The following is a 128,835-nucleotide window of genomic DNA, read 5'->3' as shown; positions in this document are numbered from 1 at the left end:
GTGCCAAGCACTGTTCTAAGCACTGGGGCAGACACGAGGTAATCTGGTTGTCCCACGTGGGGCTCACAGTCTTAATCCTCATTTTACAGATGAGGTCACTGAGGCCCAGAGAAGTGAAGTAACTTGCCCAAGGTCACACAGCAGGAGGAGCGGGATTAGAACCCGCGACCTCGGACTCCCAAGCCCGGGCTCTTTCCAACAGGCCACGCAGCTTCACGTTGGCTTTCCTAGTCCAGAGGATTTCCCCCATTTAGTACCGTAACTAAACGCTTATTCATCAATCAATCGTATTTATTGAGCGCCTACTGTGTGCAGAGCACAAGGCATCTTGTCTGATCCGATTGCAGTGGAATTTATAATGAATTGATCACAGTCCGTTACAGATTTCTTTGTTCCATCTCCACTCATCATCATCATCATCAATCGTATTTATTGAGCGCTTACTATGTGCAGAGCACTGTACTAAGCGCTTGGGAAGTACAAATTGGCAACACATAGAGACGGTCCCTACCCAACAGCGGGCTCACAGTCTAAAAGGGGGAGACAGAGAACAAAACCAAACATACCAACAAAATAAAATAAATAGGATGGATATGTACAAGTAAAATAAATAAATAAATAAATAGAGTAATAAATATGTACAACCATATATACATTCACTTGACTAGTCTTTCCCTTCCAGACCGTGAGCTCGTTGTGGGTAAGGAATGGGTCTGTTTATTATATTGTATTCCCTCCCCCAGCGCTTAGTACAGTGCTGTGCACGCAGTAAGTGCTCAATAAATACTGGTACTAACCTCCTCGGTGGGCCTCATTCTCTCCTGTCCCGCTGTCGACCCCCGGAATGCCCCACTGTTGGGTAGGGACCGTCTCTATATGTTGCCAACTTGTACTTCCCAAGCGCTTAGTACAGTGCTCTGCACACAGTAAGCGCTCAATAAATACAATTGATGATGATGATGCCCTCCGCACATCCAAACTAGCTCTCTTCCTCCCTTCAAAGCCCTACTGAGAGCTCACCTCCTCCAGGAGGCCTTCCCACACTGAGCCCCCTTTTCTCTCCCCCTCTCCACTGCCCCCCCACCTCCTTCCCCTCCCCACAGCGCTTGTGTGTATTTGTACATATTTATTATTCTATTTATTTTATTAATGATGTAACTAGATCTGTAATTCTATTTATATTGATGCCTGTCATTCATTCATTCATTCAATCGTATTTATTGAGCTCTTACTTCCCCTCCCCACAGCACTTGTGTATGTTTGTACATATTTATTATTCTATTTATTTTATTAATGATAATTCTATTAATATTGATGCTATTGATGCCCGTCCCTCTCCATCAACCCCCCACCTCCTTCCCCTCCCCACAGCGCCTGTGTGTATTTGTACATATTTATTATTCTATTTATTTTATTAATGATGTAACTAGATCTGTAATTCTATTTATATTGATGCCTGTCATTCATTCATTCATTCAATCGTATTTATTGAGCTCTTACTTCCCCTCCCCACAACACTTGTGTATATTTGTACATACTTATTATTCTATGTATTTTATTAATGATAATTCTATTAATATTGATGCTATTGAGGCCCATCCCTCTCCATCGCCCCCCCACCTCCTTTCCCTCCCCACAGCGCTTGTGTATATTTGTACATATTTATTATTCGATTTATTTATGATGTAACTAGATCTGTAATTCTATTTATATTGATGCCTGTCATTCATTCATTCATTCAATCATATTTATTGAGCTCTTACTTCCCCTCCCCACAACACTTGTGTATATTTGTACATATTTATTATTCTATTTATTTTATTAATGATAATTCTATTAATATTGATGCTACTGATGCCCGTCCCTCTCCATCGCCCCCCCCACCTCCTTCCCCTCCCCACAGCGCTTGTGTATATTTGTACATATTTATTATTCTATTTATTTTATTAATGATGTAACTAGATCTGTAATTCTATTTATATTGCTGCTATTGATGCCTGTCGTTCATTCATTCATTCAATCGTATTTATTGAGCTCTTACTTCCCCTCCCACAGCACTTGTGTATATTTGTACATATTTATTATTCTATTTATTTTATTAATGATAATTCTATTTATATTGATGCTATTGATGCCTGTCGTTCATTCATTCGCATTACTGTGTGCAGAGCACTGTACTAAGCGCTTGGACTGTGAGCCCACTGTTGGGTAGGGACTGTCTCTATATGTTGCCAGTTTGTACTTCCCAAGCACTTAGTACAGTGCTCTGCACACAGTAAGCGCTCAATAAATACGATTGATTGATTGATTGATTGATTGATTGGAAAGTACAATTCAGCCACAAATAGAGACGGTTCTTTCCCAACAACGGGCTCACAGTCTAGAAGGGGGAGACAGACAACAAAACAAAACAAGTGGACAGGCATCAATAGCATCAGTGTAAATAAATAGAATTGTGGCTGCAAGTGCTTAGTACAGTGCTCTGCACACAGTAAGCGCTCAATAAATACGATTGAATGAATGAATGAATCATTAATAAAATAAATAGAATAATAAATATATACATACATACATACACAAGTGCCGTGGAGTGGTGAGAGGGAATAGAGCAGAGGGAGGGAGGGAGTCGGGGTGATGGGGAAGGGAGGAGGGGCAGGGGAAAAGGGGGGCTCAATCTGGGAAGGCCTTCTGGAGAAGGTGAGCTTTCAGTAGGGCTTTGAAGGGGGAAGTAAGCTAGTTTGGCAGATGTGAGGAGGGAGGGCACTGTTTTGTTTTGTCTTCTTGTCTGTCTCCCCCTTCTAGACTGTGAGCCTGCTGTTGGGTAGGGATTATAATAATAATGTTGGTATTTCTTAAGCACTTACTATGTGCCAAGCACTGTTCTAAGCGCTGGTGGAGGATACAAGGTAATCAGGTTGTTCCACGTGGGGCTCACAGTTTTCATCCCCATTTTACAGATGAGGGAACTGAGGCCCAGAGAAGTTAAGTGACTTGCTTATCTCTGTTGAGAAACAGTGAGGCTTGTAGAAAGAGCCCGGGCTTGGGAGTCAGAGGTCGTGGGTTTTAATCCCGGCTCCCCCACTTGTCAGCTGTGTGATTTGGGGCAAGTCACTTCTCTATGCCTCAGTTCCCTCATCTGTAAAATGGGGATTAACTGTGAGCCCCACGTGGGACAACCTGTTTACCTTGTATCTTCCCCAATCAATCAATCAGTCGTATTTATTGAGCGCTTACTGTGTGCAGAGCACTGTACTAAGCACTTGGGAAGTACAAGTTGGAAACATACAGAGACAGTCCCTGCCCAACAGTGGGCTCACAGTCTAAAAGGGGGAGACAGAGAACAAAACCAAACATACTAACAAAATAAAATAAATAGAATAGATATGCACAAATAAAATAAATAGAGTAATAAATATGTACAGACATATATACATATATACAGGTATATTTATTCATCACCCAACCCCCACAACTAGCTCCACAGCATGTAGGTACATATCTGTAATTTATTTCTAATTAATGTCTGTCTCTCCCTCTAGACTGTAAGCTTGTTTCTTGGCACATAGTAAGCGCTTAACAAATACCAACATCATTATTATTATTATAATCCCTACCCAACAGCGGGCTCACAGTCTAGAAGGGGGGAGACAGACAAGAAGACAAAACAAAACAAAACTTTTAGACTGTGAGCCCACTGTTGGGTAGGGACTGTCTCTATATGTTGCCAACTTGTACTTCCCAAGCGCTTAGTACAGTGCTCTGCACACAGTAAGCGCTCAATAAATGCAATTGATGATGATGAAAACAATGCCCACCTGTTTACCTTGTATCTTCCCCAGGGCTTAGAACAGTGCTTGGTGCATAGAATGCACTTAATAAATCCCATTATTATTATTATTATTATTATTAGTGTCCGAATTGTACTCGCCAAGCGCTTAGTCCAGTGCTCTGCACACCGTAAGCGCTCAATAAATACGATTGAATGAATGAATGAATGAATGAATGAATGCACTACGATGGAATGAATGAATGCCCTGCGTGTCAGTAGGTCCGATGGAGAGAAGGATGATGTTGCCCCCTCGCCACGAGAGGGCGCCAAACCCGCTCCAGAAATTCCAGGCAATCAATCAATCAATCAATCGTATTTATTGAGCGCTTACTGTGTGCAGAGCACTGTACTAAGCGCTTGGGAAGTACAAGTTGGCAACATATAGAGACAGTCTCTACCCAACCACTTGGTGGTTGGAGGGATCAGGGAAAACCCCTCCTATCCCCCCACCCCCCAAAACAAACCAGGGAAATGGAGAATGTTTATTCAGCATGCTCTCTGCATCCCATTCTCCCACCTCTCCCTGATCCCCTATTACTCTATTTATTTTACCTGTACCTATTTATTCTATTTATTTTATTCTGTTAATACGTTTTGTTTTGTTCTCTGTCTCCCCCTTCTAGACTGTGAGCCCACTGTTGGGTAGGGACCGTCTCTATGTGTTGCCGGCTTGTACTTCCCAAGCGCGTTGTACAGTGCTCTGCACACAGTAAACGCTCAATAAATACGATTGAATGAATGAATGAATCCCCCTTGAGGCTTCTGTATACCTCCAGCCTCTGGCTCCCAGGTGTCTGTAATAATAATAATAATGGCATTTATTAAGCGCTTACTATGTGCCAAGCGCTGTTCTAAGCGCTGGGGAGGTTACAAGGTGATCAGGTTGTCCCACGGGGGGCTCACAGTCAATCCCCATTTTACAGAAGAGCTGAGTCCCAGAGAGGTTAAGTGACTTGCCCAAAGTCACACAGCTGACAGTTGGCGGAGCTGGGATTTGAACCCATGACCACTGACTCCAAATCCCGTGCTCTTTCCACTGAGCCACGCTGCTTCTCTAATAATAATAATAATTATAGTATTTGTTAAGCGCTTACTCTGTGCCAAGCACTGTTCTAAGCACTGGGGTGGATTGTCTGTCTCCCCCTTCTAGACTGTGAGCCCGTTGTTCGGTAGGGACCGTCTCTATATGTTGCCGATTTGTACTTCCCAAGCACTTAGTCCAGTGCTCTGCACACAGTAAGCGCTCAATAAATAGAATTGAATGAATACAAGGTAATCAAGTTCTCCCACGTGGAGCTCACAGTCTTCATCCCCATTTTACAGATGAGATAATTGTACAGAGAATAATACAGAGGTATATACAGAGGTAATACAGGTACAGAGAATAATAATAATAATGGCATTTATCAAGCGCTATGTGCAAAGCACTGTTCGAAGCGCTGGGGGGGGATACAAGGTGATCGTGTTTGTCCCACATGGGGCTCACGGTCTTCATCCCCATTTTACAGATGAGGTTTCTGAGGCACAGAGAAGTTAAGTGACTTACCCAAGGTCACACAGCAGTCACGTGGGGGAGCAGGGATTAGAACCCACGACCTCTGACTCCCAAGCCCGGGCTCTTTCCACTGAGCCACGCTGCTTCCCCACGAGGCGAAGTGGCTTGCCCAAGGTCGCACAGCGGACAAGCGGCAGAGCAGGGATTAGAAGCCACATCCTCTGACCCCCAAGCCAGTGCTCTTTCCGCTAAGCCACGCTGCTAACTCCCAGAGTTTGTATCCCCTCTTAACCTTCCTTCTATTTATTACTCTATTTATTTATTTATTTTACTTGTATATATCTGTTCTATTTATTTTATTTTGTTAGTATATTTGGTTTTGTTCTCTGTCTCCCCCTTTTAGACTGTGAGCCCACTGTTGGGCAGGGACTGTCTCTATATGTTGCCAACTTGACCTTCCCAAGCGCTTAGTACAGTGCTCTGCACACAGTAAGCGCTCAATAAATACGATTGATTGATTGATTGATGATTCCAGCCCGGCTTCTTCCCCGCTCTGGAAGTCCAAGCTGCAGAGCCGTGGGTCAGGAAACTTGGGTCTTCGTCCCTGGCTAAAAGCCACAATGGCAACGGGACATGGTAGTGAGACCCGGATATGGGTCCCTGCTTTGATAATAATAATCATCATCAATCGTATTTATTGAGCGCTTACTATGTGCAGAGCACTGTACTAGGCGCTTGGGAAGTACAAATTGGCAACATATAGAGACGTTCCCTACCCAACAGTGGGCTCACAGTCTAAAAGGGGGAGACCGAGAACAAAACCAAACATACTAACAAAATAAAATAAATAGAATAGATATGTACAAGTAGAATAAATTAATAGAGTAATAAATATGTACAAACATATATACATATATACAGGTGCTGTGGGGAAGGGAAGGCGGTAAGATGGGGGGATGGAGAGGGGGACGAGGGGGAGAGGAAGGAAGGGGCTCAGTCTGGGAAGGCCTCCTGGAGGAGGTGAGCTCTCAGCAGGGCCTTGAAGGGAGGAAGAGAGCATTATAATAATAATAATAATAATAATAACGGTATTTATTAAGCACGTACTATGTGCAAAGCACTGTTCTAAGCGCTGGGGAGGTTACAAGGTGATCAGGTTGTCCCATGTGGGGGCTCACAGTCTTAATCCCCAATTTCCAGATGAGGTAACTGAGGCCCAGAGAAGTGAAGTGACTTGCCCAAAGTCACACAGCTGACAAGTGGTGGAGCCGGGATTTGAACCCGTGAACTCTGACTCCAAAGCCCGGGGTCTTTCCACTGAGCCATACTGCTTCTGGTGGAGGGGCTTGTGTAACTCTAGGTGTGTATGTGTGGGGTGTGTGTGTGTGTGTGTGTGTGTGAGAGAGAGAGAGAAGGGCTCTCCCAGAGAAGCCCTCTTTGAGCGTGGCCTTCTCCCTCTTCCCCTAGAAAAATAGGGTTTGGGGAGCAGATATCTATCAGTGCTATGTACTGAGCGCTTACTGTATGTAGAACACTGGACTAAGACTACAGGAAAAGCAGCATGGCCTAGTGGGTAGAGCACGGGGCTGGGAATCATTCATTCATTCATTCAATCGTATTTATTGAGAGCTTACTATGTGCAGAGCACTGTACTAAGCGCTCGGGAAGTACAACTTGGCAACATATAGAGACGGTCAAAACATATTAACAGAATAAAATAAATAGAATAAATATGTACAAGTAAAATAGAGTAATAATAAATAGAGTTTCCTTCCCGATGATCGATTGTTGAACTCCTCTCTTTTTGATAACCAAGAAAGGCACTCTTTCACTGCCTGTATTTCCCAAACTCTGGGGCCAGAGCCTGGCGTTTATCAGCTGATCATCGGGAAGGAAGCGGCGTGGCCCAGTGGAAAGAGCCCGGGCTTTGGAGTCAGGGGTCATGGGTTCAAATCCCGACTCCTCCACCTGTCAGCTGTGTGACTTTGGGCAAGTCACTTAACTTCTCTGCGCCAGGCTCTGGCCCCCATAAGGACCTGCATTCTAATTCCGCTCCAACCATTTATCTGCTGCGTGACCTTGGGCAAGTCTCTTCACTTCTCTGGGCCTCAGTTCCCTCATCTGCAGAATGGGGATTCAATCCCCCTTCTCCCTCCTCCTCAGGCTGTGAGCCCCGTGTCGAGGCCTGATTAACTTGTGTGGGGTTTAGTGGCTTAGTGGCATGGGCTTGGGAGTTAGAGGACGTGGGTTCTAATTCTGACTCCTCCACTTGCCTGCTGTGTGACCTTGGGCAAGTCACTTCACTTCTCTGTGCCTCTGTTCCCTCATCTGTAAAATGGGGATGAAGACTGTGAGCCCCCCGTGGGACAACCTGATTACTTTGTATCTACCCTAGCAGTTAGAACAGTGCTTGGCACCTAGTAAGCGCTTAATAAATACCATAATTATTATTACATTATCCCAGCAGTTAGTACAGTGTCGTGGGTTCTATTCCCCACTCCGCCGCTTGTCAGCTGTGTGACCTTGGGCAAATCACCTAACTTCTGTGCCTCAGTTACCTCACCTGTAAAATGGGGATTAAGACTGTGAGCCCCACATGGGACAACCTGATTACCTTGTATCTACCCCAGTGCTTAGAACAGTGCTTGGCACCTAGTAACATTGAAGCAGCATGGCTCAGTGGAATGAGCCCGGGCTTGGGAGTCAGAGTCATGGGTTCGAATCCCGGCTCCACCACGTGTCCGCTGTGTGACCTTGGGCGAGTCACTTAACTTCTGTGCCTCAGTTACCTCATCTGTAAAATGGGGATTAAGACTGTGAGCCCCACGTGGGACAACCTGATCACTTTGTATCCCCCAAGCGCTTAGAACAGTGCTTCGCACATAGTAAGCGCTTAACAAATACCATCATTATTATTAGTATTAGTAAGCGTTTAACAAGTACCATAATTATTAGTATTACGGTGCTTGACACGTAGTAAGCGCTTAGAACAGTGCTTTGCACATAGTAAGTGCTTAACAAATACCATCATTATCATTAGTATTAGTAAACGTTTAACAAATACCATAATTATTAGTATTATGGTGCTTGACACGTAGTAAGCGCTTAGAACAGTGCTTTGCACATAATAAGCGCTTAACAAATACCATCATTATTATTAATCAATCAATCAATCAATCGTATTTATTGAGCATTTACTGTGTGCAGAGCACTGTACTAAGCGCTTGGGAAGTCCAAGTTGGCAACATATAGAGACAGTCCCTACCCAACAGTGGGCTCACAGTCTAAAAGGGGGAGACAGAGAACAAAACCAAACATACTAACAAAACAAAATAAATAGAATAGATATGTACAAGTAAAATAAATAGATAGAGTAATAAATATGTACAAACATATATACATATATACAGGTGCTGTGGGGAAGGGAAGGAGGTAAGACGGGGGGGATGGAGAGGGGGACGAGGGGGAGATTAGTATTATTAGTATAATTAGTATTATTAGTGTTAGTAAGCGTTTAACAAATACCATAATTATTAGTATTACGGTGCTTGACACATAGTAAGCGCTTAGAACAGTGCTTTGCACATAGTAAGCGCTTAACAAATACCATCATTATTATTAGTATTAGTAAGCGTTTAACAAATACCATAATTACTAGTATTACAGTGCTTGACATTACTGTTGGGAGAGTACACTATAATGGAGTATTCCAGAGATGGGAAAATGGGAATTCTTCCGGCCCGAGAGCCTCCGGGAGCCGGGCACCTGGGAAGGTGAGCCTTTTAGACTGTGAGCCCACTGTTGGGTAGGGGCTGTCTCTATATGTTGCCAACTTGTACTTCCCAAGCGTTTAGTACGGTGCTCTGCACATAGTAAGCGCTCAATAAATACGATTGATGATGATGATGATGATGAATGGCAGGAATCTTTCTGGAATGGAGGAGCTTTTGGGGGGGGTCTGACCGGAAACTTGAGGCCGGGGTCCCATCCCCCACCATGGGATGGTCTCGGGGGGCAGGGGTCCGGCCTCACTTCCTCACAGCCCCTCTCCCTTCCCCCAACAGCTCTTGGCCTTTGCCCCCTGCCCCCTTGCCCCCTCCCCCCTCAGTCCCCTCATGGCCCTTTCCCTGCCTTCCCTAACGCTCCTCCATCTCCTCCCGCTTCCCTGGAGCAGTTCGGACTCATTCACTACTACTTATTGAGCGCCTACTGTGCGCAGAGCACTATACTGAGCGCTTGGGAGAGTACCCCCTCTCTTCCGCCCCACACCACCGAAGTCGTCCTCATTTATTTTATTTTGTTAGTCTGTTTGGTTTTGTCTCCCCCTTTTAGACTGGGAGCCCACTGTTGGGTAGGGACTGTCTCTATATCATCATCATCAATCGTATTTATTGAGCGCTCACTATGTGCAGAGCACTGTACTAAGCGCTTGGGAAGTACAAATTGGCAACATATAGAGACAGTCCCTACCCAACAGTGGGCTCACAGTCTAAAAACTCTATACGTTGCCAATTTGTACTCCCAAGCACTTAGTACAGTGCTCTGCACACAGTAAGCGCTCAATAAAGGAGAAGCAGCGTGGCTCATTGGAAAGAGCACGGGCTTTGGAGTCAGAGGTCATGGGTTCGAATCCCGGCTCCGCCACATGTCTGCTGTGTGACCTTGGGTAAGTCACTTAACTTCTCTGAGCCTCAGTTCCCTCATCTGTAAAATGGGGATTAAGACTGTGAGCCCCACGTGGGACAACTTGATCACCTTGTATCCCCCCAGCGCTTAGAACAGTGCTCTGCACATAGTAAGCGCTTAACAAATACCATTATTATTATTATTATTAATAAATACGATTGATGATGATGATGATGCTGATGATCCGTCCATCCCCCTCAGTCCCTCCGTCAGCCCCTCAATCACACAGACTGTGAGCCCACTGTTGGGTAGGGACTGTCTCTATATGTTGCCAACTTGTACTTCCCAAGCGCTTAGTACAGTGCTCTGCACACGGTAAGCGCTCAATAAATACGATTGATTGATTGATTTGTAGAGCAGCATGGCCTAGTGGCAAGAACACGGGCTTGGGAGTCGGAGGATGTGGGGTGTAATCCCGGATCCCCCTCTTGTCTGCAATATGACCTTGGGCATATTGGGCATATGCCCAACAGATCAGGAAATCTGCAATATGACCTTGGGCAAGCCACTTACCTTCTCTGTGCCTCAGTGACCTCATCTGTAAAATGGGGGTAAAGACAGTGAGCCCCACGTGTGGGCAAGCCACTTACCTGCTCTGTGCCTCAGTGACCTCATCTGTAAAATGGGGGTAAAGACAGTGAGCCCCACGTGTGGGCAAGCCACTTACCTTCTCTGTGCCTCAGTGACCTCATCTGTAAAATGGGGGTAAAGATGGTGAGCCCCACGTGGGACAACCTGATTACCTTGTATCCACCCCAGCGCTTAGAACGGTGCTTGGCACGTAGTAAGTGCTTCACACATACCGCTATTACTATTATTATTATTATTGAGCGCGGAGCACTCATTCATTCATTCAATCGTATTTATTGAGCACTTACTGTGTGCAGAGCACTGGACTAAGCGCTTGGGAAGTACAAGTTGGCAACATAGAGGGACGGTCCCTACCCAACAGCAGGCTCACAGTCTAATACGATTGAATGAATGAATAGAAGGGGGAGACGGACAACAAAACAAATTAACCAAATAAAATAAATAGAATCAATCAATCAATCGTATTTATTGAGCGCTTACTGTGTGCAGAGCACTGTACTAAGCGCTTGGGAAGTACAAGTTGGCAACATATAGAGACGGTCCCTACCCAACAGCGGGCTCACAGTCTAATACGATTGAATGAATGAATAGAAGGGGGAGACAGACAACAAAACAAAACATATTAACCAAATAAAATAAATAGAACCAATCAATCAATCAATCGTATTTATTGAGCGCTTACTGTGTGCAGAGCACTGTACTAAGCGCTTGGGAAGTACAAGTTGGCAACATATAGAGACGGTCCCTACCCAACAGCGGGCTCACAGTCTAATACGATTGAATGAATGAATAGAAGGGGGAGACAGACAACAAAACAAAACATATTAACCAAATAAAATAAATAGAACCAATCAATCAATCAATCGTATTTATTGAGCGCTTACTGTGTGCAGAGCACTGTACTAAGCGCTTGGGAAGTACAAGTTGGCAACATATAGAGACGGTCCCTACCCAAGTAAAATAAATAGAGTAATAAATCTGTACAAACATATCTACATATATACAGGTGCTGTGGGGAGGGGAAGGAAGTAAGGTGGGGGGGGCATGGGGTGGGGGAGGAGGGGGAGAGGAAGGCGGGGACTCAGTCTGGGAAGGCCTCCTGGAGGAGGTGAGCTCTCAGTAGGGCTTTGAGACGGAGCCCCACGTGGGACAGGGACTGTGTCCAACCGGATTACCTTGTACTGTACTAAGCGCTTGGGAAAGTACAATATAGCAATAAAGAAAGACAGTCCTTACCCTACTTGGCTATGTGCTGGGCTCCCCGGCCCGCCGGCCCCTGACCCCCCACCCCGGGCCCCGGGTCTGCCCCTGAACCCCAGGCCTCGGCTCCCCAGCTCGGTCTCCCAGCCTGTTCCCTCTGGCTGCCCATTCTGGCTGGGCCTTGTCCCATCATCATCATCATCATCAATCGTATTTATTGAGCGCTTACGGTGTGCAGAGCACTGTACTAAGCGCTTGGGAAGTCCAAGTTGGCAACATCTAGAGACAGTCCCTACCCAACAGTGGGCTCCCAGTCTAAAAGGGGGGGACAGAGAACAAAACCAAACATACTAACAAAATAAAATAAATAGAATAGATACGTACAAGTAAAAGAAATAAATAAATAAATAGAGTAATAAATATGTCCTTTCCGGCCCCCCAACTTTGCCTGCCACCCTGTGCCATGGGGCCGGTTTTTGTGCACCCATGGACTGGCCTGGGGGGAACGGGGCCAGACCTCCGGAGGTGAAGGGTCCCTTCCCCCTTGGGAAGACCCCAATGAACCATGCCTCTTCCTCCACCCCACCCCGCTTTTGTCCCTAAAGCGGTCACCTTGTGGGCGACTGATGGGAGGCCAGGGATGGGGGAGAGAGAGCGCAGGGAGCACCTGCCCTGAGTTCGAGGTGGGCAGAGGGGGCAGGATAGGCTGCGGGGGGTGAGGGGCTCACTTGGCCTGGGCTCGTTTCCCTGGATGCAGTGGGGGGTTTATGTTTCCTTCATTCGTTCAATCCTATTTATTGAGCGCTCACCGTGTGCAGAGCACTGTACTAAGCACTTGGAAAGTACCAAATCGGGAACAGATAGAGATAAGCGTCAGCGCTTAGAACGGTGCTTTGCACATAGTAAGCGCTTAATAAATGCCATCATTATTAGATAATAATAATAATAATAATGTTGGTATTTGTTAAGCGCTTACTATGTGCAAAGCACTGTTCTAAGCGCTGGGGTAGATACAAGGTAATCAGGTTGTCCCACGTGGGGCTCACAGTCTTCACCCCCATTTTACAGATGAGGGAACTGAGGCCCAGAGAAGTTAAGTGACTTGCCCAAAGTCACACAGCTGACAAGTGTTGGAGCCGGGATTTGAACCCATGACCTCTGACTCCAAAGCCCGGGCTCTTTCCACTGAGCCACGCTGCTTCCCTACCCAACAGCGGGCACACAGTCTAGAAGGGGGAGATGGATAACAAAAAAGTTTGCTCGGAGGCCTGCGACTGAGGGTGGAAGGAGGACGACGGGGGGGCTTCTGCACTACCCTGGGCAGCCCCCTCCTCCCCGTCCGGACCCTGGACCCTCGCACCCCAGGGCGAACCGGCTCCGCCACTTGTGTGGTGGGACCCTGGGCAAGTCACCCCTCATTTCCTCAGTACCTCTAATAGCCTGTGAGCCCACTGTTGGGTAGGGACCGTCTCTAGATGTTGCCAGCTTGTCCTTCCCAAGCGCTTAGTCCAGTGCTCTGCGCACAGCAAGCGCACAATAAATACGATTGAATGAATGAAGGAAGGAAGGAGAAGTGGGAGCCATGTGGGAAGCTGGTCCCCCCCTCCTTGGGCCTTGCTCTCTGACCGCTTCCTCGGTGGCACTGTGAGATGCCATGGAGAGATGACGTGGGGGAGGAGGGGGCCTAGGATGCCCTGGGGGGGCGGGCCCGAGGAGGAGGAGCAGAAGGAGACTTGCACCCAGGCCAGGCGGAGGTTGGGAGGGCCCTGGGGTGGGGAGGGGCTTTGTGGAGCCAGTGATGCCAAGCCCCCAACTCCCGGGCCCCAGCAAGGCCAGCGTTTCCCCTGCCCACCGGTCAGTCTGCAGTCGTACAGGGAATGAGGCTTTGCCCGGGTGAATCAGGGGCGGGGGGCGCCCCCATTTCCTCCAGCTTCCTCTTGGACCCCCAGGGAGGTGGGTGGAGGGTGGAGGGAGGAAGGGGGGTGCTGTTCCTTTAAGAGGCTCGGGGCTGGAGGGAGCAGATGGCCTGTGCTTGGGGCCCCATGTCCTTTGTGGCAGGCACAAAGGACAAGGGGCCGTCGCCGCCGAGGCCGGGAGGGAGAGGCTGCAGCAGGTGGGAGGGGGGGTGGAGCCTGCTTCCCTCTGCCTCCCGGCACCCCAGCCCCTCAGCCACCTTCCCCGGGGTCCCCCCTGGGTGTTGGGGCCCTTAAGGCCCACCCCCCCAATCTGCTGGACCATGTCAGAGAGGCCCTGGGAGTCCCCCATTGTTAGTGGCACTTGGTTCCTGAGAGGGCCTGGGCTGGAGGTGGGGTGGGGAGGGGGCTCACCGAGGGGCACAGTGTGTGTGTGTCTGTGTGTGTGTGTATGGGGTGTGTGTGAGCGTTTGGGGGTCGGGGGGGGGGGGGAGTGAAGCCTTGCGGAGAGAAGTGGGGGGAGAAGGATGCTGGAGGGTACTCTGACAGGGGAAATTGTTGGCCAGAGGGAGGGTGGGAGGGGTGGGTCTGGGGTGGGGGCTGAGCAGTGTGGAGGGGTCGGGGTAATAATAATGGCATTTATTAAGCGCTCACTATGTGCAAAGCACTGTACTAAGCAACGGGGGTAGAAGGGGAGGCGGAAGAGGGCAGAGAATGGGAGCTGTTCTGAGATCAGAGATTCATTCATTCAGTCAGTCGTGTTTATTGAGCGCTTACTGTGTGCAGAGCACTGGACTAAGCCCTGGGGAATAGGCCCAGAGCATCAGCCAGGGGTGGGGAGTGGGTACACTGAGAGAGGGGGAGGGGGCACAGTAGGAGGGGGTGTCAGACGGAGGCAAGGGGGTGGGGCAGGCCTGGTTGCTCTTTTCATCTCTCTGGAGGCAGAAGCCTTTCGACTTTGTTCAGGGTCCCGGCTCCCCCCACATCCCCTCCCTGCTTTCCCTTCCCCCACCTCACTCCCCCCCCACCCACCCCATCCCTCCCCCCTCTTCCTTTCCTCCCCCCCTAGGCCTCCCTTCTTTCCAGGACTCCCAGACTCGATGTATTCTCTGTGGTTTACTTAAAAAAAAAAAATAGGGAGAGATGTGGTTATTCTGGATGTCTCCGAGTCTATGGGTCTTCTGTATGCAGTGTATCTGTGTGTATTACAGAACCCGCCTGAGCCTGGATGTGTCGATGTGGATGCAGTGATCATCTGCCTCATGCAGCGGTGCTGTGCAGTGTTGTGCAGTGTGCGAAGTGTGCCTGCGACTGGTTCCGTGGGCGTCGTGTGACTCTGTGTGTGTCTCTCTAGATGCACACAGGATGTATCTCTCGGGGTCTGTGGGGACCGTCTGTCCATTTCCCCGGGCACACGCTTGACACTGCCCCTGTGTTTCTGCCTCCTGCCGCATACACAGTTGAGGTTCCTGTCTGGAGCGGCAAGAATCCTGGTCACCCAGGCTAAGGCCCCCCTCAAGTCCCGTCCCCCCAGGACCCTGACCCACAGGGTGGGGTCGGCCTGGAAACCCACAGGGACCGCAGACCCTGGGTCTGGGGAGCAGGGGGGAGCCCACCGTGGGGGCGGGGAATCGGGGAAGGCCAGGGACAAGCCGCTTCTAAATTTAGGAATCTGATTATAGTGTGCCCAGGAAGAAGGGAAGAGGAGGGAGGGGAGGATGTGTATGTGTGTGTGTGTGTGTGTTTGTAGCTGACATGTTTTCCAGCATCAGACGGGCCTTCCACTGTGTCCAGGTTTGCACCCCTGGAAAAGTTTTTTTGGGGTCGGCGAAGGTGGTGTCCTGCAGGTCTGTGTGTGTGTGCGTGTGTGTGTGTGCAGGCCTGAGTACATGTGTGTGCGTGTTTCCGTGTGCCCCGGCATGTCCATGTGACCGTCTCCGCATCTGGGTCCCTGGGTCTCGGGTCTCTTTGTGTGAAGGGTCTCTCTTCCCCTCCCCCTCTCGGGTTTCTCTGGGTGTGTGTGTGTGTCGGGGGGATGTGGGTGTGTGTGGGGGGGGTCTGCCTGGATGTGTCTGTCTGGGAGTGGGGTCTCCCTGCTGAGTGGACCAGATGGAGCCGTGATCTTTCCCTCCCCTGCCCCCCAAAACATCCCTCTGCCCAGTCTCCGCACCCCTGGAGCCTCAACCTCTCCAGCCCCCTTTCACTTTCCTCCCCAAAGACCCCCTCCCCGCCCACCCCCCCTTGCCCGGGCTCTGATGTGAGGGGAGGGACGGGGGGGAAAAGCAGAGGCCCCCACCAAATCCCCAGAGCCTTCCTAATTCTGCAGCAGCCTCTTTGGGGGTCCCACGCCCCTTAAGAGGAGATGTCAGGGGCTCCAGCAGAGAGGGGGCAGCTCCCTCCCAGGACGGTGCCCCTCTGTGAGTCTGGGCTGGGACCCCCCTCCCCAAATTGGGGTGCCCTGAGATGGCTGGGGTGTGTGTGTGTGTATGTTTGGGGGGGGGAGAGGGTGCCCCCTGGGTGTCCCGGGCCCGACCCCACCTCCTGCAGCAGGCCCGGGCCCGCCCCCCGGCCCCTGCCTCCCACCCCGGGGCCAGATGTTCATCTGGCGGAGGCATCGGCTGGGGGGGAGGGGTGCTGAGGCCGCAGCCGGCACTACTTCCCTGCCAGCAGCTTCATTGTGTGAGCCAGGGAGGAGGAGGAGGAGGAGGAGGGATGGAAGGAGGAGGAGGAGGAGGGACAGGAGGAGGAGGAGGAGGAGGAGGAGGCAGGGGCTACTGCTCCCCTCCTGGGTCCCTGCAACTTTCCCCCCAGCCCTGAGCACCCCCTACCCCTGCCCAGGCCTGACGCCCCTAAGGGGGAAGGGTCACCCCAGGGGCGGGGGGGGGGGGTCCCCGCCTTCTTCCTCAGGAGAGAAAGGAGAGCTCCAGCCCTGGGAGGAGGAGGAGGAGGAGGAGGAGGAGGAGAAGAAGGAGCAGCCCCCAAGGCGGGCTGGAGCCAGGGTGCTGGAGGAGGGGGGCTAGCCAAGGGAATTCCTCCCCCCCGCCCCCCCATCCTGATTTCACCCCCCAGCTGGGGACAGCAGGCAAGGCCAGAGGCTCCAGGGGGCAGGGGCCGGGCGAGCCGGGGCACGGAGAGAGCCGGGCCCTTAGCCTTCCGACTCCCCCCAGAGCATCCTGGCTCCCAGGGGGAGAAGGGCAGAGCGGCCCGGTGCCCCTCCAGGACCCAGGCGCTCTGGCCCCCCAGCCCCTTCCCGACTCTCCTCCGAACACACCAAAACTTTCTGGTGACCCGCTTGTGGGGGCAGAGGGAAGGAAGACAGGGGCGACCATCCCATAGCCGGTCCCTCCCCTGTTGCCCACCGGCCTCGCTCAGGACCCCCCCTCCCTCGGGGTGACCTCTCCAGGGGGCATCTGGGGTGAGCCTCGCAGCTCCCGGAAGGACTAACTGCCAGCTCACCTCCCTGGGCCAGGAGCGGCGGCGGCGGCGGCGGCGGCGGCGGCGGCGGCGGCGGGCAGGCCGGCGAGGCGATGCCCTCGGTGATGGAGAAGCCGGGCTCCGGCTCGGGGATCCTGTCCCGGAGCAGGGCCAAGACGGCTCCCAACGGTGGCCAGCCCCACTCGGAGGATGACAGCAGCGAGGAAGAGCACTCCCATGGTGAGAGCCCACCGGGCCGGGGATTAATGCCATCCCAGGGGACCGGAGAGGGCTGCCGGCTGGCTCTGACCGGCCTGGGCCTGGCTGGCCGGTGACCGGTAGCCGGGAGCTGGCCCGTGGCCGGTGGCCGGCTCCGGGATCCTCTCCCTGCGCTGGAGGGAGGTGGCGGGGGGGTCACTGCCAAGAGCTGAGACCTCTACTCTCGTGGCACTGATGATAGATAGATGGAGGCCTCCCTGATGGCAGGCGGGAGGGATGGAAGGGGGCTAGAAGGGGATGATTCTCCCCCCAATTCCCTGGGGCCCCAGTACTGCTGGCTCTCCCTGGGAGGGGAGGACCCAGGCCCTTACTGCTGCTTCTTCCTCCTCCTCCTCGGGAGCCCCCCTCCCCACCCGAGCCTGGCTTCAGCCCCTGGCGCCCTCCCGTCCGGGACAAAGCCTTTTAAGCAGGGGCAGAGGAAATGAGAATGGTGGTCCTCTCCCCCCACTCCTCCAACAAACCCCCATCCTCTTCACTGCAGGGCCCAGCCTGGAGATGGGGGGCGGGGGGGGGGGGGGATGATTGAGGAGAGCCCCCCGTGGCCAGGTCAGAGGTGGGGGCTAGGCCCCTTGTGTTACACCCAGTGAGTAGGGGGCCGGAGAAGGGGGCCGCAGCTGTCCCCCCCACCCTCCTCCTTTCCTAAAGGCCCCCCCACCGCATTCCCGGCACAGAGCCAGAGGTCCCTCCCACCCAGCCTAGGGGAGGGGGCCGGGACAGCCCCGGAGGCCAAAGCCCTGTGGCCTGGGGGGCTCAGAAGGCCTCCCCAATGCCCCCTGCCTCTTCAGCTTAAGACTAACTGCCTCCCGCTTTCCGGCTCCCCAGACAGCATGATCCGGGTTGGAACCAACTACCAGGCGGTGATTCCTGAGTGCAAGCCAGGTAAGGGGGCCGCCCGGAGGGTACGTGGGGCTTGGGCTAGGGCCGGGGGGGTCTTTATACTCTGGAGCCTAAAGGGATGATGGTCGATTAGCCCCGTGGTCCGCCCCTGTGGCTCTCCTCCGCCTCCCCCGACCTGGCCACTGCCCCCCACCGCATCGTCCTGAGATCCCCTCGGCCCCCCTCCTGGCGCCCGCCCCCACCCCCGGCTTGGCTCCACCTCCCCCCCCCCTTCTCAGCCACCCGCCCCCCCATGTGTCTGTCTGCAGAGAGCCCAGCTCGCTACAGCAACAAGGAGCTGAAGGGAATGCTGGTCTGGTCCCCCAACCACTGTGTATCCGATGCCAAGCGTAAGGCCAGGCCCCGGGCCTCGGGGGCGGGAGTTGGGGCCTGGGTCCGAGGGGCGGGGCCCGGGGAGGGGAACCGGTCCCCTGCTTCCTGCTGACCAGGCACTCCCCCTCCCCTGCCCACAGTGGACAAGTACATTGCCATGGCCAAGGAGAAGCATGGCTACAACATTGAGCAGGTACCCGGGGCCCGGGGAGGGGTGGCTTGGGGCCCTGGCAGAGTCGCAGAGGGGTCGGAGGGAAGGAGTGGCCGGAGGGGACGGGGTAGAAGGATGGGGGTGTAGACCCCTTTTAGACTGTGAGCCCTCTGTTGGGTAGGGACTGTCTCTATATGTTGCCAACTTGTACTTCCCAAGCGCTTAGTACAGTGCTCTGTACACAGTAAGCGCTCAATCAATATGATTGATGATGATGATGATGATGATGATGATGATGGGGGTGAGCCAGGCAGCTGGCCCAGGGAGGAAGGGATGAGGGATGAGCCCTCTGTTGGGTAGGGACCGTCTCTATATGTTGCCAACTTGTGCTTCCCAAGCGCCTAGTACAGTGCACACAGTAAGCGCTCAATAAATACGATTGAATGAATGAATGGATGGGAGAGGAGGAACTGGGTGCAGGGAGGGACCAGAGGAGGGGAACCAGGGTGAGGGAGGGATCAGAGGGGGACAACCAGAAGGGGAGGAGGAACCGAAGCGGGGAGGGGCAGGGGGGTGGGACCCGGGCTGAGCAGAGATGGGGAGTCGGGAGGGAAGGAGGCGGAGGCTGAGCGGGTTTGGGGCCCCCTGGGACAGGCGCTGGGCATGTTGCTGTGGCACAAACATGATGTGGAGAAGTCTCTGGCCGACCTCGCCAACTTCACCCCCTTCCCGGACGAGTGGACGGTGGAGGACAAGGTGCTGTTTGAGCAGGCGTTCGGCTTCCACGGGAAGTGCTTTCAACGCATCCAGCAGATGGTACGGACCCGGCCACCCAATCAGTCCATCAGTGGTATTTAGCGAGCGCTTACCGTATGCAGAGCACCGTCCTAAGCCCTGGGGGAGGACGACGCGACGGCCCCGACCCCCCCCAACCCCGGACTCCAGGATCCCTGACCAACCCAAGCCCTCCACCCCCAATGCCCCCGGAACCCAGTCGTCCGGCTCTCCCTTCCCCAGCTCCCAGATAAGCTGATCCCCAGCCTGGTGAAGTACTATTACTCCTGGAAGAAGACCCGGAGCCGCACCAGCGTGATGGACAGGCAGGCCCGGAGGTTGGGCGGCCGCAAGGAGCGGGATGACAGGTGCAGCCGCTCAGGGGCCGGGGCCGGGCCGGGCCGGAGCGGGAGGTGAGGCAGAGGGGAGGTAAGAGAAAGGGGGAGATGAGGCAGAGAGGAGGGAAGGGGGGAGATGGGGCGGAGAGGAGAGGAGGAAGTGGGAGGTGAGGGGGCTACGTGGTGGGGCGTGGAAAAAGGATCTGTGGGGGGTCGAGAGGGTGGGGAGTTTTTCCCCCATCTTACCCACTCTCCGGCTTCTGCCAGCAGCGATGAGGTGGAGGAGAGCAGGGGAGCTGTTAGCGAGGGAGAACCGGATGGCGGGGATCCCAAGAGAGAGGTGAGGCCCACCTCTCCCCAGACCCCTCGGCCCTAAGCCCCCCACCTCCGGCCGTGACTCTGACTGCGCTCCCCCGGCCCCTCCAGCAACCGCCCCCGCCGCGGCCCCTGAGCTCCCGGCCCGGCCCTGGCAAGAAAGAGGCCCAGCTGTCCCAGTACCGGCACCACCCTCTGCGCACCCGCCGTCGCCCGCCCAAGGGCATGTACCTGAGCCCCGAGGGCATCGCCGCCGTCTCGGGCAGCCCCGACCTCGCCAGCCTCACCCTGCGGGGCCTCGACTCCCAGCTCATCGCCCTGAAGCGCCAGGTGGGCCGCCCAATCCCCGGGAAGGGGTGAAGGGTCTATCCGGGGACTCCCCGGGGTGGCCCCAGGGGCCAGAGAGAGGGCTCTCCCTAATAACAGCAATATTAATTGTGGAATAATTCATTCAATCGTATTTATTGAGCGCTTACTGTGTGCAGAGCACCGTACTAAGCACTGGGAAAGTACAATTCGGCAACAAAGAAAGACAATACCTACCCAACAACGGGCTATTAGTTAAGTGCTCCTCCCCCGTCTAGACTGTGAGCCCGTTGTTGGGTAGGGACCGTCTCTAGATGTTGCCAACTTGTACTTCCCAAGCGCTTAGTACAGTGCTCTGCACACAGTAAGCGCTCAATAAATACGATTGAATGAATGAATGCCAGGCAACATACTAAGCGCTGGTGATGTGCCTATAGCCATAATTCTATTTGTTCTGACGATTTTGACACCTGTCCACATGTTTTGTTTTGTCGTCTGTCTCCCCCTTCTAGACTGTGAGCCCGTTGTCGGGTAGGGACCGTCTCTATACGTTAACGACTTGTCATCATCATCAACCATCAGTCGTATTTATTGAGCGCTTACTATGTGCAGAGCGCTTACTTGTCCTTCCCAAGCGCTGAGTCCAGTGCTCTGCATACAGTGAGCGCTCAATAAATACAGTTGAATGAATAGGAGCGAATCAGGTTGGCCGTAGTCCCCGTCTCGCATAGGGCTCACAGTCTTAATCCCCATTTTACAGATAAGGGAACTGAGGCCCAGAGAAGTGAAGTGACCTGTCCAGGGTCACACAGCAGCAGACAAGTGGAGAAGCCAGGATTAGAACTCAGGTCCTCATAACTCCCAGGCCTGCTTCTCCGGGGCAGCCGTGGCAGGGGTCTGTCGGGGGCGGGCGGGCTGGCGCCCGGGAGCCGGGGGAGCGGTAGCGTCATCTCCGCCACCGTGTTTCCTCAGGTGCAGAGCATGAAGCAGACCAACAGCAGCCTGCGCCAGGTCCTGGAGGGTGGAATCGATCCCCTGCGGCCCCCCGAGGTGAGGGCGGGGGGGGGGGAGGTTGGCCCGCCTGGGGCCTAGCGCCGTGGCCCGGTGGAAAGAGTCAGTCGTGGGTTCGAATCCCGCCTCCACCACAACTCTGCTGTGTGACCTTGGGCAAGTCACTTCTCTGAGCCTCAGTTACCTCATCGGTAAAAATGGGGGTCAAGACTGTGAGCCCTACGTGGACAGCCTGATCACATTGTATCCCCCCCAGCGCTTAGAACAGCGCTTTGCACGTAGTAAGCGCTTAACAGATGCCATCATTATTATTATTATTATTAGCGCCGGGAGTGGGGAGGGGAGAGCTGGCCACCTGGGAGTGGACAGCGGTTGCTCTGGGAAGACCCAGCATCCTTCCTCTCTCCCAGGCCAACACCAAATTCAACTCCCGCTGGACCACGGACGAGCAGCTCCTGGCCGTACAAGGTGGGGGGTCGGGGTGGGGCGTGGGGGGGAGCGGGCGGCCCGGCGGCGGGAGCCCAGGGGGAGGGCGGCGCGGGGGCCGGCCTCGCCCCCCGCCTCACGCCTCCCATGCCCACCCGCCGCAGCCATCCGCCGGTACGGGAAGGATTTCGGGGCCATTGCCGAAGTGATCGGAAACAAGACCCTGGCCCAGGTGAAGACTTTCTTTGTGAGCTACCGGCGCCGCTTCAACCTGGAGGAGGTGTTACAGGAGTGGGAGGCGGAGCAGGACGGGGCCCCGGGAGAGGAGGCCCGCAGGGGAGCCCCCGCCCCCCCCACCCCCAAGCGAAGAGGACGACGAGGTGAGGCCCGGCAGCCTCCCCGGGGGCCTCGGCTCTGTCCCCCGGGTCCTCCCGGAGGAGAGGAAGGGCCGGGGCCGGGACGGGGAACGGCACCCCAGCTGCGGGCGAGCCGTGGCCCCCCTGGGGAAAAGCAGCCGCGTGGCCCCGTGGATAGAGCCCGCGCCCGGGAGTCGCAAGGACCGGGGCTCCAATTCCGGCTCGGCCGCCTGTCCGCTGTGTGACTCTGGGCGAGTCACTTCACGTCTCTGGGCCTCGGTTCCCTCAACCGGAAAATGGGGATTAAGCCTGTGAGCCTCAGGTGGAGCGTAGGCTGCGTCCGATGGGATTAGCTCGAATCTACTCCGGTCCTCAGGACGGCGCCCGGCACGTAGTCAGCGCTTAACAAGAAGCCGCGTGGTTTAGGGGCTAGAGCCCGGGCCCGGGGATCAGAAGGGCGGGGGTTCCAATCGCGACTCCGCCGCTTGTCTGCCGCGTGACCTTGGGCAGGTCGCTTCACTTCTCTGGGCCTCAGTTACCTCATCTGTAAGAGAAAAATGGGGATTAAGAGTGTGAGCCCCACGTGTCCACCCTGATTAACCTCTATCGACCTCAGTGCTCAGAACGGTGCTTGGCACGTAGTAAGCGTTTAACAAGCACCTTGATTATTATTATTATTCTTAAATACCATAAAAAAAACCCCAAACCAGCCCAGGCGTCCGCTGGTCAGGGGGACTGGAGAGAGCCAGAGGGAGAGACGCACCATCGCGACTTCTGACGGCGCCGCTGTCTTCTTGCAGGTGCAGATCACGTCGGTGTCCTGCTTGGCGGCGCCCACCGCGCCTGCCCTGCCTCCGGCCCCGCCGCCCCCGGCGTCCCTGTCCCAGCCCCCTCCTCTCCTGCGGCCGTCGCTGCCCACGGCCCCCACCCTCCTGCGCCAGCCGCCCCCCCTGCAGCAGGGCCGCTTCCTGCAGCCGCGGCTGGCCCCCAACCAGCCCCCGCCCCCCCTCATCCGTCCTGCCCTCGCCGCCTCCCGGCACAACACGCGGGGCGGCCCCCAGCCCCCGCCCGCGTTGCTGGGTGGTCCGCCCGAGCCCCCGCCCCCCTCACTCTGAGCTCCGGGGAGCGGGCAGGGTACCCCGCCGCCGCCTCGGTGGGCGCTGCCGGCCCCGGCCAAGACGGCTGCCGCCCGGCTCCCGCGCCGGGCCGTGGCTCCGGGGGTCGGCCCGGCCCCGACGCCGGGAGACGCGTGGACGGCGTCGGACTTACGGTGCCGGAGAACCGTAGCCCCCACTCCTGGACAGCCTGCACCCCCAGTTCGGATCCGTCGGGGAAACGGCGTCCTGCTGCTCACCAGGCCTCGGCCCTGGGGCTCGGATCTGGAACGGGCTCCCCCCCCTCACCCCCAGCTGAACATTTTCTCTGGGAATTTCCACTTTGCTCCGGGGCTTCATCCCTCCCCAGTAGTGGGTGTTAGTGACAGTAGCATAAAGGGGGGCAAGGTAAGGTAAGGGAGCGGGAGGAGAGGTGTAGGAAAGGGGAAAGGAGACCGAACTGGACTCCTGCCACCTGGACGGGCAGGGGTGGGGTGGGAGGGGGCGCGGTAGAGGGGGAGGGTGACCTTCCCTTTCTGTTTTAGCAATAAATGCAAGTGGGAGGGGAGGGAGGGGGGCCACGTGGTGGGTAGAGGGGAGGTAGGGGTGGGCAGGACTGGGCAGCATTTGCCCCAGGCCCGAGCCAAGGTGGCCACGATGGAGGTCCGGGCTCCGAGGCCTTGGTCGGCTCTGGCCCGGCAGGCCAGAGGGCCGTGCCAGCCACTGGTCACGTCGCTCGGCTGGAAAGGGAGCGAGCCATTCCGCGGCCGGAGCGGGCCCGTTCGGGAGAGGGAGAAGAAAAGTCAAACCCGGGGTTTATTTTTCGTCGGTTTTTTTAAATAAAAGGAAAACGCCCACGGAGCTTCTCGTTGGGCCCCTCGCCGCCGGGACGCAGTCCCAGCCCGCTGCAGGGGTGGATGGGGGACGAGCTCAGCCAGGGTCTGCGGCTCCTCCGGCCACCCTGGGACTGTTTTCCTGCTTTGAGGGAGGGAAGAGAAGGAAGGACTCCTCGCCGGAGCCTGGCTGACCAGTGTTGGGGGCAAGAGTGGGGGAGATGGGCCACCGGCCCGCTCCGGCCTGCTGTGCCCCTCCTCTGCCCCTCTGGGCAAGCCGGGAGGAGGAGGCCGGGTCGAACACCTCGGGCACCGGTGGGTGGGGAGATGACCGGGACATAGTAATAATGTGATCCCCACACAACTTGATCACCTTGTAACCTCCCCAGCACTTAGAGCAGTGCTTTGCACATAGTAAGCGCTTAATAAATGCCATGATAATAATAATAATGGCATTTGTTAAGCGCTTACTATGTTTACTGTTCTAAACGCTGGGTGGGGGGGATACAAGGTAATCAGGTTCTCCCACATGGGGCTCACAGTCTTATTCCCCATTTTACAGATGAGGGAACTGAGGCCCAGAGAAGGGAATTGACTTGCCCAAAGTCACACAATCAATCAAATTTATTGAGCGCTTGCTGTGTGCAGAGCACTGTACTAAGCGCTTGGGAAGTCCAAGTTGGCAACATATACAGTTCCTACCCAACAGTGGGCTCACACTGACAAGTGGTGAAGCTGGGATTAGAACCCATGACCTCTGACTCCCAAGTCCGGGCTCTTTCCACTGAGCCCCACTGACATGCCTCTGTGCCTCAGTTCCCTCATCTGTAACATGGGGATTATTAATAATAATAATAGCATTTATTAAGCACTCCCTATGTGCAAAGCACTAAGTGCTTGGGAGGTTACTAGGTGATCAGGTTGTCCCACGGGGGGCTCACAGTCTTCATCCCCATTTTACAGATAAGGGAACTGAGGCCCAGAGAAGTCAAGTGACTTGCCCAAAGCCACACAGCTGACAATTGGCAGAGCCGGGGCTTGAACCCATGACCTCTGACTCCAAAGCCGACGCTCTTTCCACTGACCCAAGCTGCTTCTTTAAGACTGTAAGATTACAGTCTAAGATTAAGGCTGTAAGCCCCACGTGGGGCGACCTGATTACCTTGTATCTCCCCCAGTGCTTGGCACACAGTAGGTGCTTGACAAATGCCATCATTATGATTAGGCCCCCTGGGCGTGGGAGGGGAGGGGAGGAGGAGGAGGCCGGGGCACATTCATTCATTCATTCAATCGTATTTATTGAGCGCTTACTGTGTGCAGAGCACTGTACTAAGCGCTTGGGAAGTACAAGCTGGCAACATATAGAGGCGGTCCCTACCCAACAGTGGGCTCACAGCCCCTGGGCATGAAGAGGGGCAGCCAGGAGGCCTGGAGGAGTCCTTCCCCCCTGAGGGCCAGCGGTGGGAGAGGGAGGAGCCCAACCGGCAACCCCGGGGGCAAGAAAGGAGGCCGCAGAAGGCAGCGACGGTTCAGATTCCAAACATTCTCTTTATTACATGTGTCTGATCCAGAGGTGAAAGTAAGTGCGGGAAGGGGGGTTGGGGGGGGGGGAGAGGAACCTCTCAGGCTCTCTGTGCCCCCTCCCTGCCCCCCTTCCCCCCCCGGCCTGGGGGGTGGGAGGTCCTCTTCGGCCAGGGCCCTGAGGGGGATGGATGGGAGGGAGGGAGGGAGAGAAAGGGGCATTTTGGGGGGGGGGGGGAAGCCCTTGGTCTGGAGCCGGAGTCCTCTTTTTGGGGGGCTGGAGGGGGCGTGGCTCCTGGAACCCAGGGGCTCGACTTGCCCCCCAACTCTTGCCGGGGAGGTAAGGGGGGGGGTGGAAGAGCCGTAAATCAAAATAATAATAATAAAAAAAAACCCATCACAAAAAAAAAAAATAATAAAAATGTACATCTCCGAAAAGGTAGGGTCAGCCCGGCCCCAGCTTCTCCAAACTAGAAACAGCAGAGAAATAAATTAAGGGTTGCGCTAGCTGCTCGCCGCCCCGACCCCCGGCGGCCAGCGGCCCCGGGGGGGGGGGGGGGGGGGGGTTTAGCCCGCAGGAAACCGCGCCCCTCGGGGAGGGCCCCCGCCCCACCCTCGGCCAGCCCGGAGAAACGAAACAACTGAACCGTTTCAGAGAGAATCGGGGCCCGGACACCCCCACCCCCGCCCCCCACACACCCCAAGAAGCCGCTACTATGAAATCAGCCAGTGCCCAGATTAATGCCAACGGACGGGGAAGAGGCAGGGGCTGTGCTTTCAGACCAGGGGGCTCTCCGAGAATGGAGATCACCCCCCAGTCTCCCTTGGCAGGGACAAGGGGGCATCAGTGACCCCCCGAGGGATTTGGAGAGGTGGGGGGAAAAAGGGGCTAAGAAACAGACACCCCTCCCACCCCCTTTCTGGACTTTTTCCCCCCCACCACCACTTGGCTGCCCGCTGGTCCCTGCTCCTGGGATATTTGGCAGGTGGCCGGAGAGGAGGTGAGGGACAAAGGGATGCCCTGAGGACCACCCTCCCTCGGGGGGGGGGGGGGGGGCGACGGGATGGCACAGTTTCCTTGGTGAAGAGGGAGGTCGTGGGGGGTGGGGGGAGAGGGAGATTGCCCCCCCAACAGCAGCTTGGGGCAGAGAAAGGCCAGTTTTGGGGAGAGGGCAGCCACCGCTCCGCCCCGCAACCCCGAGAGAGGACCCTCCCCCCCAAAACCCCACCGGCCTCCTGCCCCCTCCCCACCATCCCATCTGTCCAGGCTGGGGTCATGCAGGAAGACGGCTTCCCAAAATCCCAAGCTGGACGGGGATGGGCCCCCCACGGATGGACGCTCAAATGAAGACGGAGGGAGCCCCCCCAGAAGCCTGTACTCCTCCTGGCCCTGGGGTGTTGGGGGGCGGCCGGCTCCTAGCTCGCTCCGGCCAGGGGGGCATCCCACCCGGGTGGGGTGAAGGACCCCAAGGAGCGGGAGGGGTGGGGGGGAGCTGGTCGGTTTCTTTTCTTTTTTTGGTACTAAAAAAATTTCTTGGTTTCGCGAAATACTCTGTGCAACTGCAGTACCCAGGGGCTGCCCGGTCCCCGTGACCCCCTAATTCTGTCAGCTCAAGGGGGAGTTGGGGTGGGGAGGCACTATATCCCTCCCCCACCGCCGAAAGAGAAACAAAGGGGGAGGGGGACGCCAGCAGGGAGTCACACACACGAAAATCCAGTCGTCGGTCGTCGTAGTCCCCGGCCCTGCCAGGTGGATGGGTAGGCCACCCCTGCCCCCGAGGCTGGGTTCTGTCCCGTGCTGGTCCTGTGGAGGAGGGGCACCCCCGCCCCCCGCGGCCCCCCGCCGCCTGTTAAAGCTTCAGTTCATTGGCGATCTTGGAGGCAATGTTCTTGAAGGCCATGGAGGTGCCGGATATCCGCTTGAAGCGGACCCCGTTGAGGGAGAGACGGGGCAGCTTGCACACCTCCATTTCCCACTGCACGAAGGTCTCGTGGCCCGGCGTCCCGTGCATACACAGCAGCATGTACTTCTCCTGCAGCTCGCACTGGCAGTTGTTAGCGTCCAGCACCTTGCGGATTTCCCGCATCATCTCGTTGGGTTCCATGGAGCTCGTCGTCTTCATGCTCCAGGTGAAGCGCAGCGAGCGGGGCTTGGCCTCCCGGTTGTCGTCCTTCTCCTTGTCGGCGGCCCCGCTCCCCATCACGTGAGGTCTGCCGGAAGGGGAGAGACGGGGTGGGGGGTGGGGGGGCTTGTCAGCCTGCTGGGGGTGGGGTGAGGTGGTGGGGGGGAACCCAGGGAGGGGGGCTGGGGGTGGGAAAGGCCGACGGTGAGGGCCTGGGAGAAGGGTTGAAGATTGTGAGTCCCCAGCCCCTTTGCCAGACCCTGGTACCAGAGGGAACACAGGTGGAGAGGGCAGGAGGATGAGTGGAAGGAGGGAACAGTTCCTCCTCATGTCGCCAGCTTGTACTTCCCACGAGCTTAGTACAGTGCTCTGCACACAGCAAGCGCTCAATAAATACGATTGATGATGATGAGTTCCTAGATTATGGGGCTGAGGAGGTGGGGAGGGTGGGGGAAGAGAGGCAGAGTTGGAAGGGAGGTGAAGAAAAATGGGGTTGGGGGGTGGGCAGGAAACCTTAAACCCTGGCTTCGTTCAATCTTCCCTCCCCTAACCCTTCGCAGGCTTTAGGGTCTTGGTATCTCCGAACATGGAGGGCAAGAGAACCGAAAGTTAGGGGCAGAGGGAAGGGAGGGGTAGGAGGGGAGGGGAGAGAAGGTGAGAGGAGGGGAAGGGAAGGCCCTGCCTTGCCCCAGGCAGTCACGTGGGCAGCCCCCAGATCCCCTGCTGCAACAGACTGGTCTCTATGAGAGGGCAGAGTGTTCACGAGCAAGCTCCTCTGACCAGTTCCAAAAAGCTCACACACACTCCTTGTTCCTCTAAGGAAGAAACTGAGGCACAGAAAAGGAGGGAAAGTAATTAGGAGCAGAGCCAGGAACCCAAGCCAGGAAGCCCCAACTTCCAGCCCGGTGCTCCAGCACCCGGGCTCCAAATGCACAAAAGGAGGGACCCAGAGGCGGCAGTCCAGGAAGGGGCGGGGGGAAGAGGAAGGATAAGAGGAGGAGGAGGAGGAGGAGGAGGGAGCCAAGTGGAAGGAAGAGAAGAGCAGGAGGTTAGAGCTTGGCCCCTCCGACCAGCTGCTGGCTCACAGCTCTCTCTCACCTGAGGGTTTCCACTCGGTCTTTGCTTTCGGGCTCATTCGGGTTCCTCAAAAAACAGAGTTGGGGAGAGTTTAGTGCAGAGACCAATGGTTCCTTTCACCGTGGCCAGCCCCGGGGGAAGGGAAGAGCAGGGAAGGGAGGGAGGGGGGAGGGGAGAGGAAAGGATGGGAAGAGAGTCACCATCTGGTGGGAATCAGGACCAAAGGAAATTGCCACCACCTGGGAAAAGGGTTAGGCCCAGAGAGGCCCCTGCCTCCCGTCACCGACTCTCCCATCCCACAGATACGGAAGATGGTCTTGGACTCCAAAGTTCTCCCCCACCCCTCACAGGCTAGGAAGGATAAACCATTATTTTCCAGATTACTGGTTGGGGGTGGGGGGAGGAAGGGAAATGTGTGTCTGTCTCTCTCTGGTATCGGTATTGGGTCAACCCTGAATTCAGCAGGAGGTGATTCCTTGAGTCTTTCATATGAAATGCGGCTCACAGGCAGGCTGCTGACCTAAGTGGGGTTGGGGTGGGGGGAAGGGGCACATGGCGGAAAGGGAAGGGAGTTCTCGGAGCTAAAGGTCAGAACCCATCCTCTCTCTACCTCACCCTTGGGGTCTCCGGGAACTGGACCTGTAGTTATTTCTGGGGGGTGGGTGGGAAGAGAGAAGGGAAAGGGAGGGAGAGGGGAAGAACGGTGGAATGGAGGGGGCCCAATTGTTCTCTCCTGGGCTCGCTCAGTGAAAAACAGGCCCGCTAACCTTGAAGGAACGGGGAGAGAGGGAGGATGCCCTTGGGTCCCCCGCTAAAGGAGGGCCTGGGGAAACGGTGGCAGCAGCAGCAGGCCAGGGGAGGGCAGGGCCATCGCCTGTCATCCAGGCACCAGGAGGTGAGAACCGCAACGGCCCAGACGGGCATTCTGGGTGGGAGCCAGTTGGCAGGACCCCCAGGGCTATGGGGGGAGGAAAGGCAGAGCCACAGCAGGCTCCGGCCAGGAGGCTCGTTGGGCTCCGGGGAAGAGACTGCCCTCTCCTCCCCGACGGCACCCCGCTCTCCGCCCGCCAAGCTGACAGGCCATCTGCTCCGGTGGCTGGGAGCACCCCGGGGCCTGGGGGAAGGCCCAGGACTGGGGGCACTTCTGGCCCCGCTGAGCGGCTTCTCTGGTTGCTGGCGTGTGGTGGTGGGGTCGGGGACGTGTGTGTGAGGGGAGAACATGAAAAGGAGCACACACGGAGACCCACGCACGTGCACGCACGCACACATGCACGCACACAGGGGAGGCGGGAGGGCGACACGGCAGCAGCACAGAGAGAGCAGAGGCTACTTTGCAGGAGCCGAGGGCTTGGGGAAGAGTGGGAGGCCGGTCTTGGTCGCTTCCTTTCAGAGGATGGATAGAGCTCAGATTCTCCAAGGGGGGGCTGGAGGGTGGGCTCCAGAGCCAGGCCTGAGAGCCATTGCAATTGGCAGGAGGGAGGCAAGGGAACGTCTTCCTGGTGATGCCCGGGTACCTCGGGCTCCTCCTCCTCACAGGGTGGCATCTCCGGCCCCGCCCCCACCCCTCGCCCCATCCCCTTGTTCCTCCGAGGTCTTCGCAGAGGAGGAAAGGCTCAGCCTCAGCAGGGGGGAGGGCAGATCTTGGGGATGGGGAGGGCGTGCGTGTGCGCGTGTCTGTGTGTGTGCTGGATCTTGGGTCTAACTGCCCCACTGCCACAACCCGGCTTGTGGCTCCGTCTCGGTGGGGCGAGTGGCCAACAACCACCCACCAAAGGATTGAGAGAAGGGTGGAGCCTCTCTGAGGTGACTCAACAACCCTATCCCCAAGACAGACACCTCAGAGGCTCAAGAGGATGGGGAGTGAATAGGGGACACCCAGAACAAAATGTGGTTGCAGATTTCCCAAACCCTGAGGACTCCTTGCACCACATGCATTCGGGGGGTGGGGAGGGAGGAGGAAGAGAGACAGGAGATAGGAAAAAAATGCAGAGACAGAGAGAGAGAGAGGGGAGAGGAGAGGGAGGAAGGGAGAAAAGAAGCTCAATGCTGAAGACCAAGAACCAGAAATCAGGCTAGAGGAGAGAGAAGAAAGATAATCTTAAAGGGACATCTCTTGGGAAGGCTTCTCTGTTAGGTAGACATAATTGATTTCTCTTGACTCCAGCAGACTGTGCATCCTTCTCTTTGGCTATTACCCTTACAGACCCTGGCAGCCAACCCTCTGATCTACCTCTCTGGAGTGGTCACGGGGTCTCCAACTCTCCCAACATCATACAGGAGAGGGGAGGAGGGGGCTTGGAGTTCAGGCCCGGCCAGCGAGGCCCCCACCCAGCCAGCCAGCCCTCAATCCAAATCTCTGCCCAATCCCACATCCTAAAGAACCTGGGTTTCTGGCGGAGCTGAGGAGAGCCCTGCCAGTCCCCTTCCCAGAGACACAGAGGTGGCCACCGTCCCTTTGAGACATCTTGGCGGGAGGGAAGGGTCACACAGACTCCGTTAGAAGAGTGGGAGTGGGAGAGGAAGGGGGAGCCAGAAAAGGGAGTTAGTGATGGAGATGGGACCTGGGGCACAGACACACAACGGGCTCGACGCCTACCTTCTGGCAAACCTGAAAGACAGATTTCTAAAAAAAAAAACGAACAAAAAAAAAAAACAAAAACAAAAAAACAAAAAGACAAAAGAAAAGAAGAAATAAAATAAAATAAAAAAACCAACAACAAGACGGTGTGTGGACAAGTGGCGGGGGTGGGGGTGGGGGAGGGGAAAGAGAGGGCTTTACATGTAGAACAAAGTGTTACCCTGTTCTCGGGAGAGCCGCTCAACGAGACTAGATTCCCAGGCCCGCTGCCCCCATCTCCCAGCTCTCCCCCCGGGGCCCGAAGGGGACGGAGTTCCTCAGGGGTGCTCCAGAAGGAGAAGCCCAGCAAGGGCCGGGTCCCTGGGAGAACAGAAAGAGCAGCAGTGGCTCAGGGGAGCCTGGGGGGCAACTGGGGAGCGGGGAGGGGCTCCCGTCTCTCCAAGCCGCTCTGCTGGTCTCTGGACCAGGGCAGGCTGAGGGAAAGCCTGGGGAAGGTTGAGGAGGGAATAGAGGGATTGTCACTCAGCATTCCTTGCCCTGGCCTCCCGGGAGGGGCACGGAGCGGCAAGACTGGGAGGAAAAACCACTAAAGAAAATTCTGCCGCAGGGTCCTTGGACCGAAGCCCCTTGCAGGACGGCAAGCTCAGTGGGGGACGGCCCTTTCACCGGAGGAGCCACGAAACCATTTGCTCTGGGGCCCAGCGGAGAAAAATGACCGAGGCCCAAACCAGAAGCTCTCCTTCCTTACGGGCCCCCGCCACGTCTCGCTTCTTTCTCACCGTCCCCCACGCTCCCATGGTCCTCCGTGAGGACAAAGGGCACTGCCCTACGGATGCAGGGGGAAAGGGAGAGGGCCTCTCTCGGCCCCGAGGCCTGGCCTCGGTCCCTTAGAGGGCCAAAGAGTCTCAGAGTCACTGGGTCTTGGGGGGAAGAGGCGGAATAAAAATGGGATGGAGCGAGAGACCAGGAGAGGGCACATTCTCCCTTCCAACCCCAGTCAGGCCTCCTCCTCCTCCTCCTCCTCCTCACAAACATCACCAGGGCACCGGTTGCCATAGGAACCCAGGGGCGAAGAGAGGGACTTTTATTTTAGCAGCAACAGCGGCAGCGTTCACACTCTCAGGGAGGAGGCGGCAAAAGCCATCTGGGGCCTGGGTTTGTGTGAAGGCTGGGGAAAAGGAGTGCCGGACCCTCCCCCCGCCGGCACCCCAAGTTTGGCTTCAATTCCCCGGGGTTTCCCAAGCTCCTCATCTCCTCCTTCCCCGGCCCCCGGGCTCCCCTGCCTTCAGGCCCGAGCTCGTAGCCGCTGGACTCCCCTCCCGCCCCCCGCATCCCACCCGCGTCACCCACCTGCGCACAAACTTGGATGTGAACTTGCTGAAGATGCTGCCCGAGGCGCCCCGCCGGCCCTGGCTGTTGCCCGAGGGCGAGGCGGGGGTCACGCCGTAGGGCAGGTTCTGAGGGTCCCGCACCTGGCGGAGCTGCCCGGCGTGGAAGGTGCTGCGGCTCGACACGCCCCGAGGGAAGTTGGTCCTCTCTGGGGCCCCCCCGCTGCTGCTGATGTTGTGGGCCGACGGGGAGGCCACGGGGACCCGCTGGGGGGCCGTGCTGTGGGGAAACAGGCCGGTGGAGAGACACATCAGTCCCCAGGGGGGTGCCCGGAGCCGCCCAAGGGGTCCTTCGCCCCGCCGGGGCTACATCCCGGCTTGGTGGGGCAGGGAGGGAAGGGGCTGATGGGAATGGGAGACCGTGGAGGGGTGATGGGCGGGTGAAGGGGTAGAATCTGCCTGGGTGAGGGCAGTGTGAGGAGATGGGTTGGGAGGGGGCTGGGAGGGTAAGAGCACCTGAGGGTGTGTTGGTGCGGGGGGCTGCTTGAGTTAGTTGGCTCGGAAAGGTAAAAACAGGAAGGTTGTGCCCAGGGACTCCAGAGCAGGACAGCCCGGGAAGGCCTTAAGGGTCCCAGGCCCCGACACCCCAGCAGTCTCTGGCCCGAGCCACCTCGTTCTCCCCCATGCTTCCTGCAGTTTGGTTCCAACCGTGAGTGGGGAAGGGGGAAGCGGGGAACCAACTCCTCGAGCCCATCCTCTCCGCTTCCCGACTGTGTAAGGGGGAGCCACTGCCAGCCAGGGTTGCCAGGGCAACCAGAATGGAGCAGGCTCTCTGGATGGGGCAGAGGCTGGGGAGGAGGCTGGGGGCAGCCCGGGAGCAGCAGCGGAGGCAGCAGGGGCAGAGCGGGCCGCGGCACACTTGCCTGGGCCGCGGCACCTCACAATTACTGTCCGTGGGGGGCAGCCCGGAGGCCTTGTTGGGGTGAACGGAGGCCGACATGGATTTCTGGTGCTGGCGGGGCCGGGCCGCAGAGACAGCGGCAGAAGCGGAAGCCGTGGAGGCCCGGGAACCCGGCATGGTTAGGCTAGGAGACAAAAAGCAGCGGAGAGGCCCGGGGTTAGGGAGCGGGGCCGGGGGGCGGGGCAGGGAGAGGCCCAGGGGAGGGAAGCAGAGGTGCTCAGAGGTCCCAGGGAGATAATCCAAGAGCTGGGGAGAGGGGAGAAATGAGGAAGAGGACCAGGAAGCAGGTGAGCAGCAGTAGCAGTAGTAGTAGTAGTAGTAGTAGTAATAATAATCATACAAAGAGGCGGCAGTAAGCAGGAGATCAGGGACGGGGGAAGACAGTGAGCAGCGGGAGACGACTGTAGGTTGCAACTGTCTCGGAGGAGTTCCAAGGACATCACCCGTGGTTCTTCGGACCGGGGGGAAGGGAAGGAGGGTTGGGGCCGGGGGATGGGGTTCAGCTGAGATTCAAGTCCTGAGATTCACGCCTTTGAGTCGTGGTTTGGGTGTGGCAGAGGGTCCTTCACTGCCCCAAGGTGACCGAGGCTCCTAAAGCTGGGCTGGCTGGGATCCCTAGCTTGCTCGCTCAGTGGCAAAGCCGGAAAGGGAGCCCAAGTGTCCACGCTCTAGGCCCAGAGTAATCTCCAGCAGGACTCTGCTCGGTGGTCCCCACCCTGCTCCCCACAGGGGCCAGGAGGTCTACCCGCCCAGCTGGGTAAGCACTAAGGGCAGCAGGAGTCACCGCGACAGCTCCCGGGAGGGAGAGGGCCTGTCGGTGGACAAACTCAAGGCTGAGGGGGGCAAGGGGGCACGATGGGAGAAGAGCAGGAGGCAGGGAGAAAGAAGAAAGCGGGGAGGAGGAGAGCCAGAAGAGGTGGACAGCACCCCAGGTGTGAGGGAATGGGGAAGACCACAGGGTGGGTGGTTCAGGGGATTTTTTTCAGGGCCCTAGGAGAGAGCCTTGGCCAGTCCCATCTGAGGCCGGGGCAGGTGTCCCGGGGGATCGGTCAGGCTCCAGGACCATCCGCGGGGCCCTGGGGCCTGTCCCGCTCTGTGGCACGCTCACCTGTCTTTGCCGTTCTGGATGGAGCTCGGGCCCAGACTGGCACGGTCCAGGAGGGGGGAGTTCCGGCTCCTGTTTGTGCTGGTGGAGAGGACGCTGTTCTGTAGGGCACAGCAGCAGCACGAGAGGTGAGGGCCAGGCGACGCTGGGCCTTGTTCAGAAGGCCAAAGGTGTTTTTTCCCATCTCAGCAAGGGTCTGCCCCAAGGGAAGCCTGGGGAACTCCGCCCTCAGCATCTCCTCCCCAGCCCCCTTAGTCCTGGCAAGAACTGTGCTCAGCCCCCAGTCCTCCCCAGGGGAAGGGGGCTCTTCTCCCCAAAGGGACTCCGGGAAAGACAGAGCTAGAGATGTCAGGCCAAGGCGGGCCGTCTCTCAAGAGGAGGGACCGGATGGATGGAGGAGAGGGATAAGAGTATGTGTGACCTGGGACGGTGGGGAAGGGAGGGCAAGGCTGACCGTGGAAGGTGTGGGTGTGGTCTTCTTTCTTTCAAGGCCGGGCAGGGGACTGGCGGGCACTTTAGCAGTGCTACTAGTCTTGCGCCCGGACTCCCGCTCCTCTTCGGGCCGTTTGTTCTCGGCATTATTACTCTGGGTCTTCTTGGAGTAGGAATTGGAGGTGGGGATGGCAGGACCAGCTGGAAGGACCCGAAGGACAGCGTATGAGACCGAGGCCAGCAGGGAGGGCGATGCCCGCGAGCGAGCGGGCGTGCTACATCCTGGCACTCACTCGACTCCCACCTAGGGGCCCCCCAGCCCACCCGTCCCCCGCCGGGCACTCACCCTGATCACTGAAGCGTCGCTGCTTGGGGTTGGCGGAGACGCTGCGCTGTACCTTGTGGGATGGGGATGGGGCGCTGCTATTGGTCAGCTCAGCTGACGGCCGGGGCTTTAAAGTGATGGTATCGCCCTCCAGCTACAGGCAGAGAAAGGTCCCCCGGTCAGGGTGGCGGTCAGATGGGGGGAGAGGGGACAAAAGGATGGGTGGGACTGGCAGTGGGTGAAGAGAGAGCAAGCAGGCCAAGGGGAATTACCGAACTGAGGCCCTGAGGCTAAGATTGGAGAACAGAAATTTCCACTCCACTGCCATATAACGTAGTGTACTCTCCCAATCGCTTAGCACAGTGCTCTGCACACAGTAGGCGCCCAATAAATATCATTGATCGATTGATTGCAAAGCACTGGGTCCTGGCCAGTGCCAAGGAGAGAGACGCGGCAGTTTCGTGACTACTGTAGAATCGTATGGCCCAGAAGATGGACCCACCCACAGGGGAAAGGGAGCAAAAGAGGGCAGAGCGGAGGGTCACCCACCTCAGAGCTTTTGTAGCCAAGCAGCAGGTAAGTGGCCATCACCTCATTGTACTTCTGGCTCACCAGCGAGTCCTGGATCTCCTCCCGCGTATAGCCCATGGACACCATCAGGTCTGAGGGCGGACACATCCACGGACGATCGTTAATGACCAGGCCGCACACCTCCACCTGACCCGGCTTCTGAGCCCTAATCTCATCCCGGGGTCGGCCTCACCTGTCCGGCGGGGGTCTTTGTAGTCGGGGAGCGGCTCCACGTAGGGTTTCAACTCGTCCTCCTCGTGGCCTACGTTCATCCACCGGTCTTTCATGATTTGCTGTGGAAGGGAACAAGTGTCAAGGTGGCCCGCTGCCCACCGGGAGCCACTACCCCTGCTTCCCGACCCCACTCTTCCGGCCTCTCACCTCTAACGTGCCTCTCTTGCTGGGGTTGAGGATGAGGAATTTCTTGAGGAGGTTCTCACAGTCCGTTGACATATAGAAGGGGATGCGGTACTTGCCCCTCAGTACCCGCTCCCGCAGCTCCTGGAGGGGAGGCAGGACGGAGGGTTAGAGCTCGGGCGGCCTCCTCGACAAGAAGCCGAACCCGCGCTCGGAGAGGACAGAGGAAAAGTCGGTGAGAACAACCGCTGGCTCCCTTCACCTTGCTCTGTCAGGACACCTTGGGAGACGACTCGGGCAACTGGGCAGGGGGAGGCAGGCCACGGCCATCCCCCCAACTCGGAAAAGCTTGTATGTGTTGCGGGGGGCAGGGCTCAAAAGGGAAGAAGGGAGGTGGCCAAAGTCAGATCTGTGGGAGGGGAGCCCAGCTGAGAGGCTGCACCTGGCCCCACCTTGAGGTTCTGGCCATCAAAAGGCAGCGAGCCGCTGACCAGAGTGTAGAGGATGACCCCCAGGCTCCAGACATCCACCTCCGGCCCGTCGTACTTCTTTCCCTGGAAGAGTTCGGGAGCAGCGTAGGGGGGGCTGCCGCAGAAGGTGTCCAACTTGGTGCCAAAGGTAAACTCGTTGCTGAAGCCAAAGTCGGCGATCTTGATGTTCATGTCCGCGTCCAAGAGCAGGTTCTCGGCCTGGGACGGAAAAGGGGAGGTGAGGTGGTGGAGCAGCAGGGCCCCGGGATGACTATCGCGGGGAAGGACGGGAAATGGCCGAGGAAGGGGTAGAACGACATAGTTGGAGCTGACTTCAGTCTATGAGTTTTCTCTCCCAACTTCAGAAGTTTGTTTTTCTGAGATCAAGAGGGCAATAATGATGACGATAACAGTATTGCTAAATGCTAACTATGGGCCAAGCACTGTATTAAACATTAGGTTAGATTCACGATCACCAGGTTGGACACAGTTCCTGGCCAGCATGGGGCTCACACTCTAAGTAGGAAAGAGAACCGGTACTGAATCCCCATTTTACAGATAACAGCAATAATAAAGGTATTTGCTAAGCACTTATAATAATAATAATAATAATGGCATTTGTTAAGCGCTTACTATTTGCGAAGCACTGTTCTAAGTGCTGTGGAGGATACAAGGTGATCAGGTTGTCCCACGTGGGGCTCACAGTCTTAATCCCCATTTTACAGATGAGGGAACAGGCACAGAGAAGTGAACTAACTTGCCCAAAGTCACACAGCCGACAATTGGCAGAGCTGGGATTTGAACCCCTGACCTCTGACTCCCAAGTCCAGGCTCTTTCCATTGAGCCACGCTGCTTATGCGTCAAGTGCTGGGGTAGATTGAAGCTAATCAGGTTGGACACAGTGCCTGTCCCACATGGGCTCACAGTCTTAATCCCCATTTTACAGATGAGGTAACCGAGGCAGAGAAGTTTAGTGACTTGCTCAAGGTCACACAGCTGACAAGTGGTGGTGCCGGGATTAGAACCCAGGTCCTTCTGACTCCCAGGGCCGTGGTCTACTCACTAGGCCATGCTGCTTCTCAAGGAAGCAGACAATGAAACCAAGGCCCAGAGAAGGAAAGCGACTTGTGCAAGATTACACATCAGGTAGGCAGCAGAGCAGGAGTGGCCTCTATCCATTAGGCCACCCTGCTTCTGAAGGTGCAAACAACAAAAAAGTTGGGGTCTCAGGGAGTCTAGGCAGCTTTGTGTGGCCCAAGCCACCGCACACTGTCCCCACCTCATCGACTCTCCAACTTGCTCCCACGCTCCATCTCATCATCCCTAATCACTGAACCACCTCCAGTTTTGCCAACTCTTGAGATTGTGTTCTCCAATTCATTCATTCATTCATTCAGTCGTATTTATTGAGCGCTTACTGTGTGCACAGCACTGTACTAAGCGCTTGGGAAGTACAAGTTGGCAACATATAGAGACAGTCATAACCTCCCGACCTGCCTTCCTTCCTATCCCCACCCCAAGACCACCAATCTTTTGACCTCTTCCAATTTTCCAAAGACATTGGGCCCCACTTGGTTTCCATACTCAACCTACCTTCTCTTGATACACAAATCCACGCCTCGACATCCAATGAACTCAACACCCTCACTTCCCCATCACTACGTCGATCTCATGGACTAAGGCGCAGCATGGCTTAGTGGAAAAACCACGGGCTTAGGAGTCAAAGGTCCTGGGTTCTAATCCTGGCTCCACCACTTATCAGCTGTGTGACTTTGGGCAAGTCATTTAACTTCTCTGTGCCTCAGTTACCTCATCTGTAAAATGGATATTAAGACTGTGAGCCCTACAAGGGATAACCTGATCACCTTGTATCTACCCCAGCACTTGGAACAGTGCTTGGCACATAGTAAGCGCTAAACAAATACCATCATTATTATTACTATTATGATTATGGCACTAACCCACAGCCCTGGAACACCTCCACAGTATGTTTCCTCCGTTCCCGTGCAAGACACCAGACATACACACAAACCAGAGCGGGCTTAACCATCACATCATCATCCTCACCTGCCCTCTCCTCCCCTGGGCAATAATAGTTCTCCATTTTTATTGAATCTCATGCCCACTGCCCAAGCCAGCTGTTTCAAACTTTTAACTCTATCCTCCAACCCCATCCCCTCAATCCCTCTTCCATCTCTTGCCCCTAATGACCCGGTCACATAGTTCATCGATAAAATTGAAATCATTAGGCGCGATCTCCCTAAAGTCTCCCCCACTACTTCCCAGTCCCTTCTCCCTCCTGCCTCTTCTTCAATTCTCCCATCCTTCCCAGAACTCAAGAAGAGTTCTCCTGCCTCCAATTCTACCCCCTCCATCTGCACCTCTGACACCATCCCTCCATACCTTAACAAAACCCCATCCCTGTTTTCCTCCCTGATTGCTACCTTCAGCCATTCACTCTCCAACATCTTCCCCACTGCTTTCAAACATGCCCATGTATCCCCAATCTAAAAAAGCTCCGACAGCTCCCTTCGGTTATTATCCGATCTCCCTCCTACCATTCCTTTTCAAATTCGAGTTAGTCTTCTACATCCGCTGCCTGCACTTCCTCTCTTCCAGTTCTCTCCTTGACCCCTAAGATCTGGGTTCCAACCCCTTCACTCCACAGAAAATGCAGGTCACCAACAGCCTCCTTCCTGCCAAATCCAACAGCCTCTGCTCCAAAATAATCCTCGAACTCTCCGCTTCCTTCTACACTGTGGACCACCCCTTCTCCTGGCAATGCTAATCTCGGCTTCACTGACACTGTTGGTTCTCCCCCGACCCCTCTGACTGCTTCTTCTCAGTCTCTTTCGCTGGCTCATCCTCACCTCCCACCTTAACGGTGGGGGTCCCTCAGCTCCCCTTCAATTCTCCATTGACATCCACCCCTTGGCGAACTCATTAGCTCCCACGGCTTCAATTACCATCTCTACGCAAAGGATTCCCAAATCTACCTCTACAGCTCTGACCTCGCTCCTTCTCTGCCGTCTCACACTGCCTTCTGACTTCAGGACATCTCTATGTGGATGTCCTGCCAACACCTCAAACTTATCGTGTCCAAAACCGGGCTACTCATCTTCCCACACAAACCCTATCCTCCCCATCTTTCCCATCACCGTAGACAATCCCATCATCCTTCTTGCGTCACAGGCCCCTAAACCCTGCCATTATCTCACTTACCTTTCATTCAACACACATATTCAATCTGTCACAAATCCTGTTGGTTCAACCTTCAAAGAATCTCTAGGATCTGCCATTTCCTCTCCATCCAAACTGCCACCACGCCGACCCAAGCATTATCATAATCAATCAATGGTTTTTATTGAGTGCTTATTGGGGAAGCAGTGTGGTCTAGTGGAGACAGCACACGCCTGGGCCTCAAAGTCATAGTGGGTTGTAATCCCAGCTCCGCCACCTGCCTATTGTGTGACCTTGGGCAAGTCACTTAACCACTCTGGGCCTCAGTTGCCTCAATCTGTAAAATGAGAATTGAGACTGTGAGCTCACATGAGACAGGGACTGTGTCCAACCCAATTTGCTTGTATCCACCCTGGGGCATAGTACAGTGTCTGGCACAAAGGAAGAACTAAACAAATATCACAATTATTATTTTGTGCAGAACATCCACTGCTTAGTACAGTGCCTGGCGCATAAGAAGCGCTTAGCAAATGCCATTATTATTAAAATAGAATGGGTAGATTCAATCCCTGCCCACAAGGAGCTTATAGTCTTCAGGGTGAGACAGAATTGGAATTATTAGAATTGGAGACAGGCATTAAAGAAGCCATTAAAGGCATTAGAGAAGCAGTGTGCTCCAGTGGAAAGAGCCCGAGCTTTGGAGTCAGAGGTCATGGGTTCAAATTCCGGCTCCGCCAATTGTCAGCTGTGTGACTTTGGGCAAGTCACTTCACTTCTCTGTGCCTCAGTTACCTCATCTGTAAAATGGGGATTAAGACTGCGAGCCCCCCGTGGGACAACCTGATCACCTTGTAACCTCCCCAGAGCTTAGAACAGTGCCTTGCACATAGTAAGCGCTTAATACATGCCATCATCATCATTATTATTATTATTACTAAAATAAAATACAGATAAGTGAAATAGTAGAGCATGAAGATACTTACAAAAGCACGGCAGCGGTGGGGTGGTTATTAAGATGCTGAAGGGGTTCAAGGGCAAGTGTATAGTCGAGGCAGGGGAGAGGGCAAATAGGGGAAATGAGAACTTAGTCAGGGAAGGCCTCTTGGAGGAGATGCGATTTTAGGAGGGCATTGAAGATGGGGAGACTGGTGGACTGTACAGTGTTAATGGGGAGTGAGTTCCAGGCTCAAGGAAAGACGTGGACAAGGGGTCAGTGGAGGGATGGACAAGATCAAAGCAAATAGGGAAGTTGGTGTTAGAAGAGAGGCGGGGGTGGACTGGGTTGTAATAGATCAGCCCGGTAAGGAAGATGGAAGCGAGCTGTTCGAATGCCTTAAAAGCTGATGGTAAAGAGTTTGTGTTTGTTGCAGAGGTGGATGGGCAGACCTGGACTGAACTTTTTTTTTAGAAAAACGATCTGGGCAGCAGAGTGAAGTATGTTCTGGAGAGGGGAGAGACAGGAGGCAGGAAGGTCAGCAAGGAGGCTGATGCAGTAGTCAAGGTGGGAGATAAGTGTTTGGATTAACCTGGCAGCAGTTTGGCTGGAGAGGATTCTAGAAATGATGTGGAAGTAGAATCTACAGGATCTGAATGTGCGGGCTGAATGAGAGTGAGAATATCCTGCCTTGACTACTGCATGTCCTGTCTGTTGCCCAGACAGGTCCACTGTATTTTTCTTCTATCTCGTCTTCCCCTCTATCTCTCTCGAGGGCAGGGGTCAGTCATTCAATTTCCCACCGGTCAGCCTGGTTTGCAGCTGGCCTGTTCCCCAGCTGGTCCTGCTACGGAACCGGACATTTATGTCCTTTTTACAATTTGGTTCCTGAGCCTCTCTCTGCATCAGCTCGTGAGCCAGACATCACGCTCCACCCAGCAGGAGAATGTCAAAGCTCTTGGAGCACATAGGAGCACATGAAAGCCTGGAGGGCCAAGGGGAGTGGAAGGGGGATTCCTTCTCCAAAAAACTGCTCTATGATAGCATGAAATTGGCACAATTGCCTGCCTGTGATGTCATCACATTAGGTTTTGCGCCCGGCATTAACTCGGGTGATGCCTCCTAGTCTCAGTGGCCACTCCGATCTTCTCAACTCCCCGCCCCTCCCACACATACCAACCCCACTCCCACAGCTTTTTGAAAAGCTGTTGCATTGCAATGACCCCTGTTCCTTCCCTGCTCACGTCTCTCCGGGCCCCCCCGCCAGCTCCCTCACAACCTGGGCCCCCAGTGACCCCCCCCACGAAGCTGCGGGCAATGTGCCCGGGGAAGGACCAAAAAGGGACCAGGGATGGGTGGCTGCGCCTTTTCAGACCATTCCTCCCCGCCCCTGACTCCAGTTCCAATCCCCAACCCCAATCATTCAGTGGTTTTTCCTGTATGCACAGCACTGCACTAAACGTTTTAGGGGTCCTGGGTGGCGAGGGCTGCAAGGGAACAAGGGAGCAACCAAGGGAAGGAATGGTTGCAGTGGGGCACAAGTTCTACGATAAATACAAAAAACTGCGACATGTGCTCATCCCACAAACACAGCAGGAAGATGCTTCGGAGTCAGAGGTCATGGGTTCAAATCCCAGCTCCACCAACTGTCAGCTGTGGGACTTTGGGCAAGTCACTTCTCTGTGCCTCAGTTACCTCATCTGTAGAATGGGGATTAAAACTGTGAGCCCCCCGTGGGACAAACCAATCATGTTGTTATCTCCCCAGCGCTTAGAACAGTACTTTGCACATAGTAAGCGCTTAACAAATACCATCATTATTATTATGATGAAGGATGGAGGACCAGAAACCCACCTTCCCCAAAGCACATACCTTCAAGTCTCTGTGTACAATGAATTTCTGGTGACAGTACTGAACAGCAGACACTATCTGGAAAGGAAATGGGGAAGCAGGGTGAGTCCAGAGGTTCCCCCTCCCCATCTGCCATTACGGGCCAGTCTAGGACTCTAGTCCTCTCGACTATAAGCTCGTTGTGGGCAGGGAATGTGCCTGTTATGTAGTACTCTCCCAAGCACTTAGTACAGTTCTCGGGACACATTAAGTGCTCAATAATTGTGACTCTTTTGGGATTGCCGCCCTGTGACAGGGTGACAGGGACCTCCCAGAAGCCCACTGCCCCTCTTACAAGCTTCTGGGGGGGAGGAAGGATGGGCGGCCCCAGGGCCAAAGCAGAAGGCCAACTTACCTGGCGGAATTTTGCTCTAGCCTCCTTCTCCTTCATTCTGCCATGGGCAACCAGGTAATCGAACACCTCCCCTGAAAGAGAGAGCGGTGAGAGAGAGCCCCAGAGGGTGAAGGAAGTGGGCCGGCAAACTGGGGAGGGGGAAGGGAAAGGGCAAGGAAAGGAAGGGAGTTCCAGCCCCTCTCACCTCCGCTAGCATACTCCATAACAAGGTACAGTGTTTTCTCCGTCTCAATCACTTCAAATAATTTAACTGCAAGAGAGGAAAACCAGGCAGCAGGTCACTGAGGCAGCAGGGGACCCTTCCCCCTTCCACACCCCAACCTGCAATGGCCCATTTCTTTTCCCCGCCTGTCCAGGGATGGGCTTCTCCTGTCCACACTACAGACAGCCGAGTAAGCCAGAGGGAAAGGTGGAACCGTGAGCTGAGTTGGTGCTGTGGGGGATGGGGGTGGTCAGAGGGCAAGGATGAGGAGTAAGATCGGGGGCGGTGGTCCACGGCAACTGCAGTTGGGACGCGATCTTCTGCGGGAGAGGGGACTGGGTACTCGCTCTCACCTATGTTGGGGTGATTCAAAACCTTCATTATTCGCACTTCCCGGAAAAGCTGCAAAAAAAAAGAAGTTGAAGGTCACTCTTGCCCCTACCGTTACCCTTTGTTCCATGCGTCACTGACTCATACCATCGTCCTGGCTCCCCTCTTGGGGCCACCAGACTAGGACCCCCTTCTTCCTCTGCTCCTCCTCCCCACCACATTACCCCATCTCCCTCCCTCTGCTCTACCCCCCTCCCCTCCTCACAGCACTTGTGTGCACACGTACATATTTATTATTCTATTTATTTTATTCATGATGTGCATATATCTATAATTCTATCTATTTATATTGATGCTATTGATGCCTGTTTACTTGTTTTGCTGTCAGTCTCCCCCCTTCTACACTGTAGGGATTGTCTCTGTTGATGAACTGTACTTTCCAAGTGCTTAGTACAGTGCTCTGCATACAGTAAGCTCTCTATGAATACGACTGAATGAATGAATTAAATGAATGAATAAATCCAGTGCTCTCCCTTGCCCGGTGGCACTCATTCTTTTTCCTTCACTTTAGTGCCAGATGGCTGAATGAAATAGGTGGAAAAGGAGAGACTGAGGATGAAGCTGGGGTGAGGGTAGAGGACAACGGGATTCCTTTCCAACTTCCTGCCCTGAGGCCAAGTGTCCGGAAAGCCTCTCGATCTGCCCAACCAGGGTCTGGTTTGGTGAGCACAGGCCCCAGGTTTCTTAAAAGGCAGCAAGAAATATATCAATCAATCATTGATGGTATATACTGAGTGCTTATGTGTGCAGAGCACTGTTCTGAACACTTGGGAAAGTACAATAGAGTTGGTAGACACAATCCCTGCCCACAAGGAGTTGACAGTCTATGGGGGGTGAGGACATTAAAATCATTTTCAGAGAGGGGAAATAAAAGAGCACAAGCAGCTGGACACAAGAAAGATAGGAAAGTGGGTGGATGTGTGCGCACCTAAGCAAAGGGAGTTTCCTCGCCCTGACCAGGCTTGCTTTAGGAGGGGAGTAAAGGAGGGTTTTCCAAAGAGAGGGCTCTTCTCCAGAGAGCTGTTTCCTCTTGGGGTAGAGGGTTTTCCTGGGAGATAGAAGGATCGTCAGTTTCCCTCAACCCAGCTGCCTCTTCCCTGGTCTGGTTATGGAGGAAGTCATTCCTCCTGCACATATATAGCTTATGCCGATTCTAATCAAATCCACCCCCACATGCATGCTCACTTTGGGAAACAGAAACTGGGGCTCCAAAGTCACACACTGCAATGGGGGGTGGGGGGAAAGGGGTGGGAAGAAATTAAAAGTGCAGGGGGAGAAGGGGTGGTGAGGGAGAGGTCTTTTCCAGTGGTGCAAGAATCCAGGGCACTAAGGTGGAGGCAAGAGATTCAGGCTTTGATTCCAGAGCTCCCTGCTCCAGAGCCCCCAAAGGGGAAAACACAAATCTGCCTTCAGCGAGCTGGTTCCCAAGCTCTCATCCCCTGGCTCCCATTCGCTTCTTGCAGTTCTCTTTCAGAGCCACTGCTGAAGGGAGAGCAAATCTTGACTAAAATCCCAGGCCAGGGTGGGCGGGTGCAATGGAATGGGGAATGTCCAGCCCGGGCAGGCCCAAAAGTGGGAACTTGGATCCAAGTCTCTGGCGGTCACTGGGGCGGCGACTGACTTCTCCTCCGGCTGAAGGCACACATGCTGGAGAGGGTTGGGAGCCAACCGCCTAAGAATGGTTCTCTGTTTTTTCCTCTCTCCCAGAAAGACTCGGGGAAAACTCCAAATAGGAGGGGGGACGGGGGAAGCCTGAGGGTTGAGCGGCAGGAAGGGACAGGTCTAAGTGGCACTGGGGCTACCAGCCAGGACCCAAGGGAAATGGGGCTCATAAGATCAGAAACTCTCTCTGCTGGGGGTACTTGGGAGTGGGGGGGAAGGGGAAAGAGACACACACAGAGACAGAGAAAAAGACAGAGGAAGGAAGGGGGAAGGGTGGGAGAGAGGGAGGGAAGGAGAAAAGGGGGGGAGAAAGGGGGAGGGGGAGAGACTCTCTCCCTCCTCCACTGTTAGGACCTGCAGAGAGTCCCCGGCTCCAGGGTTGCTACGACAACCAGCCACTGGCAAGCTTTCCCTTTTTACAAATAAAAAAGCTGGCTTCCCTTCCTTTCGTGCTCCCACTGACTTGTCACTGTTTCTTAGGTTGAACTAACCCCCTCCCTGGCACTCTTCTGTCAGCCACAGTTCCCCCCCGCCCAACACCCCAACCCCGAATGAGATGAGCGAGGGAACAAAAGGACCAGTCTGATTTATGAGGTAGCTGGCAAATAATGTGAGGTCCTGGGCTAGGAAGCGAGGGACTCGGAATAAACTTCGGCGCCCACATCCTCAACGTTTACCCTACCGTCGGAGGGCCTGGAGTCCAGTGGGGCTTCAAAAACGAGCCCTCCACCTTCTCCCAGCGCCCTGCTCCAGGCTTCCTCTGGGCTCCCTCTCTCCAGCGGGATCCCTGGGGCCCAGAGTAACCCGCCCAGAGGGAGCATTGGCCTAGTGACACCCCCACTAAGACCTAAGATCCAGGAAGCCCGCCAACCAGCTGGGTGGGGGGCTGATCTTGAGGCAGGGGCTGGTTGTCCTGCAGTTGAATGCTGAAGCCGGGAGCCAAAGCTGCCAGAAGAGGGGAGAGGGCCATGAAATTAGACCCCCCAAAGGAGGGAGGGAGAAAGAGAGAGGGCAAGGGGTAGGGGGCGGCGCTGGGGATGGGTGGTGCTGCTGCTTACTTTCTGGAGGCTGGAGGAATTGAGTTGGGTCTTGTCGATGATCTTCACCGCCACCTGAACGGAAAGGAGATTTCAGAGACTGGATTTTGATCTCTCAAGGCCAGATTCGACATAGGACTCGGGCCCACCCCCACCCTTTACGACCTTCACTGGTCGGCCCCCAGCTCTTTCCGGTCAAAATGAACCACGGCTGCCGCGCAGGTGGCCTGGTGGAAAGAGCACGGACCGGCTGGGCCTCATCTGTAGCCGTGTGGCCGCGGGCACGATTTCCTCATCTGTAAAACAGCGATTCGATAGCCGTTCTTCTTTCCACTTAGACTGTGAGCGTGCTGTGGGTCCGGGGCTCTGTCCGACTTGATTCTCTTGTATCTGCTCCAGCGCTCAGTACGGTGCTCAGCACGTGGCCAGTGCTTAACCGACGACCATTATCATCACGAAACGTCCCTCCTAACCCTGCGCTCCCTGCCGTGGGCACTCACCTCTTTCCCGGTCAAGACATGCCGCGCCAGCTTCACTTTGGCAAAATTCCCCTTGCCAATGGTCTTGAGGAGCCGGTAGTTGCCGATGTGGGGCTGCTCGTCGGCGGAAGTGGCGGAGTTGCGGCCCCGCAGCATATTGGACTTACCGCCGGGCTTGGAGTCCAGCGGTCCCAGGGCTGGCTGCTGGGGACAGACAGAAGAAGAAAGGCAGGTGCTCATCATCATCCTCATCGTGTCACCCTTCAGGCCTCAGGCAGACACACTGACTGCCTTCTCGTCTTTCCAACCCTTTGGCCAATGACCTCGCAGGAGAATCAACACCGAGAGAGAGAGGGAGGAAAGGAAGAAAGGAGGAAAGAGGAGTAGACTGGGTTGTTCTGAGCAGTTTGCTCAGCGGCTTCATGGCTGCCAAGGGGCGAGGCTCCCCTGGCCTGATATCCTCCTGGGGACTTCAGGCGTTGAGACCCCATCCTTGGCACCCACCACATGGAGACAGTGGCGTCCATGGCCCTATCACAGGGTGTGTAGTGGACGAGGTAGGGAAGGGGGATGCCACTGCATTTCAGTCTCAGTTTTTTGGGTAAGAAGGGTGGCATGACCAGCCTGCCCCTCCCCTGGCTTTGAAAAAGAATCATCATCATCATCATCATCAATCGTATTTATTGAGCGCTTACTATGTGCAGAGCACTGTACTAAGCGCTTGGGAAGTACAAATTGGCAACATACAGAGACAGTCCCTACCCAACAGTGGGAATCACAGGCGAGGAGCCGAGTTGGCAGCTCTACCCCCTGGCCCCGGCTGCCTGGGGGCCTCACGGCGCCAACACGGGCTGGCGGGTTCTCCTGGGGGAAGCTGGGCATCCGGAGCTGCGTGTACCATTGAGAAGCAGCGTGGCTCAGTGGAAAGAGCCCGGGCTTGGGAGCCAGAGGTCATGGGTTCTAATCCCGCCTCCGCCACTTGTCAGCTGTGTGACTTTGGGCAAGTCACTTCACTTCCCTGGGCCTCAGTTACCTCATCTGTAAACTGGGGATTAAGACTGTGAGCCCTACGTGGGACAACCTGATCACCCTTAAGCTTAGAACAGTGCTTTGCACATAGTAAGAGCTTAACAAATGCCATCATCATTATTATTATTATCATCGGGTGGGGGTGAGGTGGGTCAAGCAGGAAGCGGCTCGGGTACAGGAAGTGAGGTTTAGGAGAAGTAGGTGCTCCTCCTTTGGCTCTTTTGGCTTTCTCTTCCCCTTCCCCTCTTCTTCCCTTTGCAATCCACCCATGGTATTTATTGATCACTTGCTGTGTGCAGAGCACTGTATTAAGCACTTGGGAGAGTACAATGTAGCAAGGTTGGCAGACACATTGCCTGCCCACAGTATGCTCCTTCCTCTTCCATTTCCTCCTTTCCCCATCTCTACAAAACTCTACCCTCAAGACCATTCCATACTCAAAATGAAAGCTGGCACCCTCAACTGAGCCCCAAACCGGCTCACTCCTTCCCATTTGCTTTGCGGGGCCCTGACCCACTGTCCACCTCTCAAACTCCCTGGTTGGAACCCCAGCCTCAAGTCAATAATAATAATAATAATAATAATAATAATAATAATAATAATAATAATAATAATGACAACAATAATCGTGGTACTTGTTAAGCACTTACTCTGTGCCCGGCACTGTACTAAGTACTGAGATAGATATAAGCAACCTCAAAAGCCCCGAAAGGGGCTCACAGTCTTAATCTCCATTCTACAGATGAGGGAACCGTGGCACTGCGAAGTGACTTGCCCAGGGTCACACAACAGACAAGTGGCGGAGCCCGGATTCAAACCCAACACCTTCTGACTCCAAATCCCGGCTCTGCCAATTGTCAGCTGTGTGTCTTTGGGAAAGTCATTTAACTTCTCTGGGCCTCACTTCCCTCATCTGGAAAATGGGGATGAAGACTGTGAGCCCCACGTGGGACAACCTGATCACCTTGTATCCTCCCCAGCGCTCAGAACAGTGCTTTGCACATAGTGAGCGCTTAACAAATGCCATCATTATTATTATTCCCTAAATTCCAGGAGCCCCCAAGGTACAGTCAGCCCAACCTTCTGGTCAGTGCCGAAAGGCTTGGGGGGACAGTGTGAGCCCGGCAGAGTTGAGTCTGTGCTGGTCCGTGTGTCCTCCCCACCACTCCACGAAGAGCTGGCCTGCCTGAATCACAGCGGCAACACTTGGCCTAGTAGCCAGCGAGGCTGAGCAGGAGCCCAGGCAGGGCATAAAAAATAGCCTCTTCCTCATAGTCGGACACCAATAATAATAATAATAATAATAATGGTATTTGTTAAGCGCTTACTTTATGTCAGGCAGTGTTCTAAACACTGGGATACGTTAGACACAGTCCCTGTCCCCCAAGGGGCTCACAGTCAAAATCCCCATTTTACAGATGAGGGAACCAGGGCACAGAGAAGTGAAGTGACTTGCCCAAGGTCACACAGCAGCAGACAAATGGTGGAGCAGGGTTTGGAACCCAGATCCTTCTGATTCCCAGGCCCGTGCTCTATCCGCCAGGCCATCCTGCTGCCCAAGGTAATACCACCAACCCCAAACTGTAGCGGTCCGCACAGAGGACGGCAGGGAGGCCTGGAGGGAGGTCGCCCACGTCAAGGCCTGGCAGAGAGGCCCCGGAAGCCGGGGGACCCGGGTTCGAGCAGCAAAGCCGAGAGCGGAACCCCCAAGTCTGGTCATCAAAACCTCCCACCTTCCCTACTCACATTCCCCTTCGCGATCTCCTGGTGGGACGGAACGGCCACGGCGGAAAGGCCCTGAAGGATCTAGAGGGTAGGGCGGCCAACCGGGTGGATCAACGGAAAGCTGGCGGTTTCCAGTCCCCTGGCACCCACACCCCACAGGGTTTATGCCAAATGCCAATCCACTGCAGAGGCCAAAGGACTCCCGCTTCTTCTCACCTCTGCCCACTTCGCAGGATCCCCAGACACACCCAGAGACAGACAGGAAACCTCCTTGGCCACTCCTTTTTCTAGCAGCAACTTTCTAGTCTCTCGCAGGCCTGCCCGCAGAGAAAAGATCTCCTTCCTTCCCCTCCTGCCACTCCTATAGGCTGAGGTGCAACTACCACATCACATTTGAGATGCAAATGACCCGATCAGACCTAAGGACCATCCCCCAAGTGTTGCCAAGATGTTTTGCTGGCCCATGAAGGAGCTACAAACCCACTCGCCCAGGACCTCTCCATCAGGGCTTGCTCAGGGGAAATCTTCTGAGAGAAAGGGGCCACGGAAGGGGTTGGCTGCCCGAGACCAGCATTTATAGGGTTTAAAATCAAATGTCTGCACCTATTGAGGGCCTACGGTGAGAGAGCACTGTGCTACGGACTTGGGAGAGTACAATGTAACCGAGTTGGTAGGCCCATTCCCTGCCTGCAAGGACCTCCAATGTTTTACCCGAAACCTCGGCTCCTGAGATGGTTTACCTTGGGGGAAAAAGGCACGCTCTGCCCCTGCCCCACACCCCAAATCAGTAAAATGTTCAAGAAAACGGAGTCTCGCCTGGGGGAGATGCTGCCTCGTTCACTCTCCTAACATGCCTGAGAGTGGGAGGGCACTGCCGCTGAGGGGAACATGGGGGCACTTACTGTCTGCAGGGCACTGTACTAAGCACTTGGAAAAGTACAATATAAATAGATTCCCTGCCCACAACAAGCTTAGTCTAGTAGGCAAGCTTCAATCCTCACAAGGGGGGCCAGCACGGCTCCAACAGCTCCTTAATGATTGCATTTATTAAGCGCTTACTATCATCATCATCATCATCAATCGTATTTATTGAGCGCTTACTATGGGCAGAGCACTGGACTAAGCGCTTGGGAAATACAAATTGGCAACATATAGAGACAGTCCCTACCCAACAGTGGGCTCACAGTCTAAAAGGGGGAGACAGAGAACAAAACCAAACATACTAACAAAATAAAATAAATAGGATAGATATGTACAAGTAAAATAAATAAATAAATAAATAGAGTAATAAATATGTACAAACATATATACATATATACAGGTGCTGTGGGGAAGGGAAGGGGGTAAGATGGGGGGGATGGAGAGAGGAAGGAAGGGGCTCAGTCTTTACTATGTGCAAAGCACTGTTCTAAGCGCTGGGGAGGATACAAGGTGATCAGGTTGCCCCACAGGGGGCTCACAGTCTTCACCCCCATTTTACAGATGAGGGAACTGAGGCCCAGAGAAGTGAAGTGATTTGCCCAAAGTCACACAGCCGACAAGCGGCGGAGCCAGGATTTGAACCCATGACCTCTGACTCCCAAGCCCGGGCTCTTGCCACTGAGTCACGCTGCTTCTCCTCCTGCCTCGGCCACTGTCAGCGTGCAGGAGGTATACAGCCATTAAATGGCAACCAGGTCCTCTCCTCCTGCCAATGAGAGACCAAGATCCAGAGCCCCACGGGAGAGGCGGCTACGAGCCCAGAAACAGATATAGAGAAATAAGGGGGCAGGGACGTCACTGCTCCTTGCTCAACTGGAGTTCCCCATCTCCCGCCCACCACACCACCACCACCACCCCCCATCATCATCATCAATCGTATTTATTGAGCGCTTACTGTGTGCAGAGCACTGTACTAAGCGCTTGGGAAGTCCAAGTTGGCAACACATAGAGACAGTCCCTACCCAACAGTGGGCTCACAGTCTAAAGGGGGGAGACAGAGAACAAAACCAAACATACTAACAAAATCAAATAAATAGAATAGATATGTACAAGTAAAATAAATAAATAAATAAATAAATAGAGTAATGCAAATACCAACTCCAGGACGTCCCGGGAATTGGGGAGCCCTTCTGGGATCGGGTGGCATCAATACATAAAACCCAAACTGGTCAACCTCTGGACCCCTGCCAAAGGTAAAGTCCAGGTGAAAGGGTGCCAGGACATCAGAGGGGTAGAGGGCATAATCGGCGGGAGAGAACCGGGTTCCCCTCGAAATCCCCCGGCGTAAAGCATCGGAACAGCGGGAAGCCCTGGTTTCGGCTGCTTCATGACTTGTCCCAACAGCTGTCGGCCCCTCCCCTAGCCGGAGCCCCCGCCTCGAAAGCTTGCTTTGCCCGTTCCACTCGCTGATCGCTGACCTCGATTGGACTCTGCTGCGGAGCCGGGGGCCAACAAGCTGGCACGGGGTTTGCCGGAAGAGATCCGGGGGGGGAGACCAGCACATCTTCCCTTGGCCTGGCCCAACCCACGGGGCCCACGGCAAAGTCGGGGGTCAGGCAGGTGTTGGCCACAAGCGGGTAAAGTCGGTTGGCACACTGCTGGATGAAAGGGTAGCCACTGCTGTCCTCGGCATACCTGGGCTTCGTATTGGCCAGGACCCCTCTAGACTATAAGCTCATTGTGGGCAGGGAATATGTCTGCCATCTCTGCCATCCTGTACTTTCCCAAGTGCTTAGTACAGTGCTCTGCACACAGTAGGCGCTCAATAAATGCAACTGATTGATTGAGTGGGCCATGACCCACGCTGAGATCATCCACCACTTCCTCCTCTGTCCCTGCCCCTTCCTTCCTGGGCCGGCCCTGCCCACTCCCTCCGGGCCCTGCCCCATGGAGAGAGGAAGGCTGGGCAGCCTGGGTGGCCGCCCCGCGGTGAAGACAAGAGGCCCGCACAGGTACTGTAAGTAGTTGTTGCCCACCAAACAAACCCACCAAAAATACTCTCCTCTCCCAGCCTGCCCCAGGGAAAGCATCAGCAAAGTTGTAGAAGAGGCCAGATAAATCGGGGTGGACAACCTGGGCCGCGTGAGGGAAAGGTAGGGGGATGGAATATGAGAAGAAGCGTGGCTCAGTGGAAAGAGCCCGGGCTTTGGAGTCAGAGGTCAGGGGTTCAAATCCCGGCTCCGCCAATTGTCAGCTGTGTGACTTTGGGCAAGTCATTTAACTTCTCTGTGCCTCAGTTCCCTCATCTGTAAAATGGGGATTAAGACTGTGAGCCCCACGTGGGACAACCTGATCACCTTGTATCCCCCCTAGTGCTTAGAACAGTGCTTTGCACATAGTAAGCGCTTAACAATTACCATCATTATTATTATCATCATCATTATTATCTCTGGGCCGGTCTCCACCTGTTGGCAGGAACCAAAACCCCTTCTCACTTTGGCTGGTGCTCAAGAGGGGCAAGAGTGAGTACTTCCTCCCAGCTGCTCTGGCTGGTGGGGGACGGGTTTGCCCCCCATCTACACACACACACACACACACACACACACACACACACACACACGACAAAGCACAGCTACTCACCTCACGCAGACCCAATCCCAACCCCTGGCAGCCTGCACCTCTCCAAGGGGCTCGTCTCCTCCCACCTCTACTTCCCGGGATCTCTTTTCCGCTCAGGGGAAGCGGAAGCAGAGCAGCGTAGTGGAAAGAGCCCGGGCCTGTGCATCAGAGGACCTGGCTTCGAATCCCAGCTCCGCCACCCGCCTGCTGTGGGAACTTGGGCAAGTCGCTTCACTTCTCCAGGCCTCAGTTTCCTCATCTGTAAGATGGGGATTCAATTCCTGTTCTTCCTCCCCAATAGACTGTGAGCCCCGTGTGGGACAGGGACCGTGTCCGACCTGATGATAATAATGGTATTAGTTGAGTGCTTACTATAGGCCAGGCATGACCTTTTAGCTACTCCAGCACTTGGCACCTGGAAGAGCTTAGCAAAAGCAATTATTGTTATTATTATTATTGTTACTGGGAGGACTCGCAACTCTCCCAAACCCGTTGGACCCAGACACCCGTCCGGAGAAGCCCTGGGGAACTCTCATCACCTTAGATACAAGGTCCAGCCCCTGACCTGCTCCCAAGACCATGGGTGACAGGGAAAGAAGGGAACTTGGGGAAAAGAAAGAGACAGTGAACTCGAGGCCCAGAAGACGGTGTTGGCTGGTCAAAGAAAATGGGGCGTGATCCACAGCCAGCAGCTGGAAAGCTTCAGGGAACAAGGAAGATGGAGAGAGTGAAAGAAGGAAGAAGGGAAAGCGTGGTCCAATGGGAATGTCGGACCGGGATCTCTCAGCCGGGCACAGGCAGGGCGCCAGGCTGCCGGCCCCACCCCAAGGGAACAGGCCTTGACTCGGGCACACTGGCACGCAGGGAGCGCCTCTCTCCCAATGCCCAAGGGGCACAGGCTTCCCTGAAGAGCCCTCGCCTGGGGTGGAATCTAGAACTTCTATTCTCCGGTTCTTTCACGGAAGGCCTCTGAGGCACCAAGTACGGCTCGACAGGAAAGGGGAGGGGAAAAAGAGAGAAGTGGACGGTGGAGGGGACTGGAAGGCATTCATTCATTCATACTTATTGAGCGCTTACTGTGTGCGGCGCACTCTACTGAGAGCTTGGAAAGCACAATTCGGCAACAGATAGAGACAATCCCTACCCAGCAACGGGCTCAAAGTCTAGAAGGGCGAGACAGACAACAGAACAAAAGAAGAAGACGGGCGTCAACAGCCTCAAAATAGATAAATGGAATTATAGAGGTTTGCACATCATCAATAAAATAAATAGAATAATAACTATGTACAAATGTACACAAGTGCTGTGGGGCGCGGAAAGGGGTAGAGCAGAGGGAGGGAGTAGAGGCGATGGGGAGGGGAGGAGGAGCAGAGGAAAAGGGGGGCTCAGTCTGGGAAGGCCTCCTGCAGGAGGTGAGCTCTCAGTAGGGCTTTGAAGGAAGGATGGGCGCTAGTTTGGCAGAGGGCATTTCAGGCCAGAGGTAGGACGTGGGCCAAGGGTCGACGACGGGACAGGCGAGGATGAGGCACAGTGAGGAGGTTAGGAGGTGAGGAGGCAATCATTCCCAAAAGGTTTGAGGTAGGAAGAGGTGAGCAGCACAGAGGGGGAGGGGCTCTCAGAGGGAAGGTCCCGACCCACCGTCCCAGGACAAGAGGACACTCGACTTTTACGTATCCCACGCTTCCCGGGAGCCCCGATCTCCAATCAGGTGTGGACTAACCCCCCTGTCCTCCGCAGCTGGTCCGGTGCTTGGTGGCTCTGAGCTTTCATGACCACTGTCTCCCCTTCCTAGTAGAGGTAATGGGGTTTTTCGAGGGCCCAGTGAGAGTGGTGCCTAATCTGAACAACTCCCAGCTACCCAGAACCCTGACCGCCCCTGCCGCCCATCCCCCTGCAGCCGCTCTCCGCTCTGGCCACCGGCCTCACGGCTCCGGCGTAAAAGCCGTCCTTCCCTTCCTCGGCCCCTCCGTGACACCCTGGCCTGCGGTCTCTCAGGAAGACGCTCGGTGGATCTTCCTCTCTGACAGACACGACTTCTCTTCCCTCCACCTCGTCCCTTTCCTTATTCTCTGAGGCTTTTCCCCCTGGCTTGACCCCCTTAGCACACTCCGCTCCCCCAAGACCCCTCACAGAGGGTCGAGGCGGGCGTGGGGGGAGTGAAAGAGGGAGGAAACCTACCCGATCTGAGCAAGGGGCCCGGCTCGACGGCCTCTTCCATTCGGTGGGGCCCAGTGCAGAGCCAGCCGATGAGAGGGCAAAGTACAGAGGCCGGGGAAGAGTCAGGGCCCAGGGTGGAGGGAGAGAGGGAGGGAGGGAGCCAGCCGGGCCCACACCCTAGCTCCGCTCTGCAGGCGACACCTTCCACCACCTCCTCAACCAGAGAGGTAATACAGCAGCCAAGTTGAGCGACTTCGGCTATTTCGCAACCGAAACCACCACCAGCAGCAAGAGACTGGGTTTGGTCGGGGGTTGCGGAGGGGGAGGCGGAGAGAAAGGAGGGGAGAAGACAGAAGCCCAGGGCCCCGCTGCCAGGAAGGGCAATTCCAGGGCACTTCACCGCAGCCAGGTGGGAGGAAACAGGGGGTGGGGGGAGAAGGGGAGAGACAAGAAGGGGAGAAGGAAAGAGAGCGGGCGAGAGAGGTGCACTTGCGTCAACTTCCTTCTCTCTCCCTCCACGCTGCCATCCCCCCAGGAAGTGGGCCGCCCCGCCCTTCTGAGGTGTGTTGCTGTGGTAACGGCCGGTGAGAGGGCGAGGGGAGGAGATTCGGCGGCAGGACTCGTCATCTAGGCCTTATCTCACCTGCAGCATTCGGGCCCTGCCGCTCCCAGCCAGGACTCTGGATCTGGGACTTGGGATGGGGCACCGGAAGAGGTTTCGGTGTGGCCCAGCTGGGTCAAGGGGAAAAGCCATCCCAAAGGGGTGGAGAATAATCAATCGTATTTATTGAACAAGTACTGTGTGCAGAGCAGTGTACCAAGCGCTTGGGCGTGTACAGTGCATCCGAGCTGGTGCACGCGTTCCTGCCCACAAGGAGCTTACAGTCTAGAGGGGGAGAAAGCATTTAATATGAGGACACCGGGAAGTGGCTGTCTCAACAAAACTGGGAAAACCAGGGGTTATGAGAAACGGCTGACAGAAATCGCTCTCACCTGGGGCAGAAATCAGCAATTTTACTCCTTAAAGGCTTTTGGGGAGTGGAATGTCAGAAGGCTGCAGTCTTCCTTGGAAGCAGGGGGCAAGAGTCTAAATGATCTCTTAAAATCCTTTAGAGAAGCACTGTGGCCTAGTGGAAACAGCTCAGGCCTGGGAGTTAGAGGACCTGGCTTCTAATCCCAGCTCTGCCATGGACCTGTGTGAAAACTTGCTGTGGACAGGAACGTGTCCACCAACTCTGTTATACTGTACTCTTCCAAGCACTCTCCCAAATATAGCACTCTGCATAGGGTAAGCGCTCAGCAAATGACTGACTGATAGACTGACCTTGGGCGAGTCGCCTAACTGTTCTTTGCCTCAGTTCCCTCATCTGCAAAATGGGGATTCAATACCCGTCCTCTCTCCTTAGACTGTGAGTCCCACGAAGGCCCTGGTTATCGTGTATCTTAGTGCTTAATACGGTGCTTTGCACATCGCAAAGGCTTAAAGCACAATTATTAATTATTATTATTAATAATAATAAAATCATCTAGCTTCATAGCTTCAGGAATCGTCCCTGAGTTGCACCTTGAAGCTTCCCTCTTCCTCCTAACTCTACCGTCCTCCAAGAAGTAGAAATCCTCTGAGTGGCAGGAAAGACCTAGGTTCTAATCCCGGCTCTGACATGGACGTGTGTAAGCCTCTTGTAGACAGGGAACATATCTACCAACTCCGTTATAGTGTACTCTTCCAAGCACTCTCCCAAGTATAATATTCTGGACACAGTAAGCATGTAAGACTCCTTTAAGAAGTCTTGAGCGACAAAGTAGAAATCCCTTGAACGGCAGGAAGGCCCCCCGACCCCGACCCAAAATGATGGTCCTTCTCCTTTCGCGGGTGCTACCTCTCTGGGCTCTGGCCACGGCCAGATCCTAAAGACTTCCAAGAGCCTCTGAGCTGACTAAGCTGATTCTACGGGGTCAAATGGCCCCGCGCAGATGGGAAGGGTGAATACAAGTGAACAACAGAGCAACTTCAGTTCCCCATTCCACCCTCTGCTTGTTCAAATTAGAAGGATAGTGCTTGCTTCTCTCTCCCCTGCGCGGGGAGGGAGGAAGAGAAGAGGGGAGAGGGTCCAGAAAGTTCTCAGATAGTTCAACAGGGAGGACAGCCAGCGGGAGCGATGCCAGACCGAGGCGGCAGGTCGTTTCAGCCTGGTCACCCAGCCCTTAAATGACAAGACCTCCGGGAAAGAAGCGGCTTCCTCCAGAACTCTCTGGCCCCACAATCTGCCAGAACCACCTGGCAGTTCACCAAGTGAGTGGAACTGGAACGTAGGACTCCACTTCTGTGTCCCATCTGCATATTCTGTATCTACCCAGAGTAAGCACTTAAATACCCTCTTTAACGATAATAACGATGACGGTATCTGTTACGCATTTACTATGGGCCAAACACAGTTCTAAGTGCTGGGGCAGACACAAGCAACTAAGGTCAGACCCACTTCCTGGCCCACACAGGGCGCAGTCTAAGTAAGGTGGGAGATCAGGTGTTGAACCCACATTTTCCAGATGAGGACACTGAGGCACAGAGTAGTGACTTGCCCAAACTCACACACGGCAGGTCCTCTGAATCCCTGGCCTTTCCTCTTTCCCTCAGGCTACGCTGCTCTCCTGAATACCACTGTTACTATGAAGATGATGATGACAATCCCCCATCTCTCCCAATGCCCAGGCTCTCAATGTACCTTGGCAGGGCTGTTTCCAAAGCCCCGCTTTTGTGCGAAAGAGCACGGGGGGCTCTTCATTCTGTGAGCGAGGCCCGATGAGGGGGTTTGCGGGATGTCTCAGGGCCACTGCCATCCCCAGGGCCCCTCAAAATAATAAAAATATATGGCTGAGGGAACTTCTTTATCCTCCATGGGGCTTGGGCTCTTCCCTCACACCCTGTCTCCCTGAGCAGTGGTGCTGCCGGGCAACAGTCATCTCTGCTAGGATTCAAGAAGGCTGAAGGGCATTTTGGGAAGAAGAATAACAGAGCAGATAGAAAGTGAGCCAGCCGGCCTGGAGCTGAGACAGTGGGGAACGATCAGAAGGATTTCTTCTCCCACTTCCTTTGGCCAATCCCCCATTTTGACCCAGGACTGGATCCAAACCTCTCCTTCTCCCACTTCCCCCAAGGGCAAGGAGGTAGGCCCATTTCTGGCCTGCTCTGAGAAGCGCCCCGATTGCCCACCCTGTGGCAGGGCGGTTGAACCGGGCCGGCGGCAAGAGACGTGCAGAACAAAGACGTGACGGGAGCAGCCCGAGTCAGCCTGAGAAGGGAAGAAGTGACCCAGAATGACAGAGAACAGAACAAAAAGCCATCCCCGGCTCTCCCTCGGTGCCTGAAAGCCATAATGTACTTAGCATCATGTTAATCTCTGCCTCAGGAGCCCAGGGGACACTCAGAGCAAAGCCCAGACAGATGTGTCCAGCGGGAGACATTTGGGTTCACTCTGACATCCATCCATTTCCCTGAGGAACCGGAGGAGCCACCAGGGTTTCCAACTCCTCTTGGCTCTTAAGGCTCCAGAGAGGGCCACACAAAGGAGGGAGCCCGGGAGTGACGCTTCGCCTGACTCAAAGCAGCCTCATTCAACCAGTCACCGGCATTTACTGAGCATTTAGTGTGTGCAGAGCACTGCACCGAGCGCTTCAATCCATGGGGATTCCAGTTTCTTTGGGCCTCCCCGAGGCTGCCCACCCACTACCAAAACCCAGCAAAGATGTGTGGGTTAAAAATAATAATGATGGTGGTATTTGTTAAGAGCTTACTATGTGTCAGGTACTGTATTAAGTGCTGGGGTGGATACAAGCAAATCAGGTTGGACACAGTCCCTGTCCCATGTGGGGCTCACAGCCTCAATCCCCACTTTACAGATGAGGTGACTGAGGCACAGAAAGGCGACTTGTCCAAGGTCACCCAGCAGACAGATGGCGGAGCCAGGACAAGAACGCATGACCTTCAGACTCCCAAGCCCATGCTCTACCCACTATGCCACGCTGCTTTTCACACTTCAGGACCAGAGTAGACTTGTCCTGATTTTCTGTAACAGCAGGCACCAAAACTGTTTCCACTGGACCCATTCCTCCCAAGAGCAAGTGCTCAATCCATGGGTTCTGGGGCCAGTTCAGGTCAGCTACGAGCTGGCTCACTTGGGTTTGGGCAGAGCTGCAAAACAGACATCTCCCCGCCCTGATCCCTCCTGAACTAGGTGGTGGCAGAGCGGGGGGAAACAATAATAACTGGTATTCGTTAGGAGCTTACTATGTGTCAAGCACTGCATTAAGTGCTGGGGTTTAGAGAGATAATCAGGGCCCATGTGGGGCTCACAGTCTACAAAGGAGGGAGAACAGGTACTGACTAAACTGCTATTTCGCAGATGAGGGAACTGAGGCAGAGAAGTTACGGGGTGGGGGGGGAAGGGACTGATGAAAAGATGGGTGAATAGAGAAATGCTCTCCCTCCAAAATGAAAGAGGACATTCAAATGCCAATTTCCCTGGAGTGTTGCTCTTTTCCAGCCTCCTAGGGCAGCTTGGTCAACTTATTCATTCATTCAATCATATTTATTGAGTGCTTGCTGCGTGCAGAGCACTGCACTAAGCGCTTGGGAAGTACAAGTTGGCAACATATAGAGACGGTCCCTACCCAACAACGGGCTCACAGTCTAGAAGGGGGAGACAGACGACAAAACAAAACATGTAGACAGAGATCTGCTCCACTCCGGGAATCAGACTCTCTTTCAGGGACAAGCTTGAGGGTGTTGGAAAGCCCTTCGCCCTCACACGAATCGACGGTGTCCGGGGGGAGTTGGACCGCGAAGTTCGGCAGATGGACCAAATCTGAGCTGGGCTGAGCCCCCAGAACCCCACCCAGGGTAGGCGTGGAGCGCACGCCTGCTCCCAAAAGGAGCTGGCTTATGGAGAGCCTGCTGGGCTGACCCCACCCTGCTTAACCCAATTTCTTCTCTCTCGTCCCTGGAAAGGTCAGAAGAGCTGCTGGTTCCCTGGTGCCACATGGTGTGGGAGGGAAGCGCGTGTGCTCACACGTGTGCGTGAGCACACGCACAAACACAGTCCTGTGTTAGCTTCCCCGCCCCGCACCAGCCGGTTGCTGTATCCATGGCAACGAACAAGTTCCTCCATACCACGGCTCCGCCACCATGCCGGCAGTTTGGGCTGTGAGGCAGAAGAGGCAGTAGAAGGGGATGCCACCCAGGTTAACTTCGCAAAGAGGCTTCTGGAGGGAGGAGAGAAAGTCAAAAGCTCATCCCTCCCTCCCTTCCCACCCTGGACAGCTATTGGCTCTTGGAGCAGACACTTTCGGGACTCTGAAACGCAGTTTCCCAATCAATCAATCAATCAATCATATTTATTGAGCGCTTACTGTGTGCACAGCACTGTACTAAGCGCTTGGGAAGTACAAGTTGGCAACATATAGAGACAGTCCCTACCCAACAGTGGGCTCACAGTCTAAAAGGGGGAGACAGAGAACAAAACCAAACATACTAACAAAATAAAATAAATAGAATAGATATGTACAAGTAAAATAAAGTAATAAATATGCACAAACATATATACATATATACAGGTGCTGTGGGGAAGGGAAGGAGGTAAGATGGGGGGATGGAGAGGGGGACGAGGGGGAGAGGAAGGAAGGGGCTCAGTCTGGGAAGGCCTCCTGGAGGTTCCCAAATCCCCAGAATTGAGGTGATCCTGGGAGCCAAAAACCCTTTCCCCTTCTGTCATCCCCCACCGGCCCTCTAAAGGGCACAACTCCAATTTCCCCTCTTCCTTCTTGTGGTGGGGAGGTTATCAAAGTAGTAGACGTCCTCCCACCGCCCCACAATCCCATTGAACAACAACAAAAAAACCCAAAGTAAACAAACAAAACACATGCCCATTTCTATAACAAGACATATCCACCTGACTAAAGTGTTCCATTCCACTGGTTTTAGCAAGGAGCTGAGAGACCATCACCCTCAGAAAGACAGCTGGAGTGCCACTCAATGACAATGCATGCTCTGGACATTTGTTCACTTGTCCTGTGACCGCTGGCTGCCGTCACCACCCTGACAGGCATCTTGCACTGGAAGCTACTGACTACCTAGGACCAGGCCTCGGATAGAGTGTGGATGGCACTGTGCAAACCCTCCCTATTACTGGAAAAACAACTCAACTGCACATCCTGGACAGGAAGGATTCCCTCTTCCTCTCTAGACTGCAAGCTCCTTGTGGGCAGGGAACACGTCTACCAACTCTGTTGCACTATGCTCTCCAAAGCGCTTAGTACAGGGCTCTGCACCCAGTGAGCACTCGACAAGCACTCTTCTAGACTGTGAGCCCGTTGTTGGGAAGGGACCGTCTCTATATGCTGCCAACTTGTACTTCTCAAGCGCTTAGTACAGTGCTCTGCACACAGTAAGTGCTCAATAAATACAATTGAATGAATGACAAATACAATTGAGTGACTGATTCCCCTCCCCCAAACCGAAATTTAAATCCTAGGAAAGCAGCCGCCTCTGGAGGCCTAAGAGCCAGATGCACCACTGGCAACATGGAGGGAATCTAAGCAGCCTCCCGGAGGGATGCAGGATTCGCTCCCACTGGCTAAAGGGGCAAAAAAACAAGTCCTCGGCTTTTGACAGCAAGAATGCAAAAGAGACGGCCTCTAAATGCCACCCGTCGACAGCATCATCTTCACGCCCTACTCATCCGGTTCAACAACAGAGATGATACAACTTTTAACTTACTGAGCCTGGCAAAAATGGTTGCGGTAAATAGTCAATTCGGACACAGGGACTGCCCCACAAGGGGCTCACGGGATCTTTTTCTTTTCCAAAAGCTAGCTGGGGAGGGCGTTGGGAAAAGGGAAGCCCAGGGACCGAGAGGAAGCAGCTCTGGCCCCGGGGTTACTGTGCAAGACCTGGCAAAGTCGGGACTAGATGTGGCAGGCTTCGACTCTTCCTGTAGGAACCCTCTTCTCCCCCTCAATCCCTAGTAACGCCGCCCTGGGAGTCAGGAAAACTCGAGAGCCGTCACAACCCAACTTTAGACGATGCCCTTACCGTCACCTGGGGAAACGGGAGCACCCTCAGGTGGGTCACGGGTGAGAAAGTAGTAGCCTCTGCCCACACACCCTCATGTAAGCTCCTTGAGGGCAGGGATTGTGTTTAACCTATTGTGGCAACTGAAAGGTCAGACCAGCTGCAAAACAGAAACTTCCAGCATCCGGTGAAGGCTCCGGAGGAGGCTCTTCGAGTCTCCGGACACCATGAACTAGAGCAGCTTCCGTCTCGGCCAGGTCAGGCCAAGGAATGATAAGAGCCTTTTCCCCGAGACAAGGGGCCCGGCGGTCTCTCCGGTGCCAGTTCCAGCCCTGCCTGGGCTTGCTGGGTGTGTAGCTGTGTTCGTCACTCTGTTGGAGTTTCCCCTTTCATACAGTGGGGTCATATTTCACCGTGGGGATTATTTTTCTGGATGATGGATAAAAGTTCGGGGGTTACATCTTCTTGGAGGAGGCCCAGCGTATTTTCTGAGCCCATTCTTCTCTGCTCTTTCTTTGCCCTCCGATCTGGGAAGGTGGGAGCGGCAGGCCTTGCTGTGCGGCACCGGCCGGCTCCAGCAGAAAGCTGACTGTGGTGGATTGCCAAGGACCCCCGGGATCTCTGGGGTGCTCAGCAAGAGGAGCAGGCTTCCCGCAACTGACCCACCCTCCCCGCTGTCGCTTCGTTGAAAGTTCATTTACAGGGCCAAGTCTCCCCTGCTCTTCTTCACATCTCCCCTCTAGAACTATAAGCTCCTTGTGGGCAGGGAACGCGTCTTGCAACTCCGTCGCGGTGTCCTCTCCAAGGGATGCTCGATTAATACTGTGGATCGATTGATCTCTTAGCTCTTCCCTTCGGTTTAGTCGCCTGGTCCGGGCTCCCTTTCGTCGCCTCCCTCAGCAGGGTAAGGCCTTCGAGCCAACCGCATCCCACAGCTAGCCCCAGTTCAGAACTGGGCAGAGCCTGGGACGAGTTAGAGGTGCCTGTTTTCACCTGCTCTGGCTCGACCGACAGCCGGCAAAACGGGTGAACTCCTCATCCAGAGACTCGGGTTCTAAATACATACACGAATAAGCACACTGATGAAAGGGTGGACTCTAAACCAAAACTTTGCAGCTGAGGTGGGAAAGTGACTGACTATTGCATCCTGGGTTTTCAGTACACCTCACTTCTTTCCCCTTGATAGGACTACAGCCCTCCCACCTGAAGGTGGGGAGGGCACTGTTTGCTTTCCTTTTTGGGAGGAGGGAAACTGAGGCATAAGGAAGGTAAAGGTGTGTCCCCATCTCCCGGGTGGCCTAACCCCAATAGAGCGGACACCTCTCTTTCCCTCATCGGGTGCTCACGTCGTCAAATTCTGCTACATCAGAACCAGCTAACCAACCTCAAAGCCCAGGCCCCGAGATCCCGGTCGTTGCCGGGGAGAAGGCCCCAATGGCAGAACCGGGAGGGGTTCTAAGAGGGTCTGGAGCAGGCTCACGGGGGTTAGCGGGACGCCTGTTTCTGAGTCACGTTGGAACCTGGTGGGAATGGGAGGGAGGGGGAGAAGTGAGGCTGAAGGGGGAGGGGAATAAAGGCCCTTCAATGGCCATGCGTTTTAGGGATGCCGGAGTCAATCCATCAGTGGAATTTATTGAGCACTTACTGTGTGCAAAGCACTGTCCTGAGCCCTTGGGAGAGTATAACAGAGACGGCAGACAAACGGTCTATTAGGAGCGTACAGATTTTCTTGACAAAGGACCTAAGGAAGTTGGGAGGAGGTATCAGAGATAGATCCACGCCACGTGTTGGAGGAAATGGCACGTTGGATGGCACCTTGGGGTTTAGGCACTTTAACACGGATTGGCGAGGGTACCATCTCCCCTGATCCCAATTCCTCTGCTAACCACCTTGCTACTGTCGGAGCCTTCTCTTCCCCAGGGCCTGCAATTAGTACAACTACCAGGTCCCTCAAGATACCATTTCCCCTTCTGCCTCTTTAGCTTCTTCCCTCCACTGTTGTCTTAACAGGCACAGACTGAATACCACCGAGCAACAGCAGCTTCTCTCATCCTTAACCGTTTGGAGAAGGGATGGGTGACTTCCCCCCAAAAGGGGGATACTGATCAGTTTTCCTTAAACTGCTAACTTCATTTTGGTATTTCCTTTCCAGATCAACGTTCTGACCGGTCAACCTTGTCAATGAAACGGTCCCCCCGTGCCCCCCAAAAATTAGCCCTAAGCCACACCTGCCTCCCATCCTGCTGCAGAACTCAACCCTCTGGGCCTCCCACTCCACGGCCGGCCCCCTCCACCCCCTCCCCCAGAGCCGACTTTCCTTCCAGAGAGGCAGAGGAACTAAAAACGGCAGCTGGGGAGCCCGGTTGACTCACCCAAGCAGAATCATCTCCTCCCTGAATCTCCAGTCTCCTCCTGGGGTTTTTGCCAACACCCAGAAAAAAAAAAAAAAGAAACATGGGGTCTTGGAAAGCCTCTCTCAGCATTTATGCAACAGCATCTCACCTGGGTTCGTTTAACCCTATTTTCCCCTCTCCCCCCCACCCCTGATTATCAGCAGACCCCAGATTAAACCGCTCCGGCAGAACAGACACACTGGGGTCAGGAGGGGCAGAGGAGACGGACTGTGGGTTACGATAACTGGATCTTGATACTGGCTTTATTGTGCACCTGCTGGATGACCCTGGATGAGTCACTGCACCTTTCCAGGCTTCAGTGGGAAAATGGGAAGAACGTCCCACATCTTCCTCGCCGGTGGAGGACCCGGTGGGCGAGGGGGAAGGAGGTGAACATTTTGGTCTCTTCAGGGGAAGGACTGCTGGCCGCTCAGGATCAGTCGGCCCAGGACCAAAGAGGAGCGAGCCTTCTTGGCTTGGGGTTTAGGTAGGCGAGGCCGGAGTCGGGGTGTGTGACGGTAATGCTGTCAGCAACTGTCTAAGCTACCGGATCCGCCGCCCCTGCCGCCGACACAACCCATCCTTGACTCTGCACGCCCAGCCTCACCGCTTGCCGCTTCAGTGACCATTTACAATCCAAATGGCTGCTCTCTGAATAAGGCAAAACCCCTCCAGCCTCTGGCCGACAGAGGAAGGTTTTCTTCTCCCTTATATAACGGACCATTAAAAATCTGCCCGGGTCAGGGCACCCGAACAGCGGCAGTGGTGGTATTTCTTGTCAGTCAGTCAGTTGCATTTATTGACCGCTTACTGTGTGGAGAACACTATAGTAAGTGCTTGGGAGAGTACAATATAACAGTAAGCAGACACAATCCCTGCCCACGTCGAGATTACAGTCTAAAAGGGGAGACAGGCATCAATGCAAATCAATAAATTACAGACATAATTGGCATTATGATGTTTTGGGTATTTATGCACTTAACTCAGTTATTGGAAAGTACAATCAATCAATCAATCGTATTTATTGAGTGCTTACTGTGTGCAGAGCACTGTACTAAGCGCTTGGGAAGTACAAGTTGGCAACATATAGAGACAGTCCCTACCCAACAGTGGGCTCACAGTCTAAAAGTCTAAAAGTACAAAACAAGTGCCCCCCTAACCCCCGATCTATTCCGCACTGCAACAGGTCCACCTGCACCCACACTTCCAAGTTCAGCCAGCCACACAAATCTGCCCATCGACACGACTGACGCTAACAGCAGTGATGCTGCAAATTTGTGAGGGAGGATAGGTGGGGGGTGAAAGTTCCCCAGAATGTGATTACTAGTCCTGACTGAGCTGGACGTTAGGATCCTGGGCCTGGCTCTCGTAAATGATCATAAATTAGGGACGGAGCTGAAGCAGCGTGGCTCAATGGGAAGAGCACGGGCTTTGGAGTCCGAGGTCATGGGTTCAAATCCCAGCTCCGCCAACTGTCAGCTGTGTGACTTTGGGCAAGTCACTTCACTTCTCTGTGCCTCGGTTACCTCATCTGTAAAATGGGGATGAAGACTGTGAGCCCCCCGTGGGACAACTTGATCACCTTGTAACCTCCCCAGTGCTTAGAACAGTGCTTTGCACAGAGTAAGTGCTTAATAGATGCCATTATTATTATATGCACATGTGTATACACATGCACACACCACACCTCCCCACCTTTACACCTCCCAGCTGGGGGCTGCTGGTACCTCAGAAAGAGGAACAGGAAAAGTGAGGGGACCCGGGGGAGCCAGGAATGGCGGGTAGATGCAGGCCAACCACAGTTGGACACTGAAAAATCCCAGAAGCCCTAAGTTCGGCCTTTATAATAATAATAATTATAATAATAATAATGATAATAATGTTGGTATTTCTTAAGCGCTATGTGCAAAGCACTGTTCTAAGTGCTGGGGTAGATACAAGGTAATCAGGTTGTCCCACGAGGGGCTCACGGTCTTCATCCCCATTTTACAGATGAGGGAACCGAGGCCCAGAGAAGTGAAGTGACTTGCCCAACGTCACACAGCTGACAAGTGGCGGAGCCGGGATTTGAACCCACGACCTCTGACTCCAAAGCCCGTGCTCTTTCCACTGAGCCACGCTGCCTTTATGAATGAGAACAGTGGTGCTAACTCTAGGCCCTCCCCTAAGAGGGCCAGAGTGTCTAGGGTGTCACGGAAGCAGCGTGGCCTGGTATGGATAGAGCATTCACGAGCTGGGAGTCAGAAGTGACTGACTCTGTCACTTGTCTGCTGTGTGACTTTGGGCAAGTCACTTAACTTCTCTGTGCCTCAGTTACCTCATCTGGAAAACAAGGACGGGGACTGCGAGCTCCATGTGGGACTGGAATTGCGTCCAACCTGATTAGCTTGTATCTATCTCGGCGCTTAGAACAGTGCTTGACACATAGTAAGCGTTTAACAGATACCATCATCATCTAACCTCGCGGCCCTGGGCAGGAAGAAGAAGAGGCCAGCTACGGAGTCACTTCCACTTACCTAGCACTTTCCTTCTTCCAAGTACTTTCTAAAGTGAATTCAACTTACTCCTGCATCTGGAACACAGGGCCCGATTGGTCCTATTTTCTAAGACTGAGGCAAGGGAAGGCTCAGGGCAGAAGGAAACTGACCAGAACAATCTGGGAAGCGGGACTGAGGTTATTCAGTGGCATTCATTCAATCAATCATATTTATTGCGTGCAAAGCTCTGAGCACTGTACTAAGTGGTTGGTAAGGGTGGGAAGGCAGTACTTGTACATATCTATTCTATTTATTTTATTTTGTTAGTATGTTTGGTTTTGTTCTCTGTCTCCCCCTTTTAGACTGTGAGCCCACTGGTGGGTAGGGACTGTCTCTATAGGTTGCCAACTTGTACTTCCCAAGCACTTAGTACAGTGCTCTGCACACAGTAAGCGCTCAATAAATACGATTGATGATGATGGTGGACAGATGAAAATCCCCCCGCTGAGAAGTTCAGTGGGGGGAAGGCAGATGGCAGGCACCGTCCCATGTCCAAAAGCGCAGGCTGAGGACGACGGACTGCTGGTCGGTCTGGAGCCGGCAGGGACCCTGGCCTGTGGGTCTCCACCTGGAAATTCGCCCCGGGAGTGAAGGGAAGCACGGCAGCCCTAAGCAAATCAAATTCCACTCAGGCCGCTGCCAGGAAGAGGCAGGAAGTCTGGGCTGCTTACGCCGAGAAGCACAAGTTCAAGTGTGATCTCCACCTACCTAATCCTGTCAAGATGGCACGACCGCCCCCCTCAACACACACACCATTTCTCTTAAAGAATCAGTCAGGCAACCAGAAGCTATGAATTCCCTTTTAAGTGGGCATTTCCCACGCTGACTGCTGACAAGCAGCTCTCAAAACCACCCTACTATGCTGTAGACCAGAAAACTAGCCAGGGAGGGCATGGATTCCAAAGTCTGGGTTTTCCAGAGGATGAGCTGCACGGCTCTGAGCTCTGACCAATGCTCCTTACACACTCCTTCAGCTCTTGGGGTCTACGTTTGCCCAAGGAGGAGCCCACCAGGAAAGGGACCAGAGCCCCTCTTCACCTATAATCAATCACCAGTGGCCTTTATCAAGCGCTTACTGTGTAGACAGCCCTGTACTAAATGCTTGGGAGAGGACAATACGACAGAGACGGTAAACTAGGTGCCTGCCCGCAAGGAGCTCCTTCCAACTGCTTAGGGCAGTGCTCTTTTCCAGATCCTTCCCTGGACAGGCCGAGGAGCCCCACTAAGAAACTGCACAATTTACAGCCTGGCTTTCAGAACTGTTCTTGCCGACAAGACACTCACACGCTTGAGTTCTGAGGGTCACAGGTACAAGACGTCTGATACAGAGCAGAATCCTACTTAGTCTGACCAAAGTCTCTTGTTTTCTTTTAGCTGAGGCTGGGCTCTGAGGAGCATACAGCTGGAGGGGATAAAGGTCGATTACCGCCCCCCCCCCCCGCCACACACAAAGAATCACTCCCCATTCCGGTTTTGGGATTTCTTTGGTGGGGAGACTTACAGCCTCATCCAGCACTGCGGCCTCCCCTTGCCACCTGTCTTCTGCTGGCCATCAGGGTCACTGGGTCAAGAAGAGTCAGTCAATTGTACTTATTAAGCACTTAATGTATACACAGCACTGTCCTAAGTACTTGGGAGAGTAAGATATAACAACATAAGAGACGTATTCCCTGTCCACAATGAGTTTACAATCTAGAGAGGGGCTTGGGGCTTAGGTTTTGTATTTCGTGGACTGACTGCCTGAGATGCCCTAGGCCCTTACAGAGAGGGCAGTAAAGGCATGGAGAATTGAGGGGCACCTACAGAACCGAAGGGGATACAAAGAACCGAACTGATAACCTGCCTCCATTCCACCAATAGAAGGCATGTTTTCCCCTTCCCTTGAGGGAGGCCTAATCTCATCTCCTTATTTACTTCCCAAGCGCTTAGTACAGTGCTCTGCACACAGTAAGCGCTCAATAAATACGATTGATGATGATGATTTACTCTCCCCACAAGGAGCGAGAGTAACCCTCCAAGACTCCCTTTTTCCTTCTGAGTTTCCGGTAGGGGTCCTGCCACTCCTCCCGGAGACAACTCCGCTGGGTCACGTGCCGGCAATATCTCCGTCTCCGGTGCCAGCCACCCCACGGAGAGATAACCATGCTCACGTGAGCTGGGCAGGTCCGTTCTGCTCCACTTGTTTACAGGCAAAAGGATTAAAACAACCCACTGGGAGGGCACAGCCATGTACACCCCAAATCTGGTGGGGGAGGGGAGAGAGGTGGAGGGGTGCCCACTGGGAACACAGCATGATGGCCTCCCGCCAAGAAGTCTTTACCCAAATATAAAACAGAAACCTCTCACTGGACGCCAAACCAGCAAACTGGGCCAGATGCCGCTTAAGATCGAGTGACCTTGAGACACGGCTAAGTTTTTCCGCTGTTCTTTTGGGGCATGGCCGCGGGGAGGGAGAGGGGGGCAAAGTTCCTCAAGACCCACAAGGATGAATTTCACAGTCTTGGTGGGCAAAGTCTCCTGGCCTCGATGGAAGACAAAGCGGTTGGATGGAAGGTTCGGGAAGAGGTGGTGGTGACTGACACTGTGAGAACCCCCTCGCCCCCTCCGTCATTATCAGGAACCCGGTCTCCACCATGGGGACTTTCTGTGAGTCTCCCCACGGACTCAAAGAGTTGCCCAACTTCCAGATGCTGCTACTCGGTGGGAGCAGGGCGGAGAGAATAGGGGATTACTCTTGGAGGGTCAGGCCAGGAAACACATCCCTCCTGTCACCCATCAGGCGGACAGCTTGAGTTCCCTCTTGGGGGAACTGGCAAGGGGGAGGTGCGCCAGGTGGCAACTGAGCCGAGGGCTCCGGGGAGTCTGGGGCTATCGGCCCCGCCACCGGGGCGGGCGGTGAAATTGGACCTCTTCCGCCTCCTCTCCGGACTCTTTGTCCCAACCCCTAAATAACCTACCCTCCCAGTTTTGCGAATCTTGGCCTCAGCGTCCGGTGCCTCGGCAATGGACGGCCCTCAGGGACTGAAAGGACGCTACCTCGTCAGGGCCCCCGCCTCGGACTATCCTGGCTCTGTTGGCGGCCTCTCTCGATCTCCCCCGCCCCCCGTCTACCCCCCCAACTCACACATACACTTGGGAAGATCGTGCCCACCTCACACCCGTTCTCGATCTCCCGATTCCTCTGCCAGAAAGAGGAGGTTACAGCTCTCCTGACTCTCCATTCCCAGGTGGGGGAAGTCACGCCTACACCAAGTAAAACTAAAGGCAGAGGGTTGGGAAAGGCACCCAAACCAGAAAAATGACGAACGGTGCCTTCCGCCCCGCCGCCCCTCCAACCCCCCGCCCCAGTTTCTAGGAGAAACCGGAGTGCCCTCCCGGAGCCGAGCTGGGAGAAACCAAAAAGGGTTCGGACGTACACACCTGGCTGGGCCATCATCTCTCCCAACTAACGCCGGGACGGCTTCACAACTGCCCCGGTCGGCCTGGCTCCCGAGTCACAGGCTGACCCGGCCATTAATCTTCCTCCGGATCACTGCCGTCATGGGGCGCGCTCCCTCCCGCGCCACAGGAGCCGGTCCCTCTGGTTTGCTCGGCCCAGGGCGGGGAGGGGGAGGAGGGGGAGAGGGGGAGGAGGAGGAGGAGGAGGAGAAAATGTGCCGCCCTGTTCCCAAGCCCCTTCCTCCACCGGCCCAGAGCGGAGCTGTTAGGTTCCCACTGCTCAGACCTTCTTCCGGCCACTTGAGGCACGGCCGGCAGTTTGTGTGTCCGAATCAAACCCGCTGTGAAGACTGGGGGAGGGAGGGGTGTGAGACCGACCCAGGCCAGGCAGGGGTGGGCTGGCTGCCTGCCAGGGATTTTTGAACCCAGGCTCCCGTCAGGCCTACGGGAGACGGGGGAGGTTTACAGTCTGAGGGAGAAGGCAGAGACAGTAGAGAGTCCGTTTACCACGGCTGGCGTGGGAAAGCAGCTTTCTCTCAGAATGAGAGAGAGAGAGGGAGAGAGAAAGAGAGAGGGAGAACATAGCTTTCTCTAAGAGTGAGGGAGAGAGAGAGCAAGCACAGGATCCAACCAACTGTTTTCATGGCAACAGCCCTGCCTTCAGCAGTCAAGGGTGAAATTGTCCCTAAGATAGACATAATTTTTCCCAGGGAGAGGGACATTTTAAGTCACAGATGCCACTGCTGACTACGGTGAAGCAACTCCTGCTCTGGAAAGGTGAAAAAATCTCTCCATTCTGATGAAGACAACCTCAAAGTTTGACTTTCACTGGCCCTCGTCTTGCCTCTTCGTGCCCTATGTCGGGGCCGAGGCCGGGCGTGAGAGCTCTCTCCTCCGTAGCCACAGGAGTGGTGGGTTACGCTTCCATCCCTGGTCTAGTGCCCCGTCGGCTACTCGAGCCCTCGTGCAGACTCAGGGAAGCGGGAGAAATCAGGTAGCCAGCGTTTGGCAACACAGCTGGTGAACAGGGACGAGACCAGACCAACAAACATTTATGTTTCAGTGGCGGCTCCTCCCACAGGCCAGGGGCACCTGCCTTCTCTCCCCACCCCTTTCCGGCCGCCCAGCCACCCCCCCAGATTAGATGACTGCCTGCAGCCAGTGCAGAGAGGTGTCGTAAGGTTTAGCAGGAGCGGCAGGGAACTGGGCATCAGGAGCTTCCTCTTTCTTCCCCGGCCGCCCCACGGAACCGGCCGGACCAGCGCTGGCAGTGGCCATCTGGGCTGCAGAGCCTCCATGGGAAAGGAAGAGCGGCTCGGTCTGAGTAAGCCCGACCGCTTCCCTGATGGCCCAGGCTTCCCTCAGGGTCAACGCTGGGCTTCTGGACCAGGCGGAAGAAGGTAAATTGCCTCCCGCTCCGCACCCCTTCTCTCCGAGGCAATGCTGTGAGCGGAGCTGAATCCATTACTGCCATTTATCACATGCCTCGGACAGATTTTATTTTCATTGCCGGGTCCCGGGGTTTAATACGGTGCTCTGACCTTAGCAGATCCTCAGTACTGATGAGTGCATGGACACTCATCCAAACTAAAGACTGAGTGCTCGGGGCTGTCTTCTAGTTCTTGAGTTCGCTCCCGAACGCTTAACGCAGCGCTCTGCACACCGTTGGTGCTCAATACACACGGCGACGGATCGTGAACATCACAGTTGAAGCGAAGGACCCTGCTCACTTACTAACAGTCGGGCCACCCCCGCCAACCTCTTCTAGGCCCACGCCTGTACCCCCCCCAATGCCACGAATTCCCAGATTGAGAGGAGAGAGAAGTGGTGTTTTTTTCCTGGGTTTCAACAAAGCCCTGGCAATCTTTGGGGAAAATTCTGGGAAGGAATGCCAGATCCTGCTTTCCTGGGCTTTTCTGATAAAAAGCCCATCTTGCCAATTTTGTTTCTCTGCCCAGGTCGAGGGGCAGGCGGGTAGATGAGAAGGAATCGAATGACTTTTTCATGGGAGATGGGTCAGAGAACTCTCCCATCATTCCACCTCCTGTGGATGCTCAGGACGGAGACACAGAGGTCTCAGAACAGACACTCCGACTATTGTGTCTGTGTCCTTGTCGTCCCAGTCTGCCCAGAGACCCGCCGTGCTCTCCTTGAGTCTGAGAGAGCAACTCCTCAGTTTTGGAGTAGGATTCTTCCGGGAGGCCCTTGCCAGCTCCCTGAATCCTCTTGTTGCACTGGATGGAGAGCACTTTTTGGGTTGGGAGAAGAGTGCCACGCTTTAAATAAATGCCCTCGGGCATTAGGGCTTCTTTTCCCCTTCCGGGAGAGCTGCCCGGACACTGTGTCACTGGCCAGATTTCAGAGCCCACACAGAGAAATCTGAGCCAAGGCTGAGGGTTAGTGTCCTTCTCTGTGTCCTCCTCCAGCTTCTCTCTTTCTCTTCCGGTCCCAACCTGAGGTTGGGACCTCAGGGCTCAGCAAGTCAGCAGCCTAATGGGACGGGACGCCGGCAGGCCCCAAAATAAAATCACCAGGTGGCAACTTGGTTTAGAAAAGAGTCCTGGCACTAGATTCAAACGCGGGCTGGGTGAACCCCTTCCTCTCCCTCTGCCCCCCTTAAGCGCTAACAGAGGGGAGATGGTTCCCTAATCGCTCCCATCTCCCAAGACTCCACGCCTGGGCTCCTGTGGGCCTGAAGGGAGCCCACAGCACAAAGCAGTATGACCTAGTGGAAAGAGCACGGGCCTGGGTCTCGGGTTCTAATCTCAGCTCCAGCACTGGTCTGCGTGACCTTGGGGAAGTCACATAACTTTTCTGTGCTTCAGTCACCTCATCTATAAAATGGGAATCGTGACTGTGAGTCCCATGTGGGACATGGACCGTGTCCAACCTGATTAGAGAAGCAGCCTGGCTCAATGGAAAGGGCACGGGCTTGGGAGTCAGAGGTCATGGGTTCAAATTCCAGCTTCGCCAATTGTCAGCTGTGTGACTTTGGGCAAGTCACTTCACTTCTCTGGGCCTCAGTTCCCTCATCTGTAAAATAGGGGTGAAGACTGTGAGTCCCACATGGGACAAGCTGATCACTCTGCATCCTCCCCAGCGCTTAGAACACTGCTCTGCACATAGTAAGCGCTTAACAAATGCCATCATTATTTATTATTAGCTTGTATCTCAGTGCTTAGTGCAGTGCACAACGCCATTGGGAAAAAAAGCTATACACAGAAGCTGCGTGGCTTGGTGGAAAGAGCACAGGCTTGGGAGAGAGGTTGCGGGTTCTAATCCCAGCTCCGCCACTTATCTGCTGTGTGGCTTTGGGCAAGTTACTTAAATTCTCTGTGCCTCAGTTACCTCATCTGTGAAATGGGGATTAAGACTGTGGGCCCCACGGGGGACAACCTGATTACCTTGTATCTACACCACGCTTAGAACAGTGTTTGGCATATAGTAAGCACTTAAATACCACCATCATCATTATTATTGTTGTTATTATTATTATTATTATTATTATTATTATTATTAATGAAAGAACAACCCTCTTCCACCAGGCTCTACCCCAACCCCTGTTACTTCTGCCAGGGCTGGTCTGACCGGGGCCACACCCAGCACCTGCCCTGCCACCCTCTCACTGCTCTTCCTCTCCTCCCCCACCTCCTCCGTCCCCGCCACTCGTCGGTTCCCACCCCGGCCCCTACCTAGGTGGTTCCGGGGAAAGGAACTGCCTTCGACATGGTAATCTAGAGGAGCAACTGACTCAACACAACCGGACGAGCGGCAGTTTCACTCTCCCTGCCCAGAACGGGGAGGGAAGCGGGAGAAACAGACCAGTTTAACAGGTCCAAGTTCCGCCATCTTTCACAGTGGCAGCCGATGGCTCAGAAAACTGACAGCCTGCAAGTCGGGTGGGGCCCGAAGCCTCAAACGATTGCGAAGAGCAGGATCTCTGCTGTGGCCTCCCGACCGGGCTGAGTTACGGGAAGGGAAGTGATTCCTTCCACGGGCTAAGAGAAAAGCAGAAACCCTGATTACAATCAGCGAGCGAGTCCACTCCCAGCTGACTCCGAAAAGCCACCCAGTCCCCAGGGAGTGGGTAATACTTGTCCTTGCCCTCCTTGGGCCCTAAAAATGCCAGCCCAGGAGCGCTGCTGGAACCGCCCACCCCGGCCCGCTTGGTTTGGGCTACTCTGAGTCACGTTGGCAAATTCCGGGCTACCACTACCTGGGATTGGGGCTCTCACCTACGCCTGGCCAGGTGGCCGTGGGTAAATCCCCCACCAATTTATTTTATGAATGATGTGCCTATAGCTATAATTCTATTTGTTCTGACGATTTTGACACCTGTCTCCGTGTTTTGTTTTGCTGCCTGTCTCCCCCTTCTAGACTGTGAGCCCACTGTTGGTTAGGGACCGTCTCTAGATGTTGCCGACTTGTACTTTCCAAGCGCTTAGTACAGTGCTCTGCATGCAGTAAGCGCTCAATAAATACGATTGAATGAATGAATGAACTAGTGTATCCCTACTGGTACACACTACTGATCACTTTCCAATCAATCAATCAATCAATCGTATTTATTGAGCGCTTACTGTGTGCACAGCACTGTACTAAGCGCTTGGGAAGTACAAGTCGGCAACATATAGAGACAGTCCCTACCCAACAGTGGGCTCACAGTCTAGAAGGGGGAGACAGAGAACAAAACCAAACACACTAACAAAATAAAATAGAGGCCAAGCCCACTTAATCTAGCCTGCTTTTCTTTAGACTGTAAACGCGTCGGGGGCAGGGAACATGCCTACCAACTCGGTTAGACTCTCCCAAACGCTTAATTACAGTGCCCTGCACACAGTAAGCACTCACTAAATACCACTGATTGATTGTTTTTTCCCAGGGGTAGGCCTGGACAGCAAACTGACTGTTCCTTAGCGATTATCTATTTTCGCATCAATTTGTTTCTCTCTTCCTATCGCCCAGCAAATAATGCTGCCCAACCTTCCTTCCAGCCCCCAGAACAGCAGGCCCCCAGGGACACGGGAAGGAACTTCCTCCGTACAAGAGAAGCAGCGTGGCTCAGTGGAAAGAGCCCGGGCTTGGGAGTCAGAGGTCATGGGTTCAAATCCCGGCTCTGCCAATTGTCAGCTGTGTGACTTTGGGCAAGTCACTTCACTTCTCTGGGCCTCAGTTCCCTCATCTGTAAAATGGGGATGAAGACTGTGAGCCCCCCGTGGGACAGCCTGATCACCTTGTGACCTCCCCAGCGCTTAGAACAGTGCTTTGCACATAGTAAGCGCTTAACAAATATCAAAATAATAATAATAACAATATAATTAATAATATTATTATTATTGTTGTTGTTGTTATTATTATTATTTCACTCTCAGGCATCGCTCGGGCTTGAGTTGTGACTTTAGCCACCCAAGATTCTGGCTCAGCTCTGCAACACCAAGGATCTGGGCTGTGGCCAACCCCTAGGGAGGGTTTTTCTTCCTTAATCCCCTCTGTCCTTTCTTAAGCATGGAATAATTGGAATAGAAGGAACTGAGAGAAGTGGCCTCGTCAGTCCACCCCCCCAGGGGACTACACCTAAACGATCCCCAACAGATGGTATCTATTCTAACTTTTAAAAAGAGACCTCCAGGGGACAGGAACTCCTCGACTCCATAATTGGTAAATACAGCCAAGGGAGGAAAGGCCACAAGCCAGCAAGCCAGCTCTGGTGGAGACTTCCTGAGTCATGACCTTGGGCAGGTCTCGGGAAAAGGGCATTACCAGCCCCAGCTGCCTATCGACCATGGGAGGGGGGGGGGGGGGTGCTCAATAATTCCGGGCACCAGCCTACTGCTAACGACCAGAAATGAGGACACTTGATCCCAGTGGGAAGAGCCTGGGCACAATAATTATAATAATGGTATTTGTTGAGCACTTATGTGCCACGCACTGTTCTAAGAACAGTTCTAAGTTCTGTTCGAAGTTCTAAGACTTGGTCTAAATCTAGAACTTAGTCTAAGTCTAGAACAGTCTAACACTGTTCTAAGTTCTACGTTGCCAACTTGTACTTCCCAAGCGCTTAGTACAGTGCTCTGCACACAGTAAGTGCTCAATAAATACGACTGACTGAATGAAAAGCACTGGGTAATCAGATTGCCCCACGTGGGGGTCAGTCAATCCCCATTTTGCAGATAATAATAATGATGGTATTTGTTAAGCACTTACTATGTGCAAAGCACTGTTCTAAGCGCTGGGGAGGATACAAGGTGATCAGACTATCCCACGGGGGGGCTCACAGTAACTGAGGCACAAAGAAGTTAAGTGACTTGCCCAAGGTCACAGCAGACAAGGGCAGAGCCGGGATTAGGGTCGGGGGTCCTAATCCCGGCTCTGCTTCTTGCCTGCTGCATGACTCTGGGTAAATCAAGCGCTTAGTACAGTGCTCTGCACCCAGTAAGTGCTCAACAAATACGACTGAATGAATGAAGTTGCTTTGCCTCTCTGTGTGCCAATTTCCTCATCAGTAAAATGGGGATTCAGTACCTGCTCTCCCTCCTCCTAGACTGTCTAATCTGATTACTGCTGTCCCTGTCTAGACTGTAAACTCACTGTGCGCAGGGAATGTGTCTGTTTATTGTTATATTGTACTCTCCCAGGTGCTTAGTACAGTGCTCTGCACACAGTAGGTAATAATAATAATAATGATAGCATTTATTAAGCGCTTACTATGTGCAAAGCACTGTTCTAAGCACTGGGGGAGATACAAGATGATCAGGTTGTCCTACGGTGGGCTCACAGCCTTCATCCCCCTTTTACAAATGAGGGAATTGAGGCACAGAGAAGTGAAGTGACTTGTCCAAAGTCACACAGCTGACAAGTGGTGGAGCCGGGATTTGAACCCATGACCTCTGACTCCAAAGCCCGGGCTCTTTAGCCACGCTGCTTCTCTGTACTCAATAAATATGACATCGACTGAATTTCACTGTTGACGGCACTACCATCCTTCCCGTCTCACAAGCCCGCAAACTTGGTGTCATCCTCGACTCCGCTCTCTTGTTCACCGCTCACATCCAAGCCGTCACCAAAACCTGCCGGTCTCACTTCCGCAACACTGCCCAGATCCGCCCTTTCCTCTCCATCCAAACCGCTACCCTGCTCGTTCAAGCTCTCATCCTATCCCGTCTGGATTACTGTATCAGCCTCCTCTCCGATCTCCCATCTTTCTGTCTCTCCCCACTTCAATCCATACTTCACGCTGCTGCCCAGATCGTCTTTTTGTCCAGAAACACTCTGGGCATGTTACTCCCCTCCTCAAAAACCTCCAATGGCTACCAATCAACCTACGCATCAGGCAGAAACTCCTCACCCTGGGCTTCCAGGCTGTCCATCCCCTCGCCCCCTCCTACCTCACCTCCCTTCTCTCCTTCTCCAGCCCAGCCCGCACCCGCCGTTCCTCTGCCACTAATCTCCTTACCGTGCCTCGCTCTCGCCTGTCCTGTCGTCGACCCCCGGCCCACGTCATCCCCCTGGCCTGGAATGCCCTCCCTCCGCACATCCGCCAAGCTAGCTCTCTTCCTCCCTTCAAGGCCCTACTGAGAGCTCACCTCCTCCAGGAGGCCTTCCCACACTGAGCCCCCTCCTTCCTCTCCCCCCCTCCATCCCCCCCGCCTTACCTCCTTCCCCTCCCCACAGCACCTGTATATACGTATATATGTTTGTATGTATTTATTACTCTATTTTATTTGTACATATTTATTCTATTTATTTTATTTTGTTAATATGTTTTGTTTTGTTCTCTGTCTCCCCCTTCTAGACTGTGAGCCCGCTGTTGTGTAGGGACCGTCTCTATATGTTGCCAACTTGTACTTCCCAAGCGCTTAGTACAGTGCTCTGCACACAGTAAGCACTCAATAAATATGATTGAATGAATGAATGGTTTACCCCAGTGCTCAAGCCATACTGAGCGCTTACCAAATACCACAATTATTATTATTATCTTGTGGTATTTGGTAAGCGCTTATTATGTGCCAGGCACTGTACTAAGTGCTGGGGTGCATACAAGCAAATCAGGTTGGACACAATCCCTGTCCCATGTGAGGCTCACGGTCTCAATCCTCATTTTGCAGATGAGGTAACTGAGGGCCAGAGAAGTGCAGTGACTTGCACAAGGTCACACAGAAGACAAGTGACGGGGCTGGGATTCGAACCCATGACCTTTTGACTCTCAGGCCCATCCTCTATCCATTACGCCTTGCTGCTTCTCCATCAGTCAGTCCCAGCACAGCATAATAGTTTCCCAGGGGACCAACTTTTGGCAACACCAGCTCTGTCTCCAACATAAAGTTTGGCCTCCTGGCTGAGGAAATAAATCAGGGGGTCTGTAAAACACTTGGTGAGAGGAGCACAAGGAACACAGGCCCCAAAGACAAAGTGGTGACCGATGGATGAAATAAAAACAGGATAGTCCAGAAACACCAATTCTTTGTAGGCCAGAACTTCAATCCCACCCTTATTTCCACTCTGGGGGTGGAAGCAGGGATGATTTACATCTATGTTCACTCTCCCTGGCCTCAGGCTCTTTACCCACCTAGTTTCTCTTTTCCTTCAATCTTTGTCTCATAATAATAATAGTGATGGTGGTATTTTTTAAGCGCTTACTATGTGCCAAGTACTGTACTACGCGCTGGGGTAGATAAAAGGTGATCGGGTTGTCCCAAGTGGGGCTCACAGTCTTAATCTCCATTTTACAGATGAGGTAACAGGCACAGAGACGTTAAGTGGCTTGCCCAAGCTCACAGAGCAGACGGATGGCGGAGCCAGGATTAGAACCCATGTCCTCAGACTCCCGAGCCTATGCTCCTTCCACTAAGCCACGCTGCTTCTTATCATTCACCCCCTACTATTCCACAGGCATTTAACAGGTTTTCTGAACAAACCATTCAAGAAGCTGGAGACTGAAAAAACAAACAAACACACAAACATTTTCCCCTGAAAGTGCAGGAGGAGGTTAAGTGGCAGAACAAATTCCCCAAGGGAATTAAATGAGGATGCTCTTTTCTGTGGCCTGTGAGATTTTTCAAAATTCAATTATTAGCAATTTCTGCTGTTGAGGGCCTGGGGTTAAGACCTCCTCCTCTTCGTGGGGGAGATTTCAGAGCACCTGCTCAAACCCCAGGCTCTAGCATGAGGCTGTGGTTTTTTTTTTAAGTGGCATTTAATAATGATGGTATTTGCTAAGTGCTTACTATGTGCAAAGCATTGCTCTAAGAGCTGGGGGGCGGGGATACAAGGTGATCAGGTTGTCCCAAGTGGGGCTCAGGGTCTTAATCCCTATTTTACAGATGAGGAAACTGAGGCCCAGTGAAGTGACTTGCCCAAAGTCACACAGCTGACGAGTGGCGGAGCCGGGATTAGAACCCATGACCTCTGGCCCCCAAGCCTGGCCTGGGCACTTTCCACTGAGCCACGCTGCTTTTCTTTTATTTATATATGTATGTGTGTGTGTATGTATGTATATATGTGTGTGTGTGTGCATATATACACGTATATATACATACACACATATATGTATATATATATATAAAACAAATATAACATATTTGTTATATGTTTACTATGTGCTGGGCCCTATACTAAGTGCTGGGCTGGATATAAGATAATTGGGTTGGCCATGGTCCATGTCCCACTGGATTAGAACCCAGGTCCTTGCAAGATAATAATAATAATAATAATAATGGTGGCATTTGTTAAGTGCTTACTATGTGCAGAGCACTGTTCTAAGCGTTGGGGGGGGATACAAGGTGATCAAGTTGTCCCACGGGGGGCTTACAGTCTTGATCCCCATTTTACAGATGAGGTGACTGTGGCTCAGAGAAGTTAAGTGACTTGCCCAAAGTCACACAGCTGACAAGTGGCAGAGTTGGGATTTGAACCCAAGACCTCTGACTCCAAAGCCACGCTGCTAAGATCTCGGCAAAGGTGGATCCTCCCTCTGTGGCAAAATGGGGATCTGGATGGTCCCTGGCTCTAAGGGATGCAGGCTGCTCTGGGCCTGGAAGACCTCCCAGACAACTCCCCTCAGGGTCCTGCTCTTGGGGGGGAGAGAGAAGGAGAAGGGGGAAAGGGAAGGGGAAGGGGAGGGGAGGAAGGGAGAAGGGGAATCAATCAATCGTATTTATTGAGCACTGACTGTGTGCAGAGCACTGTAATAATAATAATAATGATGATGATGGCATTTATTAAGCGCTTACTATGTACAAAGCACTGTTCTAAGCACTGGGGAGTTTAACAAGGTGATGGGGTTGTCCCACGGGCGGCTCACAGTCTTCACCCCCATTTTCCAGATGAGGTCACTGAGGCCCAGAGAAGTGAAGTGACTTGCCCAAAGTCACACAGCTGACAAGTGGCGGAGCCGGGATTTGAACCCATGACCTCTGACTCCAAAGCCCGGGCTCTTCCCATTGAGCCACACCGCTTCTCTGCTGCACATATCTATTCTATTTATTTTATTTTGTTAGTATGTTTGGTTTTGTTCTCTGTCTCCCCCTTTTAGACTGTGAGCCCACTGTTGGGTAGGGACTGTCTCTATATGTTGCCAACTTGTACTTCCCAAGCGCTTAGTACAGTGCTCTGCACACAGTAAGTGCTCAATAAATACGATTGATGATGATGATGATGATGATGATGATGATGTACTAAGCACTTGGGAAGTACAAGGGAAGGGAAGCAGAGAAGCAGCGTGGCTCCGTGGAAAGAGCCCGGGCTTGGGAGTCAGAGGTCATGGGTTCTAATCCCGGCTCCACCACTTGTCAGCTGTGTGACTTTGGGCAAATCACTTTACTCCTCTGTACCTCCGTTCCCTCATCTGTAAAATGGGGAATAAGACTGTGAGCCCCACGTGGGACAACCTGATGACCTTGTATCTACCCCAGTGCTTAGAACAGTGCTTGGCACATAGTAAGCACTTAACAAATACCAACGTTATTTATCATTATTATTATTATTAAGGGAGGGGAAAGGGGAGAAAGGTGTCTTGGTTTAGAAGACCATTCTTACTAATCCTGAAACTCTTCCCCTTGCTACAGGATGAAAACAGACCAACCACAACCAAACATTTCTGGACAGGTCGTCAGACCAGGAGAACTTCTTAATCATTCAATCAATCGTATTTTTTGAGCGCTTACTGTGTGCAAAGCACTGTACTAAGCGCTTGGGAAGTACAAGTTGGCAACATATAGAGACAGTCCCTACCCAGCAGTGGGCTCACAGTCTAAATATTATAGGGGAAAACGGGGATTCAAGTTCCTAATGCATTACTTCAAAAAAAAACACAAAAAACCCCAAAACCGCACTACCACGCCCCATATAAAGCACTAATGAAGGCCGAACATCTAGCGTTTGCCATTTTGTCATTAAGGGATTGGCTTGAGCAGGCTGGATTTGGCTGGCGGCCACCCACGCCGACTGTTTCCCGAGCAGGTTTTGTGGTTTCAAAGCAGGCAGAGTGTTTGGTTTTCAGCTCTGTTTTACCCATGTATTTTAGAGATGGAGCAGGGGGTGGGGAATAAAGACCCAACTAAATAAAGGTTTTTGGACACTGTCACCGCCGCCACGATTACCCCAGCAAAGGGGAAGCGCTTCTGCAGATGCAGAGGAAAGTGTATATTTCACTCACCGCTGCGAACAACTAGAGGATCGATTTACGGCCAGCGCATTTGGTGGCCTCAAAGTTAGAAAAGAATAATTATGGTACTTGTTACGCACTTGCTATGTGCCAAGCACTGTTCTAAGTGCTGAAGTACATAGCTTATTAATAATAATAAAATAATAATAATGATAGCATTTATTAAGCGCTTACTATCTGCAAAGCACAGTTCTAAGTGCTGAAGTACATAGCTTATTAATAATAATAATAATAATGATAGCATTTATTAAGTGCCTACTATCTGCAAAGCACTGTTCTAAGCGCTGGGGAGGTTACAAGGTGATCAGGTTGTCCCACGGGGGGCTCACAGTCCTAATCCCCATTTTCCAGATGAGGGAACTGAGGCACAGAGAAGTGAAGTGACTTGCCCAAAGTCACACAGCTGGCAATTGGCGGAGTCGGGATTTGAACCCATGACCTCGAACTCCAAAGCCCGGGCTCTTTCCACTGAGCCACGCTGCTTCTCTGTGTCCGATTAATCAGGTTGGACACGGCCCCTGCCCCACGTGGAACTCACGCTCTTAATCTCCATTTTACAGATGAGGTAACTGGGGCCCAGAGGAGGTGACTTGGCCAAGGTCACACAGCAGACAAGCAGTGAAACCGGGATTAGAACCCGTGGCCTTCTGACTCCTGGGCCCATGCTCTAAACACTACACTGTAAGACTGAAGACACACTACCTTGATGGGGTGGAGAGGTTCGGAGGGGTAAGGAAGTGGGAGGGAAGGAAGGACAGGAGAGACAGCCCCCCACCCTCTGCTTTACTCTTTCCTCCCCAAATAAACTGCCCAAAGAAGCAGCATGGCCTAGTGGCTAGAGCACGGGCCTGACAGTCAGAAGGACCTGGGTTCTAATCCCAGCTCCACCACACGTCTGCGGTACGACCTTGGGCACTTTCAACTTCTCTGGGCCTCGGTCACCTCATCTGTAAAATGGAGATAAGGCTGTGCGCCCCATGTGGGACAGGGACTATGTTTGATCTGATCAACTTGCAGCGTGGCTCAGTGGAAAAGAGCCGGGACTTTGGAGTCGGAGGTCATGGGTTCAAATCCCGGCTCCGCCAATTGCCAGCTGTGCGACTTTGGGCAAGTCACTTAACTTCTCCGTGCCTCAGTTCCCTCATCTGTAAAATGGGGGTTATCATCACCATCAATCGTATTTATTGAGCGCTTACTGTGTGCAGAGCACAGTACTAAGCGCTTGGGAAGTACAAGTTGGCAACATATAGAGACAGTCCCTACCCAACAGTGGGCTCACAGTCTAAAACGGGGATTAAGACTGTGAGCTCCCCGTGGGACAACCTGATCACCTTGTACCCTCTCCAGTGCTTAGAACAGTGCTTTGCACATAGTAAGAGCTTAATAAATGCCACTATTATTATCAACTTGTACCTCCTCCCAGTGCTTAGAACAGTGCTTGGCCCACATTAAGCACTTAACAAGTACCATACTAATAAGTACGCACTTAAACACCATATTATTATTATTTACAATAATAATAATAAACTTCCTCTCATTTTAACTCTACGAGCTTAGGGAAAAAAAAAAGTCAGCTCCAAAGCAATGCCAGAGACGGTCACCTCATCGATTGGCAGTCACACCTCTCTGGCAGCGCGTGACAGTAATTGAGGCAAGCTTTTCCTGTCGGGGAATTCACACGGCAGGCACGCGGAAGGGCAGGGCAGGTCTGGACCCCCTTGGACCCGGCCCACCCATAAAGGCGGTCATTTACATCAGTGAGAAGAGCTCCAACCCCAGTGGAGGGCTCTCCCTAAAGCCCAACAATTCCGGCCTTCGAACAATTTATTTTATTTTGTTAAAATGTTTTGTTTTGTTGTCTGTCTCCCCCTTCTAGACTGTGAGCCCACTGTTGGGTAGGGACCGGCTCTATATGTTCCCAACTTGTACTTCCCAAGCGCTTAGTACAGTGCTCTGCACACAGTAAGCGCTCAATAAATACGATTGAATGAATGAATGAATGAATGAACTGGTTCTTCTCCCCCTCTAGACTGTAAACTCGTTGCGGGCAGGGAACCCGTTTACCAACTGTTACACTGTACTCTCCCAAGCGCTTAGTACGGCGCTCTGCACACAGTAAATGCTCAATAAATATGATTGATTCTACCGTTGCCTCTAAAAAAAGCAGGGGTAAAAAATAAAACCAAACAAAAAAAAAAAGACAACTCATGAGTCCCCTGAGGGACAGGGACCAAATACCATAATTATTATTATGTCTCATTCCCACCTGAGTACTTTCCCAGTGCTCAATATAGTGCAAAGTAAGCACTTAATACAATTAATCACTACTACACAGAACCCCAACAACTCCCCCGCATAAAGAGCAAAATCAAATGCCCTGTCCTACTCAAATCATCCACAGCACTTTTGTACATATCCGTATTATATTTATTTATATTAATTTCTGTCTCCCCCTCTAGACTGTAAGCTCCTTGTGGGCAGGGAATGTGTCTGCTATATTATTGTGTTGGGCTCTCCCAAGCACTAAGTACGGTGCCCTGCACACAGTAAGCGCTCAAGAAATGCAACTGATTGATCACTTTGTTGAACTCCCTTTCCCCAAGGGAAAGACGAGAAATAAATGGATATTGTAGCTACCTTGGGCCTCTCCCTACTCCTCTGTGGCCCGGATCGTCTTTCTAAACCCCCATTCTATACACACCCCTTATTCCCCATTCATCTTTGCCTCCAACCGACTCCTTACTGTTGACTTAAGGCAGTCCACCAGTTTTCTCCCTCAGATCGATCATCCACTCTTCCCCCGCCACTATTCCCCAGCTCATCCTCTCCGGATCTCCCGGGCTCACCTGAGTGCCTCGTTCTCAATTCCCTCGCCTTGATCTCTTGGTTCCCACCTACCTGAGACTGTAAGTTCCACGAGGGACAGGGACTGTGTCCAACCTAATTATCTCGTGCAGCGCTTAGCACGATGTCTGGCACTTGATACCTTGCAACTCCCTTCCATGTCAAATCTGCCAGACAGCATGTCTCCCCCATCTATACAGCCCTTCGGAAAACCCTCCTCCTCCTCTAGAAGGTTTTCCCTGATGGATCTGTCTTCTCCCTACCTTCAATGCAGCCCTCTGCACCATCGTAGCACGTCTGCCGTCCCAACCTCTTTTGTCCCAATCAATTTCGCACTTTTGGACCTATCCATTTACACACTCTACTCCTTGGGCCCTTCTTCCTCTCATTTCTTTGAGATCTGCACCCCCCCCATATTAGTCTATTCGATCCTTGTGGACGGAGATTGTGTTTTCTCCCTCTCTCGCGCTCTCTCAACCACTTAGCGGAATGCTGTGCCGCTGGCATAGGTAATCTCTAAATATTATTGATTGAGAAAGCCAGATGGAAACGTCCAGTCATCTCTGGAGACCGCCACTGTGGAATTCACCTGTTCACCTGTGACCCGCTCTCAAAGTACTGTTTCGGGCAGTGATGGACTGAGGAGGCTCGATGACATATGAGCATCTATACTGTAAACTTGTCCTCTAGACTGTAAGCTAGCTGTGGGCAGGGAATGTGTCTGCTCATTGTTCTATACTGTACTCTCCCCAGCGCTTACTACAGTGCTCTACACACAGTAAGCACGCAATAAATAGGACTGATATATGGTGGCTTTTTTTTTTAATCCCCGACAAATAAACAAACTGAACACTTGAGAGAGTCCAGTTCCTTTTGGGCAGGGATCGGGTCAATCAATCAATCAATCGCATTTATTGAGCGCTTACTGTGTGCAGAGCACTGTACTAAGCGCTTGGGAAGTACAAGTTGGCAACATATAGAGACAGTCCCTACCCAACAGTGGGCTCACAGTCTAAAAGGGGGAGACGGAGAACAAAACCAAACATACTAACAAAATAAAATAGAATAGATATGTACAAGTAAAATAAATAGAGTAATAAATATGTATAAACATATATACATATATACAGGTGCTGCGGGGAAGGGAAGGAGGTAAGATGGGGGGATGGAGAGAGGGGAGGGGGGAGAGGAAGGAAGGGGCTCAGTCTGGGAAGGCCTCCTGGAGGAGGTGAGCTCTCAGTAGGGCCTTGAAGGAAGGAAGAGAGCTAAACCAACTACTGTATGGCCCTCACCCAAGCGCTTAGTACACCGTTCTGCAACCAGTAAGCATGCTCACTACATACTACGGATTGCCTGGTGGAGGAAAAACGTGGGCCTCGGTTTCATTTCCATCTCGCGGGGAGACAAGGAAGGAAGAGTGCATTTGTATATGGTGCTTAACTATTCCCATGCAGCAGGAGTGAACCCACAATAGAAAGGCTGAGCTGCTGAATCACACTATAAACTCAGATGACCTATCCTCGCTCAGCGCAGTCAGTCCTCAATGAGCAATGGCCCCAAAGTGAAACCAGCCACCTAACCCGCCAGAATTGGGTTTTTTTAACAGTGCTTGTCAAGCGCTCACTGTGTGCCAAGTGCTGTACTAAGCGCTGGGGTGGATTCAAGATAATTGGCACAGTCCCTACACCAGCTGGGGCTCTCAGTCATTGCAGGGAGGACTTAGCACTAAGCACAGTGCTTTGCACACTGGAAGCGCTCAATGAACACGACGGAATGAATGAATAATCCCCATTTTACAAATGAGGACACTGAGGCAAAGAGACGGTAAGTGGCTTGCCCATGGCCACGCAGCAGACAAGTGAGAAGCAGCGTGGCTCAGTGGAAAGAGCCCGGGCTTTGGAGTCAGAGGTCAGGGGTTCAAATCCCGGCTCCGCCAACTGTCAGCTGTGTGACTTTGGGCAAATCACTTAACTTCTCTGTGCCTCATCTGTAAAATGGGGATTAAGACTGTGAGTTCCCCGTGGGACAACCTGATCACCTTGTAACCTCCCCAGCGCTTAGAACAGTGCTTTGCACATAGTAAGTGCTTAATAAATGCCATTATTATTATTAGAGAAGCAGCGTGGCTCAGTGGAAAGAGCCCGGGCTTTGGCGTCAGAGGTCATGGGTTCGAATCCCAGCTCCACCACATGTCTGCTGTGTGACCTAAGGCAAGTCACGTAACTTTTCGGAGCCTCAGTTACTTCATTTGTAAAATGGGGATTAAGACTGTGAGCCCCACGTGGGACAACCTGATCACCTTGTAACCTCCCCAGCGCTTAGAACAGTGCTTGGCACATACTAAGCGCTTAACAAATGCCATCAAAAAAAAAAAAAGTGGCCGAGTCGGGATTAGAAGCCAGGTCCTTTGATTTCCAGGCCCGTTGCTCTATCCGCTGGGCCCCGCTGCTTTGAGTGGCCAGTGCTACCATCATCATAATAATAATAATGGCATTTGTTAAGGGCTTACTATGTGCAGAGCACTGTTCTAAGCACTGGGGAGGTTACAAGGTGATCGGGTTGTCCCACAGGGGGCTCACAGTCTTCATCCCCATTTTACAGATGAGGGAACTGAGGCACAGAGAAGTTAAGTGACTCACCCAAAGTCACACAGCTGACAATTGGCAGAGTAGGGATTCAAACCCATGACCTCTGACTCCATGCTCTTTCCACTGAGCCACACTGCTTTTCTAAAAGACAGGAGCGAGAGCACACAAGCGTTGAGACCAGACAGGAGCAAGCAGGAAACGCTACAGTGGCACGTTACACAACCAAAGGGAAATGGAGGGGATGGCCACTTCTCGGCTCCCAGGGATGAACTGGCAACGGCGCAGACAACGGGCTTGGCAACACCAGTGGCCGGCCTCCCAAGGTCAGGAGTTATCATTCGGGTGACAGACTGCACCACGCGGAGAAACGGAGAAAGGGGAAAGCTGGTTTCAATGGGACAAAATGTACAAGCCTTGGAATGTCACACAAAAGACAGGTTTGGGGGCGGGGGAGTTTTTTTTTTTTTTTTCTCCTGAGAGAGAGACAGAGAGATTTAGGGGAGAAGAGGGGCATTTTCGGGCAACAAGTCTGGAACCTGCAGCCCGGAGCGAGGCAGAGTTGGGAGAACAAATTGGCCAAAGGAACCAGCCTTTTCACTCCCACCTGATAACATCCCATCCGCCAAGCTAGCTCTCTTCCTCCCTTCAAGGCCCTACTGAGAGCTCACCTCCTCCAGGAGGCCTTCCCAGACTGAGCCCCTTCCTTCCTCTCCCCCTCGTCCCCCTCTCTCCATCCCCCCCATCTTACCTCCTTCCCTTCCCCACAGCACCTGTATATATGTGTATATGTTTGTACATATTTGTTACTCTATTTATATATTTTACTTGTACATATCTATTCTATTTATTTTATTTTGTTAGTATGTTTGGTTTTGTTCTCTGTCTCCCCCTTTTAGACTGTGAGCCCACTGTTGGGTAGGGACTGTCTCTAGATGTTGCCAACTTGTACTTCCCAAGCGCTTAGTACAGTGCTCCGCACACAGTAAGTGCTCAATAAATACGATTGATGATGATGATGATGATAACACACATGGCTCTAAAGATTTCAGGGCCTTGGTGGCATTGTAGTACTTGTTCCTAAAATCTCAGGAGGAGGGGAGAGAGGAATGGAGGGAGAAAGGGAGGGAGAAAGGGAGGGAGAAACGGAGGGAGAAAGGGAGGGAGAAAGGAAGGGAGGGGACCAGACAAAGGGAGCCACAGACAGGGATTAAACACGAAGGTGGAGTCTCCCCTGATCCTTTCATTCATTCATTCATTCACTCAATCGTATTTATTGAGCACTTACTGTGTGCACAGCACTGGACTAAGCACTTGGGAAGTACAAGTTGGCAACATCTAGAGACGGTCCCTACCCGACAGCGGGCTCACAGTCTAGAAGGGGGAGACAGACAACAAAACAAAACCCATTAACAAAATAAAGTAAATAGAATAAATGTGTACAAATAAAATAGAGTAATAAATACTTACAAACATATACATATATACAGGTGCTGTGGGGAGGGGAAGGAGGTAAGGTGGGAGGGATGGGGAGTGGGGGGAGGACGGGGAGAGATTTCTGGCTTGCTGTGGGCCAAAAATACATGTGAGTGGATGTTTGCAGAATCAATCAATCAATCGTATTTATTGAGCGTTTACTGTGTGCAGAGCACTGTACTAAGCGACTGCGGCGTTATCTCCCGGCTGTCCTGCTACTGTACTCGGCCGCTTGGGCGAAGGACCCACCACCCTCAGCCCGGAAAGAAATGGGGAAGGGGCCTACGACCAGGGCTCCTCTGGGTCTCACTCCTGCAAAGATGACTAAAAGCCAACTCAAAGAGATGGGTCATCATCTCCTTCTTCGCAGTCCGAAGCCTGGGCTAGGCTGGAAATCTGAGAGGAAAAAGGGTTCTCCGGCCAAGAAACCGACCCTTTAGTAGGATGGCGGTATTTATTGAACCCCTAATGGGTGCAGTGCCTTAAATGAAGCACTTGGGAAAGCTTAGCCCAAGAAACAATTCCTGTCCATGTGGGGCTCACGCTCCCAACTGGCTGATAAAACAAGATTTACAGAGTGGTAACTGGAAGAACCTCCAAGATCAGATAGGAAGTGGGAGGAACGTGCCAGGTTCGGACCAGATCACGGTTGAGAAGCTGCATGGCTTTGGGGAAGGAGGCCGGGCCTGGGAGTCGGAGGACCTGAGTTCTAATCCTGACTCTGCCTCGTCTGTTGTGTGACCTTGGGCAAGTCTTTTCGCTTCTCCGGACCTCAGTTCGTTCATCTGCAAACTGGAGATCCAATGCTGCTCTGTGAGTTGCATGTGACACCTGATTATCTTCTATCTACCCCTGCGTTTAGTATAATGCTTGGCACACAGTAAGCACTTAATAAATTCTACAGTTATTACCATTATTATTATTAGGGTGCTTGGGTTGTTGTACTGTTGCATGAACTTTCCCAAGCACTTTAAACAGTGTCCTGTGTAGAGCCAGCGCTCAATAAATACTACTGATTGACTGTTAGGCATCAGTCTCCCAGAGGGATGGAGAAAGTATGAATTCATCCCGTTAAAACAGTGTTTCACCATCAGGACGCCGGGCCATCAGGCTGCCAACCTGGAATTGTCTTGAGAACTTCCAGGGCTGCTAGAGAAGCAGCGTGGCTTAGTGGAAAGAGCACAGGCTTTGGAGTCAGAGGTCATGGGTTCAAATCCCGGCTCCACCACGTCTGCTGTGTGACCTTGGGCAAGTCGCTTAACTTCTTGGAGCCTCAGTTACCTCATCTGTAAAATGGGGATTAAGACTGTGAGCCCCATGTGGGACAACCTGATCACCTTGTACCCCCCCAGTGCTTAGAACAGTGCTTTGCACATAGTAAGCGCTTAACAAATGTCATAAAACAAAAAAAAACTTGCAACACAGAACCACTACTCCTTTGGCATTTACAAGGAGTAGGAGGTGGGCTTTCCGTTTTCATTTCCTAATCAGGACAGGGTGGACACTAGGGAAGGCAAGGCCCTACTAGGTTCAATGACAGGAATTTATTTACTATTCTATTTGTTTTATTCTGTTAATATGTTTTGTTTTGTTGTCTGTCTCCCCCTTCTAGACTGTGAGCCCGTTGTTGGGTAGGGACCGTCTCTATATGTTGCCAACTTGGACTTCCCAAGTGCTTAGTACAGTGCTCTGCACACAGTAAGTGCTGAATAAATACGTCTGAATGAATGAATAAATGATACCAGAAGTTCTCTGGAGAGAGGCCTATCTTCTAAAGGAATATCAGGCCCACCTGCCCAAGAGCAGAGTCTAAGGGCTAGAAGGGATCCCCAAAATCCACTCCTTCCTCTCCATCTAAACTACCACCACATTAATGCAAGCACTTATCCTATCCTGCCTTGATTATTGTACCAATCTCCTTGCTGACCTCCCTGCCTCCTGTCTCTCCTCACTCCAGTCCATACTCCATTCTGCTGCCCGAATCATTTTTCTTCAAAAACGTTGAGACCATGTTTCCCCAATCCTCAAGAAACTCCATGGTTGCCCATCCACCTCCGTATCAAACAAAAACTCACCATTGGCTTTAAAGCACTTAATCACTTTGCCCTCTCCTACTTCAGCTCGTTACTCTCTTACTCCAACCTAGCCCGCACACTTCGTTCTTCTAATGGTAACCTTCTCGCTGTACCTTGATCTCGTCTTTCTCACCGCCGACCTCTCGCCCACATCATACCTCTGGCCTGGAACGCCCTCCCTACTCATATTAGACAGATAATTGCTCTCCCCCACTTCAAAGCCTTATTGAAGGCCCATCTCCTCCAAGAAACCTTCCCTAAGCCCTCCTCTCTTCTCCCACTCCCTCCTTCGCTGCTCTTACTTGCTCCTTCATTCATCCTCCCTCCCATCCCCACAGCACACACACACACACGTGCAAATATACCTGCAATTTATTTATTTATATTAATGTCTGCCTTCCCTTCTAGACTGTGAGCTCGCTGTGGGCAGGAATGTATCTCTGTTGTTATATTGTACTCTCGCAACTGCTTAATACAGTGCTTTGCAAACAGTTGGCACTCAATAAGTATGACTGAATGAATAAATGAAAAGGTCACCTAGTCCCTCCCCCTGCCTCTCCCCCACTTTCAAAAAGGAAACCACTGAAAGTGGAGATAAAGTTCTCACACCCTGAAGAGGACAGTAAGTAAATAAGTGGATAATAAATAATAAGTAGACAATAAAACCCTCAATAAATGTAACTGATTGATTTTCACGCTCAAGTCCCGCAGGCCAACTGCCACAAGGCATGTTTCCTCCAAGAGGCCTTCCCTGACTAAGCCCTCCTTTCCTTTCCTTCCACTCCCTTCTGTGTCACCCTGACTTGCTCCCTTTATTCACCCCTCGCCCCCACAGCGCTTATGTACATACTTGTCATTTATTTATATTACTGTCTGTCTCCCCACGAGACTGTAAGCTCACTGTGGCCAGGGACTGTGTCTGTTGTTATACTGTACTCTCCCGAGCGCTTAGTACAGTGCTCTGCACACAGTGAGCACTCAATAAATACTGCTGAATAAATGAATGAGTAAAGAGGCTGGGAACTGTGACGGCACACTCCAAGACGGCTACAGAGGCAGTGCTTTGGAAGACAATTTGTGGACTTGGATAAATACCACTGATAGACTGATCGTTGGGTTAATGACAAGGCCCGTCACTGATGTCCCTGATAAGGTACTTTATAAAGTCGGGGACATTGTGGAATTGAAGAGAAGGAGTATAAGCGAACCTCAAACAAAGGAAGAACTGGGAACCTCTTCGGAAATAGCTTAGTTTTTAAACTAGGCTAGAGACTAGCAAAGGTGCAGCTTAGGCTCCCTTTTACGAGGCGAGCAGAGCATGATCGGTAGTAATAATAATAATTTGGGTATTTGTTAAGCGCTTACTATGGGCCAAGCACTGTTCTAAGCCCTGGGGAGGATACAAGATGATTAGGTTGTTCCATGTGGGGCTCACAACCTTAATCCCCATTTTACAGATGAGGGAACTGAGGCACAGAGCGTGGCTCAGTGGAAAGAGCCTGGGCTTTGGAGTCAGAGGTCATGGGTTCAAATCCCGACTCCACCAGTTGTCAGCTGTGTGACTTTGGGCAAGTCACTTAACTTCTCTATGCCTCAGTTACCTCATCTGTAAAATGGGGATTAAGACCGTGAGCCCCCCGTGGGACAACCTGATCACCTTGTAACCTCCCCAGCGCTCAGAACAGTGCTTTGCACATAGTAAGCGCTTAATAAATGCCATTATTATTATTATTATTAAGTGACTCGCCCAAAGTCACACAGCTGACAAGCGGCGGAGAGCCGGGATTTGAACCCATGACCTCTGACTCCCAAGCCCGGGCTCTTTCCACTGAGCCACACTGCTCGCGGGCACACTACATTAAGAGCTCAGGAGCCCAACCTGCCCAGGCCCAGTCCGGAACACAAGGATGATGTTCGACTCCCAGCTCCCCCACTTGTCTGCTGTGTGACCCTGGGCAAGTCACCTCCCTTCTCTGTGCCTCCGTGACCTCATCTGCAAAATGGGGACTGAGACTGTGAGTCCCTGTCCTGTGTCCAACCCGATCTGCTTGTATTCGCCCCAGCACTCAAAAATGCGCTGAATATCATTATTATCATTATTATTATTTTCTGTGTCTCAGTTACCACAGCTGCAAATTGGGGATTACGATCGGGAGACCCATGTGGGACAGGGACTGTGTCCAACCTGATGATCCCGTATTTAAACCAGCACTATAATAAGCACTTGACAATTGTCCTTAAAAAAAAAAAAGACAATGTCCTACTAAGGGGAGTTGAGTCAGTGGGGACATAAAGACCCACCTAAAGGCTTGAAAAACAATCCCAGCGCAAGGCCAATGAGGTGTTTGATGGTGGCGGATCTTCCCAAGATAGGAGTGGTGTAGGTAACCAGGTAAGTCCCAACCGCCTTCCTAGAGCACGCTGTGAAAGCCGTGGGGCCGGAGGAGCTGGGAGAGTGTGGAACAAAGGTTCATTATGCCGTCGTGCTGAGAAATCAACCCCGGCTCCAGCTCCGGGACAAAGGGCCCAAGGTCTCGCCTACAATACAGCACTGTCCCAAACCATCAAGTGGCCTCCCTCAAGAGATGGGTTGGACATATCTATTCTATTTATTTTATTTTGTTAGTATGCTTGGTTTTGTTCTCTGTCTCCCCCTTTTAGACTGTGAGCCCACTGTTGGGTAGGGACTGTCTCTAGATGTTGCCAACTTGTACTTCCCAAGCGCTTAGTGCAGTGCTCTGCACACAGTAAGCGCTCAATAAATACGATTGATGATGATGATGACTGCGCCGGACAGGCGGGAGAAGAGCCTGCTGCGCGTCAGTAGGGAATTGGAGGTGTCATCCCTGCTTACCCCAAACTTCCCAACTCTTCCGCCCCAGAAGCGGCCCCGGGGCTGGGATCTGTTCCCCGGGAATTCTGCGATTTTCCGGAGAGAAGGAGAAAGGGGGCTTTTTATCGGATGAGAGCACAAGAGGGTGACTCATGGCCTGGCAAGAGGGGCTCAACGCTCCGGTTATTAGAAATGATACATCATGGCCCGTCAGGGTAATCATAATCATCATAATTGTGGTATTTTTAAAAACATTTACTATGTGCCAACCACTTCATTCATTCAATCGCATTTATTGAGTGCTTACTGTGTGCAGAGCACTGTACTAAGCGCTTGGGAAGTACAAGTCAGCAACCACTGTAGTAGTAATAATTGCGGGATTTGTTAAAGCACTATGTGTCAAGCATTGTACTAAATACTGGGGTAGGTGCAAAATAACCAGGTCCCACCTGTATATATGTATATATGTTTGTACATATTTATTACTCTATTTATTTTACCTGTACATATCTATTCTATTTATTTTATTTTGTTAGTATGTTTGGTTTTCTTCTCTGTCCCCCCCTTTTAGACTGTGAGCCCTCTGTTGGGTAGGGACTGTATATGTTGCCAACTTGTACTTCTCAAGTGCTTAGTACAGTGCTCTGCACACAGTAAGCGCTCAATAAATACGACTGATGATTGATTGGACTCATGATCTAAGTAGGAGAGAGACCAGGTTTGAACCCCCATTCTGCAGATGAGAGAACTGAGGCACAGAGAAGTGAAGCAACTTTGCCCGAGGTCACACAGGAGGTACGTGACAGAGCCGGGATTAGAATCCAGGGCCTCTGACTCAAAGGCCCGTGTTCTTTCCTGAAGGGTACTGAAGAAAACCGGGTGTGCTGCCCCAATCTGACTGTCCCGTCGTTGACAGTTTCCCCCACGGGTGGGGTCAAAATGTGGCTCAGTGGAAAAAGCCCAGAGGTCATGGGTTCAAATCCCAGCTCCGCCAATTGTCAGCTGTGTGACTTTGGGCAAGTCGCTTCACTTCTCTGGGCCTCAGTTACCTCATCTGTAAAATGGAGATAAAGACTGTGAGCCCCCCGTGGGACAACCTGATCACCTTGTAGCCCCCCCGGCGCTTAGAGCAGTGCTTTGCACATAGTAAGTGCTTAATAAATGCCATTGCCATTATTATTATTATTATTATTATTACAGGCAATTCCCAGAAACGAGAACCTGAGGTTGAGCAATCCGGGAGACCTCGCCGCTCTGCCATTAGTGGTTTAGGAGGGAGAAGGCACTAAGAGGGAAGCGCTAGTGTGCTTAGAAGCGGCATGGCCTAGTGGATAGAGCACGGGCCTGGGAATCAGAAGGTCACAGGTTCTAATCCTGGCTCCGCCACTTGTCTGCTGGGTGGCCCTGGGCAAATCACTTCACTTCTCTGTGCCTCATTTTCCTCATATGTAAAATGAGGTTGGAGACTGTGAGCCCCCCGTGAGACAAGGACTGTGTCCAACCCGATTTGCTTCTATCCACCCCAGTGCTTAGTACGGTGCCTGGCACACAGTAAATGTGCACTACTATTATTCATCATCATCAATCGTATTTATTGAGCGCTTACTGTGTACAGAGCACTGTACTAAGCGCTTGGGAAGTACAAGTTGGCAACATCTAAAGACAGTCCCTACCCAACAGTGGGCTCACAGTCTAAAAGGGGGAGACAGAGAACAAAACCAAACATACTACTATTATTATTATTATTATTCTAGCAGCAGGGCCTAGAGAGAACAGCCTGGGCCCAGGGGTCACAGGACTGGCGCAAGTTCTAATCCCGGCTCCACCCCTTGCCAACTGGGAGATGTCGGGCCTCCCCACTTCACATCTCTGGGCCTCAGTTTTCTCATCTGTAAAATGGGAACGGAACGCTCATCCTCCCTCCCTCTCAGACTAGGAAGCCCCATGTGCAAGAGGGATTGCGTCCAACCTGATTATGTGGTACCTACCCCATTGCTTGGCGCACACCACGCACTTTCAAAATGATAATAACTATTATTATTATTATACGGTACTTGTTAAGCACATATGTGCCACACACTGTTCTAAGCACTGAGGTAGATATAAATTAACCAGGTTGGACACAGTCCCACATGGGGCTCACACTCTTAATCCCTATTTTACAGATGAGGTAACCGAGGCTCAGAGAAGTGACTTGCCCAAAGTCACACAGCAGGCATGCGACAGAGTTGGGATTAGAGAAGCGGTGTGGCTCAGTGGAAAGAGCCCGGGCTTGGGAGTCAGAGGTCATGGGTTCAAATCCCCGGCTCTGCCAATTGTCAGCTAGGTGACCTTGGGCAAGTCACTTAACTTCTCTGGGCCTCAGTTACCTCATCTGGAAAATGGGGATTAAGACTGTGAGCCCCACGTGGGACAACCTGATCACCTTGTATTTACCTCAGCGCTTAAAGCAGTGCTTTGCACATAGTAAGCACTTAACAAATGCCGTTGTTATTATTAGAGAAGCAGCATGGCTCAGTGGAAAAAGCATGGGCTTTGGAGTCGGAGGTCATGGGTTCAAATCCCGGCTCAGCCAATTGTCAGCTGTGTAACTTTGGGCAAGTCACTTAACTTCTCTGGGCCTCAGTTACCTCATCTGTAAAATGGGGATTAAGAGTGCGAGCCCCCCCGTGGGACAACCTAATCACCTTGTAACCTGCCCAGCACTTAGAACAGTGCTTTGCACATAGTAAGCGCTTAACAAATGCCATCATCATCATCATTAGAACCTAGGTCCTGCTGATGCCCAGGTTCGTGCTCTACCCAGTAAGCCATGCTGTTTGTCACAATTTAACATCATGTCTATTATTACTGTTAGTAGCAGGAGGAGGAAGAGTACTACTAATTAGTTCCTCCTAACCAAGGAAGTATTGCTCTAGGCCATAGTAGTAATAATAACAATGACATTTATTAAGCGCTTACTGTGTGCAAAGCACTGTTCTAAGTAGTAGTGACAGTATTTATTGAGAGATTACTGTGTGCAGCGCACTGTATTAAGCATTGGGAGCAAACACACACTGGAAATTAATGATGGTCCCTGTCCCTCATGCCACCCACAGTCTAAGGGGAGAAAACAAAGGTCAGGAGTTAGCAGAGGCTCTAAAAGCCAAAAATTTGACAACATGAGACTGTAAGCCCAGTATGGGCAGGGACTGAGAGACTGCCTCTATTGCTGAACTGTACTTTCCAAGTGCTTAGTACAGTGCTCTGCACACAGTAAGCACTCAATAAATACAAACCCCGGCTCCACCAATTGTCAGCTGTGTGACTTTGGGCAAGTCACTTAACTTCTCTGTGCCTCAGTTACTTCACCTGTAAAGTGGGGATTAAGACTGTGAGCCCCCCGTGGGACAACCTGATCACCTTGTAACCTCCCCAGTGCTTAGAACAGTGCTTTGCACAGAGTGAGTGCTTAATAAATGCCATCATTATTATTACAACTGAATGAATGAATGAATGAAAAGCGGTCAAGTGCATTCTGAATATACAAAGAATCTGTCTTTTGCTCATAGTTTCAAAGTGGGAAACATAGAAATGCCCCCTCCTTCTGGTTTTAGGTCAGGTACCGAGGACCAGAGAAAAGAGCAAGAAAGAGCAGGTTGGGAGTGGGCAGAACAATCCTCAGATCATTCAACTCTAAGCTCTTCAAGGGCTCTGTCATTGTCCATCTACCTCCACATCAAACAGAAATCCCTTACCAGTAGCTTTAAAGCATCTGATCACCTTGTCCCCTATCTTACCTCGCTGATTTCCTACAACCCAGTAGTAAACTTGGCCCCTCTGACGACAACCTACTCACTGTACCTCAATTCATTCATTCAATCGCATTTATTGAGCGCTTACTGTGTGCAGAGCACTGTACTAAGCGCTTGGGAAGTACAAGTCGGCAACATCTAGGGACAGTCCCTACCCAACAACGGGCTCACAGTCTAGAAGGGGGAGACAGACAACAAAACATTTATGAGAGCGCTCAGTAAATAGGACGATTTGACAGATTTCCAAAAGCGGTCAGCGAACAGGAGGATCTTACGGATTTAGGCGCGCTCAGTAAATAGCTGACTTTTTACAGATTTACGCAAGCTCTCAGGAAATAGGCTGATTTTAAGGAGTTCAGTCATGACGATTTCTCAGCGCTTACAACAATATCTGCTTATTACTTATTACTCATTACTTATTATTATTATTACTTATTACTCAATCTTATCACTCTTGCCGTTGACCCCTCACCAACATCCTGCCTCTGGCCTGGAATTCCCTCCCCATTCACTGTCCCCACCTTCAAAACCTTATTAAAATCACATGTCCTCCGAGGGGCCTCCCCTGACAAGGCCCTCATCTCCCCTACTCCCTCTAACTTCTGCATCATCTGTGCATTGGGATTTGTACCCTCTATTCACCCCACCCTCAACCCCAAAACATTTATGTGCACAGCTGTGATTTATTTTAATGTCTGTAAACCACCGACATCATTTTAATGTCTGAAAAATGGTATGGATTCACTACCAGAACAACTGCACATGGAGTCGGGGCGTTCTGGGAAAGATGTGTCCATGGCGTCGCTATGGGTCGGAGATGACTCGACAGCCTAAGACAAGACTCCCCTTTCAGACTAAGCTCCTTTTGGGTAGGGAACATGTCTAACATCTGTTACATTGTCCTCTCCCAAGCACTCAGTATTTCATTCATTCATTCATTCAATCGTATTTATTGAGCACTCACCGTGTGCAGAGCACTGTACTAAGCACTTGGGAAGTACAAGTTGGCAACACATAGAGACGGGCCCTACCCAACAACGGGCTCACAGTCTAGAAGGGGGAGACAGACGACAAAACAAAACAAGCATGGCGTTGTGGATACGGCATGAGCCTGGGAATCAGGAGGTCATGGGTTCTAATCCTGTCTTCCCCACTTGTCTGCTGTGTGACCTTGAACAAGTCACTTCCCTTCCCTGTGCCTCAGGTCCCTCATTTGTAAAATGGGGATTGAGACTGAGAGCCCCACATGGGACAGATAAACAATCTGCTTATATCCACCTCAGCGCTTAGTACAGTGTTTGGCACATAGTAAAGCGCTTAATACCACAATTTTTTTTAGAGTGCTCTTCACACAGTATACGCTCCACATACGAATGAATTGATTGATAGTAAGAGACACCACTCAATCAATCAGGCAGTGCTATTTACCGAGTGCTTTCCATGTGCAGGGCAATGCCTTGAGCGCTTGGGAGTTGGTAGTCGGGACCCCTGCCATTAATGCATTTTCTATTTCATGAGGAAATCGGCTCTGAAAACACAGGCCTACCTTACGTGCCTCCCTGCGAGACCCAAGGTCCTCGGGCCAGGTGCCCACTGCTATCTCTGAGAGGAGGTGGCCCTGCTGAAGTGACAAAGGACAAGGACCAGAAGGGGTGGTGGGCAACAAATACCGCATTCTTTTCCTATGCATCCCGGCTAGCACCAGGACAGATCTCTTGAGAAGGAGAATCTACGGGAGTTGCGGGGGGAAGGGCAGAGAGAGAAACAGAGAGAGAGAAGAAAGAAAAGAAAGAAAAAACAAGCTCAGGGATGCTTAACACACCCCAGGCCCGTGCTCTGAGACCAACAAGGCCTCTTGAGCCTTGTACAGCCTCTCCGGCCACAGTTTTCTCTCCTCCTCCTCCTGCAGATGACCGAGGTCGCGGGGCCGGGCATTTGCAAGTGGCCTTTCAGGTAACTCCCAGCCAACAGGAGCGGCTACAGAACAAACGAGGGATAGGGGAAGGAAATGCTCAGCAAACCCACCTACTCAGCCAGAGGAACAGGAAGGCAATGGGACGGGTCATCCCCACCCCCCCACCAGCCTGGGAATAAAAACAGTCCCTTGTCGGACTCCAGAGACATTACCGGCTAATTTCCCCTGCACCAGTTAACTGGGAAACCCAGCCTGATGACTCAGGGGAGAAAGAATCATGGCTAGTACTCAATCTTTTCAGTCATTCATTCAACTGTATTTGAGCACTTATTGTGGGCAAAACACTGTACTAAGTGCTTGGGAGAGTACAATATATCAGAAAAACAGACACATTCCCTGCCCACAGTGACCTTACAGTCTAGAGGGGAAGGCAGACATTAATATAAATAAATTACAAATACGTGCATACGTACATAATGACCATTCCAAGAAGCTGAACTAAAGTCTGAAGACCTGAGATCTGCTCCCCAATTTTTTTTTTTATTGGTATTTGTTAAACACCAGTCTGGGGCAGAGACAAGATAATCAGGTTGGACCCAATCCATGTCCCACATTTTACAGATGAGGTAACAGGCACAGCCCAGAGTCACATGGCTGACAAGTGGCGGAGCCAGGATTAGAACCCAAGTCCTCTGACTCGGAGGCCTATGCTTTAATCACTAGGCCTCACCGCTTCTCAATTCTGCTAAGGTTGTTGGGGTGCTGGCCCACACCACTCCACTATTCTGTATTAATAATAATAATGATGGCATTTGTTAAGCGCTTACTATGTGCAAAGCACTGTTCTAGGCGCCGGGGGGGGATACAAGGTAATCGGGCCGTCCCACAGAGGGCTCACAGTCTTCATCCCCATTTTACAGATGAGGGAACTGAGGCCCAGAGAAGTTGAGTGACTTGCCCAAAGTCACACAGCTGACAATTGGCGGAGTTGGGATTTGAACCCATGACCTCTGACTCCAATGCCCGTGCTCTTTCCACTGAGCCACGCTGCTTCTGGACCTCTAGACCGTAAGCTCCCTGTGGGCAGGGAGCATGTCTACCGACTCTGCTGAACTGTATGCTCCCAAACCCGTAGTACGGTGCTCTGCACACAGTAAGTGATCAGTAAATACCATTGATTGATTGATAGATAAAGGAGAGTTAACACACCGCTCTTCCTTCCCCTGCGCCATATTGCCAGTGATGTCACCACAGGGGTGGAGAGAGGCCCAATGCAGAAACTTGTCCCAGGGCCCCCCAGGGCTGGTCCCACCCCAATACTCCATCCCTCACTTCCCCTCCATGACACGGGATGAATAATCCTCACAAGAGCCAAAGCTCCGGGGCTCATAAGGTAAAATCGCTCCGGCAGATGGGAGGGAAACACGTGGCCAGCGGAGGGAACGAATGGGCATGTGTGTCCCGCTGGCGGGAGGAGGGGGGGTGGTTCACTGGAGAGGGAGAAAGACAGCAGAACGTCCGGTTCGAGGCGTGGAGGAAACAGGGGCCGGCGCCGCGCACAGGATATCAGTTGGCAAACAAAAACCTGGCGGGAAGGCGCTCAAGGGAAGCTGTAATTAAAGAGTCGCTCTGATGGCAGGGGGAGCGGTCTGTCCCCTGACGCCCTGGGTGACTCAAGCAGAGGGTTCTGCTCACATGCAGCTCTCCTCGCTAATGACGCCGGGCTCAGAGAGGGCTCCCTCCATTGCGCAGCCAGCCTGGGAAAACAATCCAGCCACATTAGCAGCACACATCAGTTGGGCTTAAAATCCTGGAACAACCTTCCCACAGCCCAGGGTCCCACTTGCTCCAGCAATGGGGACTCCAGGTGTGGTCGAGGGGAGGTCCTCAGGGCCCCACGTACAATGGTGGGGGGGCTGGAGATGGGGATGCTCAAGCCCTCCATTGGGGACGACCCTGTTTTGGGGGAGTGGAGGATTCCACCTGCTTCTATTTCCAGAACACCCGCCTGGTTTCCTGAGACCAAAAAGCATTCGCGTCTTTTCACAGCAGGCTCGAACACGTCGCCGCAATAGCTCTGAATAAAATGAGAGAGGTCTCGGGCCAGACCTGATTTTGCTGAGTCAGATACGGCGGCAAAAAGAGCCGGGAATCGAGGTGCCCGGGGAACCTTTCGTGCCAGCCCCGGCCCCCCAACCCCGGCTTCCCCCCACTCAGACTCCCCCCTTCCCTCCTCTCCACTTACCTGAATTCTCCCACTGGGCCTGTGAATTGGGGCGAATAATTTAGGGGCAAGGCGAGGGGTTGGGTTCTGAGCTCCCGCGGGGGTGGGAGAGGTCCGCAGGAAAGAAAGGGCTACCCGAGGTATGGAAAAGCGGGTTCACTCCCAAGAGCTAGAAGGCCAAGCTCGAATCTCCATTCTAGGCGTTGGGCGTTTGTTTGCTGAAGTCTTTCTGATCGTGAGGGCTCACGCCTCAGTGAGCCTGGCCCCGGTGGAAAGAGACTTTTGTGTTCCAGGCTTCCCTAGGCCGCAGCTGAAACCAGCTCAACTGGTTTGGCAAAGAAGCCCCCAGTCCCTCTCTGCCTCCCTTGTGTAAAAAGAGAAAGGCAACCTCTCGGCTAACACTCCCGCTCCATTCTCCCTCTGGGATTCACTTTCCCGCCAATGTCCGGCCCCCGACCTGGAGAGTGATTTTTCAGGGCTAAAATCAGTTGGGACACGGGAGGAAGGCGCAGTTGTTTGTGCCCGTCGAGAAATTTCTAACATGAATGGGAGGAATACAAGGGTTGGGGAGAGAACGATTCTTAAAATGAGGGCCGACTTTAGGACAGACCCCCCTCTGGAGAAAGCTCCTTTGAGAGGCTTGAGAAACTTCCAACACCAAGACCAAAATAGACATGCAGATAAAGGGATCTAGTCTATTTATACTCTGAAGAGAGGAGCCGGATTGGAGGGCAAGAGAGGGTGCGGGGAGGCAGGACTCCTTGGTTCTTTCCTAGATGCGGGGACCAAAGTCCAGGGGGCTTGGGCCGTGAAGGGAAGCCCAGCTGTTGACCGGACCTCCGTCAGGTCTGCTGGACGATTCAGGCCCCTGGGCCTCAGATTATCATCATCATCATCATCATCAATCGTATTTATTGAGCGCTTACTGTGTGCAGGGCACTGTACTAAGCGCTTGGGAAGTACAGGTTGGCAACATATGGAGACAGTCCCTACCCAACAGTGGGCTCACAGTCTAAAAGGGGGAGACAGAGAACAAAACCAAACATACTAACAAAATAAAATAAATAGAATAGATATGTACAAGTAAAATAGAGTAGCAAATATGTACAAACATATATACATATATACAGGTGCTGTGGGGAAGGGAAGGAGGTAAGATGGGGGGGGATGGAGAGAGGGATGAGGGGGAGAGGAAGGGACGCGACTCTTCCCTGTCTCCCACAGGCCCGGTGAAAACGGGTAGGTTCGAAGCCTCCCATAAAGAGATGGAGAAGCCGTGGGGCTAAACGCGATCAGTCTATCATTTTGGCAAGTTTAATCAGTTTCCTCCCCGACCCCCGAGAGCCTATTGGGTTCTCAAAGTGGAAAGCACTGAAGAGGCATCACACACACAACTGAATCCAACCCTTCCCACGCGGCCTCCGGCACGGAGATTCTGTTCGGCACCATCGCGCGGGCAGGGCGAAACGAAGCCGAGGGGGTTGCTCCCGTGGGTGAAGGCCGGGTCCGGCTGCCCAGACCTCACCAGATTCGGTGGGGGGGAAGAACGGGGCCTGTCCGAACCTTTCAACGAGCCAAAGCCAAAGGAGGACCCCGAGGTTGCCGGGCGTCTCCGTTCCCCTCCATTAGCGGGTGGTGGAGGCCCTGCTGGGGGAGTCCATTTGGCGGAGACGCTCCATCAACAGGCCAAAGGTCCCCCCCCTCCTCTCAACCTGTCAGTAATGGGCCGGAGAGCCCAGAGCTCGGCTGCGCTATGGGCATAAAATATTCATTCTCGTAGACATAATGCATACGCAAGAGAGAAAACTCCTGGGAAAGCAAAAATGCCAGCCATATGACTAGCCCCTGGCAGGCAAAAAGAACGCTACCGGAGACCCAACCTAGTCCCGGTCAGCTGTCCTTTGACGTTTGGGTCATCCCATCCAAGGGGGAAATAACCCGGTCGGGGACGGCTCTCGACTCTCTGGAGAACCACCCGCTCAGAGGATTTCTCCCGACCCCATCCGACCTGCAGAACGTACGTTGCATTGTGTGTTTCGGAGCTCCGTTCTCTTCCCAACCCCTACCACAAACAACCTCTGGCCAAATCACCCATCTTGCCCCGAGACTGGCTTCCTAAGGCGAGCCGGGCCCGGACCTGGTACTGGCTGCTCCCCTCCCGCCCACGCCAGCCAAAGGTAGGACAGGACCCCTCGTCATTTACCTGCTCGAGGACGGGAAGAACAGACGAGAATTTCGGGTCCCTTTTGACCCATCTGACGCTCAGGGACTCAAATGTTTTGACTCCCTAATATTCCTTAGCTTCAGTTCTTTGCCTTTCAAAGTCAAGTGTGAAATTAGAAACCACGATGTGACATTCACTTCAACACTCTCCTCACACCCCCAAGCAGGAAGTGGTGCCCTGAGAACACGGCTGCGCTCCGGGACAGAACCTCAAAGGACAGTACGGAACAGGAAGTGCAACCGGCAGCTATCCGAACGGTCGGGAAGGAGTGACGGAGAATCAAGTATCAACTAAGTCAGTGCCGACGGGCTGGAAAACCCTCCAAAACCACCACGGTCGAAAACCTAAGCTTAAGTGAAAAGCAACCCCAAAACCAAAGCCTGAAAGACAACCAGCGCTCCCCGCTTTCTGCAGCCTGCTCAGGGGGTTGACTTTTGGAGGGGCTCATCCATCTCCTGGGCTGGGTCTGATCCTTTCCCTGGGACTTTCTGAAACTTTTCCTGGAGAAGGACCACGGGAAAGAAGCGATCCTACCAATGCCCTGGAAGACCCAACACAACTCCTTCGCTACTCGGCAGGCAGACCTCCATGTGGACAGGGATCGTGCCTAGCAACTCTGTTGTACCACCCTCCCTCAATCGCTGAGTACAGTGCCCCGCACGCAGTAAGCGCTCGATAAATGCCATCGGTCAGTTGACTGCAGGAGAGGCCCGGGTTAGCGATCCATCAGTCAGTCACCTGGTCTTCCATAATCCCTCCCGGGCCCATCTAACCTTAGAGGAAACCGGGTTTACGGCTAAGGGCCCCTCCGTTTTAGTGCGAGCCCTAGCCACTGGCAGTCACGGAGTTCAGAGCCATGTCCCATCACGCACCTTCCTTTGACTGTCTCCACCGGCTGGAAGGCAGCCTGTCATCTTGTTGATTGCTTTCATACCTGCCAAGCTTCCATCCAGCAGACCCATTTGAAAGGGAATCAAAAGATGGAAAGCTCAGCTTGGGAGGACGAACCGCCACAGCCTGAACCCCTCCCCCAGCTCCCCACTTAACGAGCTCTAATCCCAAGCAACCCCCGTAGGCAAATGGGGAGTGGGAAAGCAGGGGGGGCCGGGTCTGTGGCCGTGCAGATTGGACGGGAAATCTTCCAGGATCGGGTGTCACCAAATCGCCCAAGAGATAAAGTCCGACTCCTCTGATCTGATGCGTTCCCAGTCCAGACTCAACAGCAAACAGGCAAGCTCCCTGCAACACGAGGTTTATTTTTATGCTTCGGCGTTGTGTGTGGGTTTTTTTTTTTTTAATGCAGACGTGATCAAAGAGCTCCTGGAAACAGCTTCAACATCAACCGCATTTCAAAAAGAAAGGAGAAGAGAGAGAGGAAAAAAAAGAAAGAGCCACTCAAGTTTGTTTACCTATTTCTGCAGAAATGGTTGAGGCAGTTTCAATCTCTACAAGGAGGCGGGGAGCCTTTAATACAGAGGGTCTCCCCTTCCAATTCCCTTTGCCTGATCATGTTACAACACAAAGCGAGGAGAGGCAGCCTGCTCATTTCTCCAGCCAAGGAGCGCCGGGCCTCCAGATGGAGAAATGGTAGTCCAAGATGGGGCCTTGGTCTTCCGGCAGCCCCTGGGACCTTCTCTAAAGGGATGCCAACGGGTACCACATAATCCCTCTCTCAGGGATAAGCGTCCACTCGGAAGAACACTGCTTCCCCCACCCCGGGCAACCCTACAAGAAGCTCTTTATTTGGCTTCCGGTAACAGGTGCCTTCGAGGATTGGCTGGCCGCTGCCCAGCGTCAGTTCCTTCTCCTGAGATGGGAAATTGCGGGGAGCTGGTGAATTTCTATGTCAGTGTCGTGGGTATGCCTGGGCACCCTAGAGGATCCCTGCCCAAAAAGGGAAGTGACGCTGCAGTGGCAAACAGACATCGCGGCAATGAATTGAAGGGTCCAGGCGAGGGATCCACAGGTGGGGGCAAGTTAGACTCCCAAATGCCCAGAGGGTAAGCCCTCATCAGGCTTCGGCCGGGCCAAAACTAGGAAACAAAATGGCAGCGGTATTTCTCTCTCGATTTACACCCTGGCCAACCCGTGACGAACCTACTCCGGACAGCAAAAGGAACTCACCAAACCTCCTCAACAAGTACAGTGTTCAACCTAGAGCACTTATTCTCAGTACTTTGGGTATCCCGCTCCCCCTGAGGCAACGACATCCAAAAGGGACTCCCGAGAGATGCCCAGGGCCTCTCTGGAAGGGCAGGTTTTCACTCCACTCTCTAAACACCTCTGACTTCCAACTTATGACTCCCAAAACCCGAAAATCAGTAGACTGGGAAAGTTTGCTCCAAATGAAGGGTGTCTTTGCTAGGGTAAAGGTGGGAGGGTTGACAGAGAAGGATGAATGGAGGCGGAGGGTGATGGGGGGAAAGGTATATTGGGAATGAGACGAGTGTAATGGGTAGAAAAAAAAAAGAGAGCTCTTCCCATGTCTGAGACCAAAGCTCCAGGCTGAACCAACTACCAGACTCCAGAATTCAACCCATACCCGGCTCAACTTGCACCTTTTCACCAAGAAGCAAGCAATCCCTCCAAGGAAAAAATGTTGTCGATTGCCACGGAGCTAAGCATTTGCCTAAAACACCTATGGGAGATACTAAGTGCAAACAAAGTTGGGGAGGGAGCGGGGGGAAGAAAATATATAAAGGGGGAATGCAACACCAAGAACAAAACTAGGAAAGAAGAAAAGGAATATCTTAAATAAGGGAAACAAATGACTAAGCAGGATTTCTCCCTGAGAAAAGGTGGGCGTTCGCCTGAAAGCAGCATGTGGGTAAAACAGAAGGAAGGGTAATCAAGGAAAGGTTTGGGGATGAGAGGGAGAAGGAAGGACATAAGTAGAACTAGGGAGGTCAGCGTGGCTAAGTGAAAAGAGTATGGGTTTGGGAATCAAAGGTCGTGGGTTCTAATCCCGGCTCCGCTACTTGTCAGCTGTGTGACTTTGGGAAAGCCACTTCACTTCTCTGTGCCTCGGTTACTTTATCTGTAAAATGGGGGTTAAGACTGTGAACCCTATGTGGGACAACCTGATAACCCTGTATCCACTCCAGCGCTTAGAACGGCACTTGGCATATAGTAAGCGCTTAACAAATACCTTTATTATTATTATTTTCAACAAGATGGAAGGAAGCCATATGATGTACCCAGAGAAGACAGATCCCTTTCTGCTTGCCAGTTCGCCGCTGAGAGGGGTACGGGAGCCAAAGGTTCCCTCAAGGAGGGCTCCCTCAGATCTTCATGAAATCAGAAGTGGTGGTGGTTGGGGATGTTGGGGATATTGGGGATGAATGATACCCAGAGAGGGAGAGATGCACAAGTAGGGCCTGTCACATCCCCCAGTGAGGTGACAAGGAAAAGGATATTTTAGAAGACAAAGGAAACCTGTGATGGTCAGGCCTGAGGTGTGAGTGATGCAGACACTCCAGAGCTGATAAGAGATCACTTGGGAGGGTGATACCCATGCAGGGAAGAGCAGGATTACAGAGAAGAACCCTGAGGGCAAAATGTGAGGTAAGAAGGTGACAGCAGTGGGAAGCTAATGAGCTACAAACTAAGGCCTGAAAATGGGGGTAGGGAAATAGGGATGAATGAAGAGCAGCAGGATCCTGCCAGGTGGGGCAACACGAGGGAATAAGGCACGAGGGAATGTTGCCAATTTGTACTTCCCAAGCGCTTAGTACAGTGCTCTGCACATAGTAAGCGCTCAATAAATACGATTGATGATGAAGGCAGGGTGGCATGGCTGGAAGGGCAGCCTGGGGAGGCTGATGTCGTATGGAACAGGTTGCCACCAAGAAAAGGAGAGTGATCAATACCCGGGGGCTCAAAAGATGACTTGACGAGGTGTCACGCAGAAGCAGGAAGAAGGTAGGGTATTCCTATATGTAATAATAATAATAATAATGATGGCATTTGTTAAGCGCTTACTATGTGCCAAGCACTGTTCTAAGCGCTGGGGGTGATACAAGGTGATCAGGTTGTCCCACGGGGGGCTCACAGTCTTCATCCCCATTTGACAGATGAGGTAACTGAGGCCCAGAGAAGTGAAGTGACTTGCCCAAAGTCACACAGCTGACAAGTGGCAGGGCCGGGATTAGAACCCATGACCTCTGGCTCCCAAGCCCGTGCTCTTTCCACTGAGAGAAGGGGATGGAAGAGCAGAACGTAAAATGACAACAGGCCAGGGAGCAGGAGGAAAACACAGAGTAGCAGTGGGGAGGAAGAACTGAGGGGAACGTGCAGAAAAATGACGAGAGGGGGAACAGTGGGGACTCATAAAGCAGGAGGTAAAGGGCAAGAGCGATAAAATGATATGAAATGAGGGCTGGGGGGGGGGAAAAGGGTGATACTGGAGAGAAACAGAAGGGTAATGAGCAAGGAGTGGGCGAATGAAATGGGAAGGTGATGAGGGCGGCTTTGGCAAGTGATATGCAGGAGGGAGGTGCTGAATTTGGTGGGGGGAGGGAAGAGAAGAAGAGATAAAGGGGGTAAAGGATGATGGCATGCAGAGTGCAGGAAAATGATATCCAGGCGAAATATAAGCCAGGGATTCAAAGGGCAATTGAAAAACCTCAAAGGTGATATTGGGGAGGGGAAAGAAAGACCTCCTTCCTGATTATAATAATAAAAACAGCATCTGTTAAGCGCCTGCTAGTCATTCAATCGTATTTATTGAGCGCTTACCGTGTGTGAAGTGCTGTACTGTGCACAAGTCGTCAACATATGTGCCAAGCGCTGTTCTAAGCGCTGAGAACGGGAGTCGGCAGGCAGGGGGCTAGCCAAAGAGGGGGGCTTGGGAAAGGCGGAGATTTAAAAAAGGGGAAATCGGGGAAGAATGCAAGAAGGCGACCCTTCCAGACGCTGGGGAGGGCCCGTCTCTAGATGTTGCCGACTTGTACTTCCCCAGCGCTTAGTCCAGTGCTCTGCACACAGGAAGCGCTCAATAAATAGGACTGAATGAATTTATGAAGAAGCGGGGAGGGAAAGAGGTGGGGGAAGAGGCCGGGGTTCACTCATTCCATCCTTATGGGGCGCTTAGTGGGTGCAAAGCACTGGGCTAAGCGCCTGAGAGGTGAGCGCAGAGTCCCCTTCTGGACTGTGAGCCAGTTATTGGGTAGGGACCGTCTCTACATTCATTCACTAGTATTTATTGAGCGCTTACTGTGTACAGAGCACTGTACTAAACGCTTGTTGCCGACTGGTACTTCCCAAGCGCTTAGTCCAGTGCCCTGCACACAGGAAGCGCTCAAATACGATTCATTAATTCATTCAATCGTATTTATTGAGCGCTTCCTGTGTGCAGAACACTGGACTAAGCGCTTGAGAAGTACAAGTCGGCAACATCTGGAGACGACGGTCCCTTACCCAACAACGGCTCACAGTCTAGAAGGAGACAGACGACAAAATAAAATAAGTAGACAGGTGTCAATACCATCAGAACAAATAGAATTAAAGCTATAGGCACATCATTAGCAAAATAAATAGTAAATATGTACAATACAGTAATAAATCTGTACAAATATATATACAGGTGTTGTGGGGAGAGGAAGGAGGTGGGGCGGGGGGGATGGGGAGAAAGAGAGGAAAAAGGGGGCTTAGTCTGGGAAGGCCTCCTGGAGGAGGTGAGCTCCCAGTAGGATTGAATGAATGGGGGGGAAGGAGGACTGATTGAGCGCTTGCTGTGTGCACAACACTGAGCCCACTGTTGGGTAGGGACTGTCTCTATATGTTGCCAATTTATACTTCCCAAGCGCTTAGTACAGTGCTCTGCACATAGTAAGCGCTCAATAAATACGATTGATGATGATGATGGAAAGTGCAATTTGGCAACAGAGACGGTCCCTACCCAACAACGAACTCACAGTCTAGAAGGGGGAGACAGACAACAAAACAATAACATCAAAATAAAGTTATAGATATATACACATCATTAATACAATAGAATAATAAATATGTACAAATATACACAAGTGCTGTGGGGCGGACCATTCTACTTGTCTTGTTTTGTTGTCTGTCTCCCCCTTCTAGACTGTGAGCCCGTTGTTGGGTAGGGGCCGTGTCTGTTGCCGAATTGTACTTCCCAAGCGCTTAGTACTCTGCACACAGGAAGCGCTCAATAAATACCACTGACTGAATAAATGACCCACTTGCCTCCTCGGCTCCGGTCCTCGCCTCTCGCGGCGATCCCAGAAGGGTTGGGTAGGGACCATCTCTATATTATAATAATAATAATAACAATAATGATGGCGTTTGCTAAATGCTTACTATGTGCAAAGCACCGTTCTAAGCGCTGGGGAGGTTACAAGGTGATCAGGTTGCCCCACAGAGGGCTTACAGTCTTTATCCCCATTTTACAGATGAAGTAACTGAGGCACAGAGAATAATAATAATAATGATGATGGCATTTAAGCGCTTACGATGTGCCAAGCACTGTTCTAAGCACTGGGGAGGTTACAAGGTGATCAGGTTATCCCACAGAGGGCTCACAGTTTTTATCCCCATTTTACAGATGAGGTAACAGGCACAGAGAATAATAATAATAATAATGATGGCATTTGTTAAGCGCTTACTATGTGCAAAGCACTGTTCTAGGCGCTGGGGAGGTTACAAGGTGATCAGGTTAATCCCACAGAGGGCTTACAGTTTTTACCCCCATTTTACAGATGAGGTCACTGAGGCCCACAGAAGTGAAGTGACTTGCCTCAAAGTCACACAGCTGACAGTTGGCGGGGCTGGGATTTGAACCCCCGACCTCTGACTCCAAAGCCCGGGCTCTTTCCACTGAGCCACGCTGCTTCTTCTATATTCATTCAATCGTATTTATTGAGCGCTTACTGTGTGCAGAGCCCTGGACTAAGCGCTTGGGAAGGACCAGTTGGCAACATCTAGAGACGGTCCCTACCCAACAGTGGGCTCACAATGTTGCCGACCTGTACTTCCCAAGCGCTCAGTACAGTGCCCTGCACACAGTAAGCGCTCACTAAGTACGACTGAATCAATCAATCGTATTTAGTGGACGCTTACTGTGTGCAGAGCACTGTACTAGGCGCTTGGGAAGTACAAGTTGGCAACATCTAGAGACAGTCCCTACCCAACAGCGGGCTCACAGTCTAGAATCAATCAATCCATCGTATTGATTGAGCGCTTACTGTGTGCAGAACACTGGACTAAGCGCTTGGGAAGTACAAGTTGGCAACATCTAGAGACGGTCCCTACCCAACAGTGGGCTCACAGTCTAGAATCAATCAATCCATCGTATTGATTGAGCGCTTACTGTGTGCAGAGCACTGGACTAAGCGCTTGGGAAGTACAAGTTGGCAACATACCAACAGTGGGCTCACAGCCTAGAATCAATCAATCGTATTGATTGAGCGCTTACTGTGTGCAGAGCACTGTACTAAGCGCTTGGGAAGGACAAGTTGGCAACATCTAGAGACAGTCCCTACCCAACAGCGGGCTCACAGCCTAGAATCAATCAATCGTATTGATTGAGCGCTTACTGTGTGCAGAGCACTGTACTAAGCGCTTGGGAAGGACAAGTTGAAAACATCTAGAGACGGTCCCTACCCAACAGCGGGCTCACAGGCTAGAATCAATCAATCCTACTGATTGAGCGCTCACTGTGTGCAGAGCACTGTACTAAGCGCTTGGGAAGTACAAGTTGGCAACATCTAGAGACGGTCCCTACCCAACAGCGGGCTCACAGCCTAGAATCAATCAATCAATCGTATTTCTTGAGCGCTTTCTGTGTGCAGAGCACTGGACTAAGCGCTTGGGAAGTCCAAATTGGCAATATATAGAGACGGTCCCTACCCAACGGTGGGCTCACAGTCTAAAAGGGGGAGACAGAGAACAAAACCAAACATACTAACAAAATAGAATAAATAGAATAGATATGGACAAGTAAAATAGAGTAATAAATATGTACAAACATATATACAGGTGCTGTGGGGAAGGGAAGGAGGTTTTGTTGTCTGTCTCCCCCTTCTAGACTGTAAGCCCACTGCTGGGTAGGGACTGTCTCTGTATGTTGCCAGCTTGGACTTCCCAAGCGCTTAGTCCAGTGCTCTGCACACAGTAAGCGCTCAATCAATACGATTGATGATGACGATGATGAGGTAAGATGGGGGGGATGGAGAGGGGGACGAGGGGGAGAGGAAGGAAGGGGCTTCCCAGGCGCTTAGTCCAGCGCTCTGCACACGGTAAGCGCTCAATCAATACGATTGATTGATGATTGATTGATTGATCGATATGGCAGGCCGCCCGGCTCCCTTACCTGCTCCGTGTCCCTCTCGTTGAGCGTGGGCAGCGGGGTCCGGGCGCTGGACATGGCGCCGCCGCCTCAGGGGAGGGCAAGGCGGAGGAGGAGCGGGAGGCGGCGCGCGGCCGGCCCGACGGACGGACGGACGGACGGCCGGCCGGGAGGGACGCGGGGAGGCCGGCTGGGCCGCTCACGCCAGGCCGGGGATGCGCCCGTGGGGCTAGGCCGCGCGGGCTCCGGGCCGCCCCCGCCCGGGCCCCAGCTGGTAGTGCCGCCGCCGCCGCCGCCGCCGCCTCCTCCTCTCGGCCGGCCCAGGCCGCCCAATCCCCTCGGCGCTCCGCCGGGGCCCTCAGCGGCTCCGCTCGGCGCCCGGCTCCCAGGCCGCTGCTCCCAACATGGCCGCCGACAGCCGCCGGAAACACCCGAAGCCGCTTCGGACCGCTGCCGGACGCGGCCGACGGCGACTGCTCCCCCCCGCGGGCGCGCGCTCGGAAACAGCCGAAGACGGGGGCGCGCGGGCTCCGGAAACACCCGAGTCGGCCCCGCCTCGGGCGCCCTTCGGACATTTCCGGCAACGCCCGAAGTCCCCGCCCCCGGCTCCCTTCGGGTCTTTCCGCCGCTCTCCGGCTGTTTCCGCCTCCGAGACGCGCGCGTGGGTCGCGCGGCAGGCTGGGCTTGATAATGACGGCATTTGGTAATAATAATAATGATAATGATGGCATTTATTAAGCGCTTACTATGTGCCAAGCACTGTTCTAACCGCTGGGGAGGTTACCAGGTGATCAGTTTGTCCCACGGGGGGCTTACGGTCTTCATCCCCATTTTACAGATGAGGGAACTGAGGCCCAGAGAATAATAATAATAATGATGGCATTTATTAAGCGCTTACTATGTGCAAAGCACTGTTCTAAGCGCTGGGGAGGTTACAAGGTGATCAGGTGGTCCCACGGGGGGCTCACGGTCTTCATCCCCATTTGACAGATGAGGGAACTGAGGCCCAGAGAATAATCAATCAATCAATCAATCAATCAATCGTATTTATTGAGCGCTTACTATGTGCAGAGCACTGTACTAAGCGCTTGGGAAGTACAAATTGGCATCACATAGAGACAGTCCCTACCCAACAGTGGGCTCACAGTCTAAAAGGGGGAGACAGAGAACAGAACCAAACATACCAACAAAATAAAATAAGTAGGATAGAAATGTACAAGTAAAATAAATAAATAAATAGATAAATAGAGTAATAAATATGTACAACCATATATACATATATACAGGTGCTGTGGGGAAGGGAAGGAGGTAAGACGGGAGGATGGAGAGGGGGACGAGGGGGAGAGGAAAGAAGGGGCTCAGTCTGGGAAGGCCTCCTGGAGGAGGTGAGCTCTCAGCAGGGCCTTGAAGGGAGGAAGAGAGCTAGCTTGGCGGATGGGCGGAGGGAGGGCATTCCAGGCCCGGGGGATGACGTGGGCCGGGGGTCGATGGCGGGACAGGCGAGAGCGAGGTACAGTGAGGAGATTAGTGGTGGAGGAGCGGAGGGTGCGGGCTGGGCTGGAGAAGGAGAGAAGGGAGGTGAGGTAGGAGGGGGGCGAGGTGATGGACAGCCTTGAAGCCCAGGGTGAGGAGTTTCTGCTTGATGCGCAGATTGATCGGTAGCCATTGGAGGTTTTTGAGGAGGGGAGTAATATGTCCAGAGCGTTTCTGGACAAAGATAATCCGGGCAGCAGCATGAAGTATGGATTGAAGTGGAGAGAGACACGAGGATGGGAGATCAGAGAGAAGGCTAGTGCAGTAGTCCAGACGGGATAGGATGAGAGCTTGAATTAGCAGGGTAGCGGTTTGGATGGAGAGGAAAGGGCGGATCTTGGCAATGTTGCGGAGCTGAGACCGGCAGGTTTTGGTGACGGCTTGGATGTGAGGGGTGAATGAGAGAGCGGAGTCGAGGATGACACCAAGGTTGCGGGCTTGTGAGACGGAAAGGATGGTAGTGCCGTCAACAGAGATGGGAAAGTCTGGGAGAGGACAAGGTTTGGGAGGGAAGACAAGGAGCTCAGTCTTCGACATGTTGAGCTTCAGGTGGCGGGCGGACATCCAGATGGAGATGTCCTGAAGGCAGGAGGAGATGCGAGCCTGGAGGGAGGGGGAGAGAGCAGGGGCAGAGATGTAGATCTGGGTGTCATCAGCGTAGAGATGATAGTTGAAGCCGTGGGAGCGAATGAGGTCACCAAGGGAGTGAGTGTAGATTGAGAACAGAAGGGGACCAAGCACTGAACCTTGGGGAACCCCCACAGTAAGAGGATGGGAGGGGGAGGAGGAGCCTGCAAAAGAGACTGAGAAAGAACGACCGGAGAGATAAGAGGAGAACCAGGAGAGGACGGAGTCTGTGAATAATAATAATAATAGCATTTATTAAGCGCTTACTATGTGCAAAGCACTGTTCTAAGCGCTGGGGGTTTACAGGGTGATCAGGTTGTCCCACGGGGGGCTCACGGTCTTCATCCCCATTTGACAGATGAGGGAACTGAGGCCCAGAGAATAATAATAATAATAATAATAATAATAGCATTTATTAAGCACTTACTATTTGCAAAGCACCGTTCTAAGCGCTGGGAAGTTTACAAGGTGATCAGGTTGTCCCACGGGGGGCTCACGGTCTTCATCCCCATTTGACAGATGAGAGAACTGAGGCCCAGAGAAGAATAATAATACTGATAGCATTTATTAAGCGCTTACTATGTGCAAAGCACCGTTCTAAGTGCTGGGGAGTTTACAAGGTGATCAGGTTGTCCCACGGGGGGCTCACGGTCTTCATCCCCATTTGACAGATGAGGGAACTGAGGCCCAGAGAATAATAATAATAATAATAACAACAACAATAATAATAATAATAATAGCATTTATTAAGCGCTTACTATGTGCAAAGCACTGTTCTAAGCGCTGGGGAGGTTACAAGGTGATCAGGTTGTCCCACGGGGGGCTCACGGTCTTCATCCCCATTTGACAGGGGAGGGAACTGAGGCCCAGAGAATAATAATAATAATAATAATAATAATAATAGCATTTATTAAGCGCTTACTATGTGCAAAGCATCGTTCTAAGCACTGGTGAGTTTACAAGGTGATCAGGTTGTCCCACGGGGGGCTCACGGTCTTCATCCCCATTTGACAGATGAGGGAACTGAGGCCCAGAGAATGATAATAATAATACTACTAATAATAATAATAATAATGATAGCATTTATTAAGCGCTCACTATGTGCAAAGCACTGTTCTAAGCGCTGGGGAGGTTACAAGGTGATCATGTCCCACGGGGGGCTCACGGTCTTCATCCCCATTTGACAGATGAGGGAACTGAGGCCCAGAGAATAATAATAATAATGATGGCATTTGCTAAGCACTTACTATGTGCTAAGCATATTTATTACTATATGTATATGTACATATAAATGTACATATTACTCTATTTATTTTACTTGTACATATCTATTCTATTTATTTTATTTTGTTAATATGTTTGGTTTTGTTCTCTGTCTCCCGCTTTTAGACTGTGAGCCCACTGTTGGGTAGGGCCTGTCTCTATATGTTGCCAACTTGTACTTCCCAAGCGCTTAGTGCAGTGCTCTGCACACAGTAAGCGCTCAATAAATACGATTGAATGAATGAATGAATGAATATGGCGATAGGACGAGGCCTTTAACCCTGCCCGCGGCTGGCCCCGTCTTGTTGGAAGGCAGTGGCCCAATTATTTATTCACTTACGATCAACGTGATAACGGAGCACAACGCACTGCCTACCCCTGATTACCGACTTCCCCGAGCGGTGAGAAGCAGCGTGGCTCAGCGGAAAGAGCACGGGCTTCGGAGTCGGAGGTCACGGGTTCAAATCCCGGCTCCGCCAACTGTCAGCTGTGTGACTTTGGGTGAGTCACTTAACTTCTCTGTGCCTGTTACCTCATCTGCGAAATGAGGATGAAGACTGTGAGCCCCCCCATGGGACAACCTGATCACCTTGTAACCTCCCCGGTGCTTAGAACAGTGCTTTGCACATAGTGAGCGCTTAATAAATGCCATCATTATTATTTCGTGCTGTAGAGGCAGAGGCAGCTCATCACCATTTGGGCTCCGGCGGCCAAAGTCAATAAGGACGCTATGCCAGGTAGGAAGGATTAAGCCAGCCCGGTAGGCAGAAACGTTCCCTTTCATGGGCAATAAGGGAGAAACTCCAACCGCTCCCTACCCCCTCGAAAAGCAGCGTGGCCTAGTTCACACATCCATTCATTTAATTGTATTTATTAAGTGCTTACTGTGGGCAGGAGACTGTGTTAAGCATTTGGGAAAGTACAATATAGCAATAAAGAATGAAGATCCCTGCCCACAACGAGCTCACAGTCATTCATTCATTCGTATTTATTGTATTTGTATTGAATTGTATTTATTCATTCAATTGTATTATCAGGCAAAAACTCACTCTTGGCTTCAAGGCTCTCCATCACCTCGCCCCCTCCTAAGAATAATAATAATAATGATGATGATGGCATTTATTAAGTGCTTACTATGTGCAAAGCACTGTTTTAAGCCCTGGGGAGGCTACAAGGTGATCAGGTTGTCCCACAGGGGGCTCACATTCTTAATCCCCCATTTTACAGATGAGGGAACTGAGGCACAGAGAAGTTAAGCGACTTGCCCAAAGTCACACAGCTGACAATTGGCGGAGTTGGGATTTGAACCCATGACCTCTGACTCCAAAGCCCATGCTCTTTCCACTGAGCAATGCTGCTTCAACCTCACCTCACCTCCTACCTCACCTCCCTTCTCTCCTTCTCCAGGCCAGCCCACACCCTCCGCTCCTTTGCCGTTAACCTCCTCACTGTGCCTCGTTCTCACCTGTCCCGCCTTCGACCCCCAGCCCACATCCTCAATCAATCAATCAATCAATCGGATTTATTGAGCGCTTACTGTGCACAGAGCACTGTACTAAGCGCCTGGGAAGTACAGGTTGGCAACATATAGAGACAGTCCCTACCCAACAGTGGGCTTGCAGTCTAAAATGGGGAGACAGAGAACAAAACCAAACGTCCTCCCCCTGGCCTGGAATGCCCTCCTCCTGCACATCCACCAAGCTAGCCCTCTTCCTCCCTTCAAAGCCCTACTGAGAGCTCACCTCCTCCAGGAGGCCTTCCCACACTGAGCCCCCTCCTTCCTCTCCTCCTCCTCCCCCCGCCTTACCTCCTTCCCCTCCCCACACCACCCATATCTATGTATATGTTTGTACATATTTATTACTGTTTATTTTACTTGTACATATTTATTCTATTTATTTTATTTTGTTAATATGTTTTGTTTTGTTCTCTGTCTCCCCCTTCTAGACTGTGGGCCCACTGTTGGGTAGGGACCGTCTCTATATGTTGCCAACTTGTACTTCCCAAGCGCTTAGTACAGTGCTCTGCACACAGTGAGCGCTCAATACGATTGAATGAATGAATTTATTGAGCACTGTGTGCAGAGCACTGTACTAAGCCCTTGGAAAGTACAATTTGGCAACAGATAGAGACAACCCCTACCCAACAATGGGCTCACAGTCTAGAAGGGGGAGACAGACAAAACAGCAGCAGCGTGACTCAGTGGAAAGAGCCCGGGCTTTGGAGTCAGAGGTCATGGGTTCAAATTCCGGCTCTGCCAAGTGTCAGCTGTGTGACTTTGGGCAAGTCACTTAACTTCTCTGTGCCTCAGTGACCTCATCTGTAAAATGGGGATTAAGACTGTGAGCCCCACGTGGGACAACCTGATCACCTTGTAACCTCCCCAACACTTAGAACAGTGCTTTATACATAGTAAGCGCTTAATAAAAGCCATCATCATTAAAACAAAGCAAGTAGACAGGCAGTCTAGAGGCCTAGTGGAAGGAACACAGCCCTGGGAGTCAGAGGATCTGGGTCCTATTTCCAGCTCCACCATGTATCCTGCTGTGTGACCTTGGGCAAGTCACTTAACTTCTCTTTGCTTGTTTTCTCATCTGCAACATGGTGATTCAATATCTGTTCTCCCTCCTACCTAGACTGAGTCCCATGGGGGACCTGATTTATCTTGTATAATAATAATGATGGTATTTGTTAAGCGCTTACTATGTGCCAAGCACTGTAGCTACCTCAGTGCTTCGTACAGTACTTGGCACATACTAAGTGCTTAACAAATACAATTATTATTAGTAGTAATAACAACTGCCCATGGTCACAGGTTCTTTCCGACTACGTAGCGATAGGTCATCAATCCCTTGTGAACCCACTGTTGGGTAGGGACTGTCTCTATATGTTGCCAACTTGTACTTCCCAAGCGCTTAGTACAGCGCTCTGCACACAGTAAGCACTCAATAAATACGATTGACTGATTGATTGATTAGTTTACCGTGGGTTCAAAATTTCACCCATCCCCCTGGGAGGACTGCCGAAAGTCTAGACTACCTCCAGCTCCCCCCGGGCAAAGGCTCAAAAATAAAAATACGACTCGAATTTTTATGGCATCTTTCTTTAAAGAACTCAAAGGACCCTACAGATTAAGACTCTTAGATTTCACTTTTCCATCCAACATTTTTGGGTTGGGGGGGTAGAGACAGAAATAATCCGCAATTTACAGCAGGCAAGGCTTAAGACCTGGGAAACTGAGGACCAGGGTGCAGATATTCCATTCATTCATTCAATCGTATTTACTGAGTGCTTACTGTGTGCAGGGCACTGTACTAAGCGCTTTTCTTAGTCAATTCCAGGCGTCCTGATGAGACCCATGCTGTGGCCCCCTTTCCATCGTGCCTTCCGTCTTTTCCAACTGCTCAGTCCCTTGCCTTGGAACAAATACCGGGAATCTGTTCAGTTAACGCTCCATGTGGGGTTTTTTTGGCTAGTTTTCGCCTGGTCCCCAGTACCCCACTCCCGACATGTCAGGGCTTGCCTCTCAGGGCCCCAGAGTGCCACCCCTTAGGCCGAAGCTCAACGGCTTAGGGTGGGCAGGAGCCAGAGTCCCAGCAGGAGACTGGAGTCGTGGCACAGGCCCTGGGTACGGTCCGCAGAGCTGTGCTGCTGCCCGGATTATCTTTGTCCAGAAACGCTCTGGGCATATTACTCCCCTCCTCAAAAATCTCCAGTGGCTACCAATCAATCTGCGCATCAGGCAGAAACTCCTCACCCTGGGCTTCAAGGCTGTCCATCACCTCGCCCCCTCCTACCTCATCCTCCCTTCTCTCCTTCTCCAGCCCAGCCCGCACCCTCCACTCCTCCGCCGCTAATCTCCTCACCGTCCCTCGTTCTCGCCTGCCATCGACCCCCGGCCCACGTCTTCCCCCGGGCCTGGAATGCCCTCCCTCTGCCCATCCGCCAAGCTAGTTCTCTTCCTCCCTTCAAGGCCCTGTTGAGAGCTCACCTCCTCCAGGAGGCCTTCCCTGACTGAGCCCCTTCCTTCCTGTCCCCCTCGTCCCCCTCTCCATCCCCCCCATCTTACCTCCTTCCCTTCCCCACAGCACCTGTATATATGTATATATGTTTGTACATATTTATTACTCTATTTTACTTGTACATATCTATCCTATTTATTTTATTTCGTTAGTATGTTTGGTTTTGTTCTCTGTCTCCCCCTTTTAGACTGTGAGCCCACTGTTGGGTAGGGACTGTCTCTATATGTTGCCAATTTGTACTTCCCAAGCGCTTAGTACAGTGCTCTGCACATAGTAAGCGCTCAATAAATACGATTGATGATGATGATGATGACTGGCTAGGCGGGCAGGGGGGCTGTATCTATAGGAAGGAGTTATGCAGTGCCCTCACAGCCTCTGGACAGACAGAGGAGCCTACTCGCTTCCTGGGTGCGTGGAGGGGACTAAGAGGAAAAGGCAAGGCTTCCCACATTCCCACATTTCAATTCCATAGAGGGGAAAAAAATCATTAGTGGAGAAAGGAGAGGGAAAGGTAGAACATGGGGGAGAACTTAAGAAGACCAGAGAGGTAGAAGGGGGGTGGGGAGGGGGCGGCTCTTTCAATCATTCATTTAATCGTATTTATTGAGCGCTTACCGTGTGCAGAGCATTCATTCAATCGTATATACTGAGCGCTTACTGTGTGCAGGGCACTGGACTAAGCGCTTGGAAAGTACCATTCCACAACAGATAGAGACGGTCCCTGCCCAACAACGGGCTCACAGTCTAGAAGGGGGGAGACAGACAACAAAACAAAAGTAGACAGGTGTCAATACCATCCAAATAGATGAATAATGATGGCGTTTATTAAGCGCTTACTATGTGCAAAGCACTGTTCTAAGCGCTGGGGAGGTTACAAGGTGATCAGGTTGTCCCACGGGGGGGGGTTCAGTCAATCCCCATTTTACAGATGAGGTCACTGAGGCCCAGAGACGTGAAGTGACTTGCCCAGAGTCACACAGCTGACAGTTGGTGGAGCCGGGATTTGAAGCCATGACCTCTGACTCAATCAATCAATCGTATTTATTGAGCGCTTACTGTGTGCAAAGCACTGTACTAAGCACTTGGGAAGTGCAAGTTGGCAACATAAAGAGACGGTCCCTACCCAACAGTGGGCTCACAGTCTAAAAGACTCCAAAGCCCGTGCTCTTTCCACTGAGCCACACTGCTTCTCTAGATTCTAAATAGAATTATAGATACATCAAGCGCTTAGTACAGTGCTCTGCACACAGTAAGCGCTCAATAAATACGATTGATGATACATATACAGTGAGCCAGCGCTGTTGGGTAGGGACCGTCTCTAGATGTTGCCGACTTGTACTTCCCAAGCGTTTAGTACAGTGTTCTGCACACAGTAAGCGCTCAATAAATACGATTGAATGAATATACAAGCAGCTCCTTCCTAAGAATCAATTACCACGGCCTGCCCTCTGGTGGAAACGAAGGAACCAAAAGCCAACCGCTCCATCTCCCCACGCGGCTCCTCAGGGAAGAAGGCGAAAAAAAGAAATAAATCAGAGAACGCAGCCCACCTGGCTGTTAACAGGGTCAATCAATCAATCAATCGTATTTATTGAGCGCTTACTGTGTGCAGAGCACTGTACTGAGCGCTTGGGAAGTACAAGCTGGCAACATGTAGAGACGGTCGGGGAGGGGAGTGAGGGGCAAGAAAAGAGAGCTGCGTTCTTCCCGTCAGTCACATGTTATTCCGTCTTTAATAAAGAGCCACACACAGGGATGTGCACACGCGATGGGGAGTTGGGTTGGGAAGGAAATCAGCACCAGGCGCCCTCTCCCAGAGTCACGAGGAGCCAGCCGCTGGGGCAGCACGAGAGCCAGGCACGGCCTTGGCAGTGCCAGCTGCCCCCTCTCTTGTCCTCATCCTGAGGGTCGAAGCCTTTGGCAAGCAGATGGGAAGGATGGAGAAAGGGAGGGAGGAGGTTGGCAGCCCCTGCCCTGGTGCCCCAGTGATCTCAGGTTGCCCTCCCTCCCCACCCTCTCTTGAGTGAGCTCCCTTTGGGCTCATGGGAGGGAGAGGGCACTCAGGGGTAATCTCTTGGTGTCAGAGTAGAAGGTGCCCTCGTTATCACCTCCGCCGAAGAGCAACAACTCCTCCTCGGCTTCCTCCTCCATTCCGGGCCCTCTGCCAGGCAGGGGCAGCAAAGTGTGCCCAGCCCGGGGCAGGCAGCCCAGGCCACTGGAGCTGAGGATCGTCCAGACCTCATTCTCTGCAAAAACAAGATGTCACCCGCCACCCCACATAGGGTGAGATGGAACTCTTCCCCTTCTATCCCTCTGCTTCTCTCAGAACCGTTCCTTCCATCTTTTTTTTTTAATAGCATTTATTAAGCGCTTACTATGTGCAAAGCACTGTTCTAAGGGCTGTCTTCACCCCTGACATATCTATTCTATTTATTTTATTTTGTTAGTATGTTTGGTTTTGTTCTCTGTCTCCCCCTTTCAGACTGTGAGCCCACTGTTGGGTAGGGACTGTCTCTATATGTTGCCAATTTGTACTTCCCAAGCGCTTAGTACAGTGCTCTGCACATAGTAAGCGCTCAATAAATACGATTGATGATGATGATGACAGAATGGCTCTTCCTCTGTGACCCTTCCCCCTCACCATTTTCCCCATGTCGTTTCTTCCCATCCTCCCCCTCTTCCCCAACCCATCTGTGCCCCACCAACAATTTCATTTTCTACTTGTCTAACCCTGTTTACATCGTACCCTCCCAAGCATTTAGTCCAGTGCTCTGCACGCCGTAAGCGCTCGACAAATACTACTGATCGACTGATGGCAACACTCCCTTTCAGCGTGGGGTCCCCTTCCTCCACTGAGGGATACCTGAATCGAAGAAGAAAGTGTCACCGAGGGCGCGCTCTCCATCGTATCCACCGTGCAACAGGAATCCCCGATTGGACACGGGGGCCGCGGCGTGCCAGCTGAGGGGAAAGATGGGCCAGGAATCAAGGGTGGGGCTAAGGAAGATCACCCCTGGGAGCTCGGGGCAACTCTTTGAGTCAGACCAGATGTCAAAGTCCACCTCAACGCCACCTCCATCTTCACCATCCCACTCCACCCTGCCCTGCCTGAGCCAGTGCTACCCCTCAGGGCTCTCCCTGCAGGGTCCCAGCTGGCCCACCCCACGCCTCTATCCACCGAGGAACCACCGATCCAGATTTTCCCTCACCACCTGGGAGACGGGCCAGTCCCAGCCGTCTTCACTTCAGAGAATTCCATGAGTCCTGAAACAGATGGGGGCCGGTCAGTGTAAGTGGGATAGGGGAAGGGAAAAAACAAGGATTAAGTGGAAATAAGGAGGCAGGCTCTTAAAAGGACACAGAGAGAAGGGGGGAGATAACAATACATAAAGCCTCCTCTCCTCCTCCCCATCCCACCTGCCCTCCCTCCTTCCCCTCCCCACAGCACCTGTATATATGTTTGTACAGATTTATTACTCTATTTATTTTACTTGTACATATTTACTATTCTATTTATTTTGTTAATGATGTGCATCTAGCTTTACTTCTATTTATTCTGATGACTTGACACCTGTCCACATGTTTTGTTGTCTGCCTCCCCCTTCTAGACTGTGAGCCCGCTTTTGGGTAGGGACCGTCTCTATATGGTGCCAACTTGTACTTCCCAAGCGCTTAGTACAGTGCTCTGCACACAGTAAGTGCTCAATAAATACAACTGAATGAGTGAATGAATAAAGCAGTGTGGCTTAGTAAATAGAAGGATTGGGAGTTAGAAGTTCCTGGGTTCTAATTCTGGCTCTACCACTTGCCTGCTGTGTGACCTTGGACAAATCACTTAACCTCTCAGTGCCTCAGTTACTTCATCTGTAAAATGGGGATTAATACCGTGAGCTCCATGTGGGACACGGATTGGGTACAACCTGACTACCTTGTATCTTCCCATTCATTCTTTCATTCAATAGTATTTATTGAGTGCCTACTGTGTGCGGAGCACTGTACTTCCCAAGCACTTAGTACAGTGCTCTGCACACAGTAAGCATTCAATACGGTTGAATGAATGAATGTACTAAGCGCTTGGGAGAGTACAATACAACAATAAACAACACATTCCTTGCCCGCAATGTACTTGCAGTCTAGAGGGGGAAACAGAGATTAATATAAAAAAATTGAAAATATAGACATAAGTGGTATGGGGCTGGGATGGGGGTGGTGAAAAAATAGAGAAAGTCAGGGCGATTCAGAAGGGAGTGGGAAAAGAAGACAGGAGGACTTAGGGAAGGCTTTTTGGAGGAGATGTGCCTTCAATAAGGCTTTTGGGGTGGGGGTGGGGGAGTAATTGTCTGTCAGACATGAGGAGAGAGGGCGTACCAGGCCAGAGGCAGGATGCGGGTGAGACAGGGAATGTGTCTCTTTATTTTTACATTGTACTCTCCCAAATGCTTAGTACAGTGCTCTGCACATAATAAGCGCTCAATAAATATGACTGAATGAATGAATGCAGGTCAGTGGCGAGATAGCTGAGATAGAGGTACAGTGAGAAGGTTAGCATCAGAGAAGCAAGAGATCCGTACAGTGCCCGGCACACTGTAAGCACTTAACAAATACCACAAAAGAACTCCAAAAAACACAAACAATTGACGGGCCAACGGCTCACCCAAGTCCAGCAAGAAGAGGTCCTTAAAGCAGAGTGGGGTATCCCAGCCCCCGAAGACATACACTTTCTTCTGGAGTAGGCAGGCCGAATGCCTGAAGGGAAAAAGGGTGGACGAATGGGATGCCGGGCTTGGTTGATCCAGGCCCAGGGGCCCACCGCTCCTGAATTCCAGCAGCAGCCTTCCTTCTTCTCCCTCAGCCCTGGCTGAAGAGAGAAGACCGGATGTGCGGAGGTCTTCTCTCTCCATCCCACTTCAAAAAGTCCTTTTTTGGAGGGCAAATTACCCCCCTGGGCCTGGGACACAGGAAATTATCCCCTCTGCTGGCATTTGAGTTATCCCTCCCTCCCCTCTGGATAATGACCCATTAAGCATCTAGCTCCTTTCCCCTGCAGAATGCAACCTAACTGTGGGTAATAATAATGATGGCATTTATTAAGCACTTACTATGTGCAAAGCACTGTTCTAAGCCCCGGGGAGGTTACAAGGTGATCAGACGTCCCACAGGGGACTCACAGTCTTAATCCCCATTTTACAGATGAGGTAACTGAGGCACAGAGAAGTGTAGTGACTTGCCCAGAGTCACACAGCTGACAAGGGGCGGAGCCAGGATTTGAACCCATGACCTCTGACTCCAAAGCCCAGGCCCTTTCCACTGAGCCACAGTAGGGAGGCAGCATGCCCTCCTTGATAGAGCCTGGGAGTCAGAAGGTCCAGGGTTCTAATTCCTGTAACACCACTTACCTACTGTGTGACCTTGGGCAAGTCCCTTAACTTCTCTGTGCCCTCAGTTCCCTCATCTGTAAAATGGGGATTGAGACTGTGAGCCTCACGTGGGACAGGGACTGTGTCCAATCCAATTATCTTGTATCTACCCCAGTGCTTAGAACAGTGCCTGGCACATAGTAGGCACTTAACAAATACCAAAATAATAATAATTATTATTATTAGGGAACGTGTCTACTAACTCTGCCGTGTTGTACTTTCCCAAAACAATGCTCTGCACATGGTAAGCGCCCAATAAATACTAAGATTAGTACAGTGCTCTGTACACAGTAAGCACCCAATAAATACTGAGCTTAGTATAGTCCTCTGTACACAGTAAGCACCCAATAAATACTAAGCTTAGTACAGTGCTCTGTACACAGTAAGCACCCAATACTAAGCTTAATACAGTGCTCTGTACACAGTAAGCGCCCAATAAATGCCACTGATTGACTGACACAGGCATCTGATGCCACAGGGACAGGCCTGGAAGTGCCTCTTTGGGGGTGGCTGGGGCTCAGTGGAATTGAGTGAAAAATCCTACCCCTTTTCCAGCCCACAAACCCTTGGTCAATGGGTTCCCTCACCCTGAGCGAGGGCAGGGCGGCTGTCCTAGAACGATGGGCCGGTACCAGATCCGCTCCTGGGGGTCGAAGACATACAGGCCGTCACTGCAGCCGTCAGGCTCGGGGTGCGGCCTCGGAGTCACTCCCCCGAAGACAAACAGCTCACCCCGGAACAACCAGCTGCTGTGATAGGAGAGCGGAGGGACTTTGCCCTGGGCCTGCAGAGGATGGAGAAGGGCCGGAGAGAAGAGATAATAATAATAATAGTGGCATTTATTAAGCACTGTTCTAAGCGCTGGGGAGGTTACAAGGTGATCAGGTTGTCCCACAGAGGACTCACAGTCTTAATCCCCATTTTACAGATGAGGTCACTGAGGCACAGAGAAGTTAAGTGCTTTCCCAAAGTCACACAGCTGACAGTTGGTGGAGCCGGGGTTTGAACCCATGACCTCTGACTCCAAATAATAATAATAATGGTGGCGTTTATTAACCCCTTACTATGTGCAAAGCACTGTTTTAAGCACTGGGGAGGTTACAAGGTGATCAGGTTGTCCCACAGGGGGCTCGCAGTCTTAATCCCCATTTTACACATGAAGTAACTGAGGCACAGAGAAGTGACTTTCCCAAAGTCACATAGCTGACAATTGGCAGAGCCGACATTCGAACCCATGACCTCTAACTCCAAAGCCCGTGCTCCTCCCACTGAGCCACACTGCTTGACCAGGGCGAAAATTTGGCCCCCTCCCTGCCCCCATCCTCACCTCCACAGTGGCCCAGCCCCAGGTCTTGGTGTCCAGGATATGGACATCATTGAACCACTTCCTGTTCTTAGAGCCGCCAAATACGTAAACCCGGCCCGTGTTGGGGTCAAAAGTCGCCGTGTGACCCGTGCGGCTCTCCGGCCGGGGACCGGCAGTCAGGGTCTCCGCGGGGGCCCAGGACTCATCCACTGGGGAGAGAGCAGAACAGGTTATCTTCTTTCTGACTCTGGCCCCCAAGTCCAGGCAGGAGTCTTACTCCCCAACCCTGACAAAGCTTCTCAGCCTTCCTAGAATCCACTGTACTTACTTGTGTTCAATTTCCACATGGCATCCTTGCAAAACTGCAGGTGAGCGCCCTGGCCCCCAATCAGTACTGCCATCCCCTCCTTCACAGGGCACAAAGTATGACCCCAGCGGGCACTGGGAGCTACAGAGATCAAGACACAGAAGGATCAGCTCCTTCCTCTTCCTCCTGAGATCCCCATTTCGTGCCCCCTAGTCTCTGGCTTTCCCCATTCAAAGTCCCAATCCCTCAAACCCCCGACCCCCCTATTCCACCCACCCATCCCCCGGCCCAGTCACCTGACGCTTCCACATCGGTGCTGCACTTCCTTGGGCGGGAAACGGGTGGTTTGCGGCACCTGCCCCGCAGGCGGGGAGCTGGCCGGACATTGGGACATGTGTTCTCCTCCCCGCCTTCCTCTTTTTCCTGAAAATGGCGACGACGTTTGTCTGCAGGGGGGCACTCCGGCCTCGAGACTTCCTGCAAGGAAGGAGAAAAGGATCTTAAGTTTTGGAAGGGGAGCCAAGGTGGAGAAGCCGGACACCTGAGATACCTAGGTGACAGGAGAGGAGAGGTGCAAGGACTGAGACAGGGGAGCAGGCCCTGGGATTCCAGAAGAAAGGAGGAGGAGGAAGAAGAAGGAGGAAGAAGGAGGAAGGAAGAGGAAGAAGGAGGAAGAAGGAAGAGGAAGGAGGAAGGAAGAAGGAGGAAGGAAGAGGAAGGAAGAAGGAAGAGGAAGAAGGAGGAAGGAAGAGGAGGAAGGAGGAAGGAAGAGGAAGAAGGAGGAAGAGGAAGAAGGAAGAAGGAGGAAAGAAGAGGAAGAAAAGGAGGAAGGAAGAGGAAGAAGGAGGAAGGAAGAGGAAGGAAGAAGAAGGAGGAAGGAAGAGGAAGAAGGAAGAGAAAGAAGGAGGAAGGAAGAGGAAGAAGGAGGAAGGAAGAGGAAGAAGGAGGAAGGAAGAGGAAGAAGGAAGAGGAAGGAGGAAGGAAGAGGAAGAAGGAAGAGGAAGAAGGAGGAAGGAAGAGGAAGAAGGGGGAGGAGGAGGGGGGGAGGGGGAGGAGGGGAGGTGGAGGAGGAGGAGGAGGAGAAGAAGAAGAAGGAAGAAGAAGGAAGGAAGGCAACTCACCTGACCTCGTACTTGTAGCTGGTAGCCCCAGGAGCCGGCTGCCCCACCGGGGGGCTTAGAGGGATCCCCCTCCCAGAGAAGACACCTGCAGGAGACAGACAGGGAAGTCCGGAGCTTCAGGGAGTCAGCGGAGCAGAGTTCAGCTTGCTTCCTCATGCCACCTCCATTCTCTTACTTCCCATGAAAACCAATAGTACTTACTGAGCCCCTATTGTGCACA

At 52.6% G+C, this 128,835-nt stretch overlaps 3 protein-coding genes across 12 annotated transcripts in view; 1 reads left to right on the top strand and 2 right to left on the bottom strand.

The window, feature by feature from the left end:
- The first annotated feature begins 16,883 nt into the window (after positions 1 to 16,883).
- RCOR2 (REST corepressor 2) lies at positions 16,884 to 23,446 on the top strand. The gene is given in 13 exon segments (XM_038764109.1): positions 16,884 to 17,368; positions 18,230 to 18,286; positions 18,553 to 18,633; positions 18,757 to 18,809; positions 19,422 to 19,583; positions 19,785 to 19,909; positions 20,150 to 20,219; positions 20,306 to 20,524; positions 21,473 to 21,550; positions 21,922 to 21,979; positions 22,102 to 22,286; positions 22,288 to 22,317; positions 23,094 to 23,446. Coding segments are annotated over 13 exon segments (1,560 nt in total). The 5' UTR covers positions 16,884 to 17,241; the 3' UTR covers positions 23,409 to 23,446.
- A 3,539-nt stretch (positions 23,447 to 26,985) lies between these two features.
- MARK2 (microtubule affinity regulating kinase 2) lies at positions 26,986 to 113,163 on the bottom strand. 9 transcript variants are annotated; one of them, XM_038764100.1, is made up of 19 exons: positions 113,044 to 113,163; positions 47,219 to 47,401; positions 46,740 to 46,793; positions 43,983 to 44,031; positions 43,612 to 43,677; positions 43,428 to 43,498; positions 43,055 to 43,111; positions 37,050 to 37,286; positions 36,622 to 36,741; positions 36,434 to 36,533; positions 36,220 to 36,332; positions 35,692 to 35,824; positions 35,368 to 35,546; positions 34,917 to 35,014; positions 33,771 to 33,932; positions 32,870 to 33,127; positions 31,538 to 31,564; positions 28,963 to 29,007; positions 26,986 to 27,952 (listed from the first exon to the last, which is right to left on the bottom strand). In XM_038764100.1, exons 1-19 carry the CDS (start codon positions 113,095 to 113,097, stop codon positions 27,592 to 27,594), a joined length of 2,367 nt encoding a protein of 788 aa, XP_038620028.1. In that variant the 5' UTR covers positions 113,098 to 113,163; the 3' UTR covers positions 26,986 to 27,591. The 9 variants fall into 9 exon arrangements, with proteins under 9 accessions (XP_038620028.1, XP_038620029.1, XP_038620032.1 ...); XM_038764101.1 differs by having other exon boundaries at positions 47,219 to 47,398; XM_038764104.1 differs by lacking the exon at positions 113,044 to 113,163 and adding an exon at positions 71,065 to 71,177 and having other exon boundaries at positions 47,219 to 47,398.
- A 9,011-nt stretch (positions 113,164 to 122,174) lies between these two features.
- The window catches only part of LOC119943719 (rab9 effector protein with kelch motifs-like), a 10,458-nt gene continuing 3,797 nt past the window's right edge, over positions 122,175 to 128,835 (bottom strand). The window contains exons 3-11 of one of the 2 annotated variants that reach the window (XM_038764857.1): positions 128,616 to 128,700; positions 127,791 to 127,971; positions 127,516 to 127,635; positions 127,209 to 127,396; positions 126,469 to 126,665; positions 125,119 to 125,210; positions 123,674 to 123,728; positions 123,328 to 123,425; positions 122,175 to 122,710 (exon numbers count right to left, since the gene is read on the bottom strand). In XM_038764857.1, coding sequence (XP_038620785.1) covers positions 122,505 to 122,710; positions 123,328 to 123,425; positions 123,674 to 123,728; positions 125,119 to 125,210; positions 126,469 to 126,665; positions 127,209 to 127,396; positions 127,516 to 127,635; positions 127,791 to 127,971; positions 128,616 to 128,700 — 1,222 coding nt within the window. In that variant the 3' untranslated portion in view covers positions 122,175 to 122,504. The remainder of the gene's footprint in view (positions 122,711 to 123,327; positions 123,426 to 123,673; positions 123,729 to 125,118; positions 125,211 to 126,468; positions 126,666 to 127,208; positions 127,397 to 127,515; positions 127,636 to 127,790; positions 127,972 to 128,615; positions 128,701 to 128,835) is intronic. The other variant, XM_038764858.1, reaches the window with a different exon arrangement.

Source organism: Tachyglossus aculeatus, chromosome 22, assembly GCF_015852505.1.
Source record: "Tachyglossus aculeatus isolate mTacAcu1 chromosome 22, mTacAcu1.pri, whole genome shotgun sequence".
Lineage (NCBI taxonomy): Eukaryota > Metazoa > Chordata > Mammalia > Monotremata > Tachyglossidae > Tachyglossus > Tachyglossus aculeatus.
This window is presented reverse-complemented; position numbering and strand designations above follow the sequence as displayed.

Bases quoted from the DNA above. Each gene is read 5' to 3' on its own strand.
- MARK2 (XM_038764100.1), bottom strand. From the start codon at position 113,097: ATGTCCAGCGCCCGGACCCCGCTGCCCACGCTCAACGAGAGGGACACG. The intron at 36,742-37,049 runs GTGGGGCCAGGT...CCTCCCCTCCAG, and splicing joins TTGATGGCCAGAACCTCAAG to GAGCTGCGGGAGCGGGTACT. The intron at 35,825-36,219 runs GTGGGTGACCCT...CTCTGCCTGTAG, and splicing joins TTGGCTACAAAAGCTCTGAG to CTGGAGGGCGATACCATCAC.